The sequence below is a fragment of the Chenopodium quinoa genome, unplaced genomic scaffold (genome assembly GCF_001683475.1).
Source record: "Chenopodium quinoa cultivar QQ74 unplaced genomic scaffold, ASM168347v1, whole genome shotgun sequence".
Classification (NCBI taxonomy): Eukaryota; Viridiplantae; Streptophyta; class Magnoliopsida; order Caryophyllales; family Amaranthaceae; genus Chenopodium; species Chenopodium quinoa.
Window position 1 is genome coordinate 210,410 of NW_018745666.1, and position 141,948 is coordinate 352,357.

Here is a 141,948-nt window from a genome sequence, read left to right on the forward strand (position 1 = left end):
CTTGGTAATTCTATTTACTTGGTCAAATTGAATAAAGAGTTCGAATACCGATTGATTAAATGGCCGACTGATCATCTATCCTGGAAACAGACAACCAGTCGTCCAGGGGCATAGGCGGCATACTTACTATTTGTACCTGTCTTAACGTTCGGCCATACACAACAGTCTGTCTAGTGAGCAAATTTCAAATACTTAGACAAATTTGAACAAAAACAAAAAATTTGATTAAAATGAGCCGGCCATAAAAGACCAGCAGAATATTCAAAACCCCGGCCCCCTGGCCGGGTAATTACAAAGCAAACGGCACGCAGGCCGTGAAAAGAAAAAATATACTTAAAGCTTAAGAAGGGGGCAGTTCAGTATCAGCAGCAGCCGCCTGGTCAGCACTCTTCTTGCTGGACTCGGCCTTCGCTGCATCATCTTTTGATGCCTTTCCCCCAAGTGGCACAAGCGCCACAACCGGCTCTTCCTCCTCCAACGCAACGTCCATCGCCTCTTCTTCAGCAGCCGCCAGGATCTGTTGATTATATATTTCCGAACACTGGCGGTACGTTCTTTCCCATGAGGCAAAGTCGGCACTGGGGAACAGTCGTTCCCAGGTCATGCGTTGGATTTGGGCGGAGTCTTCCACCATCTCCCGGACGAGCTCTTGTTTCTCTTGCTCGGCCTTGTCCGAGAGCTCTTGGGTAAGACTCTTCTCCTGGTTCACCAGGCGTTCTTTTACGTTAGCCAAAGATTTCTCCATGGCTTCGTAAGAGTGCATTTTCTGACGAAGGGGCTTCAGCTCGGCTTTAGGTTTGGTGACGGTCCCCTCCAGCTCGTCAACCTTCTTTTGGGCCGCCTCTAGCTGAGCCCGAACAGCGGCGGTCGCCTGCGCCTGATAATAAAGAAGATCAATGGTCAGTACTTCATTTTGGGCAATTTGAAACATTGCTTTATCACAGCTGGAGGCGGCCATAGCCTTTGCGGCCTTTACCTCTTTGTTTTTCCGATCAATCGGCTTGCGAAGGCTGTTGACTCGGAGCAGGGCCTAAGTACAAAGAAAAACAGGCGTCAGTTTCCAATCATAAGGGTTAACAGGCGTCCTGGAACTTCAAAAGGGTATACCTCAGCTAGGATCCCCGAAATTCCATCGAGGTCAAGGGTGCCGGCACCCTTGACCGCTTCCCTGTCAGAGGGAGGAACTACTTTAACCATTGACTTGGCTACCTCAACCAAGTCAAGTCCCTGGGGGCCGGCTGCATTAAGCAAAAGGAAAAACAAGTTAGACCTAATCAAGAAGGAAGCAAGAGTGAGTTTTTACAAGCAAGTGTCCATACATCTAGGCGGCCCCGCCTGGGTTTTTGAAGAAGTGGCCGGCTGCTTCTCAGCCGCCACTGTTTTCCTGGAAGACCCAGGAGAGCTTGCAACAGTCGTTCTCCGGGCCTTGGGGTCCGGCTGTTGCGAGGAAGAAGCCCTTGGAGTGCCAGACTGAAAACAAAAAGAGTTAGTATATGCATAATACAACTTAAAGGGGAAGAGTTTCAAAGCTTACCAAGGGTGCCTCCTTGCTGGGGGAGTCGGCGTACGACTGCTTCATTAGCGAAACCCGCAGCATGGCCGCCGCAGTCTTAGATGCTGTTATTTTACTCATGGCGTCGGCTGAAAGAAATAAACAGCAAAGTTAGTAAAAATCCCAAGTAAACAAGGCGTGAAAAAACAGAGTATTCGTCAGGCCGGCTACCTCTAGAGCACCGACTGCCGAGGCCACAGGCGGCCAAGAAGTACTCATCATAGAGCCACTTGAAGCTCGGGACGCAGTGTAGGGGTACTTGCTCTCGTACCCCTGAAGTAGAGTTCACCCTAGTCTCTACTTTGAAGAGTCCTTTGTCTAGGATCTCTCTTTTAGCCTTTGGGGGAACAGGCGGCATGCTGCGGCCGCCTGCAAGAAGAGGCGGATCCCTGTTCCACTTGTTAAAACGTTTGTTCAGCTCCGTGTCTGAATTCTCGATAATAAGGAAGGTGTTCCGCCAATCCTTCCATTTGTTTGCCTTACCTCTCGTCATGAGGTAACCCCTGTGGCTTGTTAGTTGATACCAGCCGGTACCTCCCGACTTAGGGGTCCGGCTGAGATAGTTCATGTGGGCGAAAGCCTCAAAACTTGGCTCCACCCCGTTCAGTTCGCACCCGGCCACATAGCCGAGTACGTTTACCCAAGAGTTGGGGGCTAACTGCCATAACCCCAGATCATACCCATCTAAAATCCGCTGAACAGCCGGATGTAATGGGAAGCGCAGACCAGCTTTGATGGCCGCCACATAGCAGCCAAAACAGCCGTCACCATAGCTGGTACCAGCCGGCCAGACGACAGTATCTTCTGGATCCGGCACAAACAGTAAATACTCCGGGCCCATTTTGTGGTTAGCAATAAAGCTCGCCACGTTGTCTCGCATGGTTGCGATCCGGCCCCGGGGCACCCTGCAGTAGTAGGGGGTGTTTTCCTCTCTGTAAGAGGCGGACGGCTCTGCCCAATTATCCCCCTTCTCCACTGCATGGGAACTTCTCGCCTCTTGTAGGCGGTTATGTTTTTCTTCTGAGTCAGAAGAACTATGGTCAGAAGAACTATGGTCAGAAGAGCTGGAATCGGACTCGTCCCCTGACGAGTCCGAAGAGGACGACTCCTCCCCTCTCCTAGAGGGGCCCGCCTCCTCTCCCTTAGAAGGAGCAGAAGGTAAATTAGACATGTCCACGGTTAGATGAGAAGGGAACACCTTGGTCCCTCTCTCAGAACTGTCAGCTTGACAGTCGCCTCGTTCCACATCTGGCGCCTGGTCAGATGTTTCGCTAAGGAGTACCCTTTGGGAGGAGCCGTCTGAGTTTGATATTCTAGCAGTCTTTTTTGTTCTGGCCATCACGTTCTGCATAGACACAGATTCAGTCGGACTTTGTATAAAGGGCAAAGATGGGTCCAGAAAAGGGCAGGCGGCACTCCTAGTCCTAGATTCAGCCGTCCCCGGTGACCGGCTGATCACTAACTTAGGGCGTGTCGTGTGCTTCCATGGTGCCATTTCAAAAAATAAAAAGAAAATTAAGAGTAAGAGAACTGAGTTACCTGAACGGATGACAGTTGATGAAGTCCTGAAAGTTCGGGTCAGTCGGCTTGTCAGAACAGGCGGTAGGCAGAAAATGTCCGAAAATGTCAGAGCAAGTTCAGGGGTCCGAATGTTCTCGCAAAAATTCTCAAATGTGAAAATGACCGAAGTCAGCACTTCCTTTTATAGGCAAAATGAGAAGGCGAAGGGTCGCTTCCGAATTCAAATTTGGGCGGGAGAGTCTCCCGGCCGTCTGCAAGGTGACACCTGTAACGGGCCGTCGCCTGTCACCGTGCGACGCCTGTCACAGGCGACACGTGACCAGTCGCGTGCCACCTGTGAGGGGCAAATGATTAGGGGATTTTTATCCACCAAGCGCCGTTTGACAAGTGGACCAACCAGGTTCCGCCACGCGTCCTCCACGGACCACTTAAGACACGCCACGTGTCCACCCATGCCAAATGGGACAACCGGCCATCAAGGCCCATTTCAGTCTAGAAGCCCGTTCGGCCCTAGGTTTACCTTAAACCTAGAGAGTTGCACGCTTCCCAAGGCTATAAATACTCGATTAATCCTCATTAATCGGGGGACCGAATAATTGACAGAACACACTAATAACCGGCTGATCTCGCTAGCAAAGCAGATTACCTACATTAAATACTCTCACCTAGAGAGACCTTATTACTTTAATTTCTGTATTAATTACTCCTTAATCAGGTACTAACTTGACCGTTGGAGGCGGAGCTCTCAGGAGTCTCCGTTATTTTGCAGGTACAGGCGTCCGGTTCCAGTCTCGGAATTGTAACTCTCCCGCAGGACATCAGAAAACCCCGAAACAATTGTTATATCAGACGATTGATCGTACTCAAATCAAATTAAAATTCTAAGTTATTGACTATAATTATGTTTATGTGTTAACTGTATGTCAAGACGTTAGATAAATCCGATTACTAATTTATTATACTTTATTTAAAGCTTCCGGGTACTCTTGCCATCTTGGCACTAGCTTAAAATTATAAGTAGTCATCAACTCATCATTTTAATAGCTAAGGTTTTATTTGGTTGAACGATTTAATTTCTTTTGTCTGAAGTTATATTACTCTGTATTATAAAGTAAGAAAACATTACACTAGTGACTATCTTATACATACAAAACATATTATTATATGAATGCATGTGTCAAAAAATATAATTTATGTAGCAAAACTTATTAAATTTAAACTTATATTAATTTCTTTTGTCTAGAATTAGTCAATATATGAAAACAAATGAGCAAATTTCTCAGTTAAAGGTTACCTCAATATCCCATATTGTGAAAGATTGTCACTAAATCTCACACTAAATTTACTACACTTGAATGAAATACGTAGAAAGTAAATTAAATTTATGAAGGTAAGGTGAAAAGATGGATGTTGCCGTTTTTTGGTAGCTTGTACAAGCAGTGAGGTGCGCTGTAACAGCCTTTACATTGGGTTATAGTCAAAGAAAGAGAACCACAGCTTTTAATTTTCTCCCCACAGTACAAGTCACTTTCATAAAATTCATGTTTCTATTTTTATTTTATTTTTAAAAAAATTAATAACACATAATTGATCTACTAATTGAACAAATCGATGTGAATTTTTATGTTATTAGATTTCTCAATGTATATTTTTTAAACTAAAGATTGTCTTTTTTTTTTTTTTTTTTTTTTTTTTTTTTTTTTTTTACTGTAAATAATTTTCAATGGTCTAAGAAATTGGATGTATTTATGGCTAAAGATTGCATTAGGGTTTATATGATTCATGCAATTAGTGAATGACAAAAGCGTTTAATAGAATGAGGTATTCGTAATAGTTTTTTTTTTTTTTTTTTTGACAAAAAGGTACTCATAATAGTTATTTATTCCTTAGGCGTATCCAATTTTGCCTTCTATTTGATCAAATTCTCATGATATTTAGTCATTTGAATTTCAATTAGTTAACTCGGTTTTACTACAATAAGTTGACTTAGGGTTTTATTAGTATAATCACACACTTACATACTACCTTATTGTACAACAATGCTAGATACATTGACAACCATTTGTGGTTAAATTACAAATACCTCTATTGATCTATACTTTTTTTTTTTACTAGACTACAAAATTATACTCCCTTCATAATATTACGTATAATTTTATTTATATGTTAACTTTTGCACAATTTACATAGTTTTATCTTTACTTGATCGAATTTTCCAGTGGATACTTGTGAGTGTATAAAAATTAAATTAAGGTTAATATGTACTACGAAATATTAAATTTTTTGAGTTTTAATTTCTTAAAGTATATTTCCAAAATTTAAATTTATTAATAATGTTAACTTATACCAGGATACAGTAATATTAAGAAAATTAGAAACCATATTATTGTTTCGAAACTAATAATGCTAAGCAAGTTGATCATAATTTAATATTTATAATAATTGATCTAACAATCGAACTAAACCGACATTTATTTATTGTGAATTTTAATTGGGTCTTTATTGTTACTTTTAATTTCCTAACAGAAAAAAAAGGGTAAAAAAGATCACTAGAAAGTGATGGAAACAACTGGATATTGAGGAGAATGGGGGACATTAACATCTTTGAAATAGAGACTAGACCATGCCAAATCTAATTATTATGGAAATTTTTTAGACACTTTTGGTTGGTCGGTTGCTTTGGTAGGTTGATTAGAAGACCGCCCTAAATACCTTTTCAAAATTATACTTGTACATTATTTTTTGGTGTATGTAGGTTGAACATTATTTATCATCACATACTAGCCATCTATTGTGCTGCCTTCGCTCAGCTCGTTCGTAGAATTTTTGACACTTAAAAATCGTTAAAAGATCAATTCAGTCAAAAGATTAATTAAATTGATAGTTAAAACTCATTTTTAGGAATATTTAAGTGAAAAAACATTAACTATAGATTCTTACAGTAAATTGTTCCATTATACACATCTTATATATGGACCGATGTGAAATTGAATTGATATATTATACTTCCTCCGTTTTCTTTTACTTGCAACACACCTTTTAGGCACGCAGTTTTAGGAGATGATTAGTGAGGATAAACGAGCGATTTTATCAATATAATTTTTACACGAAGATTAAAATAGGGTTAAGTATCATTTGTAAAAATTATAATGAATAATTTATCCGTTTACATTACATAAACCCGACCTCAAAACACGTGCCACAAGGCTGTGTTGCAAGTAAAAAGAAACGAAGGAAGTACAAAAGATGTATTAATTAAGAAGATTATATTATGTGCATGCACCCCAAAAATAGTTGTAAAAGGAATTAAACAATTAGGTAAAACGATAAATTGGTATTTTACTTGTTATTGAGGCACATAACATACAAGTTGACATCATTAAACATTAACATAAGTAATCTTGAATGGAACGCCATTCATATTTAACAGTGAAAGTACCTTCAACTTGTCGCAACATGCATCATATATTCATGTACTGAGCAACGTTTTGATTTATTTAATTTATTAGGGTTTCACTTGGAGATGGAGCCACCTACTTTTTATTGGTACGTACTCTATCATTTTTGGACCCACGCAACGCACACATATTACCAATTTTGAGTCGTCGTATTTAATTATATGGCTATATTATTGATCTCCATCTTCTAACATTGAATTGAGTTATGCAAGCTAAGAGGTCTTTTACATACAATAGCTTGACTGTGCATGGAGACATACAACTAACCTCATTCTTCGAGTCGATTTATCATGGTCAAGTTCATTCCTTCGTTTATTTTTAGAAGCAACGTATATAATTACCCTAAATTTTTATGTTTAAATAAATTATGATCGAATATGCATAGTCGGATCGACATGATATGACATTGTTGACATGTTAAACCAGCTTGACACTATAATAATTCAGATCATGAAGACCACCATTATGCTCATATATAACTAATGTTGTTTTAATTTCATTATGAATGCATGCATAATGTTTCTTCAATTTACCTTCCCTTCACAAATTTTATTTTAGTAGTGTTTGTTTCTTTAATTTATCTTCACATGTTTTATGAACAAAATTTGTCACATGCAAAATGTAGAACATTTTCATTGATTGACATTATATGCATATGGGATATGGCTATTTAAAAAAGAAAAACACACACACACAAAGTTTGATAACAAATCTACAAAGTACAATTGAAGTTAAGTGATCCGATCCTCTTACATGATTGGATTTTGTAGCACACCAATTTGCCCAAATTTACAAACTAAAGTGACCTAATGGGATTAAGTATATTCTTATGTACTCTCAAAGATCCATACAACATAATATGTACAACTCTAACACGCATTTTCATCGGGCCAAAGTCACAATATTGTAATCCTAACATAAAACAAAACCATTTCAAAGGAATCAGTAGTACCACCTTACATATTTACCCCGATATAATTACGGAGTAATATACAATGTACTAATTATCATTGATGCATGAATAAATTATGATGATGGGTTGGGGGGTATATAGATTAGTAACACTTGACAGATTGCAAATCAGATAGTATAAGCAGAATACAGACGACGATCAATACAATTGTGTGTTGTATATAAATGGGGCCCAATTTATATATATGGGTCAATAATAATAATAATAATAATATCAGAGCAGCAGCAAAAGAGAAACTCCAGCTCATTCAAATGCTTTTATTTTATTTTATTTTTTTTATTTTTTTGAGCTCGTGAACTTTTATTAAAAATAAAAAATAAATAAAAAATCCAGCTGTAATAAGGTCATACCCCAATTTATGCAACTAAACGTATTTTTCACCTTCTATTTTACACACTTTGGTTGTCAGTAGTTATTTCATAGGATCATGGTGATCTTCTAGACAATTTTTTTGGACGGTTTGGCTATTTTCTTCAAGTGACTAGTTTTAATTTGGAGCGCTTTCCCTAAACAAGGTTAGGAATTCGCGTAATTCCCTAAATGCAGCCACTCTTTTATATATTCCCACTTTACCGTCCACGTCACCGGTTCAGTTGGAATTTTTTTTGACCAGTTTTTTTACAAAACCGCTACTTCAAGTAGCGATGTATTGAAGAAAACCGCTACTTGAAGTAGCGGTATACTCAATAAAAACCGCTACTTCAAGTGGCGGTTTATTAAGTGAAAACAATTCACAACAAAAACCGCTACTTGAAGTAGCGGTTTTGTTTTTAGAAACCGCTACTTGAAGTAGCGGTTTTCCCTGGACCGGAAAAAAAAAAACCCGGTTTTTTTTACCCAATGCTTACGTGGACGGTAGATTGGGAAAATGTAAAGAAGTGGCTGTAATTTGGGAATTGAGGTTTTTCTTGACATTATTTTGGGAAAGAGCTCTTTAATTTGTCCACCTTTTTTACAGATTGAAAAATATGTTCTTTGTTTTTCACATTTGTATGATATGTAGCCGACATCAATTAGTACATTACTCTGTATCAATTACTTCGTATATGAATGACGTATTATACGGGGATTATAGATTATAATGTTTGATTATGTATGTACGTACATATGGCCTGATATGATCGAGTTTGGATATTTAGTACATAATGTTTTGTAGCGTAATACAGAATGAAATTAGCATGCATGTGTGGTTATAGAATAATTTAAGTAGAAGAAAAAAAAATACTCCGTATATTGTTGTTTAAGGTTGTGCAATATTAGAATAAAGTTATTTTACGTGATGACTGTGTTGTAAAAAAAATGAATTGATGAGACCAAAACATTGCATGCATGCATGGATTGATGGTGCAGCTTATTAGAGTTACAAGCTTGTCTTGGACATGTTAAGCTAATTTATTCCTAGGTTGATGCTACTTAATGGAATTGTGGTGTACTGTTCTTTAATTAATTCATTTAATTCATGAAAAATGTCATTCAATCTAGCTACTTCAATAAGCTAATCGACATCTTCTACACGTCTAAATTAAACTTTATTTGTATTATAAAAAAAAAAAAGTTTTGTTTGAAAAAGCAATTGTATATATATATCTTACGTATAGTAACGAAAGATAAAATTATCTATCCACTCACTACAAGTCTTTATACATTGAGTAAAATGTTGAGTATTAAAACTCTTTAAGGAATGAAAGGGAAGAAAATACTAGCTCTGTATTGACAAGGGATGATATACTATGTATTACAAAAATAACTAATTCCTCTCATTTTTTTAATATTTGTAACACTTTCTTAAAAAAGAAAAATCACAATATTTACAGAATTACAGCACACTGTAATTGGAAAGTTATTTTAAGGAAAAGTTGTACTCTACCACTTCGTATGATTTCTCTTATTTAAAGTACATGACTATTAATAGCCGTTTAAAAAAGAAATACAGTATATACCTCTGTATAAATAAATGAATGCAAGGAGGGGTCATAAACCGTATTTTTTTTTTTTTTGAATAGTCATAAACCGTATTATTATAACGTTATTGCATGCTACTCCTACTACGGAGAGTGTGGACCGTCATAGATTCGGAAGTTACCTAGTCACATTGTCTAAAAATAAAAAATAAATGGAAATCTAGTAAATTGAAAGCAAGAACCATATTCTTTTTTCAATGGGGACCAATCCAAACACTACCTTATACGATTTTCCGCATGCCATAATTTTGAGGGTACTACACTACTTGACTACTACCACCCCACCTTTTTCTTGGTTATACTTGCTTCATCACGTGCTTTTTTCTCTACCTCTCTTTCTTCTATATTGGGCTGGGCCACTACACCCCTTTTATCATGACCCCGTGAACCCCGTTTTTTAACCGTTATACACACTCGATGACCCGGGTGCATAACATAAACTTCTTCCGTCCTCTTATGATTGAAACATAGTTCGTTCTTTTTGATAGGTTGATAATTAGTAGCAAAACTAGCGATATTACTTTAATTTATTTATCTAATGATAACCTCAAATTCCCTGAGTCTCTCACATTTAGTTAAAGTCAAGTATTCACTACAATGCATTTAGAATAGAATGAAGGATGTATGTTGATCTATTCTATATTTACCAATTCGTTCGACTCTCAAAGATAACACCACATTAACAATCTCTAATTGCTCCCCGAGCCTTCGATACGATGTTGGCTCCAAAGCCTTCCAACTAGCTAGTAAGGGCCTGTTCTGATTGACTGAATTGAATATTTTATGAGAGAAGAAAATTAAGAACTGAACTTAACCGAAAATAATCTGAAGAGAACATGCCCTAGTGAATAAAGTGTTGCATATAAAAGACGTAAATTTAAGGCATATAATAATTAATCAAACTTTATACTTGAAAATAATACAAGTTTCTAGTATCAACTATTTAGTATTTACTAATATTATACTTTATCCATTCTTGTAAATTACGATGTGTATATTTTTAAAAATTGCATTTTTACAAAGTCGCCTAATTTCTCTCTACTCCCTCCGTGTTTTTTTAAGTGATACATTTTCCATTTCTGGCCGTGTTTTTTTAAGTGATACATTTCCTTTTTTGGCAAAACAATACATTAAAATATTATATCTATCTCATCTCATGGTCCCCACCCAAACCCACTACTACTATTTTATTATATCTTTCATCGCACATTCATTACTTTTCAATAAACTATTAACCCCACTATTTTTTTTTAACAATTCTTTAATACTCCACTACCCCACTTACTTCTTATTTTATTTAAGTCAATTAAATTGCCTAAAACTATGTGTCGGTCAATATGTATCACTTAAAAAAATACGGAGGGAGTATATCTAATCTCAACATACATATTACATTCATTAAGCCATTAGGAAAAATGTTTATTGGGCATGGACTTGGTCATCACAATTGAGGTTAAGCCCAAATCATGAAGCCCAATAAAAAAGACCAAATAAAAAATGATCCCAAACGATGACACGTATACAAACTCAAAACCACCAAATTCACAAACCGCCACGTCATCAACCACGATAAACTAAGATAACCGAAGCAACTACTCCTCTCAGTTCATCATCTTCCATTTTTCATTTCAGGGAGGAGAGAGAAAATATGGCGGGAGGTTCGATGCTCCTACACTTCAAAAGCTCGGCGGCGCCATTAATGGCGGTTTTTGCGAGCTCAGTTAAGGAGAGAGAAATTTCCAAGCCGAAGATTGATATCGCAGTTTCCAGCGATAAAATTCGGAATTCTAGGGTTTTGGTTTTGGGCGGTACCGGAAGAGTTGGTGGTTCTACTGCCGTCGCTCTTTCGAAGCTTTCTCCTGAACTTCGTATTGTTGTCGGCGGTCGAAATCGGTAAAATTTCTCCAGATTTCTAGGGTTTGTGAATTGTGATAGATTTTTTTATTTTTTATTTAATTGTTTGATTTGGTTATGAAGGGAGAAAGGAGCAGCAATGGTGAAAAACCTTGGAGAGAAATCTGAGTTTTTTGAGGTTGATATAGGTAATGTGGACAAATTGGACGCTGCTTTACAAGGTATTATTTCTATATTTTCTGGAATTTGAACTAAATGTGGTGGAAGAAATGGAGTTGCTAGATTATTGAATTTTAAATTTTAAATTTTAAAATTTTCAATTTTAATTAGTACAATTGCAGTTTGAAATTAGCCAATTAATTCAGTTTACTTTAGTAAATTGCCGCATGTAACCGTAAATGCTGCAAAGTTGAAGTATTTGATTACTGATCATTTCTGCAGCTAATCCAATTTTCAAGGCCAATGGCGATTTGGCCTCTAATAATTTATATCTTTGATTTGATATCTACACACCGTTTGTTTAGTGGTAGTAAATGGTGGCGATGAGAATGAATTTGTACATGAAAGAAATCAAGGTCCATTCCCGTGGCAATGATTGTTCATGCTAAATTATTCTTTCACAAATCTCCATTGCCATTCAAATTATTTGGGGTGGTATTGGGAAGTAATGGAAATTTATGAAGAAAAACACAAATTTGGGATGAGATTGCATTGCTATGGACATTAGAATGTTGTTTGCTTGTTAATGTACACGTGAATTCATTCCCATTACCGCTATTTATAACCAGCTACCAACTACCTAACAAGTTGTTTAGGGGATCATGTTTTTTATAATCATGTTGTATTGTTGTGTGCGTCTATGTGTAGTATGTAGTTACGTACTGATATTATTTTATAATATATTTTAGTTTGGTCGACTATTAATACGTAGTGCATTATATATGTTATGAACATTTGCTGCTTTCTTTTCAGATGTAGATCTTGTAGTTCACACCGCAGGGCCTTTCCAGCAGACAGTAAAATGTCCTGTACTTGAAGCTGCTATTCGTACCAAGGTGAGATGAGGTAATTATCTAAGCTTTTTTTTAGATGGTTATGTTACGGATTATTGCTTGTTTTTATTCTCATTGTGTTTAAGAGTCAAAACTAGTTTGGCTTTTCGTAGTTTTTTTTTTTGTTTTCTTGACACATACTTACGCAATCTTCTTTCAGACAGCATATGTTGACGTTTGTGATGATACGAGTTATGCATTTCGTGCCAAATCATTTTGCAAAGATGCAATTGCTGCTAATATTCCAGCTATCACAACTGCCGGGATTTACCCTGGAGTGAGCAATGGTTCTTATATTTGAACATTTTTACTATTCATTTTTCTCCCTATCCATCCATATTCTTAACATTGCATGAAATTATTCACGGCATTTTAGAGTCTAATTTACCTTGTGTTACGGGGGATTTTCGTTACACATGATTAACTAAATCTTACGAGCTTAAGTGTTGCCAATGAGTATTCTTTCTACTGTTTATTTATTGTTTGGTTGACTCCTAAGTCCTAACTCATTATTTTCCTATATCACTGGAATTATGATGACAGTGATGGCTGCAGAACTTGTTCGTGCAGCAAAAGATGAAGGCAAGGGTGAACCTGAAAGGCTAAGGTGATCATTTCTGTTCTTGAGGTTTTGATATCGTGTTTTGTGATCAACCTTAAATACATTTGATATAAAGGTTCATGTAACTCTTGTCATATCTCTGGCATGGAATGTGTTCCATACTCTTTTTGCTTGATTATGTTAGTTTGCATGCCTTTATGCAAGACTTCTAATGTGAGTTCACTGGGTCTTTTTTGTTTCATGTTACCTTCAGATTCTCTTACTATACAGCGGGTACTGGAGGTGCTGGTCCAACAATATTGTCTACAAGCTTTTTACTATTAGGAGAAGAGGTTGTTGCCTACAACAAAGGTTTTCTTTCTTCCATTTTGTTACGTTATGTTGTTATACGTGTTCACTAGCAATCTTTTCATCTCATGATGTCTTGTTGGGAATACAGGTGAAAAGGTCAAACTAAAGCCTTATAGTGGGATGCTAAATGTTGATTTTGGAAGAGGGGTCAATAAGAAGGATGTATTTTTGCTGTAAGTTACTAATGTGAAATTTTTTTGTTTGACTAAGGCTTAGTTGTTGCTAGATCACTTCATTGATTATTGTGAATTTCATTCAACTGTTTTTGCCTTTTTGGCTACCTGGATATGAGATGTGTGCTGGGTTGTTTTGAACATTTGATCTCTGTGTTTGGCAATAAAAATATTTACATTTTCTAAATATCTATTGGCCTGGAAATGTTATAGCCCCTTCAAATGATCTGTCTCCAGGTCCAAAACTTAGTAGATGCAAGGTCATACAGCTACGGTTCTTGAGTGTATTTAATTGTGCTTCCTTATTAATTATCTGAATTGAACTCCGTGATTACCCTCATGAGTGCAATACACCGATTTGCATCCAGGTGCTGGCTTAGGGGTGAATCCTCTTCTCCTTTTTTGTGACTAAAACATCTATTTGAACCATGGAAAGGCTGTATCAAACTTTTGCTTGCTTTGTGCAGCCATTAATGATCCTAGTGTATAACTGGAGAATGTCCCTCAAATTTATAAGAAATAGTATATTTTCTCCAGGAATCTGCCAGAAGTAAGAAGTACTCATGAAGTTCTGGGAGTACCAACTGTCAGTGCTAGATTCGGAACTGCACCCTTCTTTTGGAACTGGGGAATGGCCATAATGACAAATCTTTTACCACCGGTATAATTTATTCTCTTCTGTTATTTTGCTAGTTTTGGCTGCTGTAGACAATGGCTCTATTGTTGGGCTAGTGGACAAACTATAAATTGCCTTACATAGAGATACCCATAGAAACTGACGTTATTTGCCAGAAAATTCAGTAGAAAGCATAAAGGGTTCATTGCTAGATGGATATTTTGATTTGATTTTATTTTATTTTATTTTTTGGGTATATATTATGAAGGCCATTGATAATCTTTTACAAGTCACACTGAACACTCAGCATGTTGGTATTGACCATTAAAAGGAATTAAAAAAAAAAAAACCTGTGCATGTAGGTTGCTGCAGTTGGTTAACCAGACACCATATTATACAACCATGAGCTCATGTGACTGGATTATGCAGGAATTTCTAAGGGACAGAACAAAGGTTCAACAGTTGGTTGAGTTGTTTGACCCTGTAGTTCGTGCAGTTGATGGTATTGCAGGGGAGCGTGTGTCAATGAGGGTAAGGTGCTGTAAACTGATTAGTGTTATACAAATTATTCCTAGTATCACTTCTAAAATTCTAAGTTCTAACGAGTCTCCCAGAGTAAGATAGTACAACTAAAGCAGTGCTTTGCTTAATTTGTTACAATCCCCTTGTAATTGTGGTCATCTATACTGCTTTCCCCCAGGTTAGGTAAGTGGCTATTTACGATTTTATATCTATTTGACAGGTTGATTTGGATTGTTCAAATGGGCGCAGTACAATTGGTGTATTCACTCATAAGAGCTTGTCAGTGTAAGTATCAGGTTTATAGTTTTAGCCCAGCTGTTACTCCTTACTCCGTATAAAATTGACATGCTGGTTGTGTGTTTATTGCTTGGGTTGAGCTTGCTGCACTTTATGAAATTTTAAAAGACATCACATTCCCAGAAGCAGCATTGCTTGAATCTTTTGGAATTTAAAAACAGACTTTTCAGAATATTTAATGGGACTTTTGCAGTGTCTATCTCTGGTATAATGCTTTCTAATAAAGGTGTAGGATACTTTGACATGCGTAAATATGCTGTTAAAGAAAATAGAACTATATACTAGGAGTGGAAATATATTCTGAGACTGCAATCTGTGTAAGAAGGCAGGACCCTACTTTTAGTATGATGGTCTAGTATTGATGTAATATTACCTGGTGATGAATTTAGTTGAGGACTTTTTCTGTGTCTCTACCAGGAATCTTCTAGCTATCATCTTTTGCTGTTGTTTTGGGATCCTTTTCACCTAATTCTTGCAATATTGTATAGCTGGCTTAAGAGTGCAAATGTTAAGAATATTTAAGGCACTTTTCCTAAAAAAAGTCCGCTTCACCATTAGTGTATTACTTGTTCACAGATCGGTTGGAGTATCTACTGCTGCATTTGTCCTTGCAGTCTTAGAGGGTAGTACGCAGCCTGGGGTATGGTTTCCGGAAGAGGTACATACTTTAAGATCCTCTATTGTCAAATACCTGAGAACTTCAATCGTACACTTTCATGACCTGGCCCCCATCCCCTCCCCCAAATTATTCCTGTTAACTTGATGTTGTTGAACAAAAGTGTGTTTATTTTTAAATATAGCCTGAAGGAATTGCAGTAGAGGCCAGGAATGTTTTATTGGAGCGTGCAGCCCAAGGAACGATCAACTTTGTGATGAACAAGTACATTTTTTTTTTATTTTATTTTTTTATTTTTCATTATTAAAAGACTAATCTAATTGTTCTGTTTTTGTTCTTGATCTTCGGCGTATTCATGGTCTTCATTTTGTGTTAACAGGCCTCCTTGGATGGTGGAGACAAACCCAAAAGAGCTTGGCTTAGGCATATATGTCTGAGATATGCTGCACTGAATTTGAGTGACAGGTTTCAGCTGATAGTTCTATACCACCATACAACAATGAAGTGACAGTTCTAACTTTGCTGTTTCTGTGTACGAGGTCGATGACAAAGCTTAGCAAACAACAGTTTGAATCATGATCCATGAGTTACCTTCAAATGTCTGCAAGATGGACATTCAAGCATCTATAATCTGATGCTTAATCAACTCAGCAAATGAATGGTAACGAAAGATGGTGCCTCTACTATACCATCTTACATCAACTTCCGTCTTATGGTTTGGAGAAAGTCTGGAGAAATATGTAAATGATTCAGGTGACAATATATAGTTTTGAAATTGGATTTGTAAATGATTGCTTAGAAGACCTGTCAAGGAATGATCTCAACTTAAATAAACCATGTTTATGAGATGTGGAGTTACTTTTACAGCTTTACCATTTGTAATCCATAAAATCATACCAAGTATATAGTACGAGTATACTTTCTTATGTTTATCTAAGACAACACTTTACCCTTGAAATTAAAAATTTCTTTTTTTTTTTTGACAATATTTCTTTGTCAAAGTGAAATTTCCCGTCTCCAAAAAAAAAAAAAAAAAAAAAAAAAAAAATAATTATATTTCATTTTATGTATTTTTAAATATTCGTAGTAACTTTTCGTATACACTACTGCTTCTCTCTTAATAAAAACGTGCCTAAAAGAAAGACTAGATATTTTTGATTGTCTGAAGCCTAGCATGATTTCAAATAGTTTCTAATGCCACCACAAGCACATGCCTACATTCAGTCGTTCATTATCATTCATGAAGTGCCTGTTGTCATAAATTATCAAACCTATTATTCCCGTATACTAAAGAACCATCAATCCCACCTAATCTTGAATGATTTTAAATGTGGTTTGCACTAGTATAATGAAGATGAACCTTAATAAAATTTCCCCATCTATTTTTATTAATATGAGAAAATACAAGTTTATCTTCATCAATAAACAATTAAACATTTACGGAGTATTTATTTAGTGACATTTCTCGCAAATGAAGATTACAGTGCATGGACCAATTCAACACAATAAAATTTGGTACGGGTTGAGCTTGAGCCATAAGATCCAACGTACAATTTTGGAAAGTTTAAATTATTGATGGATTAGGTATCTCCATCACATCTCACACATGCATCCAAATCATCCAATTACGTTAACTTTGCCCAGATGATTGGAACCCAATATTTAAACAAGTGTATTGTGTATACATTGACTACATAATACATGGTCTATTATTTTCTCATATTTGAGAGGAGAGAAAAATTATGGCGGGTTATTCTTTACTCCTTAACTTGAAAACCGCAATGCCACCGTTGACTGCGGTTGCGAGCTCGGTTAAGGATAGAGAATGTACTGCTGGTAGTTATAAGGTTTCGAATCCTAGGGTGTTGTTTTTGGGTGGTACTGATAGTGTTGGCGGTTCTACCGCCCTTGCTCTTTCTAAGCTTTCTCCTCAACTTCGTATTGTTGTTGGTGGTCAAAATCGGTATTTGTCTTTCTTTATTTGTTCGTTTTTGTGTTTCCACGTACTCCCTTTGTCTCAAAATAAATGAATTTATATTTTTGACATATATATACTCAATTACTCATCAATAAATTAAATAAGTTTACTAATATTTCTAAATATCTCTAAATGTAAATTTTATGAAAAATGACACGTTGAAAATATATATTTAAGATAGATTTTTACATCATATATTAAATTAGAAAAAATTAAGTTAAGGGGAGGTATGAAAAAAGTGCAAAAAGTCAAGTGATGCATCTGTTTTCGAATCGAGGAAGTAAGTTGCTAACATTCATGGATTATTTTTAAATGTTTGGTTTGATTATATTAGGAAATTTTTGAAAATAACACCTCATTTTTTCAAAAAAATGGACTATAACACCACCTTTTTTCGTTTTTTTATTATAACACCATCTAATAAAATTAAATTAAGAAATCACCACCAGAAAACGGATGCTGTGACGGAAATTGTGTGTGGGTCCCACAGGTTAGCTTACCCTCCAAATTTTTGAGTTCTTGAATTCGATTTTCTCTCTCCCTGTTTCATTACTCACTCTCCCTCATTCATTACTCAACTATTCCCTCATTAATTTCTCAGTGATAAAGATTCAACCACCAAAATTGCGAATCAGAATCAAACCCTAGGATAATTTGTGTAGTTGGGAGAGTGAATTGCAAGGAGAGGTGTCAGTGTTTGAGCGAAACAACTCAGCCATATTCGTCAGCCATTTTCGACCTACATAAAGCTTGTACTTTTCTGGGTTTCTAACAGCGACAGGAAGAAGAATCTGAAAGAGGTACCACATGAAACTTGTATTTTACTTTGAATTTACTTTTGGTGTCAATTTTGCAATATTGATGTTCAGATTAGGGCTAATTTGGGGAAAAATATCGCTGACTATAAAATAGTCAAACTTTTGTTTGAATTACTCTGAATTATGGGTAATTAGGGTTTAATTGGGTAATTTTGTTTATGTAGTGCTTCATTGAACTTAATTGTGTGATTTTTGTGTAATTGGAATCATTAGTTTGTTGCAAAGTTATCTGTACTTTACTTTAATTGAAAATTGATGTAAATCTGAATTGTTAATTATGTTGGAATTAGTGCTTGCTTTGTGGTTGTGCAACTGGGATATAATATGTTAACTTATGTTCCTTTTTGGTAGTTGTGTTGACTGTTTTTGCATTTCTTTATTGTCTAGATAATGACCACAACAGATGGTATGGTTGATATTGTTTTTAGAGTGGGGGGTGCTTTTGTTCCCAAGAGAGTGCACAAAAAAAAGAGTTTAATTGTCTACTGTGGTGGGTTATGTTATTGGAGGAGGGGTGTGAAAGTTAATAAGCTTGATGTGCCTTACATTAGGGAAGCTGCAATTCATGGTTTTGTCAACTTTAGTGTCAATGTGGCTACTCTTTACAGCTGTTGGTATAGGGAAAAAGGAAAAACCTTCAATACTGGGAAAAGGGAAATAGTCAATGAAGATGAAATTAGGGGACTTTTACAAACAGTTAATGGGCAAGGGTATGTTGAAGTGTTTGTGTCTTCAGATGATGAATCAGTGAGGCCCAATATTGTTGAGGCCCAACACACTCCAAAGAAGGCTGTAGTACCAAAGGGGAAGAGTGCATGTAAGAGTTTGCAGCTTAGGAGAAGCCCTAGATTACATAAGACTGATGTACATGAAAGTCAAAGGGAACAGAGCTCACCCAAACCTAGATCTATATTGCCTCCCACAAAGAACAAGGGAAAAGGGAAAGTAGATACTTGCAAAGGGCTGTCTGGAGCTTCTGGTAGTGGGAAGGATAAGGATAAGGGGAAAGGGAAGCTAGTTGGGAAAGAATTGTTGTTTGAGAGTGATAGTGATGATGACAGATCTGGGAGTGAGGAGTTTTAAAGTGATGATTGTAGTGATGTTGACATAAATTGGGAACCAACTGAAGAGGAGTATGATGATGGTGATAAGCAGTGGTTTATACAAGATGCAGGGGTGATTCTTGAGGAGGTTGACAAGAAACTAAGAAAGGGTTTACAGAAAGAAGGTGGGGGCCTTAGTGAGAACTTGGATGTTGCTGAGGTTCAGATTGAAGTAGAAGATGAAGGAGATTCTGATGAGTTAAGAAGTTTAGGTGGTTCATCTGATGAAGAGGACCATAGTCCTGTATTTAATGATAAGGTTGACTTCACCAAGGCTGTAAAACTGGTTTCAAACTTGAAGTTCAAGGATGCTACTGTGTTGAGGAAAGATTTAAGATTGCATGCCATTGAAAACAGGTATGAATTCTACTTCTTACATAATGACAGCACTAGGATCACTATTCAATGTAGGAATAGATGTGGCTGTCAGTTTAGTGCAAAGACAAGTAGGATGCCCCTTTGTACATGTATAGGTGTAGTTAGGTGCAATACTGGTTATCCTTGTGTTCATGCTTATGCATGTGTGATGGACCAGAGATCTGATATTGAGCAGTTTGTGCACCCATACTACAACATAAACACCTACAGGAAGGCTTATGAACCCCCTATTCAGCCAATGCCAGGTCCTAAGCATTGGGACAGGGTGAATGTCAGAGGACCACTTCCATACAACCAGGAAGACCTAAACTGAAAAAAAGGAAGTTGGAGCAGGATGAAGGATCATCAAAAGGGGCCCAGCAACAGAAGCCCAAGCATAGGAAGAACCAATGCACTGAATGTGGTGGGTTTAGGCATTATGCAAAGACTTGCAAAGCTGAAGCTGTTCCCGAGCCATCTGAACAAAAAGCAGAAGCAGCAGGCAGGCCTCCCTTAAACTCACCTTGGGTAGTGGATCAAAGGAAGAAGAAGGAGGAAAGAGCTGCAAGGAAGGTAATACATTTTAGCTAGCACATGTTGTCTAATTTATGTTTATGTGCACATGTCTGTTCGCCAGTTATGACCTCTTTTTTTTAAAAAAAAACCTATGACAGAATGCCATTGGAGCTGTGCCAAACAACATTGGCAACAGGACATTTCCACAAGAGAGGCCTGGATGGGAACCTTGGAGAAAAAGGAAGGCTCCAGTATCACAACAACAATCCCAGGATGCAGCCCAAACAAGGCCTTCTTCTAGTCAGCCAACTGCAAGCAAAACAGCCACCACCAGCTAAGTTGGAGTACAAACCAGGAGGGGAAAGCTTCAAAATGCTAACAAGCTTAATCTTACTCAGTGATTAATATGTAATCAACTTCATTTTGTATGACTGCAGACAATAATTTAGGTGCTTTATTGTTAGTTTGTTTAAGTCAGTAGGTTGTGGTGTTAGTTTTGAACAAATAACTTGATTTAAGTCTTTTGTATGCCTCTTTTGTTGCCAAACTTTGTGCATATTCTGGCTTAATGGTCAATATAACTACTTTTGTGCAAATTGTTGCTTTGGGTGATTTATTAAAGTTGTTTATGTTATTTGAAACATTGCTCATTCATTCCAAACATACATTGCAAACACTTTACCATTCATTAAAAGCAAATGTGGATTCAACCCACTTCATTTACAATACATAACAACCAGTGCTCCCATGTCCATTGCATATTACTGAATACATTAGTAACCTACTCATACTACACCTACTTAAACATAAAAGACACTACAGCTGCAACAACAATACAAATAATACCAACAAGCCATAGTTTAAACTGTTGATCCATGCATCCCCTGCCCTCACCATCTTTGCTCATTCTCTTTCTGACAGAGTTGAGGGCCTTACATTTTAGCTTCAAATTGTCAACCTCATTGAGTAAGCACCTCATTTGGCCACTTAGATCTTCCACTTCCCTTTTGTAGTCACTAACTTCACCCTTTAACAACTTCTTATCAAGCAACAAATTGTTGATAACCTCTGTTTGCCATGTTGTCCCATTAGGTTGATCAGCCCATTCAAAGGCTTTACACCCTCTACTCTCAGTCACTGGATCATAAAACTTACAAGTTCTGAATTTTCTTCCAGGATTCTCCCTTGTCCAGCTTGTCAGCTTTGATAAGGGAACACCACTGCACATTGACACTTCTTCTCTTTCAAAGGAGATGAGCTCATGAAAGACATCACCTGCAACAAATTACCTTCCATTAAAATCCAATTGATCTGAACTAAATATGGAATTACATATAATAGGACTCAGTCCCCGAAATAAAAAAACCACCAATTTAGATATAGGACGAACCCTAACTTTAAAATTGGGATGATATGGGTCCAATTCAAAAAAGTTTAACTCCAATTATAAATCCATTGCATGCTCAATCGAGTATATCAACGATTAAATTGCAAATAGCATTTCAGATTTCCATTAATCAAAATCAAAGTTCTACTCTTATTCAAAATCGGTGTACATACCTTATTTCAGCACTCCCAGCCAAGATATCTTCAAGGAATGTTAATTCGTAGTGCTAAGATCAGTTTTGGTTAATTAATTTCTGCAATTGAAAAGATTCAAGGGTTTAATTTTTTTCCCAATTGAAAAATATGAACGTTAATGAAGAAAATCGAAGATATGTATAAAGGTTTCCAAAAAGTATCCGTTATAGTGGGCCCCATTAACAGTTTCAATAACGGAGTACTGTTTCTGGTGGTGATTTCTTAATTTAATTTAATTAGATGGTGTTATAATAAAAAAAACGAAAAAAGGTGGTGTTATAGTCCATTTTTTTGAAAAGATAAGGTGTTATTTTCAAAAATTTCCATTATATTATGAAGGGAGAAAGGAGCAGCAATGGTGAGAAATCTTGGGGTGGAGTTTGTTGAGGTTGATATAGATAATGCAGAAATATTAGAGGATGCTTTACAAGGTGATTTTTTTTAGAATTAAGAGTATATATAACAACAATTCTTAACTTTTTGATCATAGGAAAGTTGAATATAAGGTACATGACACATACTTAATTTAAAATGAACATTATTAATTTTGTTACAGTTTTTGTTTTCAGAAGTAGATCTTGTAGTTCACACTGCAGGGCCTTTCCAGCAGACAGAAAAATGCTCAGTACTCGAAGCTGCTATTCGTGCAAAGGTGAGATGAGGTCATAATCTAAGCGCGTACTTAGATGATTTTGTTGATGGATGATTGCTTGTAATGTGATTCTAATTATGTATTAATGTGCATTATTGTGTTTAAGAGTCAATAGCTAGTACTAGTTTTCGTTTTTGGGACATTTTGTGTATGTGTTTTCTTGACTCATACTTTTGTGATCTTCTTATATACAGACAGCATATATTGATGTTTGTGATGATACAAATTATGCATCTCGTGCCAAATCGTTTTGTAAAGATGCTATTGCTGCAAATGTTCCTGCTATCACAACTGCCGGGATTTGCCCTGGTGTTAGCAATGGTATTTTTTTTCTCATTGTCCTTTCCATATTTTTTGTGTTGACATGATCTGTTCATGACATTCTAGAGTCGAATTCATGCTTGGGGTATGAAAATTTTAAGCATGTGCAAGCCTAAGTGTTGCCAAAGAGTCTGCTTCCAATTATATTTTGTTTGATTGATTGACATTCCTTATTTTATTTTCGTTCCACTGGAATTATGATGACAGTGATGGCTGCAGAACTTGTTCGTGCTGCAAGAGATGAAGGCAGGGGTGAACCTGAAAAGCTTAGGTGATCATTTCTGTTCTTAAAGTTTCGTTGTTATGTTTTGTTAACCCGTGATCAACCTTCACAGTTTGTGCTGCGTAGATCTTAATTTCAAGTTTTATGCAGCTCTTTTCTTGACTTGATTAAGACGGTCTTATGTGAGTAGTTCACTGGGAATATTGCTTGTTGAATGTTATTCTCAGATTCTCTTACTACACATCCGGTACTGGAGGTGCTGGTCCAACAGTATTGTCGACAAGCTTTTTACTTCTAGGAGAAGAGGTTATTGCCTACAACAAAGGTTAACTTCTTCCATTTTGTAACCCTTTTTTGTTTTACATGGTTATAAGCATTCATCAAAGGTTTCATCCTATGAAGTCTTGTTGTAAAATCAGGTGAAAAGGTCAAACTAAAGCCTTATAGTGGGATGCTTAATGTCGATTTTGGAAAAGGAATTAATAAAAGGGATGTATATTTGCTGTAAGTTACTAATATTGAAAAGTATTATTTTCTTCTGTTTTCTGTCAAGAACAATATATTCCATTCAACTGCTATCGACCATCTTAGTATGTTCCTTTTATGTTGTTGTAAGCTATGATCCTAATGTATAGCATCTGTTACTTTTCAGTAGAAGATGTTACTTAATTTGACAAGGAATACTGATTTTTCTGCAGACATCTGCCAGAAGTAAGAAGTGCTCATGAAGTTCTGGGAATACCAACTGTCTGTGCTAGATTAGGGACTGCACCCTTCTTTTGGAACTGGGGAATGTCCGTGATGACAGATCTTCTACCACTGGTATAATTTAGATTGCTGCAGTTGGTTAACCGGGATGTCATACTTCGTGTTATACAATACATCCATGAGCTTGTGTCACTGGATTATGCAGGATTATTTAAGGGACAGAACAAAGATTGAGAAATTGGTTGAGTTGTGTAATCCTACAGTTCGCGCAGTTGATGGTATTGTGGGGGAGCATATCTCAATGAGGGTATAATCTGTTAACAGTCCCTTCATATCATTAATTAGTTGATGGTTATTTACAAATGATTTATGTCATTCTTTCTATCTGATAGGTTGATTTGGAATGTTCGAATGGGTACAGTACAGTCGGATTATTTACTCATGAGAGATTGTGTGTGTAAGTATCATATCAGGCTTATAGATAGTCTTAATACTTGTACATTTTGTGTTATAAGCTTATATAGAGTACAAATGTGAAGCTCGATCATGTTTAAGGCTGTACGTACATAATTGTTCACAGATCGGTTGGAAAATCTGTTGCTGCATTTGTCTTAGCAGTCTTAGAAGGTAATACACAACCTGGGGTGTGGTTTCCAGAAGAGGTACATGCTTTAGACTCCTTTAATGTCAGGATTCGAGGACTGACATCGTACATTTTTCATGCCTTTTTTTGTGTTTATTTATCAAATTTTCCTGTTAAACTTGCTGCTGCTAAACAAAAATGTTTGTATATAGCCTGAAGGAATTGCAGTAGAGGCAAGAAATGTTTTATTGGAGCGCGCTGCTCAAGGAACGATCAATTTTATGATGAACAAGTACAATTTTTAATGAACTGACTTTAATTTAGTTGCTTAACTTTAATTTGGTCCTTGATCTTAGGCTGATTTCATGATGTTTATTTTGCATGATTCAACAGGCCTCCTTGGATGGTGGAGAGTCAAACCCAACATAGCCTGGCCTAGGCATATACGTCTGAGGACGGTTGAATTCAACTTGACTGACTAATTTGAGCAAGCAATTAATATAAGAATAAAGTGTCACTGTCATAAATACTTTCTCCGTCTTTTTTTTTTCTAAGAAATTGAGTACGGAAAAGGTGTTTAAATGGAATGAACAACTTAGCTTAGACTTTGAACTTAAACTTTCATTACCAAATATATAAAATCATCTACTAGTAATTGATTGCTTTAGCAAATGACAATTGACAATTAATTACATTAATATTTGACAAAGCAAGTATATTATCCAAATAGAAAGAGTGTTTGGCCGCTGAAACAAGGAGAAGGCAAGTGACAAAAGGTTAAGGCTAAACTAAAGGTCATGAAGGTCAATTCACATGGGCCCATTGCATATGGCACTATATAGATGATTGACTACTACATTTGCAAATAATCCTACTAATCAATCATATTGCTCCATAAACAGCAAATTGGAGAGCCTCTCAAAAGAAGCATATTTCCTTGTTTTTCTCTTTTTTATTTTTCATTGTTTGAATATCTATCTTCAAAAAAGCTTATAATTCACAACCTCTATACATATCTTAATTGCTTTTTTTTTTGGTGCAAATATCTTAATTGCTTATAAGTATATACAAATACTTACGTTAACTAAATATTCATTGATGAGATTGTAAAATTTACATGTATTTCAATACTTCATAATTCTATACTTACATAAACATGATAAATTGGTCGATCACAAATCATTAAATCTTATATGTAATGTGTATTACACTCTCGACCTCCTTATTTCCTTTTTCTCAACATATCAACTTCAGTTTTATATTCGGAGAAATATGAATTGATGTTGCGGATTTACTATTTCATTAGGAATAAAATTTTTAGAGGCTATTTCCGATCAATTAGGCAAATGAAATGTGATAAATATTCTAAATTAATATTGAAAAATGTACGTTTGTACATGATATATTTGCAAATGAGATAATTAGGCACCTTTCAATTTCATCACAGTTAATTGGCTAATAATTGGTGTTAGTTGTCCTAACACATTTACTTTTGTACAGTATTTGACACATACAACCATCTATGTCTTTTCATATTTCTTTCCAAAAATAAAGGAGTAAAATAAGGTAGTACTCACAAATCATAACTTTCATAAGTCATAAAAGAAGAAGAAAATCTTGCACTGTGAAAAAGTGTTGCTCTACTCCATATTAAAATGATCCTGATTTTTAAACATCTTTTCTAAACATTAATTGTATGTCCCCTTATGTGGCAAAATACATTAGTACTTGAACTATCCAAAAATGATCACTACATTGACTCAAGAATCAAGATTCCAGCTTTTAAAATGTAACTTGATCTTAGTTAATGATCTCCATAGGCATATAGCTGAAGCCTACCTGAAGAGGACAGGGTTAAAACTTTCAACACCGTGTTTAAAACAGGAATAGATAGTGATTTATAATCGGATTATTTCCATTATCATTAGGATTAAAGTTCCAATGAAATGAGTTTAATATACAATTATAATACTGACAATCGCTTTAACGAAATATCAAATGGTATTTGCATATATGCAGGGTAAAGATATATTAAGTGCGCTTAACACTTCAAACTTCAGAAAAACGAACTTTTTCGATGCATCTATTATATTTCATTTACAAGTTAATTAGTGTTTCTATTTGCGCCATCAGGTTTCTAAATATGCATGACTTTGATTCTTAATCTTGTTATTATAGAGTATTCAACCAGATGATTATTTCTGTAAACAACCGGAGATTATTTAAGAAATTAAGACAACTTTCACCGAACATTTTAAGATTGATGAAAAGATTATAATTGATGATCGGAATAGTTGAAAATCAAAAGAAAAGAGAAAATCGAGAACGGAAAAGAAAAGAAAAAAAAAGAAAGGGAAAGAAGTGATCACATGAAGTTTGCACTTTTGCTGACCCAGATCAAGAGACGTAGCTATCAATCTTCACACCCTAAAACAACATAAAATCAAATGTCGTGCCTCACCCTAATCTAAAAACAACAACCCTTTATTTTTCTGATTTTCTCCTTAATTATTTCCTTCATAACCAAGCATAAATAACGGTTGACATCTTTTTTGAGGCATTTCGTCGAACACATAGCATGCATCTTGATACAGGGGGATGAAGATTGGTATTCACAGGCTTGTTGATTTGATGAAGCCTTTCTTGACATGTCGTCGGTGTTGCTAGACTCCGGCGCATCAGTTTTCGATACTTCCAATTCTAAGAAAGGTCAGATTTTTAGTACTTTGCCTATTTCTTCGTTGGGGTTTTCTGGGTTCGTTTCAAACGATCAAATTGCTTCATCATTCAACATGAATCCATATGGGCAATCTGGGTTTGTGAACTCTAGTCAAATGAATGCGAAATTTGAGTTTAGTTCACCGTCAACTTCGAATTTGGGTTCTGAAAAGCCCCCATTTAGCTCAATTCCTAGTCTTTCAAGGCCAAGATTGGTGAAGTCTAGGAAATCTCAAAATCCCAGGTCAATGGGAAGCTCAGAAACCCGGAAAATCGATCCGGGTTTTAATCCGTTTCGCCCCGTTTCGGATAATCTAGCAGGGGTTTCATCTAGGTTGGAGGGTAAAGATGATGATGAAGTATATATGAATAGTAATAGTAGTAAGAATTTAAAAATTAAGGTTGCTAGTAAGGTTGAGAAAGTAGGGGATGCACTTATTGATGAAATTAGGAAATTGAGAATTGAGAATCAAAATATTGGTAGACAAAGTGGCAATAATGTGTATGAAAGTGGGAGTTTGAGCTCGATTGGTGTTCAGCAACCTAGCAATGTGGCACCTGAGCTTCTTGATAAGATACATAATTTGAACTTGGGAGGTTTAGGTACCGGGAGCTCGAGAGGTTCCGGTGTTGGTGAAGGTCATGGTGTGCATAATGTGAGTAGTTCAATTGGTACTTCATTGGCATCTGAACTTCCTAATGATTTGGAGAAGTTGAATCTCAAAGATACTGGTGAATTTCGTAGCGATAGTTTTGGTTTTGGTGCTTCTGATAGTAGTAAATTTGTGTTTGGGGGCAATAGGACAATGGAAGATTCTAATGACCCTAGCATTGCGAGCGCACTCTCTAGGATTAAGAACTTGAACATAGCTGATCCTGACGAAAATAGTGGTACTAAGAAACAAATGAATAGCAACATGAACAATCCGACATTTGGCTCTGTGGATGCTAATAGAACTGAATCTGGTGAAGAGGTGGACGTAGATACGATGATTTTGGATGAGATGGTGAAGTTGAAAATTCTTGGTGATACAAAGGAATCTAGTGATCATGCCAATGCAACTGACAGTTCATATCCAAGGACTGAACCACTTGGAAGCATGAGCAAGGAAGATAGTAGAATATTATATCCCACGGAGTTCCTAAACCCAATCAAGGAACAAAAAGAGCATTCAGTTGGTCCTCAAGTAGCTGATTACCAATCGAATAAAGGCTCTGTATTTCGTGAAGCATCCGCATCATCAACATCATCTCTTTCATCTGGCAGCCTACACTTTCAGCCGGTGAGGCACGAATTTGAAGTGCCTTGTACTGATGGTACTGTGAAGAAGGAAGGTTTCGCTTTTGGTTACAACCAAGAAGGTTCAAGGATTCCCTTTGTTGAATTTAGAACACCTGATTCGAAAGTGCAAACTGGATACAGCACCAAGGGACTAGTTAGAGATGCTAAATCCAAAGGGAGGAAGGCAAAAGTAAAAGAAACTAAATCAGTCTTGATGTCTATTGGGAATAATTTTACATCACAGGAGAATAACTTCCAACATGAACCTTCTGAGTCTTATTCACCTATGGATGTTTCTCCTTATCGTGAAACTGGGGATGCCGAGCAATCAAGTAAAGAGCCTTCATTGACAACTGAGAGCCGGGCATCACTTGAAGCACACGCACCCCTTTCTAATGATGCAACAGATGAGGATTTGATTAGAGCTACAGAAAACATGGACATTTTTGAAAACAATGATGTGAAGCATGGTGAAGCAGAAGAGCAAGTTTCAGAGTGCACTGGCAATACATGTGCAGCTATGGCAAGCTCTCCAGTGGATTTTGTGTCTGCAGCTGAAAGTGAAAGTTTTATGTCTGCATATGAGAATTTGGATGAAAATGGAGAAAATGAGGTTGAATCAAACAGTGTGGAACAAAATTGTGATCAAACTCGATATTTCTCCACTGCAAGTTCTGCAACCAGTGGAGAATCTTCTTTCACTTTTGCTGCTTCCTCTTCTGCCCAAGGTCAAACATCAACTGCTACTCGGTTACATAAGAAGAAAATTCGTATGAAAGTTGGCCCAGATATCTATATTCCCGCTAGGAGTACTATATTATCTGATTCACAGTTTTCTCCCATTTCTAGAGTTTCTGTCCTTCCTTCACAGGTGGTGCAAAGTGATACTGTACCAACTGCTCCCTTAAAAGGTATTAAAAAGGTTACCTCTTCAACAAACATGTCAGTAGGAGGTAGTATTGTGGGAGATGCAAAGAAAGCTATATCATCTCCAACAGCACCAGCTCGTGCAGCACAAGAAGCTTGTGAGAAGTGGCGTCTGAGGTGCTTTTCATATTTGACTATTCTGATTGTTTGCAATATTTTGTTTTCTTTACCATTCTATTTTTGCTGTTGAATATTGCTAAATGCTAACATGGTAGACACCTTTAGGGTGATTTATTCAGTTTCTAATTCGATTACCATTTAGTTTGAGTTATTTAAGATTGCTTAGTGCTAACTATGATGAAGACTTTCAGGGGAAACCAAGCTTATGCAAATGGAGATTTGGAGAAAGCAGAGGCTTATTATAGCCAGGGGCTGAGCTGCATTCCTCAACATGAGACATCTAGGGACTGCCTCCGAGCATTGGTCCTTTGCTACAGTAATCGAGCTGCTGCTCGTATGTCTCGTGGAAGAATTAGAGAAGCATTACGAGACTGTCTGGTTGCCGCTGACATAGATCCCAGCTTCTTCAGAGTTCAACTCAGAGCTGCAAAGTAATGCTCATAAAATACATGCCCTAATGTCTTTTCCCTGTAGTTTAAGCTTGTGTGTTGTGTTACTTTTAGCCTTTTGGGGTAGGAAGTGTGACTTGTGTAGGGATCTGTTACATTTTATTCTGGAACATAGTTTGTCCTTTATGCCTCTTTATCCCTCTTCATCTGTTTTCTTTTGTTGAACTAGCTGCTACCTTGCTCTTGGTGAAATTGGCGATGCATCACTGCATTTCAAGAGACTGTTGCAGTCGACTGATATCTGTGTGGAGCGGAAAATTATTCTAGAAGCTTCAGATGGCCTACAAAAGGCACAGGTACCTATTTAATTTGTCAGTGTTCTTTTAATTGGCCATTCCAAATCACTGCTATTTTCCACCTCCAAATAAAAAACATAAATTAAAAGTGCTCATGCCTCTGTTCCAAGCGAAATAATGACAAAGTTTCTTATGCAAAAGGAAAATTCTATTTATTACATATAGCTGAGCACAAAAACTGGGGGGGGGTGGGGTTTGAAATTTATGCTTTCAATGTCAGTATTTTAGCCTTCTAGGCAGGATTTTCAAGATCAATAATTGACACTTGGGCATTTTGATTAGGGGAATACTAGAGGGAGTTTTACTAATACTAAAGACAATGTATCAGATTTTTGAGGTTGCTCAATACTGTTGCTCTTCTTGAATTGTGATGTTTGCCTACTGCCTTACCCCTGTCTGCCTCTTTGACTTTAGTTACTGGGATAGAGTAGCTTTTAAGGGAATATTTTTCATATAAAGCCACATAATCTTTTCACTTTTTCAAGGATTGGGATCTTGGGGATCTGGAGGGTTAATATATATACTTGCTTATGTATGGTCCATATAAGTATTTGTTAGTGCTGTATTCCTGTTGAGTTTGTATTTAAGCTAATGATACCGTGTCTTTGTGATCACTTGCTAGGATATATGTGTTGGATTTGTTTTTTGCTTGGCCTTATTTTTCTAGCATATGGGGAAGTATGGGACACTAAATTTTGATGTAATTTCCTTCTTTGTCTATAAAAAGTTCTAGCGTTTATTTGTAGATGGTTCACGGTCTTGGATTGATCCATTATGTTGCTGTATAGACTCATTAAAGTTATGTTTTCAAGTTGATCGTCTAGACTTTTTCCCATATGCTGCTAGTCACAAGGGCGTTAGTTTTCCCAAAATCCATTTAAAAAGTAAAACATGTTGTGACATGTATTTGGAGGAGTGTTTACCGAGTCATGATTAAGTATGCACTGTAGCATAGGGGTGTAATAATTGCAAATTTTTTAAAACCTGTGATAAGATGGACTTAAATGTGTTGACTTGCAGAAAGCATCTGAATCCATGGGTCATGCTGCTCGACTTTTGTTACAAAGGACGCTGTCTGATGCAGAAACTGCTCTAGGAGTGATTTCTGAGGCCCTAATTATCAGTCCATACTCAGAGAAGTTGCTTGAAAGTAAAGCAGAAGCACTATTTATGGTTTGTAGCTTTGTCAATGCTCTTTTTTGTTTTCCCTTCTAGTCAATGGTTATCTTGACAGCTTTATATAAGACTTTTTCATTTGCAGTTGCGAAGATATGAAGAGGTGGCACAGCTATGCGGGCAGACTTTGGAAACTGCTGAAAAGAATTCACCTTTACTGGGTGCTGATGGACAGTCACCATGTTTGGAGGCTTCTGAGCTCTTGGAGAGTTATTCTTTCCGGATTTGGCGATATTGTTACATATTCAAATCAAACTTTTATTTAGGAAAGCTGGAAGAAGCTGTTGATTTTCTGGAGAAGAAAGAGTGTTGGAGGTCTATGGTGGCCAAGTAATGCATCCTCTATTGTAATTTATTTTAACCTTTTTGTGTTAAGCATGACTTTCTCAAATTATGACTCAATGCTAATAAAATATTCTAGGTTTGGAAATGAGACTATTGAATCATTTATACCACAACTTTCAACTGCACATGAGCTGATAAATCATAAGGTACGTCATTGCATTTTTTTTTTCCCTTTCCCTTTTCCTGTTTTGTCTGTAGTGGCTTATATTTACTGTTGCTCTTTATGTTCTATTTAAAATATCCTCAGGCTCTTTGTTGTCAACCACAGAACAGTTAATCAGTTATAAGTGTCCTACTTTGTCAAACACTCCTGTACCCTTGTCTCGCTGTTGTCAGACTTAAATAGGCTGTTCTACATTAGTGTCGAAGTCGAATAGCAAGGATCACTATTATATAGAGTTGCCATCCTACATGAGCAAATTCAGCTTAAAAAAATTCTGGAAGAATTCTCGGGTGTCCATGTTTCCTTGCTTTAGAAACGTTACTTCTCTGAATACTCTTTCCGTGCCACACTCCCACATTATAGTTCCTATTTGCCTATTTCTGAGACCCTAAATGTTGTTCTTATTTATATTTTTGAATCGTATGTAAAGACCATTATACCCTCATTTTTTTTTACTTTATTCATTGTACTTCCTAAATTACCCTTGATTTTTCCACTTGCCTTGTATTTTTTCCACATTCTCTCTAACTTTTGTCTATAATTGTACTTTTCACTTTTTTTAATCATACTTCATCCACTTTCTCCTCCCATTTTTTAAATACTGTGAAAAAACACAAACATCTATTCATTCTTAAGTACTATTTTTTTTGTCTTGAAAAAATATACAAAAGTTAGAAATAATTTTCTATTCATTCTGTAATGTCTACGGAAGAATTTTCTGTTCATTCTGTAATGTCTAGGGAGTATATAGGGATATGGATATTGTCCCCTGTTAAGGTAGCATATCATTCTGTTACAATTACAACTTAGCAAGCTTTGATGTTAGCATGTAGGATGGTTTTTGTCAGTTGGCTTCTTAAGTCTTCAAGTCAAACTTTTACTTCCTTTTTGGTTTCCACTTGCATTTGTTAGCAATTTATGTCTTTGATAGTTATGAGTAGAGCTGTCAAAAGTTGACCCGACTTGAAATACTGACTCAAAACCGATTATGAACCGAACCATCTGAACCCAAAAAAATGGTGACCCAAAACTGACCTGAAACCAATCCTAGACCCAAGTTGACCCGAGTATGTGAGACCCAAACCCGAACTGACATGGAGATGACCCGACCCGAATGTAATTCGTAAATTATTGACCTGAACCGAACCCGATTTGAACCGAAATTGACCCAAACCCGACCTGAAACCAATCCTAGACCCAAGTTGACCCGAGTATGTGAGACCCGAACCCGAACTGACATGGAGATGACCCGACCCGAATGTAATTCGTAAATTATTGACCTGAACCGAACCCGATTTGAACCAAAATTGACCCAAACCCCCAAAAAAATGGTGACCCAAACCCGACCTGAAACCAATCCTAGACCCAAGTTGACCCGAGTATGTGAGACCCGAACCCGAACTGACATGGAGATGACCCGACCCGAATGTAATTCGTAAATTATTGACCTGAACCGAACCCGATTTGAACCGAAATTGACCCAAACCCATTTTAACCTGTCAAAACCAGAATTTAACCCGACTTGTTACTGACCTGACCTGAAATCAACCCAACCCGTTCCTAACCCAACCTGTTACAAACCCGACCAGAAACCAACCCGACTTGTTATTAACCCGACCCAAATTCAACCCGACTTGTTATTGACCCGACCCTAATTTTACCAGACCTATTACTAATCCGACCAAAAAATTCAGCCCGATCTGTTACTAACCCGACTCGAAATCAACATGACTTGTTATTGACCCGACCTAAATTCAACCCAAATTGTTCTTGACCCTATTTCAAATCACCTTAAATGCAATTTAGACCACATTATTATTGTTGATCAAAGCATTTTGTCTAGGGAGACCAAGTCGGTCCAGGCAGCAAAAGAAAGGAGTATCATCCTCAAATTTAAGAATTAAATATAGTATATATTTGTTGTATGGTCATAGAAGATAATTATCTGCCTAAATTATAGACTATAGTTCCCTTGTATATTGCCATATATATTATAGTCAAAGGAAATAATTAACTTGATAAAAATGATAATTATCTATTTATAGTTAGTTGAACCCGAATATGAACTAACTTGAAAATAACCCGACCTGATTGTAACCTACAAATTATTGACTTGAACATAACCCGACTTGAATCCGAAAATAACCCGACTTGGAAATGACCCAAATTATAACCCGCAATATATTGACTAGAACTGAACCCGACTTAAACCCGAGAATGACCCGACTTGAAAATGACTCGACCTGATTATAACCATAACCCGATAAGAAGTATGACCCGACGTGACCCGACTCAAGCATGACCCAAACCAAACCCCGCATAGGTTATGGAATTAATCCGAATTGACTCGACCCGAGTTGACCTGACCCACTCTTACCGACCTAAACCCGACTCGTTTACTCGAAATGACAGTTTTACCCAAAACCTCCAAAATTTCTCAAAAAGTGTTGATATTAGCCTTCAATATTGGATTTTTTTGATTTTTTTTCTCCCGGAAATAAAAATTGCCGAAGTGTTTACCATGGTCCCTAATACTCTCCGGGACCAATTTGTCTTTAAACGACCAATTTATTAGTTTACAACTTGCACCAATTTCATTGACTCAAGCCTACCACAGACATTTATGACATCATATAATGATCATATATGGTTCCAAACGACATTATATGATCCCGAGATGTATCCCTTAAAATCTAAATGCTTTTCGACACCGGGCCCCCGAAACAATCGAAATTTCTCAAAAAGCGTGGATATTAAGCCTTCAATTTTGGATTTATTTTGACTTTTTTTCTCCCGAATATAAAAATTGCCGAAATGTCTAGCATGGTCCCTAATACCCTCCGAGAGCCAAATTGAGTGGGTGGAATCATCCATTTTGCCTTTAAACGACCAATTTACCGGTTTACAAATTGCACCGATTTCATTAATTCAAGCCTACCACGAACATTTATGACAACAAATGATGATCATATATGGTTCCAAACGACATTATATAACCCCGAGATGTATTCTCTAAAATTTCAATACTCTTCGACACCAGGCCCCCGAAATCTCCAAAAATTCTCAAAAAGCGTGAATATATCCTTCAATTTTTGAATTTGACTTTTTTTCGCCTGTATATAAAATTGTCGAAATATTTTCCATGATCTCTAATATCCTCCAATAGTCCAATTGGATTGGTGGAACCATCCAATTTGCCTTTAAACGGCCAATTTACTGGTTTACAACTTGTGCCAATTTCATTAACTCAAGCCTACCACGAACATTTATGACAACATATAATGATTATAAATGGTTCCAAACGCCATCATATGACCCTGAGATGTATCCCCTAGAATTTTTAGACTTTTCGACACCGGGTCCCGAAACCTTAAAATTTCGCAAAATGCGTGGATTTAATTTGGAATTTTTTTATTTCTTTTCGTCCGAAAATAAAAATTGCTAAAATGTTAACCATGGTCCCTAATTCCCTCCGGGAGTCCAATTGGATGGGTGGAACCATCCAATTTGCCTTTAATAAGCCAATTTACCGGTTTACAATTTGCACCGATTTCATTAACTCAAGCCTACCACGAACACTTATGACAACAAATAACGATCATATATGGTTCCAAATGACATTATATGACCCCGAGATGTATTCCTTATAATTTCAAGACTTTTCAACACCATGCCCCAAAACCTCCAAAATTTCTCAAAAAGCCTGAATATTAGCCTTAATTTTTTGAATTTTTTTTACTTTTTTTCGCTCAGAAACCAAAATTGCCGAAATGTTTACAATGGTCCCTAATACCTTCCAGGAATCCAATTGGGTGGCTGGAACCATCCAATTTGCCTTTAAACGACAATTTTATCGATTTACAACTCGCATCGATTTCATTAACTCAAGCCTACCACGAACATTTATGACAATATATAATGATCGTATTTGGTTCCAAACGGCATTATATGATCCCGAGATGTATTCTCTAAAATCTCAAGGCTTTTCGACACTGGGCCTTGCAACCTCCAAAATTTCTCAAAAATCGTGGATATAAGCCTTCAATTTTGGAATTTTTTGACTTTTTTCGCCCGAATTTAAAATTACCGAAATGTTTACCATGGGTCCATGGTCCCTAATACCCTCCAGGAGTTCAATTTGGTGGGTGGTACCATCCAATTTGCATATAAACGGTCAATTTATCGATTTACAAATTGCACCGATTTCATTAACTCAATACCTTGAACATTTATGACAACAAATAATGATTACATATTGTTCCAACGACATTATATGACTTCGAGATGTATTTCCTTGAATTTCAAGACTTTTCGACACTGGTCCCCGTAGACTCCAAAATTTCCCAAAAAGGTAAATATTTAGCCTTCAAATTTTTTAATTTTTTGACTTTTTTTCGCCCGAAATAAAAATTGCCGAAATGTTTATCATGATCCCTAATACCCTGCGGGAGTCCAATTGGGTGGGTGGAACCATCCAATTTGCCTTTAAAAGGCCAATTTACTGGTGTACAACTTGCACCGATTTGATTAACTCAAGCTTACCACAAACATTTATGACAACATATAATGATTATATATGATTCCAAACGGCATTATATGACCCTAAGATAAATCCCTTAAATTTTCAAGGCTTTTCGACACCGGGTGTCAAAATCTCCAAAATTTCTCAAAAAACATGGATCTTAGCCTTTAATTTTGGAATATTTTAACTTTTTTCGGAAATAAAAATTGTCAAAATGTTTACCATGGTCCCTAATACCCTCCGGGAGTCCTATTGGTCGGGTGGAACCATCCAATTGCCTTTAAACGCCCAATTTACCGGTTTACAACTTGTACTGATTTCATTAATTCAAACCTACCACGAACATTTATGACAATATATAATGATCATACATGGTTCCAAATGGTATTATATGACCCCGAGATGTATCTCCTAAAATTTCATTATTTTTCGACACATGAAACCTTCGAAATTCCTAAAAAATCGGGATATTAGCCTTCAATTTTGGAAAATTTTGACTTTTTTTCTCCCAGAAATAAAAATTGCCGAAATGTTTACCATGATCCCTAATACCCTTCCGGAGTTCGATTGGGTGTGTGGAACCATTCAATTTGCCTTTAAACGACTAATTTACCGATTTACAACTTGTACTGATTTCATTAATCAAGCCTACCACGAACATTTATGACAACATATAATGATTATATATGGTTCCGAACGACATTGTATGACCCCGAGATGTATCCCCTAGAATTTCAAGACATTTCGTCACTGGGCTTCGAAACCTCCAAAATTTCTCAAAAAGCGTGGATATACCTTCAATATTTGAATTTTTTGACTTTTTATTCGCGTGGATAATAAAATTGCTGAAATGTTTACCATGGTTCCTAATATCCTCTGGGAGTCCAATTTGGTGGGTGGAACCATCCAATTTGCCTTTAAAAGACCAATTTACTGGGTTACAACTTGCACCGATTCATTAAATCAAGCCTACCACGAACATTTATGACAACATATAATGAGCATATATGGTTTCAAACGACATTATATGACCTCGATATGTATCTCCTAAAGTTTCATGGCTTTTCGACACCGGGCCTCGAAACCTCCAAAATTTCTCAAAAAGCGTGGATCTTAGCCTTAAATTTTGGAATTTTTTGACTTTTATTCGCCCGGAAATAAAAATTGCTGAAATGTTTACCATGGTCCCTAATATTCTCCGGGAGTCCAATTAGGTGGGTGTAACCATTCAATTTGCCTTTAAACGTCCAATTTACCGGTTAATAATTGCACCAATTTCATTAGACAAGCTTACTATTCTGTCATCTTTGTTTAAGTATGCTTGTTGCCATAAACTATCCTGCATTTTTCATGTATCTGTGGTGTAAGGTGTTTGCTCCTGTTTGCAGTCCGCGGGAAATGGAGCCTTTCTAGCAGGAAAGCATAAAGAAGCTGTTGAACATTATACTGCTGCTTTGTCATTTAACGTTGAGTCCCGACCTTTCAGTGCAGTATGTTTTGCCAATCGTGCTGCAGCCTACCAAGCATTGGGGCAGATCACTGATGCAATTGCAGACTGCAGTTTGGCTATAGCATTGGATGAACATTACTTGAAGGTTTGGACCAATTATATCCGCATTTAGTAGTCATCAGAGCACTTAAACTGTTTTTATATAACATTTTATGTAATTTGTTATACTTGAACCTTGTTAAACTGCAACTTCCAACTTAGCTAGTTCCTAATGAAGAAACACACTAAAGTTTATAACTCTACCTAGCCTTTTGGAGGAACACATTTTGAGTTGGTAACATTGTTTATGGCCTTATGGGAATTTTCGGATTGACATAAAAAATCCTACGTAGTAAAAATTTCAGATCAGATCATGTTTTTTAATGCCTGGACAATGGGCTCCCAATAACACTTACTGGCTTCTTTAAAACAGGGTTTTATACTGTTTGAACTTTACGTAAATTAACATCATTTTGAAATAAATCATCAAAAAGTCAAAGGCAACAGCATGCTTCTTTAATAAGCTTATTGTTTATGCACTGCTTTTACTGAGCGATCTGCCCAAGCTTATTGTAAGTAATGGACATGTACCTATCCAAATAAGTGATAAGTATGAATTTAGTTCTGAACAAATAGGGTTTATTTATTTTTATATATTTTTTTTGAAAGACCACTAATAATTACTTCTCCATTCAATAAAATGCATCCGTGACCATGAACTAATATGAGTAAAATTTAAAAATTTTAACATTTTGAAACTGTTTACTGAGATGAAACTAACAAGCATGACAATTTATTTCTTATATATTAATGAAAATTTATGGTAAATTTTTTTGAAGTTTGACTTTCAAAAGAGAAATGGTGCAACTATTAGTGAATAAGGGAAGTAATATCTTTAGAAATGGTTTTCTACTTAATATGTAGAAAAGGTAGAGGTGTAGGTTGATGCTCTGGAATTCATTTAGAACATTTCCCTATTAGATGGCTCATCATGGCTTTTACTGTCATATTATGCATTTTGTTATCGGAAATCTATGATTGAGTGTTCGTGGAGGGAGTTAGCTACATCTTGACAATTATCCCTGTCTACTTAATTAAGCTAACCGTCGAAAGTGATCCAGATAGTTAGTACTTTTTACTCTGTCCATTCACTGTATCTAATTAGAGTGTTATCTTAATTATGTTGCAGGCAATATCCAGAAGAGCCACCTTGTTTGAGATGATTCGAGACTATGAACAGGCAGCGAAAGATCTTGAGAGACTTGTGTCTCTTCTTACCAAGCAGGCAGAGGAGAAGTCCACTTATTCAGGAGCATATGTGCCATTGGGCTCTGTAGCTGATCTAAGACAAGCTCGACAACGGCTTTTTCAGATGGAAGAACAGGCTAAGAGAGGGATACCTTTAAATTTTTACCTGATCTTGTAAGTGTTATACATTTATTAGTTTGATTATCTAATTCTGGAAAACTGAATTTGGTACTAACATCAGTCTTGGTCTTTATCCTGATGGCAGGGGAGTAGAGCCATCTGTTACGGCAATAGATCTAAAGAAAGCTTATCGTAAAGCTGCTCTGAGGCATCATCCTGATAAGGTCTGAGCCTTCACATTGCTGTTTTACTTGCCATTTTCTTAATGCTTGCAAAAATTCACACGAATATTGCTAATACAGGCTGGTCAATCATTGGCGAGAGCTGAAAGTGGAGATGATGGTCTCTGGAAGGAAATATCGGAGGGGGTCTACAAGGATGCTGATAAGCTATTCAAGATGATTGGCGAGGCATATGCAGTTCTTTCAGACCCTGATAAGGTGATGTGTAAAAAACCTATTTCTCTAATGCTCTCTTTATTCATTTCTTTATTTTACCATACCAAGTCTGTTATAAGATGTCATGAATACTACAACATTTGTTAAATGTCTAGGTGGTTGTCTTGGGAGCCTGAATTTTGACATATTAAATTTTCATGGTATTTAGGTGAGCAAGTCTCTGCAAAATTAATGAAACATTATACACTGGGTAAACATAACAGATAATATGAAGAAAACAGGAAATGGAGCAATTTGGAAACACAATGTTTTCTCAAAATTATGTAGGGAACTTGAAAACCAAATACGTAGTAGTAGATACTCTTCTGTTTCATACTGGTCTTCTTACTAAAAATCTTTTTGTGAGGCAAAATTGGTCAAAGTGGAAAGAAAGATATGAAATGGAGGAAGTATTAATTATGTTGCTTGGAATTGTAAATGTTTCTAAATTAATGATGTTTATTATTAACAGAAAAATGTAAATTCATTGGGTAATAAAGTTTTTTTGGTTGAGACAACGGAGTATATTCTAAATAAATCTAGTCCCGTCAAAAAAAAAATAAAAAAAAATCTAGTTTTCTTATGAAGCTGAACATAATTTTTCTTTGAATTGCAAGGCCAAGAGTTTTCCATTTCTGAAAACAGATGAGAAGTCACCTTGGTTTTTTTTTTTCTTTTTTTTTTCTTTAAATATTTTATTATTATTATAATTTCTGCATAAAGTTTATAGCTGAGTTACTGCTGGATAACTGTGTTAAATCTGAAGTAGTTAAGGGTTGTGTGACTTGCTCCTTCACTTTGCAACCTATCATAACATACATGATACAGTTAAGTCACTACACTAGGGAAGTAGGGAGTCAAGAGATGACATTTTTTTTTTTTTTGAAAGAAAGTCAAGAGATGACATTGAGCTTATTAGAATTGATCGAAAATCTTTCCAAACCAACACATTGTTTACTAAAACTATTGGTATTCATTTGCAGCGTTTCCAATATGATATTGACGAGGAGACAAGGAATGGCCAAAGGAAAAGTAGTAGCAATGCTTCAAGAATGTACACTGAAACTTCTTTTAACACTGCAGAAAGAGGTAATAGTGGAAGACAATGGCGAGAGATGTGGAGATCTTCTGCCAACCCTTATTCTCGGGGGTTTGAACCTACAAGACCTGGTGGATTTTATTAACAGAAAGACAGCCAGCTGAGTCACGGTTTGAACTATATTGAAGGAAACGACTAGATAAATCACACTATGAATCATGGTTATTACTATATCTAATGCTCTGAAGCTATGACAGAGACTTCCTCAACTAAACCCTGTGATTAACTTGAAGTTCAGAGGCACAATTGTGCAGCACTGTTGGGATTATCTAACGATACACAAGCAAAATGAGATTAAGATGGACTTTCCATCAGAAGTTCGGCAACTAACCCTAAGCCAAAGGTGTCTTGGTTCTCAAGTACATAGACGACGGAAAAAAAAAAATCTTTCTATATTATTTTTTTTACTTTTAGAAATTATATCAATATTCTTTTTCTTTTTCCATTTTCTTTTGGCTTGGAGGGTGTGAAGGGGGTATTTGTATGTGAGAAAGAAATTTGTTTTTCCAGTTGAAGCTATGTAAATACAGGCAACTTGTATAGCACAAAGAATTGCTTTGATTGAAATTAAATTATTATAGTGTTTGTGTTTGCTTATGTTTTCTGAAATCGGTCCTCTTGCTTATGAACTGTTGAAGACATTTGACATCTAGCATCACGCTTACAATTCAGGGAAAGCAGAAGGCTTGCGCAAGATTGATATCGATTACTGCAGGTCTCAGTACAAAACTGAAGATTTTGAAAAGCATAATGTCTGCAACTGTATATTTGAACCTTATTTCTGAAACTGTGAAATCTGAAAGCATATAAAGGCAAACACAACCCCTTTTACATAATTTAGAAGTACTCTGTGACTACTTGGAAACTCAGCAGAAACTCATTCTATATGCACTCAAATTTTTGAAAAAATATAAACAAAGAGAGAGCTAGCAGGTTCGGAAAATGTGTCAAACTGACTGTACCCTAGTTAAAAATGTATAATCCAACTGATACTAAAGAAGCAATGTAGCTGGATTCATCATTTCGTCTTTATCAAAAGAAAAACTACAATGCTAATCTTCAAACCACAAATATGAAAATGCTTCTTATGAGTAGAACTTGTAGGTTTTCGCGGCTATTATGATCTGTCTAAGCCCTCCAATAGGTGCTAACACCATCAGCATGACTCCAAGAACAATGCACGCCTGAAATATGAGCAGAAAACATTATGAGAATATATTCAATAACAAAGATTTACACCAATGTGCCAATAAAAACTCGACTTATATCAGCCAGAATTTTCGGGCTGATAATGTTTATCCTGAGGCCAGATCAGGCCAAAGACCAAAGTGGTCGAAAAAATTGTTATTCGGCTAGAATCAGACCATACTCGATAAGCTCTGCAGCATATAGAAAGGAAAACATACCCAATTACACCACCATGATAGGCCAAACTTCCTGGGTTTGTGAATAGCAAGCCACATGATGCAAGGAAGCTGCAAATAGAAGAAAGTTAGAACATTTGACAAGTGCAACATAAATTAAAATTCAAGATAAAATGTTGATTTAATTTAAGATTCTTTGTACGTAAAATGGACTTACAAAGTATGTAGTTGGAGCAAAGGCAAATCCTCCGAAGAATCCAAGAAGTCCTCCAAAGAAGGGGAATGTAATGGCTATAAACATTGTAAGTGCTGTGGAAGTAGAAAAAAAAAAAAAAATCAATGGTTAATCAAATTTCGATCAGTAGTCACGTTGATAGTATAATTGTAAAGAGAAAGTATATATAGAATAAGAACATTGACACTTACCCACATAACAGTTGCGACTAATAAATCTAAGGTACCAAGTAGGCTTGAAGTGCAGCTTCTTCACTAGCACAGTCTCAATCATGTCAAACACCGGCATGGCATATATCTAGAGAGGCAAAAAAAGTTCTTGATCAGTATCTTGGAAATTCATATGAAAACCATAATGTGAATCATAAAAGTTAGTATATTTCAAGGTCATTTCCTAGGGAATATTGTGCACGTCCAAGACTTTTTTTTAAGGACCCTACTGAACCGGCACCTCTCACAGGTTTAGCCAATCCAGCTCCGTAGGTCATCGCTTGAGAGTAGAGGGGGAGGTAAGGGAATCCCCCTACTCCCAACCATTTTGTAGTTGGTGGGGCTCGAGCTCGTGGCCTCAAAGTCACAAAGTGAGTTCCCAAATCCCCACCAACTCCCAAGACTTATTTGGGTACACAATTGGTATATACAGTAGATTTTCTGGTGTGTGTACAATTTCAAATTATGATACACACCTGATAGCTTCCAATAACATGGACGACCACAAACATGTTGGCCATAGCAATAAGCCAACCAGGTTTCTCTAGGGAAATAAGGATGTTATCTTCAACCTTGTTGCCAAAAACCCAATAGCCGATTAGGGCAACAGGGAAATAACATATGGCAACAACGATATAAGCAACGATAACACCCTTCCACATGGGTGCCTTGGAAGGCTTTTCTGGGGTGGAAGGGATGGTTGCTTGAATTTCGAGTACAACATTGTGTCCTGCATATGCAAAAGCCACATCTCCTAGCGCGTTGAAGAAGCCAAACATCTTCCCCACGTCACTATGGTGCTTAGCCCCGTAAGAAACGTCTGGTTGTACACCTTTCCCTAGTGATGCTGTCCATGCAATTGTAGAATAGCTGCAACATCATATCAAACCAAAAGAAATCCAACTAGTTAAAAATTAAGGCCTTGGAATACATATTTAAGGTAACTCTTAAAAGATCTTTAAAGATGTTTTGCTCGTTCAAGTGTTCACCTAAGGGACATAACAGCAGCAGCCAATGAAACAACGGCGATGGAGTTGAAGTTAGGAAGGTGAGACAGGACAAAGTGGACAGAGGAGAAGATCATGATAAAGTAGGTTGTTTTCATAGGTGCGCAATTAGTCTTGGTAGCACATATGATATCATGGACCTTTTGAAGGGATTTACCTCCGGTAACCATGTAAACAATGTTGACACCAACTTCAACAATAAGCTGTTGAGGCACCACAATCCATAGGCCTAGCTTCTCCCCAAAGGCGTATTGTCCTAGCTCGTGGTACCGGTCAAATCGCTTTCCCGGCACCATCTCATGCATCTCCACCATTTGCCACAGGGTGTACAATGTTATGATCCATGACAGTACTAGAATTACCACTCCTGGTCCCCTGTAAAACACACCAAAATTATATTAACTGTCGATATAAAAAATGCACCCTTTCATCGTCCATAGCTAGTATAGAAAAAGTAACATCATTATTGCAATATATACGTGACATTTAGGCAATTTAACATACTTTTCTTCGTGAAAACATATACAAAAACTATTACTTGGAAATGAACTCAAACATTTTAATTACGTAGAAAAATTAGGTGTTGTCTTGTTATTTTGTGCTGACTAAGCTAATTTTCTAGACCACATACGGAAATGTTGCAATTTTGTGAAAACTTACCATCCTAGATTAGCCATGGCATATGGAAGACTAAGGACTCCGGCACCAACCATAGCCGTGACATTGTGGAAGGCAGAGTACCACCATTTTGCATTCCTTGCCGATGTAATGGGAAGCCAATCATCAATTTCCTTTTGTTTTGCTAACTTTGTTTCAATATCCTGATTAAACATACACCAAAATTATAAATATAATGCAAATTCACTTAAAACATAACAAAATGATATCGTATATAAAAAATAATACAAGGAAAATATGCTAAATTTCCCTTATCATTAGAGTTCAATAGTTCACAAACATTAACTTTGAACCTATTTTCAAATATCAAACATACTTTCATAACGTTTTGAACTTATTGATATTATAGTACTCAAAGTGACAAATTAAGAAAAATGAGTCATTTTCATTGAAGATATCACAAATATGTTAGAATTGTCATGTGAAACAAATCAAGATGGTAAATTAAAGGTAACGTTGTCACAAGGTATACGTCAAAAAAGTACTATAATTAAGTATAGAATCATAAAAGAAAATACTATATAAGGAAATCGTAATCAAACTGAAGTCCAAAGAGATAAGATTATACAAGTATATTTATACAATTATACTCGTGAATTTGATCTTGATCATCATAAAAGTATTTTTATAACTTTATTTTATGTATAAACGGTGGGTTCACGGAGCTAATTAATAACAGTAGCATTTATAATTGGTAAAATTCATTGATATAAATAAACAAATAATAGGTTTGAATTCATTGTCCACCAAAATTTTCAAAGAAAATTATGAATTGACAGCAAAAATACAGCTTAGCATAAATTGAAGAGTCAAAGTCTTTAATTTATTTTAAGTCCATAACACATGGAGTGCAAAATTAGAAATTAGACAAAAATTATTGAAAATTAATTTATCAAATATTCAAATGACAACTTGTTCACATGAAAGGGCATGTCTACTACTAATTGTGTGATACATCACTTAAAATTAAGTAGCACCCCACTAACACAATTTGCAGTAGACATAACATGATAAAGAATTCCCATTTTACCCTCGCTCTTTCAAAAATCATTATTGCAAAACTTTGACTAGATAAAATGTGAACTTTTACCAAAATCTATTGACATTGAAGAAATATCTAGCAAGTTTCTTAAAAATTTCAGGTAAATAAAATCCGTAAAGACTAATCACCTCAAATTTTCTAAGTCATTTACGATTAACTGATAGGTGTTTTGAATTGAGATTAAATTTAAGAGACATTTTTCTTGTGTATAGTAGCTCCATTAGTAATTTTGACTTTTGAAGTCTTTACATTAAAGGTTGACCATAAAAAATAAAAAAAGTCGTTAACAAACTAAAAGCTTGGTTATCCCTCAAAAATAATAACTAGGGGAATCAAAGTTGTCATCGATGGGATAAAAATGATAGAGTAAAAGACATTTTTACCGAGAAAAGGAAAGATAAGTAATGGTAATTAAAAATACAAGTTATCCTAATCTAATTTCTAACTTATGCCAAACAAAGAAAAATAATATTTCTATTCTTATTCAATACCCACTAATTCTCCATCCGTATCCCATATTTTTACAGTAAATGATTATCATCAATGTGAAATGAAAACATATGATAACCCAAAACAAACAACCCAAATGATGCACACAATCTACTATTCTAAAGATAGAAAAAAGAGATATTTACATTGATACGCCCATAAGAAGTGCTGGGGACAGAAGGAGCCATATTTGTACAATTTGTCAATTGTAGAATCAACTCACTTTATAAAATTGACCAAAAAGTTTGGAGATTTCCTATTTTTTGTGGAGTTAACAATTCACACCAAACCACAAAAAACACCCCCCAAAAAAAAAGTAGAAAACTGCCAAATTATGAACTTTTAATTTGGAAGACTTCCTAAAGGGTTAAGCTACTATCATTACACCACTTTTTATAGGATAAAAAGTCAAGTCCACGCCCTTAAACTTCACATTACATTCCTACCATGAACTACACTCCTACATACAAATATACAATTAATAATTTGATTTTTCTCACTCAATTTTTTATTTATTTATTTATTTTTTTAACAATATAATTGTTCAATTTGGCTATTAATTTATTATGTCATTTTTCTTAATTCAAATGATTGGAAAGCCGAGTTTTAAGTTTCAACTAAAAAAGTCCAAATATATCACTCATCATTATATATTTTTTTTTTGGTGCAAATCATTATATTTATTAAATATTCTAAACAAGCAAGATTTGCTTGAAGAACTAGCTAGTAGCTATGGTTGAATATAAATGGTCATCACGCCATGTCGCCATATATACCCTTTTCTTGTGTATATAAAGAATTTTAATTTACACTTAAAATTTTCATATATAAACAGTATATATATATATATTTTTTAGTGTTCAGAGAGTCACAAAGGGCGGGAGTGAGAATCAATCCTAGGATCTCCTGGAATCGGGAGGGAAGCTCTAACCACTTGAGTTATACCTCACTCTCTATATAAACAATATATAATAGATAGAGAACGATTATATTCTCAAATGTATGTTGGACCACTAAACCAATTTTTTTTTTTTAACCAATTCAAAAAGGTATGTGAGGAGCAGGAATAATCACAGGCCAACATCATATAGATTTATTTTAAACGTGAAAATTTGGGTCAACAAGTAGGATTCGAGATTAATTTCAAATAGAGAGTTCAAATAATCTTAATACAAATATCATAAGTGATGAGTCAAATCAGGCTTCACGTTGTTTGGGCTCAATTCAGCTTAAGTAGGGTTAGAGGTTTCTCTCAATGTATTTTGGGTAGGGTTCTCCGGTAGGGTTATGGTTTTTCAACATTAACTTCGTTTTGTGTGTGAACTTAAGTATCAGAAATAAATATATATACTATTTAGATGTATTTGAACAATGAGTTTGACCAGGTTCATAGCTTAAAATATTTTCTTAAAGTATTATATGTAAATTAAAATCTTCAAAACTTCCCTAAAAAGCACAATTAATTAAATCAATATTCAATACCATCATCCTATCTTGTAAACTATGCTTTAATTGGATAAATTATATTCAAATTTCATTAGAAGACAAATAATGTATGTCACATGGTGAGAAGTTATGATCCGGAATTCTTGATCATATAATTTAAAGGTTAAAATACCACCTAAGATGCTCTTGAAGATCAAATTACAAGGGGGTTGGATTGAAAAATATAATTAAAAATAAATCAAGGTTTATCAAAGATAGTGTAAAATACAATTATAATTCAACTATTTTGTCGATACCTATATCACTTTTTTAATCATAAAAAAAATATTCAAATAAACATAACAAGGTATCATTAAACAAATAAGAATCAGGTTAATTCATTACTCCATTCGTTTCCGAATATTGTTAGTTCACATTTAAAATTTTGTCACACACTTTTTAACTTATAATGAAATCAAGAAAAGAACAATTAGCATATCGAAAAAATTCTTAAGGCCAGATATAATGATCATATATATGAATACATCCAAATAACAACAATAATAAACTAACTATATTATATGAACCATATAAATTGCAATAAAAGAAATCATATAAACAATTAAAGAGAAAAGAAATCATACTGTGAATTTTGAAGGAGGTCGAGTATCCATTTAATTGGCTAGGAAATTAACAGAAGGAGATTAAAAATTTGGGAATTGAATCTCCTTCTGAAATTGTGCGCAAAATAAAAGTAATGCGTTACACACTTTATATAAAAATTAGTTGTAAAATTGTAATCACCAAATCTCCTCTTTTGGTAAAGTTTTAATCTCTCTCCTACTGTCAATGAGTTGTGGAAATTTACTGCTTTATATAGCAATAAAACGAGTGAATTGAATCTGGAATCATGAATTTTTATTTATTTTATTTATTTTTATTTTATGATGCATGTATATGGATTTTATTAAGGATTTAAGGATAAGAGAGTGTAACAAGTATTTCTGTATTTGACTTTTTGACGTATCATAAGTATATTGTACATAATTTTCTGTTTTATAATTTTTAACTTAGACTTTTAATAGGAGTGTCTCTTACAATGTCAGGTTTTTTTTATAGAAGATAAAAATACCTTAATATGAAAAAAGCAAAAAACAGGATTATGTTTAAATTATATCGAGGTAACTAATGACAATGTTAAGTATATGTTTGCCCCGTGCCGTTTGTCCTCAAAAATAAATATTAAGTACATGTACAATATTTATTTAATATGGCCAATATACCAGCCTTACATATAGAACTATGCACTTTTGAACTAACTATTCATAAGTGTTACTACCTAGTACCTACGGACTACAGATTACTACTTATCGTGATGGTTGCACCTACATAAATGACATTACGGAAATACAGCTAAAATAATTTAGTCCAATTTTAATATAATTTACATATTTTATATTGGCAAATTTCTCAAATGTATTACTTCGTATCACTTAGCAATTTTGCATTATAATTACACAGAAAAAGGTTGTTTTTATTGCTTAATCTTTGTTAATGACATGATCTTTGCGTAAAATATTGCTTGATATTTGTTAATAACATTTATCTTTATTTCTTTTTCTTTTTTCTTTTTTTATTTTTTTTACCACTATTCAACACTTAAGAGTTGACAGATCGAGTTTATCTAGCCTCTTATTTTGGTGGGCGAAAAACTTGTGGCACCTGTTTCCTTTTGTCATTTTATTACTCCGTATTATTATTATTTTATTTTTTGAAAGGTTCCTTTAATTATTAAAATTACATAAACCACCAGATTATTTAAATATTTACTGCACTCTAATTTCAGTTTTAACTATAAAGACAAGTGTAAGGGTTTAATAATCTCATACATTTGACATGAAAACTTCAAACTTATTATTTCTACCTTCTAAATTATTTACACTTATTCTCCTTACTCCCGAAAATGCTCAACTTCCTATCGCGTGATTTTGTGTGGGTAAATGTTGACGGAATAACGTGATTAGTTTATATGTTAAGAGGTGATATTCAAAACATAGGATTAATAAATACTATTATAAACGGCCTAGTAAGTCATCCCCACAAAGAAAAAGGATATATATGTTGTATACACAAAGACAAGTGAGGCGATTCTTTTATAAGGGTGATTGGAATTTTATTTAATTAGCATACGTCATAGTATAAAAATCACTTATGTTAGTTATGTACCACAATATTATGCAATTCAAGTGATCAACACAAAATTTTCAAACAATCAAATTTGTATTCTGTTAACTTGTGGGTACATCCGTCCAAACAAGTCCTAAAAATATATGTAAAGACATGATCACATTAATTATTTAATACTAAAAAAAAGGCTGTCCAATGTTGAATTTAGCAAGAATATATCACATGGTGAGAAGTTGTTATCCTCATATTTTAAGGGTCAACTATCAACTAACGGCTTAACTTAAGGATTTAAAAGAATACTAAAATATTAACTTGAAAGATTAACTTACATGAATTATATATAGTAAGTAACTGATATACAGTACAAGAATTAATTCCAATTAATTGTTTATAGATTACTACTATAATGTTTCAGAGGAATATTGTAAGTTACTTATTATAATGTTAATTTACATTGCACCAAAAAAAAAAGGTTAATTTACATTGTTTTGACGTGTATTCATTCTTTAATACCATTGTTGAATAGATGAACTGTGAGACTAAAAACTCAATTCCACTCTCATAGTTTGTATTGAATTCTTAATTTTCAAAATTGAAAATGAGGTAGCTATCATGTACTTCGTTCATATATAAATTTTCTACATTACATCAACAAAAATCGAACAAGATAGTCTCATAAAATATATTTACAATGAACTGACTAGGAAGAATTCTCAACCTATTTTAAACAATCAAAGTCATAAACACAAAATTTAAATCATATTACTCACTTCTTTTTTTCGTGTTTGTGTAATTTCTAGTATTTTTCGTTTTACTTTCTTAAATTACATAATGTCACATTCTTGGTGACGTACCTAATTGATTCCAATTTAATAGCTTAACTAATACAAGCAACCAATCTTTGGCTAAAAATTATACCATTGCAATTGAATGTCCATCCTAAACAATGGCACAATTAAATTCATACATCATATTACAAATTACAATCATATACTAGATGTACAAATACTAATACCAAATAAAACAGAGTACAAAAGATTTAATCCAATAATAAAAACATGATCAAACAAAAAAACAGAGAAAACTTACTGCGCTATTCTGAGGAGAAGCTTGAGTTACTTGAGTAACCATATTAACACCTTGATTAAAATACAAATCGCCCAAAACCCGAGTTTCGTTTAACTTGTAATCAAAGATTAACAAACTCAATCTCAAGATAATTGATCTTCTTTTGATACCTTATATACTAATTAGCAATATACAATATATATGAAGTATATACTACTATATAGTTTTAAATAATGTATAAATGTGAAGATGGGTTGAGAATGTGATAAAATGGTAGCTTATATGGGCAAAGAATGGTGTGTATGAAAGATTAATGCAAGTTGAAGTAAACGGAGAGAGAAAACAAGACTGACGTATAACCCCTTTGACTATTAGACTTCTACCTACGAAAATTCTACGAACTTCCCATCTTTTTTTTTTTTTTTTTTGTCTATTTCGTTATTATAATTTTATTTTATGAATTCCACACTCTTGTTAAGATGTCAATTATCGAAATATGTGTCTATTATACACCCGCGTTTAATGTTATACACTATGTTTTTATATTTGTGATGTTTTGTTCTTCGAAGATTTGTTTTACACTATCTAAAAGTTTAATATGATGGTTAATGTTCTGAGATTTGTATTTGTATCCATCATGGCTCTTCACATAGGAGTCCTGACCTTTGAGCTTATGTCCAAGGCTAAATATTTCACTATTGTTAGATCTTAGAATATATCATATTATCAGGTTATTAAGTCATACCAAGAAATATTTAAAGATCATAAAAGTTGTGCAACAGTGTTTTGGAATTTAGGTCCTACATAGGCTAAATGTAAGTCGTGTTTGGATTATGACATATTCTACGGAGGTTTTCTTTTGAAGTCACTTTAGATTAAGCAAGATTCAAAAGCTGTTGCTTGTTGGCTTATTATGAAAATTCAATTAGTTGATACGAGTCATTTTATTTAGACACGTTTGTCAATTCATAGCTTTAAATGTAAATATCTTTAGTTGTGTATTTAGCAAAAATTATGAAATTTTGATATTTAGAAAATAGACATTGAGATGAATCTAACATGATCCCACATAACTAGTATTTATTTATCACTAAATCACAAAACAAAGTCAAACTAGGTTACATAAATAATACATAAAATCAAAATGTGTCAATTAAAAAAAACAAAAATGGTATTACCTTATTATTAACACAATGAGACATGAAACTAATTTCGAACTAGCCTGTAGTCCTATACTACTAGTTCGGTTTAGGCTCAAACCTGATATGCCCAAATGCCCAATTGTGTTGAGATCAACCCTGATTGAGTTTGGCCCAATAGTTGAACCGACCCAAGCCTCGCTTTTTGCGTACATTTTTCTACCATATCTAATTTTTTTAGATTCACATTTTCTTCTATTGGGTCAATAATGGAGGAATTCCGGCAGCTTATTAGATTACTCCCATGAATCAATGCCAACAAGGCAACAACCATTACAAACTGTTTTTCTATCCCATGTACAGAACATGATGCGCATTATGACTCCGAAAAATTATGTTGCTCCTTATCTCTATTATGTTAAGTTGCATAGTAATTAACTTTCAAAATTGAAATTTAAAATTTGATTCACTTTACATTTGTCTCTCTACTCTCTAAGAGTTCCATGTTTTCAAGATTCATAACAATTTGTATACATATTACGTACCTTTTTAAAATTATACACGATATTTAGGGATTTCTCCAAAAATAGGATTACGATAAGTTGTAGTCATATACAAGTATATTTCAAATATCATCATTAATCATATTGTTATATTAATCGCGTCGTTCTCATCTTCTTTTTACTTAGCCTAGATAGGATTATTTGGAAAATTCAATACTCTTAAGTCTTAACATATAATGTTATCTCTTAGCACTCTCCTCCTTTGGGAATAAGTTACTTTCAAGTTTTTTTAGTCAAATATAATTAGGATAAGCATACTTAGAAGACCATGAAAAACGCTAACACTAAAAAAAGAAAAGTTGGTCAACCTTTAATTTTTGTGGTACCTTCTTTCTGTCATTTTGGCTGCTAAAAGGCTAAAATAGTTGAATTATGCCAATAGAAAAAGAATCCCACGTCAAAATTCAAAAAACTTTAATTTTAATAATGTTGTTCATCACATAATTATACCAATATTATATACTTCGTATTAAATTAGCATAATTGATTCATGAGGTACGATACATATTGGTTTGGTTTTACAATTATATACAAGTTTGATCAACATTGTAATACATGCTAAAGTTCTTCTAATATATTCTTTAAATTTGTTTTCCTATATACTTGAACTATTGTTAAAATTATACTCGATATCTATTCAAAAAAAAAAAAAAAAAAAAAAAAAAAAAAAAACCCTCCATATGAAAAGTGTGAAATGATAAATAAAGCAAAAATGCAGTATTAAATAGAGTTGTCAAAAGTTAACCCGACCTGAAATACCAACTCAAAATCGATTATTAACCGAACCATCTTAACTCAAAAAATGGTGGCCCAAACCCGACCTGAAACCAACCCTAGACCCGAGTGTGTGAGACCCGAACCCGAACATGAATAGACCTGGAGATGACCCGACCCGAATGTAACCCGTAAATTATTGACCTGAATCGACTCCAACTTGAACTGAAATTGACCCAAACCCGTTTTAACCCGTCAAAACCCGAATTTAACCCGACTTGTTACTAACCTGACCTGAATTCAACTCGACCCATTCCTGAACCAACCCGAATTTAACCCAACCTGTTACAAACCCGACCCGAAATCAACCCGAATTGTTATTAACCTGCCCAAATTCAACCCGACTTGTTATTGACCCGACCCGAGTTTTACCAGACCTATTACTAACCCAACCAAAAAATTCAACCCAATCTATTACTAACCCGACTCGAAATCAACACGACTTGTTATTGACCCGACCTAAATTAAACCCAAATTGTTCCTGATCCGATTTCAAATCACCTCAAAAACAATTTAGACCACCTTATTATTGTTGATCAAAACATTTTGTCTAGGGAGACCAAGTCGGTCCAGGCCAGCAAAAGAAAGGAGCATCATCCTCAAATTAAGAATTAAATATAGTATATATTTGTTGTATGGTCAAAGGAGATGATTATCTTCCTAATTATAGACTATAGTTCCCTTGTATATTTCCATACATATTATAGTCAAAAGGAAATAATTAGCTTGATAAAAATGATAATCGAATATGACGTGACTTGGAATGACCCGACCTGATTGTAACCTGCAAATTATTGACTTGAACATAACCCGACTTGAATTCGAGAATAACCCGACTTGGAAATGACCCAAACTGATTATAACCCGCAAATTATTGACTTGAACCGAACTCGAATTGAACCCGAGAATGACCCGGCTTAAAAATGACTCGACATGATGATAACCCAAAACCAATAAGAATTATTACACGACTCAAGCATTACCCAATCCAAACCCGACCCGCATAGGTTATGGATTAAATTCGAATTTACCCGGCCACTCTTACCGACCTAAACCCAACCAGTTTACCCGAATTGAAAGCTCTGACCGAAACCTCCAAAAATTCTCAAAAAGCGTGGATATTAGCCTTAAATTTTGGAATTTTTTTTTCACCCGGAAATAAAAATTGCTCAAATGTTTACAATGGTCCCTAATATCTTCCAGAAGTCCAATTGGCTGGGTGGAACCATCCAATTTGCCTATAAACGACCAATTTACCAGTTTACAACTTGCACTGATTTCATTAACTCAAGCCTACCACGAACATTTATGACAACATATAATGATCATATATGGTTCCAAATGACATTATATGACCACGAGATCTATCCCCTAAAATCTCAGTGCTTTTCGACACCGGGCCACGAAACAATCAAAATTTCTCAAAAAGCGTGGATATTAGCCTTCAAATTTGGAATTTTTTGACTCTTTTTTTGCCCCAATATAAAAATTTCCGAAATACTAACCATGGTCCCTAATACCCTCCGGGAGTCCAATTGGGTGGGTGGAACCATCTAATTTGCCTTAAAACGACTAATTTACCGGTTTACAACTTCCACCGATTTCATTAATTCAAGCCTACCACGAACTTTTATGACAACAAATAATGATTGATGCGGTTCCAAGGCATCAATATTGTTATTATAATTATTTTTATTTTTATTTTTAGTTTATTATTAGATGACCGAATTTATTAGGATATTTTTGTTAGTTTAATTTGGTTAGTATAAGATAAGCTTAACTTTAAAGATCATATTTGCAAAATATTATCTTTACAAGTTTGAGTTAGTTTCCTAGTTAGATTAGAATTTGTTTTACCGATTTTTAGGCTAATTATTTAGCTTATAAATACGTGATGGTGTTTAACGAAAAGTAATGATTGATTGATTTGAAATTTATAAAGTTTTACGTAAGTTTGTGCTTGTGTATTCTTGGCCTAGTTTAGGTTTTAAGCTCGTGTTGCTTAGCGTTTCTTGACCGAGACTCAAGATTCCAAACTTTTCAACTGTGATTGAAGGTTATATCCATAAAAATTCATATTAATGATCATATATGGTTCCAAATGACATTATATGACTCCAAGATGTATTCCCTAAAATTTCAAGACTTTTCAACACCGGGAACGAAGACTCCAAAAATTCTCAAAAAGCGTGGATATTAGCCTTCAATTTTGGAAAATTTTGATTTTTTTCAACCCGGAAATAAAAATTGCTGAAATGTTTACCATGGTCCCTAATATCCTTCGGAAGTCCAATTGGGTGGGCGAAACCATCCAATTTGCCTTTAAACGACCAATTTACCAGTTTACAACTTGCATCGATTTCAATAATTCAAGCCTACAAGGCTACAACGAAGATATATGACAACATATAATGATCATATATGGTTCCAAACGACATTGTATGACCCTGAGATGTATCCCCTAAAATCTTAAGGATTTTCGACAACAGGCTCCGAAACCTCTAAAATTTCTCAAAAAGCGTGGATATTAGCCTTCAATTTTAGAATATTTTGACTTTTTTTTTGCCCGAATATAAAAATTGCCGAAACGCTCACCATGGTCTCTAATACCCTTCGGGAGTCAAATTGGGTGGGGGGAACCATCTAATTTGCTTTAAAACAACCAATTTTCCGGTTTACAACTTGCACCGATTTCATTAATTCAAGCCTACAATGAACATTTATGACAACAAATAATGATCATATATGGTTCCAAATGACATTATATGACTCCAAGATGTATTCTCTAAAATTTCAAGACTTTTCAACACCGGGAACGAAGACTCCGAAAATTCTCAAAAAGCGTGGATATTATAGCCTTCAATTTTGGAAAATTTTGACTTTTTTCGCCTGTAAAAAAAATTGCCGAAATATTTACCATGGTCTCTAATATCTTCCGGGAGTCCAATTGGGTGGGCGGAACCATCCAATTTGCCTTGAAACGACAAATTTACCGGTTTACAACTTGCACCGATTTCATTAACACAAGCCTACCACGAATATTTATGGCAACAAATAATAATAATGTAAGGTTAAAAACGAAATTATATGACCCCGAGATATACCCCCTATAATTTCAAGCCTTTTCGACACCGGGCGTCGAAACCTCCAAAATTTCTCAAAAAACGTGGATATTCATCTTCAATTTTTGAATTTTTTAACATATTTTTCGCCAGTAAATAAAAATTGTAGAAATATTGACCATGGTATCTAATACCCTCCGGGAGTGCAATTGGATGGGTGAAACCATCCAATTTGCCTTTAAACAGCCAATTTATCGATTTACAATTTGCACCGATTTCATTAACTTACCCTACCACGAACATTTTTGACAACATATAATGATCTTATATGGTTCCAAACGACATTATATGACTCCGAGATGTATTTCCTAGAATTTCAAGACTTTTTGACATCGAGCCTCGGAACGTTCAAAATTTCGCAAAATACGTGAATATTCGTCTTCAATTTTGGAATTTTTGACTTTTTTTCACTCGGAAATAAATATTGTCAAAATGTTTACCATGATCCCTAATACCCTCCGTGAGTTCAATTGGCTGGGTGGAACCATCCAATTTGTCATTAAACGGCCAATTTACTTGTTTACAACTTCCACCGATTTCATTAACTCAAGCCCACCACGAACATTTTTTACAACAAATAATTATCATATATGGTTTCAAACGACGTTATATGACCTTGAGATTTATTCCCTAAAATCTCAAGGCTTTTCAACACCAGGTCCCGTAACCTTCAAAATTTTCTTAAAAAAGTGAATATTAGCCTTTAATTATGGAATTTTTTGACTTTTTTTTCGCCCAAAAATAAAAATTTCCGAAATGTATACCATGGTCCTTAATACCCTCCAGGAGTCCAATTGGGTAGGTGGAACCATCCAATTTCTGTTTTAAACGACCAATTTACCATTTTACAACTTGCACTGATTTCATTAACTTAAGCATACCATGAACATTTATGACAACAAATAATGATCATGTATGGTTCCAAACGGCATTATATGACCCCGAGATATATTCCTAAGAATTTCAAGCCTTTTTGACACCGGGCCTCGAAACCTCCAAAATTTCTCAAAAAGTGTGGATATTATTAGCCTTTAATTTTGGAATTTTTTTGACTTTTTTTGCCCAGAAATAAAAATTGCCGCAATGTTTACCATGGTCCCAATACCCTCCGGGAGTCCAATTGGGTGTGTGGAACCATCCAATTTGTCTTTAAACGACCAATTTACCGGTTTACAACTTGCACCGATTTAATTAACTCAAGCCTACCGTGAACATTTACGACAAAAATAATGATCACATATGTTTCCAAAAAACAATATATGACCCTAAGATGATGTATTCCCTAAAATTTTGAGACTTTTAGACACCGGGTTCGAAGACTCCAAAATTTCTCAAAAAGGTGGATATTAGCGTTCAATTTTTGAACCTTTTGACTTTTTTTTCGCCCGGAAATAAAAATTGACAAAATGTTTATCATGGTCTCTAATACCCTTCGGTAGTCCAATTGAGTGGGTGGAATGAACCATCTAATTTGCCTTTAAAAGGCCAATTTACCGGTTTACAACTTGTACCGATTTCATTAACTCAAGTTTACCACGACAATTTATGACAAAACATACTTATTATATATGATTCCAAGCAGCATTATATAAACCCCGAGATGTATCTCCTAAAATCTCAAGGTTTTTCGACACCGGGCCCCGAAACCTCCATAATTTCTCAAAGAGCGTGGATAATGATCTTTAATTTTGGAATTTTTAGACTTATTTTTGCCCGAAATAAAAAATTTCGATTTTTTTACCATGGTCTCTAATACCTTCCCGGAGTCCAATTGGGTGGGTTGAACTATCAATTTGCCTTTAAACGACAATTTACCATTTTACAACTTGCACTGATTTCATTAACTCAATCCTATCAAGAATATTTATGACAACATATAATGATTATAAATGATTTCAAACGGCATTATATGACCCCGAAATGCGTCTCCTAAAATTTTTAGATTTTTCGACACCGGGTCCTGAAACCTAAAAAATTTCGCAAAATGCGTGAATTTAATTTTGGAATTATTTGAATTTTTTCATCCGGAAATAAAAATTGCTAAAATGTTAACCATGGTCCCTTTTCCCCTCCAGGAGTCCAATTGGATGGGTGGAACCATCCAATTTTCCTTTAAACGGCCAATTTACCGGTTTACAAATTGCAACGATTACATTAACTCAAGCCTACCACGAACACTTATGACAACAAATAGTGATTATATATGGTTCTAAATGACATTATATGACCTTGAAATATATTCCCTAAAATTTCAAGATTTTTCAACATCAACCCCTGAATCCTCCAAAATTTCTCAAAAAGCGTGGATATTAGCCTTTAAGTTTTGAATTTTTTTGACTTTTTTCACCCGAAAATAAAAATTGCCTAAATGTTTACCATGATCCCTAATACCCCTCAGAGATTCCAATTGGGTTGGTTGAACCATCCAATTTGCCTTTAAACGACCAATTTACCAGTTTACAACTTGAAACGATTTCATTAAATCAAGCCTACCACGAACATTTATGATCACATATAATGATCATATATGGTTCCAAACGGCATTATATGACCCTGAGATGTATCCCCTAAATCTGAAGGCTTTTCGACAACGGGCATCGAAACCTCCAAAATCTCAAAAAGCGTGGATATTAGCCTTCAATTTTGGGATTTTTTGACTTTTTTTTCACACGAAAATAAAAATTGCCGAAATATTTACCATGGTCTCTAATACCCTAAGGGAGTTCCATTGGGTGGGTGAAACCATCCAATTTGTCTTTAAACGGAAAAAAAAAAATTACTACTTGCACCAATTTCATTAATTCAAGCCTACCATGAACATTTATGACAACATATAATGATCATATATGGGTCCAATTGGCATTATATGACCTCGAGATGTATCTCTTAAAATTTTTAGGTTTTCCAACAACAGGTCTCGAAACCTCCGAAATTTCGCAAAATGCGTGGATATTAGCCTTCAATTTTGAAATTTTTTGACTTTTATTCGCTCGGGAATAAAATTGCCGAAATGTTTACCATGGTCCCTAATACCCTCAGGGAGTCCACCTAGCTAGGTGCAACAATCCAATTTGCCTTTAAGCTACCAATTTACTGGTTAATACTTGCACCGATTTCATTAAATCAAGCCTACCACAAACATTTATGACAACATATAATGATCATATATGGTTCCGAACGGAATTATATAACCCCGATATGCATCCCCTAAAAATCTAAAGTCTTTTTGACACCGGGCCTTGAAATCTACAAAATTTCTCAAAAAGCTTGGATATTAACATTCAATTTTGGAATATTTTGACTTTTTTTCGCCCAGAAAAAAAATTTCCGAAATGATTAACATGGTCCCTAGTACTCTCCGAGAATCCAATTGGGTGGGTGAAACCATCCAATTTGCCTTTAAACGACTAGTTTACCGGTTTACAACTAACTTGCACTGATCGATTTCATTAACTCAAGCCTACCACGAACATCTATGACAACATATAATGATCATGTATGGTTCCAAATGGCATTTATGAACCCTTGATGTATTCCCTAAAATCTCAAGACTTTGCGAAACCAGGCCACCGAAACTTTCAAAATTTCTCAAAAAGCGTGGACATTAGCCTTCAATTTTGGAAAATTTTAACTTTTTTTTTCGTCCAGAATAAAAATTGCCGAAATGTTTATCATGGTCTCTAATACCCTCAAGGAGGTCCAATTAGGTGGGTGGAACCATCCAATTCGCCTTTAAAATGCCAATTTACTGATTTACAACTTGCACCGATTTACCAGTTTAAAACGACCAATTTAATCAACTTGCACCGAATTTGACTTGAATCGAAATTGATCCAAACCCTTTTTTAACACGCCAAAAACCAAATTTAACCCGACTTGTTACACTAACCTGACCTGAATTCAACCCGACCTGTTCCTAACCCGACCCAAAATTAACCCAACTTGTTACAAACCCGATCCGAAATCAACCCGACTTGTTATTGACCTGACCCAAATTTAACCCGACTTGTTATTGACCCGATCCAAATTTTACCAGACCTATTACTTACCCGACCCAAAAAGTCAACCTGATTTGTTATTAACTCAACTCGATATTAACACTACTTGTTATTGACCCGACCTAAATTCAACCCAAATTATTCCTGACCCGATTTCAAATCATCTTAAATGCAATTTAGACCACCTTATTATTGTTGATCAAAGAATTGTGTCTAGGGAGACCAAGTCGGTCCAGGCTAGCAAAAGAAAGGAGCATCATCCTCAAATTTAAGAGTTAAATATATACAGTATATATTTGTTGTATGGTCAAAGGAGACAATTATCTTTCTAAATTATAGACTATAATTCCCTAGTATATTGCCATATATATATATTATAATTAAAGGAAATAATTAGCTTGATAAAAATGATAATTATCTATTATGGTTAGTTGAACTCGAATATGACCTGATTTGGAAATGACCCGACCTGATAACCTGCAAATTATTGACTTGAACATAACCCGACTTAAATCTGAGAATGACCTGACTTGGAAATGATCCAACCTGATTATAACCCGCAAATTATTGACTTGAACTAAACCCGACTTGAACCCGAGAATGACCCGACTTAAAAATGACCCAACCTGATTATAACCCGCAAATTATTGATTTGAACTGAACCTGACTCGAACCCGAGAATTACCCTAATCCGTTTTAACCCGACCTATTGTTCACCGGACCTGAATGTAACCCGACCTGCTATTAACCCGATTTAAACCCGACCCAAACCCGATAAAAAGTATGACCCGATATGACCCGACTCAAGCATGACCTAACCCGCATAGGTTATGGAATTAATTCGAGTTGACCCGACCCACTCTTATCCGACCCAAACCCAACCCGTTTACTCGAATTGACAGCTGTAGTATTAATGATAATCAGGACACTTTAATTACGGCTATTAGATGTTACGTAATGCTGACGTGATTAAGCTAGCCTGGCAGGGTGGGAGTTTTCTCATTAGGCAACTCAGAATTGAAAGTCTTCGACGCAACATCTTGGGTCAAATATTTACAAGTTGCAAAATCCAAAATATCTACACTCGTATTTATTTAATGCAACTTAATCTTTTCTCCACGTTGGGATATCACTTAACTTATACGATGAGATTGCGGATCATATAAATTACAATACGTACTTTTAGATGAAAATTCGTTTATATTTTCTCCTATTTTTACAAGACTTGACTGTTAATTTGGACCGGGGATAGACATACAAGATATAAATTTTTTTTTTTTTTTTTTTTCCATATAATTTTTAGAGGAAAAGATAGAGCGGATTAAAATGTTTACTACCTCCATGACATTATATTTCATACAATTTTGGGGTATTATTTGTGATACATTGCAACTAATATGTATCAGAGTTAGTACTTAAATATTAAATGTACTCCCTAAACCCTACTTTAATTTATTTGAAATTTGTTTTACTCCATATAAACTAACTTAATTCCTTCACCTAAAAAAAATATTGTACTAGTTTAATTCAAACCCTATATTGAATTTTCATACCTAATAGCCGTAATAGGCGATATTTATGGTCAACACTACAACACACTATCAAATGATCATTTGTAACAAAATTAAGAATTACTTTTATTTCAAGTACAATACGGAGAGTGGGAGAGTACTATTTATACTAATATTAATGAGCTAAAATGTTTGACTAATAACTCAGCTATTCGTTATTATTTGACTTTTTTTTTTTTTTTTTTTTTTTTGTTTTGAAATTTGACATTTTATTTATTTTACTTGATTGGCCTTAAAATATTTGTCTATTGGAAATTTGGAAGAAGCTATGCTTAATTGCTTATATGAACATTTAAATTATACTAGTAATAAAGTGAGATGTATGTCCAACTTTTTAACAACCATTATAAAATCTAAAAAAAAAAAAAAAAAATACCAAACTTACGTATTTTATTTACTACGTAGTATTTCCTTAATTTCCTTTCCTAGACAATTAACACCCCGCCATACATAGTAACATAGATGACTACGTAATAGATTCTAATATTGCTTATACCACAAGAAATCTTGTTTCATGGAAATTAATAACAGCTATTTGTTTCAATATTGCAATAATTCACAACCTGTTGGAACAAGTGTGTAGTGTGTGAATTTTGTGAAAAACTCAAAGTCCCACATTGGTGGGAAATGAGAGTTTTACTCTCTTTATAATATAGAGAGTGGGCTAAAGGGGTGTGGCCCTTGGGCTACCCACATTTTGTGGAGAGGGAGGACCTATATGGTAAACCATCTATCACACACACGCGCGCCGAGCCGGGTCGGGTCGGGTCGGGTCGGGTTTATTAAATAAACTTATTTTTTGGACAAGGCTAATTGCGTGATTAGTTCCTTGATTTTTGCTAAACGTTTTTGACTGATTGCATTTGACCGTTTTTATTCAAAACTGATTAATGGAGCGTTAATCATGCAAACGTTTTCACTGATTTTTTGCTAAACGTTTTGCCACGCATTAATCTTCTTTAACCGTTTTGAACGTTCAACTTATGACCGTTTTAATTGCGTGATTAGTGCCTAATTAAACAGCAGCAGTTACGTTGCAATTTTTCCTATAAAAGGCGTGTTGATTTCCTGTTTTTGATACACAAAAAAAATACGAACAGCAATCTTCTTCTCCTCTCTATTTTTCCTCACAAAAACAAAACCCTCGAGCAGTTTCTTTTCTTTTTGGGTGTTTAGTTGCCCGGTGGTTTTGTGCAGTTCCACCGGTATAATTTCAATAGAGAAATGCTGTTTTATCCTGGGGAACATCCGGTTTAGTACGAACTGCTTGCACCATTTCAGGGCAGTGCCGTGAATGTTCTAAAGAAAGCGACATAGTCCGCGACTCAGTCTATTTTTCGGTAACTTTGTTCTTACTGTTTTTGTTCCCGCAGTTCCGTTTATAACACAACCCTTGTTAAGTTACTTGTAATCGAATGGGGAATTGGGAAGTGCATTATTATGGAGTAGTGTCTTAAAAAAAAGTATATTATTATAGAGCTAAATGACATTATTAGGAACTTCAAGTTTGTCCATCATATATGAGTTTATGACCCATGTTGCAATTATGAAGGTGGAATTTCTTATTATATCAGTATGTACCTTATTGCATATATATGATCTGGTTGTGTAGATTTATACCACCTCTATACTTCTTATTAGTTCTTTCAAAGCGTCTATATGATTTCTCTCGGAGTAAAAAAAAAAAAAAAAACCTTGATTTTTATTACATATTTTGTAACACGTGTCCATACATGCATGTGACTATATATGAATTTTATATGGATGGAGGGAGTCATTTGAAATGTGAACAAATTAAAGAACTTTCTCCTTTGTGAGCAAATTCTACACTAATTTTTTAAGCATGTTCGTCTTCTTTTGCTTGAATGCGTTAATCCTATAAAGAGGGTTACGTTTAATTAATACTTGTACAAGTTGAAGTAAACAAAGAGAGAAAGAAAACTGAAGTATCAACCCTTTGACTTTCAATTCCCCTATATACCAAAATTCACCAACTACCCTGCTCTATATATTTTCTGTCTATTTCCTTATAACTATATTATACTTGGTAACTATACTAAACAATTCATAATCTTCTGGACCTAATCAAGCTACATTACCTTGTTACAGCTGCTTGATTCATCTTTCACTAGACATGTATTAGCTAAGGAAGATGCCCCATCAATCAAGTTATTATTCAATATTCATTGCTTCTTCTACTGCCCCTGCATGTATATCATCAGATGCAGAGCTGACACTGTTAGAGCTGCTTGATTCAGCTTTCAGTTGATGTTCAGCTTGGATAGATGCTTGAAAATTCAAATCATAATTCGCTTCTTCTTCTGCATAAAATTCACCTTTATCATCTGCACCAACTTCAGCTTTGCTCCCTACAAAAAGGCGTTGTATTAAGGGACGGAGAGAGTATATACAAACCTTGTGATGGTTATACTTATCAAGTTATCAATTGCTACACGGGCTAATTCGGCGCGAGATTCCACATTAACAACTGCCTCTATACCCCGTAGACCCCGTAGTATCAATTTATACATTGTATATCATCAGATCAATCAATTAAATAAATAAATAAATAAATACAGGAATTACAAGAAATTTAAATTTAAACATACCTCAAGAGGTGACAATCAGCGAAGAAGATGATGAGATTATCGTAAACGTAGTGGTGTTTTGCTTGAAAAATCAATTCAAGGGCATCAACTTGAATAAAGCAGGCGTCAGAAACATCAATTACATCTTTCAACTTGTTCATAATTTCATTGTAATTCATCGCATGAAATTAAATTCACGATTCTTGGTAGAAAGATTAATTTTCTGGAACAAATTCTTCAAGATCTTCAACTCCCTCTCAAAAACAATCGATTTCGCATTCGACAATTCATCATTAACACACGCGTATTTCCGCAAAAATTCATCGAATCCGTCTTCTTTACCTTCATCTATTTCAATTTCTTCAATATCTGCATCGTATATTCTACGCTCAACCTCCATTGATTCAGAATTTCCACACTTTCACCAAACCCTAATTGTTTTTCTCGAACAAATTTTTATCGAGGCTAAAGCTAACCGTCTAAACCCAATTTTACAATTAGTATTACATACTCCTGGATCATGTACTCCATACCCAACATTGACCCAAACCCGTTTTGCTTGACCTCTTTTTTATTCATGATTTAAAAATAGATTTATATATTATATGATAATTTCTTTATCTTTTGATAGTTTCTTATGTTTTCTAATAGTATCTTTTTTATATGATAATATCTTTTTTTATGATAATATCATTTAAGAAAGATAAAATCTTTCGAAGCAGGATAATATCTTTTTGTTTGGAATACTATCTTTAGGTCCTTGAACAACCCTTATCTTACACCTCACTGAGTCCCTCGACCACCCTAGGTCCATCGTACGTAGAGCTTTTGACACTTCAGAATGTCAGGGATCCTTACTAACATTTTGTAAATAAGGGACGTAGTAGTGGTAAGTAGAGTTGTCAAAAGCTGACCCGATCCGAATATTTTACCCCAACCCGATACGTCCCGACTTGAAACCAACCTGAGACCCTTCAGAATGTCAGGATCGTTACTGAAGCATTTTATAACTCAAAAACATACGGTTATAAGGAAGATGGAAAAGGTAAATAAAGAATGAAAAAGTGACAAATTTTTTGTGGGGATCATGGAAAAGTAGAGAATATTGTACATAAAAGACAAAAAAATAAGTAATGACTTTTGTTAGCATGTGTATGTTTCGCAAGAAAAAACAGTAAAAAGTTATAATTATATGTTATTTTAAGGAAATATCAGGAACATTTTAAGACAGTCAAAAAGGAATATTTACCTATAATAATAGGAGGGAGTATTATTTAGTCCTTAGGAGCAACCAAAATTGGATATTATTCTCTGCGTATGCCGATTTCAATTAAAACTTCGTACTCCTTAGTTTTAATATAGATGCGTCTCTTTCAAAATAAGAAAGTTACAAATTAGATGGTCGTTTTTTTGTCAATTAAAAAATTCTTCAAAAGGATGAAGTACTTGAACTCAGAGAGCAAGGAGATGGACGTTTCAAACACCAATACAATGCCTTTCCAAATTGCTTTCCTCACACAGTAAGCCATAAAAACTAAAAGGCGGTAAAACTACTCCCTCGGTTTACAAATATAAGACCTCCTTTCCATATTCGTCCGTTTACAAATATAAGACCTCTTTCCTTATTTAGTAACTTTATTTAATATTTTATCATTTCTCTTTCTTACTTTAAACCCCACTTACATTAATTTATCATTTTCTCTCTCATGGGTCCTACTACTCTCTCTCACATACTTTCATTTCAATGGTCCCCACATTAATTCTACCATAATAAATAATTTTTCCACTCACATTATTATATTATACTCCTAAAACTCCGCGCATAGGTAAAGAGGTCTTATATTTGTAAATGGAGGGAGTATATCACAGTTCATTCCAAAGAAAACCAACCGGACATAAACCCTAACTCATTCAAATAAACAACCAAAAACTCATCATGCAATCAACAAAATTTGTACTCTGTACTCGACAAAATCTAAAATGAACCATCTATAAGTAACAATTAATTAACAGCAAAATTTCAGATGTCAATAAAATACAAAAAAAAACTTAAATTGAAGTATGTAGCTGACAACATTACTCTCATCAAATTTCTGCAAAAATACTAGATTAAGAAGGGAGATAAGACAAGTCTTAGAAAGGAGAACTACAAGCCCGCAACAACTGACTGTAATTTTACTTAAGCCTTAAGACGACCATAAAACTTCTGCTTTTCGCTGGTAGTCTGGAAGCGACCATGATCAAACTTGGAGGATGTATTGATAAATTTGAGTTTGATCTCCTCAAGTGCAACACGGGATGTCTGCTTTTGGAGAGATTGCCTTAGAGTCACCACTCTCTTCTTGGGACCAACACAGCAACCCTTGATCAGGATATAATCATCCTTAACGATACCATAATGAGGGAAGCCACCCGTTGGTGTAATTTCCTTCTCAGTCCTAATTTATGATTTAAAAGCAGTGTTAACACAAGTCATTCACCAAACATGATCATAATATTCACTACTCGTAAAAATAATTGTTATGTTACCAATAATACAATTTGAACAATAACTTATTATTAGGATATCCGGATATTTAGGAATTCTTGCCTTTATATTAAAGCATATGGTGTAGCCTCAGTTATTAACTCCACCAATAACATTTTCATCCAAATAATATGATTTAATAATAGGCGCAATTAATAGACAAAAAAAACTTTGAAGTTTATTTTAAGATTTTATTAAATTTAATATAATTATATTCATCTTGGAGGAGTTCGTGGACGGGGCTCCTCAAATACTGGAGAGTTGGTGGCTACCCCAACCCGTACGTCCCGACTTGAAACCAACCTGAGACCCAAGTTAACTTTATGATTCGAGACCCGTACCTGAACATGGCTCGATTTGAGATGACACGACCTGAACATAACAGGCTAATTATTGACTTGAACCGAATCCGACTCAAACCCAACATTGACCCAAACCCATTTTGCTTGACATCTTTTTTATTCATGATTTAATAATAGATTTATATATTATATGATAATTTCTTTATCTTTTGATAGTTTCTTATATTTTCTGATAGTATCTTTTATATATGATAATATCTTTTTTTTATGATAGTATCATTTTAGAAAGATAATATTTTTCGATGCAGGATAGTATCTTTTTGTTTGAAATACTATCTTTAGGTCCTTGAACAACCCTTTATCTTATACCTCACTTAGTCCCTCGACCACCCTAGTTCCATGGTACGTAGAGCTTTTGACACTTTAGAATGTCAGGGATCGCTACTAACATTAAGGGAAGTAGTAGTGGTAAGTAGAGTTGTCAAAAGCTGACCCGATCCGAATATTTTACCCCAACCCGATCATGACCCGACTTGGTTGAACCCGAGAAATTGGTGACCCGAACCTGATATGTCCCGACTTGAAACCAACCCGAGACCCGAGTTAACTTTATGATTCGAGACCCGAATCCGAACATGACTCGATTTGAGATGACCCGACCTGAATATAACCCGCTAAATATTGACCTGAACCAAACCCGACCCAAACCCAAGATTGACCCTAACCCGTTTTGCTTGACATCTTTTTTATTCATATCGTTTCCATGATGATAATATTTGATATTTGAAGATCCTTTATTAATTTGCTTGACAGCACCATGATTTAATAATAGATATCCGGATAATCAACTACTATAAGGTATAGCTAATTATCCGGTTATCCGGATAATCAACTGTAAGTTATATAAATATAATTTGTATCAGATAACTTCTTATGTTAAAAAAGGAACAAATTTATATATAAAGTATTCCACAATATTTATTAAATAATTTTTTTGGTTTGCACTACTCATAATGGTTATATCAATGTTGTACAACTCATAATGGTTATATGTCTATAATGGTTTCCAAAAATAGCATCCTTTGTTAAAGACAATCTCGTTTTCAAAGATACCGACAATCCCTTCTTGACAGATATTATGCTACTTTTAAAGATACTATCTGATTTAGTTGAACTCACACAACACATCTTCAGCAAACAATGTCTCGCGTGCTTCTTGAATGTTACCCTATTACCAAATATTAGTTGGTTAGAATACCCTTTATTTAGTTAGAATAATAACCGACATATGTTAATGAGACAAGTATCTTACCACAATGATAGAACCCACAAACTGAAATGCATTTAGCTTGATGGCAGCTAACCCTGCAATAAACACACAAGAATAAAATGATTAGTTCTAAAAAAATAAATATCAAGAAATAAAGACGGGTGTCATAGAAATATTACCCATCTTTTTGTTTGGGCATCTCAAGACCCCATTTGCTCCAGTCAGACGTATCCACGTTGCAATTTTTGTCAATTTATTTGCAAATACGGTTCATGGTAGAGCACTGATGATATACCCCAAAAAACAAAAATATTAGCTAACATAATTAGAGGACCTGAAGTTTTATATCAAAAACCAAAACAATTATAGAAACACGTACGAGCTTTCTCAACGAATCAACATAATCTAAATGAGCATCTTTCCCACTCATTGAGTCAATCACTAGTATCTCCTTCCTATTGTTGGAAAAGGCGGCTGCCCCCTTTCCATGACTGGAAGTATTAATGTCGTTGACACTAGTGACATTAATTAGGTGAATATATTTTTCCAGCTCAGGATCTTTTTCTTCCAGAACCGACATCTAAGCAAAACCACAAATACTATAAGTTCAATTTTTAAAAATACCACAAATTAATAAATTCAACTTGAGGTTTATATGTTGGTTTGAAGAGTATCAACTTGAGGTTTATATCAAATACATGAAATAATTTGTTAATTTATAAATGATTTTAATGTAATTTACTTCATGTAATGTAAAATACACACTAATTTGCAACAATATTTGTGGAATATTAACTTTTTCATATAAAATTTTATTTTTTCATATAATTTTATTATTATCCCTCTTTTCTTTTTTACCAATCCCATGTAAATTTACCTTTATAATATACTTTTACTTTTTTTTTTTTAATTTAATTTTCTTAATAACTGCGAAATCAACCAAAAATAAGTTTTGAGAACGGAGGGAGTACTAGCTAGTCAATTTTCTAATAGGTCAATTTAATTATGTGTGTGGAATAATCATGGTTAATTTTCATTTAATTTTGTGATTTATTTTTAATTAATTAAAATGTTGGTGTATTCAATGACTAATGAAGGTGCTATTTTAATTGATTATAATTTCACTTTTGATTGGAAATTTTTTGGCTATATTTAGCTTGAATTGTTGTAGCTAAAAAAGATATATAACATGCCAAACTATTAAATAAATTAGCCAACTATTGTAGTTGCTCTTAAGTATATTTTGTAATTTTAAATATTTTTATTTTAATCAAAATTATGATATAGTATCTGTTCAACATTGTCCAATTCATAGTTCAATGTAGGAGGTAATTTATTAGTGTGCTATTTAAAATTGTTACAAATTGATATATTTTAGTTGTAATGCAGAAAATATTTAAATTTCAAAAATGATAAATATGATAGCTTTCCCAAAAAAAAAGACATCATCATTGCATTTAGGCGAAAAAGCGACACGTGGACAATGGTGATGTCAGCAACTTTTGTTTTTAGTAATAGTTAATAGAGTAATTTATTAGTACGATATTTAAACTTGTTTCAATTTCCTACGATAAATTGATAGGAGTATATTTTAGTTGTAATGTAAAAGCTTCTAATATTTAAATTTCAAAAATATTAAATATGATAGGTTGCCAAAAAAAAAATGACATGATCATTGCATTTAAGTTGGAATTTTTTTTTTTTGAAATTTTTTATTGAGAAAGTGATACGTGAGCAATGATGATGTCAGCAACTATTTTAGTACTGGTAATAGTTAATAAGTTTTTTTTTTTATTTTTTGAATATGATTAGGGTTTCTTGAAAGTGTGGAAATTCTGGATCAATGGAGGTTTTGCGTAGAATGTACAATAATAACATTCAAGAATTTGATAAACAAGACGGATTTGATGATTTCTTGAAGAAATATATGGATGATAACAATGAATACTTGGAAACGAGTACAATTTTTTATGAGAAGGAGTTGAAGATCTTGAAGAATTTGTTCCAGAAATTGAATCTTTCTACAAAGAATCTTGAATGGCATGCCATGAAATTATGAACAAGTTCAAAGATGTTGTAATTCATGTTTCTGACGCCTGCTTTATTCAGATTGATGGCCTTGAATTGATTTAACAATCGAAACATCACTGGACTTACTCTGATATGATCGATTTCTTTGTTGGTTGTCATTAGCATCATAGGGTTTAATTGGGAAGAATATATAATACACTACCTCGCTCTCATATCAAATCAATTGGCCGAAGCAATTAATTTATTAATTGATTTTATTTCCACCTTCTTATGCCTAATCATGTAATAACAAGGGTTTATGTTATGATTCTGTAAGTTGATGTACATGCAGGGTCAGCTAGAAGAATGATTGATTCTAGTTCCACCTCTTAGTATCACTATACCAAATTAAATCATGTAATCACAATTAAGCAAGGGGTTGGGTCATTGGCTTATGTTGTTTCTATCTGCTAATGTGCATGTTGTAATTTGATGGCCACCATTGTAACTCTCTAACTTTAGTTTGCTGCATAATGAGCACTCGCGTTAACCTCATGTACATGCCTGAATAATCAAACATTTCATAGATTAATCTATATGAAGTCTCATTTGATGCTCAAATGCTCAATCATAGATTAATCAAACATTTCAAATATTATGGAATATTAGTTTAATAACAGGTGAAATTATTCGACTTAAATTAAAATTTTCTTGATTATTAATTATTATCCTCCAAGAACATTAACATTTAACGGTTTAAAAGATACTATCTAATAGGATCCAAATGTTGTTATGTCAAAAGTCAAATTGGTTTAACAAGTACTCGTAGTATATGTTATGTATCACAGTAAAGTTTAACTATGTTTAACTATGTTAGCGTATGTATGTGTATTTGATAGGAGTAAATATCTTTTCTAATCCCATTTAAATTCGAATTCGTTAGTTTTTTTATTAGGGAAAAGGTTTTTTTTTTTAAATGAGGGAAAAGGGTTGAGAATTTGAGATCTAGTATTCCACCTGAGTTTATTACTCCGTATCCTAATGTAATCCGGGTAGATTTTTTTAAAACCGACCTATTGTCATCTACTATAAAAATAGGAATTTAGACGGTTTCAAAAACATACGATGCTGATCTTCAAGAATTTGAAAGATATCAAGAGGGATTTGATGATTTCTTGATGAAATACGGGGATAATAATGATGAATACTCTGATACGAGAAAGATATATGATGACAATGAATTGAAGATCTTGAAGAATTTGTTCCAGAATTTGAAGGTTTGTATCAAGAATCGTGAATTGCATGCCATGAATTACATTGAAATTGTGAACAAGTTCAAAGATATTTTAATTGATGTTTTTGAGGCCGGCTCTATTGAAGTTGATGGCCTTGAATTGATTTCACAATCGAAACATCACTCGACTTACTCTGCGATCATCAATTTCTTAGTTGATTGTCATTTTAAACACGAACTTGAGGTAATTTGCTATTAATTTATTTTGTTGCAATTCCTGTTATACACTACATAAAATTATTGATGATATACAATAAAGTATTTATTTAATTGTTGAACTTTCAGTATTTCGATGATCTAGAGTACGATGATGTTGATGATGAAGATGGCTGTATAGGGCCACTTGATGATGTGAAACTTGAAGCTGAATTAGCCCTTAAAGTAATTCATCACTATAACAAGCACAAGGTTTGGTTAATCTTTTTGAATCATGTCGTATCATGTTATATCATATCGACTTATTGGACCCTTTTATATTATTATTGACTCGATCATTTATTAATTTGCAGAGAGCAAAACTGAAATTAGTACGGATGATAAGGGCCAATGTTATTTTTAGCTATCTTGATCATTACTACATTACATTTTCTGCCGTTGATGAAGATACTGGTTGTATTGGTACATACCAAGCTGCACTGGCAGAGCGAGGGTCAATCCGCATTATCGGGTTGTTTAGAGATGTTGATGCTGATAAAACCCTGTCTATTCTTTCAATCAAAGGTATAAAATGCTTCTGATTATTAATAACTGTTGGTGTTGGTATTGGTAATGGAATCGACGATTAATCGATTCTAGTTCCACCTCGGCTTATATATGTTTTTACTGTGATGGCTAATGTGCATGTTGTAATTTGATGACTACCAATCACCAATGTAATTATGTAAGCTTAGTTTGTTGCGTGCTTGCAACGTAACGTGTAACGAGCACTGACATAAGCTGATGTAAATGCAGGGGCAGAAGAAGAAGTGAATTATAAGTTGAATTCTCGGGCATCTATCCAAGCTGAACATCAACTGAAAGCTGAATCAAGCAGCTCTAACAGTGTCAGCTCTGATGTACATGCAGGGGCAGAAGAAGAAATGAATCGTAACTTGATTAATGGGGCACCTTCCTTAGATAATACATGTCTAGTGAAACATGAATTAAAAAGCAATGAATCTGTTAGTTGAAACTAGAACGAAGACTACTCGAAACTGATGAGAATAATGCTGTATAGTTAAACAAGGGATTCTGTTACTCTTGCCTTGTGATACTAATTTGTTGCAGCACACACTTTATGATACCAAGTAAATAGGTATTTTTTATGTCTTTGAAAATTTTCAGGACTATATGATCATTTTTTCTCTGGTATAATTGAATGAGATAGCATGTTGTACCCTGATTATTGGTATAAATGATAGGAAAAGAAGTGTAGCATTCATATTTAGACAACGATAAACGAAAAGTAAGGGCAGTAAACTCCCAAGTTGAAGAACACTTTGCGGAGGCAAAACCAATAACTTTTGGGTAGAAAATTGTCTTTTGATTTTGAGTGTTTCAAGCATATTTATAGAGAAGCCAATGTGACGGTTCATACTTTAGCTCATTTGCGTCAAATAAATTATGCGCTAGGAGGTTCCACCAACCCAATTGGACTCCCGGAGGATATTAGGTACCATGGTAAACATTTCGGCAATTTTTATTTTCGGGCGAAAAAATTCCAAAATTGAAAACTAATATCCACGATTTTTGAGAAATTTTGGAGGTTTCGAGGCCTGGTTTCGAAAAGTCTTGAAATTATAGGGGATGTATCTCAGGGTCATATAATGCCGTTTGGAACCATATATGATCATTATATGTTGTCAAAAATGTTCGTGGTATGCTTGAGTTAATGAAATAGGTGCAAGTTGTAAACCGGTAAATTGGTCGTTTAAAGGCAAATTGGATGGTTCTACCCACCCAATGGGACTCCCAGACGGTATTAGGGACCATGGTAAACATTTCGACAATTTTTATTTCTGGGCGAAAAAAATGGTCAGAAATTACAAAATTGAAAGCTAATATCCACACCTTTTGAGAAATTTTGGAGGATTCGGGGCCCGGTGTCGAAAAAGTTTTGAAATTCTAGGAAATACATTTCGGGGTCATATAATATGCCGTTTGGAGCCAATTATGATCATTATATATTGTCATAAATGTTCTTGGTTGACTTGATTTAATGAAATCGGTGCAAGTTTGAAACCGGTAAATTGGTCGTTTAAAGGCAAATTGGATAGTTCAACCCACCCAATTAGACTCCCGGAGGGTATTAGGGACCATGGTAAAAATTTCGGCAATTTTTATTTCCGGGCGAAAAAATGACAAAAAAATTCCAAAATTAAAGGCTATTTATCCACACTTTTTGAGAAATTTTGGTGATTTCGGGGCACGGTGTCGAAAAGCCTTGAGATTTTAGGCAATACATCTCGGGGTCATATATTGACGTTTGGAACCATATATGATCATTATATGTTGTCATAAATGTTCGTAGTAGGCTTGATTTAATGAAATCGGTGCAAGTTATAAATCGGTAAATAGGCCATTTAAAGACAAATTGGATGGTTCTACCCACCCAAATGAACTCCCGAAGGGTATTAGGGACCATGATAAACATTTCGACAATTATTATTTCCGGGCGAAAAAAGTCTAAAAATTCCAAAAAATAAAGGCTAATAAAGGGTAATAGTAATACAAGGCGATAGCTTTAGTGGGCAATTAACATTTTTTTGTTTTCATTTTTTCAATGTTTAGTTTGTTTACCCCTAATAAATTATGTTGCTCCCTATTTTATTATCTCTATTATATTAAGTGGCGTAGTAATTAACTTCAAATTTTAAAATTTAAAATCTGATTCACTTTACATTTGTCTCTCTACTCTCTAAGAGTTTTATGTTTTCAAGATTCTTAATAATTTGTTTACATGTTACGTACCTTTTTAAAATTGTACCCAATGTTTAAGGATTTCTCCAAAGTTAGGATTACGATAAATTGTAGTCATATACCCGTATATTTCAAATAACATCATCATTAATTCTATTGTTATATTAATCGTGTCATTCTCGTCTTCTTTTTACTTAACCTAAATAGGATTATTTGGAAATTAAAAATCAATACTCATAACATATAATATTATCTCTTAGCACTCTCCTCCTTTTAAATTACTTTCAAGTTTTTGGTTAAATCTAATTAAATTAGGAAAAGCATGCTTACAAGATCATGAAAAAGCTAACGCTAAAATAAGAAAAGTTTGTCAACCTTTAATTTTTGTGGTGCCTTCTTTCTGTCATTTTGGCTGTTAAGAGGCTAGAATAATAGTTGATTTATACCAATTGAGAAAGAATCCCACATCAAAATTCCAAAATCAAGCAGCTGTAACAGTGTAAGCTCTGATGTACATGCAGGGGCAGAAGAAGAAATGACTCATAACTTGATTAATGGGGCACCTTCCTTGGATAATACATGTCTAGTGAAAGACGAATCAAAAAGCAATGAATCTGTAAGTTGAAACTAGAATGAAGACTCGAAACTGATGAGAATAATGCGAGTACAAGACATAGCTTACTGCAATGATAGGAAAACAAGTCTAGCATTCATATTTAGACAACGATAAACGAAATGTAAGGGAAGTTAACTCCCAACTGAAGAACAATTTCGTGGAAATTACTTACAATTTACAATTATTATAACGGTTCATGTATTATTGATGGATATTTTGTTGAGTACTTAACTTGGTAGTTGACCTCGTAATTGTATTTTTGTGCTCTTTCACTGCTATTGCCTCTATATAAAGACACATATTGAGTATTATCAAAGTAATTAATACTTTTAAGTTAAACTTCATTTCTAGAAGAATTGATTCAAGCAAATATATATATATTTCATTATTACTTTCTTTTCGCTATTTTCTGATGAGTATCCCAAATAATCCTCCCGTTGTTGTTGCTACTACTCTGTTCATTGTGGCATTTTTATCTCTTTGCCTTCATTTTACAGGTATCTCTTGCTCTATCTCAACTTCTTTGCTTCAATTCGAATTCATATTAATTATTGTTTAAAGTCACATAAACACATATTTTACTAATATAGAATACGTGTGTTACTATGTACGTACTAATTTCTAATGACAATTTAATGTAGAGGCACAAATTGGAGTATGTAATGGAATGATCGGAGACAACTTACCTACCAAGAAAGACGTGGTGAACCTGTATAAATCTAATGGCATAGGGGCTATGAGGCTCTATAGTCCCGATTTAGCATCTCTCCAAGTCCTACAAGGCTCGGGCATTAAACTCATGCTAGACGTCCCTAACGAAGACGTTCAGTCCCTTGCATCTGATCAATCAGCGGCAATGCAATGGATCAACACTAACGTTGTGCCCTTTGCATCGACGGTCAAATACGTTGTTGTAGGGAATGAGATTCATCCCTCCGATATGACAGCCTCATCAGTCTTACCCGCTATGCAAAATGTTCTCATTGCATTAAAATCCAAACAATTAGAAAACAAAATTATGGTTTCTACATCAATTGATACTAGCCTAATCATAAACTCATATCCGCCATCAAATGGTCAATTTAATAACACGGCATACATTACCCCAATAATCAAATTTTTAACAAGTAATGGATCACCTTTGTTGGTTAACATCTACACTTACTTTGCCTACATTAGTAATGAGCAAAGTATTAGTCTTAACTATGCATTATTCACATCCAGTGGGACTGTTGTGACCGATCCAAATAATGGGAAAAAATACCAAAACATGTTTGATGCAATGGTGGACTCAGTGTATGCGGCTCTAGCAAAGGTGGGTGCACCTAACACGGCGATTGTGGTGTCTGAAACCGGATGGCCATCAGCCGGGGGAGATGCTGCCACGGTGAGCAACGCAGGAACATATTATAGGAATTTGATCAATCATGTGAAGCAAGGGACTCCCTTAAAACCAGGGCAGACAATTGAGACTTATTTGTTTGCAATGTTTGATGAGGATAAGAAGCCTGGGCCAAATACTGAGCGCAATTTTGGCCTGTTTACCCCTACTAAGGTTCCTAAATATGGCCAACTTAATTTCAGTTGATAATTTAAGTTTTTGTTTCCTCATCATTTCAACTTCATGTTTTTCAATTATTTGTACTACAATAGATTTTTCAGTTACTTGGAATAAAACGGTTAAGTTTTCTATTTATGTAAGAGTTTTCTATTTATGTTGTCATTCCTAACATATATGTGTTGAACCAATTCAATTTTCGACAACATTTAGACCCTATTAGATAGCATCTTTAATCTCTTAAACCATTAAAATGTTAATGTTCTCGAAGGTTAATAATAAATAATCGAAATTCCAAGAAAATTTTATTTTAATTAGAATAATTTCACGTAGCTATTACTTATTAACCCAATATTCCATAATATTTGAAATGTTTGATTAATCTATGGTTGATTGATTGAGCATCAAACGGGACTTTCTTATAAATTTCCCCAATAATTATGTGTTTACAATAAATGGCCAATACTTGCATATCGATCCTAGCTACAATATAATCCAGGATAAGATTTTAGTTGGTTTATTACTTTATTTCTCTTTATCGATCCTAGTATAGAGTCATTCTATGATTCTAGCATATTTAAACTGTGTAACATCATTAAAAGTCAAATTATAATACTCCCTTTGCTTCATTGTTAGTTAAACAGTCAAATTTGACACACATATCATATATAAAGTTGCAATTCGATTTCTACTATAATGTATGATAATCGCGTTTACTTTCTCTGTTTTTTTTTTCTCTCTCTTTTGCTTTTACTAATTCAAAAAAATCAAAAAATAGAGGGTTTATTATAAATTCAATTTCCAAAGCAGTCGTTAGAGTCCGATCCAAGATCACTGTTATACTTTACATTAATTATCTAAAAACATTTTTACATAATATTTATTGTTTTTTAAATTTCATACATTACTACTTACAAAGCCAAAGTTATTACTCCCTCCATCCCAAAAAGAACGACCCATTTGGGTTGATTACGCGGGTATTAAGGAAGTTAAGTAAAAACAAGTAAAAGTATATTGGAAAGATAAATTTACATGGGGTTTGTAAAAAAATAGAGAGAGAAAGTAATAAAATAACGTGGAAAATGAAATTTTTATATGGAGAAGCTAATTTTGCACAAATATTGTTGCAAATTGGTGGTGTTTTAATGCAAATGGGTCATTCTTTTTGGGACAAAGTTTTGGCCAAATGGGTCGTTCTTTCTGGGACGGAGGGAGTAGTACATCAATTCATAGTAAAAAAAAAAATAATCAAAATGTCAATTATTATTTTTGAAAAAGTATCCATATTCAACAATGCAACTTTAAAAAGTATCACAACATATAATCATGTAATTCTAACTAAGTTAAGCAATTATTAATTATATAGATGTAAATTACTATAAATGAAGTAATGGTGGGCATAGCATTTTGGGTAAGGGAGAAACATCCGAGTCCCATTATAATGTATGTCAATATTAGAAACGTCAATTGCATACATAGTACATCAACATATGCCAAGTTGCTTCTTGCTGGCCAATAAGCTAAGTCAGTCAACTCCTCAAAAGTCAAGACATAAGGCCAAGGCAAGCTCTTTGTCGAGTTTGTACTGTCCTGCGGTCATCCTGATCAGTACGTTGATTAGGGTAGGCTAGGCTCCACATCAGTACAATTATTGTCTCGTCAACATGCAAGTTGGAATTATTAAAACCAATTTATTTTTTTAAAATCGGAGATCGGACCTATATAAAGCTAGCTAGTTTTCCAAACCCTAATTATCTAGCTAGTTGGAGTAAATTAGATTGATGAACATATAACCTTTTAGATTATTGAAATATACTTACTAAACATTGATCATTGTGAGTATTCACCAATACACATTACATCATAAGAAATATAAGTATTTTTTTTGAAACCAGAAGAAATATAAGTATAATGTGCACATAATGTACTTTATATTGTTGTAGAGTATTGTTAGTATAGATTCGTAATTATGTTTACTTTTCTTTATTTTATAATGTTAGACCCTCTGTATACCTTTTCTCAAAGTTTCTTTTGTTAACATACTAAAATATCTAACAATTTTCTATTATATTCCTACATTTTTATTGGTTAACTAGGGAAACAAACAAATTAAAAATGTATCTAGCAATCAACTCATCACAAATCACAATACAAATGACCACTAAAGAATTTTCAACTATGTTTACTTTTCTTTATTTTATAATGTTAGACCTCTGTATTCCTTTGCTCAAAGTTTCTTTTGTTAATATACTAAAATATCTAACAAGTTTCTATCACATTCGTACAATTTCTTTCTATAAAATTAAAAATATGTCTATCAATTAACTCATCACAAAACAAAATACAATACATATGACCACTATAGAATTTTCAATACCATTGGCGACATTCTTATTGATAGGGACATCATGTCCCTACTTTTAATCCTGTTAATGAACAGCCTAAGTATGACAACCTCAGCCTATAATTTGGTTACTAAATTAATGTAAAAGGCAATTGTATATGTAGTGTTGTTATGAAATAGTCAATAATTTGATTTTAAATTCGAAGATTTGGATTGTACTATGAATGCAAAACCTTTGCCTCCATCTAGTCCATAAATTTTCGAGAATCATAACTACACATTATCGTCTTTAATTAGTTTCTAATTATTTGGATTAACTGCAATAGCGCTACCTTTTCTGTATCATCCATATTTATTGTTCTTGTCTTTCATCAATCCCAATTAGGCAATCACACGACTAATTTTGTTACGGAATAATTATCTCAGTTATCCTTAAACATTGTACATATAGCTTAATGTTTCAATTACTCAGACGGATCGGATAGAATGTTATAATTTGTACTCCACACTCCATATATTAATACAATAATGAAAAATTTGTTGATTTATTTACGAAAATACCCTCATGAAAAACAAATTTCGTTTCTCACCATGAGAAACAGGGAATTTCCCTTAGTCAAAATAATTGAATAGGTCGAGTTGTAGTCTCGTAGACCATCATATCATACATTTTCATCAATTATCTAGCCTCTTGCTTGATAATTTTGTCACAACTTCATTTTCATGCATTATTGTAAGTTTCTTTGGGACCTATAGCTTTAGGCCTTTGGCATATATATAACATTGACAAAATTTAACAGTAATTAAAAGTAAAAGTTAAGTATAATAATTAATAAATCAAAGAAACTCCAACCTACTGCTTTTGCTCTATATAAGAAAGCAGAAAATTTGTCAATTACTATCGCAGGTTAATACTACTTTGTAAATTACTACTGTTTCGGGGTTTTCTGATGTCCTGCGGGAGAGTTACAATTCCGAGACTGGAACCGGACGCCTGTACCTGCAAAATAACGGAGACTCCTGAGAGCTCCGCCTCCAACGGTCAAGTTAGTACCTGATTAAGGAGTAATCAATACAGAAATTAAAGTAATCAGATCTCTCTAGGTGAGAGTGCTTAGTGTTGGTAATCTGCGTTGTTAGCGAGATTAGCCGGTTGTTAATAAGTCTGTTCTTCTCTGCTTGATCTCTTAATTATTCGGTTCTGTGATTAATGAGGATTAATCGAGTATTTATAGCCTTGGGAAGCGTGCAACTCTCTAGGTTTAAGGTAAACCTAGGGCTGATCGGGCCTCTAGACTGAAATGGGCCTTGATGGCCGGTTGTCCCATTTGGCATGGGTGGACACGTGGCGTGTCTTAAGTGGTCCGTGGAGGACGTATCTGTGATTGACACGTGGCAAGCTCCTGTTGGCCTTCGTGAAGGACACGTGGCGGAACCTGGTTGGTCCACTTGTCAGACGGTGATTGGTGGATAAAAATCCCCTAATCATTTGCCCCTCACAGGTGGCACGCGACTGGTCACGTGTCGCCTGTGACAGGTGTCGCACGGTGACAAGCGACGGCCCGTTACAGGTGTCACCTTGCAGACGGCCGAGAGATTTTCCCGCCCAATTTTTGAATTTGGAAGCGACCATTCGCCTTCTCATTTTGCCTATAAAAGGAAGTGCTGACTTCGGTCATTTTCACATTTGAGAACTTTTGCGAGAACATTCGGACCCCTGAACTTGCTCTGACATTTTCGGACTTTTTCTGCCTACCGCCTGTTCTGACAAGCCGACTGACCCGAACTTCCAGGACTTCATCAACCGTCACCCGTTCAGGTGACTCAGTTCTCTTACTCTTAATTTTCTTTTTATTTTTTGAAATGGCACCATGGAAGCACACGACACGCCCTAAGTTAGTGATCAGCCGGTCACCGGGGACGGCTGAATCTAGGACTAGGAGTGCCGCCTGCCCTTTTCTGGACCCATCTTTGCCCTTTATACAAAGTCCGACTGAATCTGTGTCTATGCAGAACGTGATGGCCAGAACAAAAAAGACTGCTATGATATCAAACTCAGACGGCTCCTCCCAAAGGGTGCTCCTTAGTGAAACATCTGACCAGGCGCCAGATGTAGAACGAGGCGACTGTCAAGCTGACAGTTCTGAGAGAGGGACCAAGGTGTTCCCTTCCCATCTAACCGTGGACATGTCTAATTTTCCTTCTGCTCCTTCTAAGGGAGAGGAGGCGGGCCCCTCTAGGAGAGGGGAGGAGTCGTCCTCTTCGGACTCGTCAGGGGACGAGTCCGAATCCAGCTCTTCTGACCATAGTTCTTCTGGCTCAGAAGAAAAACATAGCCGCCTACAAGAGGCGAGAAGTTCTCATGCAGTGGAGAAGGGGGATAATTGGGCAGAGCCGTCCGCCTCTTACAGAGAGGAAAACGCCCCCTACTACTGCAGGGTGCCCCGGGGCCGGATTGCAACCATGCGAGACAATGTGGCGAGCTTTATTGCTAACCACAAAATGGGCCCGGAGTATTTACTGTTTGTGCCGGATCCAGAAGATACTGTCGTCTGGCCGGCTGGTACCAGCTATGGTGACGGCTGCTTTGGCTGCTATGTGGCGGCCATCAAAGCTGGACTGCGCTTCCCATTACATCCGGCTGTTCAGCGGATTTTAGATGGGTATGATCTGGGGTTATGGCAGTTAGCCCCCAACTCTTGGGTAAACGTACTCGGCTATGTGGCCGGGTGCGAACTGAACGGGGTGGAGCCAAGTTTTGAGGCTTTCGCCCACATGAACTATCTCAGCCGGACCCCTAAGTCAGGAGGTACCGGCTGGTATCAATTAACAAGCCATAGGGGTTACCTCATGACGAGAGGTAAGGCAAACAAATGGAAGGATTGGCGGAACACCTTCCTTATTATCGAGATTTCAGACACGGAGCTGAACAAACGTTTTAACAAGTGGAACAGGGATCCGCCTCTTCTCGCAGGCGGCCGCAGCATGCCGCCTGTTCCCCCAAAGGCTAAAAAAGAGATCCTAGACAAAGGACTCTTCAAAGTAGAGACTAGGGTGAACTCTACTTCAGGGGTACGAGAGCAAGTACCCCTAAATTGCGTCCCGAGCTTCAAGTGGCTCTATGACGAGTACTTCTTGGCCGCCTGTGGCCTCGGCAGTCGGTGCTCTAGAGGTAGCCGGCCTGACGAATACTCTGTTTTTTCACGCCTTGTTTACTTGGGATTTTTACTAACTTTGCTGTTTATTTCTTTCAGCCGACGCCATGAGTAAAATAACAGCATCTAAGACTGCGGCGGCCATGCTGCGGGTCTCGCTAATGAAGCAGTCGTATGCCGACTCCCCCAGCAAGGAGGCACCCTTGGTAAGCTTTGAAAACTCTTCTCCTTTTAGTTGTATTATGCATATACTAACTCTTTTTGTTTTCAGTCTGGCACTCCAAGGGCTTCTTCCTCGCAACAGCCGGACCCCAAGGCCTGGAGGACGACTGTTGCAAGCTCTCCTGGGTCTTCCAGGAAAACAGTGGCGGCTGAGAAGCAGCCGGCCACTTCTTCAAAAACCCAGGCGGGGCCGCCTAGATGTATGGACACTTGCTTGTTTAAAAAACTCACCCTTGATTCCTTCTTGATTAGATCTAACTTGTTTTTTTTCTTTCGCTTAATGCAGCCGGCCCCCAGGGACTTGACTTGGTTGAGGTAGCCAAGTCAATGGTTAAAGTAGTTCCTCCATCTGACAGGGAGGCGGTCAAGGGTGCCGGCACCCTTGACCTCGATGGAATTTCGGGGATCCTAGCTGAGGTATACTTAGCACCTTTTTGAGCTTTTGAGTTCCAGGACGCCTGTTAACTCTTTTGATTGAAAACTGACGCCTGTTTTTCTTTGTACTTAGGCCCTGCTCCGAGTCAACAGCCTTCGCAAGCCGATTGATCGGAAAAACAAAGAGGTAAAGGCCGCAAAGGCTATGGCCGCCTCCAGCTGTGATAAGGCAATGTTTCAAATTGCCCAAAATGAAGTACTGACCCTTGATCTTCTTTATTATCAGGCGCAGGCGACCGCCGCTGTTCGGGCTCAGCTAGAGACGGCCCAAAAGAAGGTTGACGAGCTGGAGGGGACCGTCACCAATCTTAAAGCCGAGCTAAAACCCCTTCGCCAAAAAATGCACTCTTACGAAGCCATGGAGAAATCTTTGGCTAACGTAAAAGAACGCCTGGTGAGCCAGGAGAAGAGTCTTACCCAAGAGCTCTCGGACAAGGCCGAGCAAGAGAAACAAGAGCTCGTCCGAGAGATGGTGGAAGACTCCGCCCAAATCCAACGCATGACCTGGGAACGACTGTTCCCAAGTGCCGACTTTGCCTCATGGGAAAGAACGTACCGCCAGTGTTCGGAAATATATAATCAACAGATCCTGGCGGCTGCTGAAGAAGAGGCGTTGGACGTTGCGTTGGAGGAGGAAGAGCCGGTTGTGGCGCTTGTGCCACTTGGGGGTAAGGCATCAAAAGATGGTGCAGCTAAGGCCGAGTCCAGCAAGAAGAGTGCTGACCAGGCGGCTGCTGCTGATACTGAACTGCCCCCTTCTTAAGCTTTAAGTATTTTTTTTTTTTTTTTTTTCTTTTCACGGCCTGCGTGCCGTTTGCTTTGTAATTACCCGGCCAGGGGGCCGGGGTTTTGAATATTCTGCCGGTCTTTTGTGGCCGGCTTATTTTTAATCAAATTTTCTGTCTTTGTTTAAATTTGTCTAAGTATTTGAAATTTGCTCACTAGACCGACTGTTGTGTATGGCCGAACGTTAAGACAGGTACAAATAGTAAGTATGCCGCCTATGCCCCTGGACGACTGGTTGTCTGTTTCCAGGATAGATGATCAGTCGGCCATTTAATCAATCGGTATTCGAACTCTTTATTCAATTTGACCAAGTAAATAGAATTACCTAGTAGCCAAGGAATTAAGTAGGAAAACAAGCGGCGGGTACCGGTTGTTTCCCTTTATTGCCAATGTTGGCTTTTAACTCGTTATTTGTTAACCTAGCAAGAGTATTGGTTGAGAGCCTTTGTTTAAAAACAAGTGGACGACTCATACCTTTTAGGCTCCATACCAAGTTTGAGTGACTATTAAGTTAACATAGGAGTTATTTAGTCTTTGTCACAATCTTTATTGAGTAGTAAAGGTATCAGGCGGCGTAGGCCGGCTTGACCCCTTGATTCACCAATGTTTGTTGGCTATTAACTCAATAGGTTATCCAGTAGGAATAGGGGTTCGAGTGCCCTTGTTTGTTTAAAACAGGCGGACGACTCAAACCTTTTAGGTTCCATACCAAATTTGAAGGAGTGACTATGAGTTAACTTTGGAGTTACTCAGTTGCCGTCACTTTTGTTTGAGAAGTAGAGGTACCAGGCGGCGTAGGCCGGCTAGACCCCTTGATTCGCCAATGTTTGTTGGCTATTAACTCAATAGGTACCCCCTGCATTTATCCCAAGTAATACAGGCGGTCATCTGACTCAGATGTCAACTGCTTCCACTGGTTTGGTTAGTGATAGAGTTATCCTTGTCTCAAAAACGGCTACGTGGTTGCCCTTGGGGTCAGTCGTATAGGTGCCGTGTAATTAGTTTATAGAACAATGTTCCACCCAAAAGGGAGCTGCTCTCTGCGACGAATTTCATCCTAATGGATGCCGCCGGACGCCTGCTATAATGTTGGGACAGGTCGGATTAGTTTTTAAAAGTTGGATCAGTTGACTAGGCGCCTGGTCTGATCATTCGGCCAGTGGCCTTGGTAAGTTCTTGGTGAACGTAGGTGCTAAGTAAAAGAAGGGTAGCCGCCTGTTAGTTACAGGTTCGGCCAGGCCCTAATCTTTTTAGCTAAGTATTGTGAGTAAAATACTCGATGGAGAGTAGCCGACTGTAAAGGAACAGACGGCATGCCCCTCTAAAGATAGAGTGAAACTCAATGGAGAGTAGCCGACTGTAAAGGAACAGACGGCATGCCTCTCGTGATACAAAAATGAATAGTAAATGCAAACTTTATTAAGTAGCTCTTTACTTTACATCATTCAGAAAAAATATTTTTTAAGGTTATCTACATTCCAGGTTCGAGGCAACGGTTGTCCGTCTGGTGTTTCCAGACGGTAGGTACCGTCCCTGACTTCCTCATAGATTCGGTAGGGTCCTTCCCAGTTGGGAGTTAGTTTGCCAGACTCATTAGCCCTACCAACTGCTTCCATTTTTCTAAGTACAAAGTCCCCTACTTTGAGTGGACGCCTGTGTACTTTTTTGTTGTATGATCTAGTCATTCTCAGGCGATAGATCTCATGACGCAAAACAGCATTGCCCCTCTTTTCAGGAAGTGAGTCTAATGCCAGGCGCATAGCTTCCCAGTTTGCCTCTTCGTCATATAGCATTACTCGAAGAGTCGGCTCGTAGTGTTCTATTGGAAGAACAGCTTCTGCACCATAAGTTAGGAGGAAGGGAGTTTCTCCAGTCGCCCCTTTTTCAGTCGTCCTAATGGCCCAAAGAACATGTGGTAGTTCATCTGCCCATAGGCCGCCTGCTCGTTCGATCTTTTTCTTAAGACCGTCTGAGATGATTTTATTAAAGGCTTCTACCTGGCCGTTTGCTTGTGGACGACCGACAGATGCAAAGTAGTGTGCAATTCCTTGGTCTCCCAACCAGCTTTTGAGAACAGGCGTCTCAAATTGGGGACCATTATCAAAAACCATAGACATGGGAACCCCGAACCGAGTGATGACGTTTTTCCAAATGAATGAAATTACATCTTTCGTCTTGATTCCCTTTACAGCCTCTGCCTCTACCCATTTAGTGAAGTAGTCAACGGCAACAAGTATATACCTTCTGCCGCCTGTAGCAGGCGTATATGGACCCAGAATGTCCATGCCCCACTTAGCAAACGGTAGGGGGCTGTGAATGGTAGTGAGGTCAGTAGCCGGACGGTGAATTAATTTGCCAAACCTTTGGCACTTGTCACATTTTTTCACCATCTCCATTGCATCTGCTTCCAGAGTAGGCCAAAAGTAGCCCTGCCGTCTTGCCCTTTGAGCAAGCATCCTACCACCTATATGGGAAGCGCAGAAACCAGAGTGAAGATCATCTAGTATCTCTCGTCCCTTTTCAGGAGTAACACACTTTAAGAAGGGTTGAAGGTGCCCCCTCTTGTGAAGTTCTCCCTGTATCATTTCAAAACAGGAGGCTCGTTTTTTCAGTGCTGCCGCCTGTTGAGGATCATCCGGCAGTGTACCGTTTGTCAGATATGCCCTGATTGAATCCATCCAGGTTGAGCTTCTGTCTAGAATTCCAATAGGATTTTCCTCGATGCTTCTCTTCTCCATTACTTCCCAAAACACAGTTCGAGGAGTATCGGAGGAGGCGGATGATGCTAATTTCGAAAGTGCATCTGCCTGGTTGTTTTCTGATCTCGGCACTTGGATCAGATGGAAATCCTCAAGGGAGCCGACTGCTTGTCGGACCGCCTGTAAGTACTTGATCATGGCCGGATGTGTTGCTTCGTATTCGCCATTGTACTGACTCACTATCAGTTGTGAATCAGAACAGGCGTCTATTTTCCTTGCCCCTGCCGCCTTACACATGCGGATCCCGGCTAGTAAAGCTTCATATTCTGCCTCATTGTTTGAAGCCTGGAAACTGAAGCGTAGAGCATACTCGAACCTGTCGCCCTCTGGAGATTGGCATACGACGCCTGCTCCACAACCGTTTGAAGTAGAGCTTCCGTCCACATATATCTTCCAGACTTGGTCTGGAACTTGAGAGTCAGGAGGACGAGTCATCTCTACAATAAAGTCAGCAAAGGCTTGCCCCTTCACTGCTTTTCTAGGCTCGAAAGTAACTTCGAGACTCTGCATTTCTATGGCCCATTTGATCATTCGTCCGGAGGACTCCATGGTGGTAAGGGGCCGCTTGATCGGTTGGTCGGTATACACGACGACTGCATGTGCCAGAAAGTAGGGCTTCAATTTTTTAACAGCCATGAAGAGTGCAAGACCAAATTTCTCCACTAGGGGATACCTCAACTCGGCATTTTTCAGTACGTGACTGACAAAGTAGACTGGGAGTTGACAGCCGTCCCTTTCAGCAAGGAGCACCGCGCTTAACGCATGATCAGAGACGGCCAGGTACATGTAGAGATTTTCTTTGGGCAAAGGGCTAACCAGCCTCGGCAAGGAATGCAAGTGAACCTTTAATTTCTGGAAGGCGGCCTCAGCATCCGGCCCCCATTCAAACCTTGCCTTCTTCTTAATTGCCTGGAAAAAGTATAAGCATTTGTCGCCTGATCGGCTTAGGAATCTTCCCAAGGCCGCCAGACAACCTGTTAACTTCTGAACCTCTCGGACAGTACGAGGCGACTGCATGTCAATGACCGCCTGTACCTTCTCAGGGTTCGCCTCTATTCCTCTCTGGTTGATAAGGAATCCGAGAAATTTCCCAGACTCAACTCCAAATCCGTGTAACAGTATAATCCCTGATCAGTGACGAAGGCCGTCTTCTCCTGATCTTTCTTCCACAAAGGAATTTGATGAAAACCAGAATAGGCGTCCATAAAGCTCATCAAGGCATGGCCGGCTGTTGAGTCGACCAGGTTATCAATTTTAGGCAGTGGGTAACTGTCTTTGGGGCACGCCTTGTTCAAGTCTGTGTAGTCTACACACATTCGCCAGGTGCCATTCGGCTTTTTCACAAGCACCACATTTGCAACCCAATCTGGGAAGTAACATTGCCGAATGAACCCTGCATCAAGTAATTTTTTGACTTCGGCGGCTGCCGCCTGACTTCTTTCTTCGCCATGGTTCCGCTTCTTTTGCCGTACCGGCTTCTTTTTCGGATCCACAGCGAGTTTGTGTACTGCCAGATCAGGACTAATGCCTGGCATTTCATGGACTTCAAATGCAAAGATGTCCTTGTATTCTTTCAACAGGTTGTGAAAGTCGTCACCAAGGTTTCTCAGAGCAGTCGTCCCTACTTTGACTGTTCGGTCAGGATGGGAGTCGTCTAATATCAGGTCCGCATGCTCACCAGCCGGCTGAGGGCGGAACTCATCCGGCCGGTCCTCTGCCAATGATTGCTATTTTCTTGCTTTTTTTGCGGACTCAGTCTGGGGTGCCTTTCTCTTTTTGTCGCCTGTTTCTTGAACAGGCGCACTTTCCTTGACATTGTCAAGGTCTGTTTTTTCTCCACTTGACCCAGTGGCCATAACAGTGGGCTTGACATCCGAGAGATAGCACTCTCGGGCCATCCTCTGATCTCCCCTTAGGGAGCCGACTGTTCCATTGTCCCTTTCAAACTTAAGCAGCATAAGTGACGGGATTATAACAGCCTTGGAATTATTCAGGGTTGGTCGACCCAGAATCATGTTGTAGGCAGAGAGTTCCTCTACCACTAGGAACCGGACTACCATGTGTCGTCCTTCCCCTTTTTCGCCCAGGCGGATGGGTAGATCTACTCGTCCCAGTGGGTGGACGACTCCTCCTCCAAACCCTATTAAAGGGTGGGAGGCCGGATGTATGCAGTCCGTCTGATATTTCAGTTTTGACAGACATTTGCTGCTGATGAGATCTGAAGAGCTCCCGGTATCTATGAGGATTCGACCAACTCTCTGGTTGGCCACTTTACATTCAATAACGAGAGGGTCGTCATGCGGCCCCCTTATTCCTCCTAGATCCTCTTCAGTGATGACAATCTCAGGAAATGTATATTTGGACGGTCGTTCTTGGTGAACGGAATTTACATCTAACCGCCTTATATTATCTTTGTTGCCCCTAATAGTGGGGCCGCCTCCTGAGAAGCCGCCTGCAATGGTGTAGACGACTGCATCATCTGTATCGGAACTGTCGGCCTGTTGATTCTTTTTGGCCGACTGCTTTTTTGAGGCAGTATTCCCCGTAGATTTCTTGACATAAGTGTCAAGATCACCTTGATCAGCCAAGCGGTCTAGGTACCGCATGAGACTGATGCAGTCATTGGTGTGATGACCAATGTCATCATGATAAGCGCAGATTTTGTCTTGGTTCCGGTTGCTCGCAGAACCCTTCATGGGGAGCGGCTTCTCAATTGAGAGTCGTCCCTTTATTTCTTTTAGGATAAACTGGTTATCCTTGTTAAACACATACTTTGGGGAGTATGGTTTGAATTCTTTTTTCTTTTTCTGGGCCGGCTGTTTAGAGGAATCAGCCGCCCAGACCCCTTTTCTTTTTTCATCTTTGTTGGACGACTGTTTCTGTCGTCCTTCTCTATTGTCGAACCTCTTCCCGTCCGACTGTTTCATCGTACACAGATCAGTCGCCTGTATATAGGCTTCTGCTTCAATCAAGGCCTCTTGAAGAGTCGCCACCCTTTTTCGAACTAAATCAAATTTGAAGGTAGACCCGTCTTTGAGACCTCTAAAAAAGTCAGTATAAGCTACCTCATCCGGTAACCCTTGAATCTGTATTCTCATCAGGTTGAACCGCCTGATGTAGGAACGAAGCCCCTCCTTTTCACCCTGCTGAATTGTTCCCAAATCAAGGGTCGTTTTCTTCGCAGGGATGTTCATTGCGAAGTTGGAGGCAAATAAGTAAGCAAGCGTCCTGAAGCTGTTTACACAACCCGTCGGCAGGTTGCCGAACCATTGCTGTGCAATTCCCTTGAGAGTCGCTGGGAAACACTTGCACCAAGTGGGATCATCCAACCCTTGAAGGTACATCAGGTTGGTGAATGCCATCAGATGGTCTTCCGGGTTAGTAGTGCCATCATAGGCGCCTACTAAAACATTTTTTACTTTGGCCGGCTGAGCGGCTTCAGTAATTTCCTTGGAGAAGGCCGACGGCTGTTCACCAAGTCTAAGCAGCCGTAGCTGCCAGTCCATAGGTTGGACGTTTTTTTGCTACAGGTCCACCAAATGGAGGTGGCTGCATAAAATATTGTTGTTGCGGCACAAATGGCAAATTTGGTACCGCCTGCGCACTATGAAAGCCGGACTGACGGGAGGTGCCGCCTGACTGACTCTCATGGTACGACTGAGTTGGCCTCATCGAGGCATTTCGCAAACTGTCCTGAAAATTTGAAGTAGAAGCCGACTCTGATAATCGGTCACTCTTCTTCTGCTCTAGCAGGTGCCGAGCATCTGTGAACGTTTTCTTTGACCCGTCCGCCTGAATATGACGAACCGGTTTTCTATTTCCCGTAGGATAACGGAGTTTTGTGAAATCAAGAGCAGACGGCTCCCGCTTCTTAGATTTAGGATGGGGAGTCGCCTCTCGCCCTTGAACTGGCTTCCTCTTCAGTGAAGTGGAAGGTTTTTTGGCCGACTGCTCTTTGACTGAAGCAGGCGGTTTTTTGTTGATCAACTCTTGGATCTCTCCCTTGAAGCCCCTCATGAAGGTCATGAGTTCGTTCCTTGTGATGGGAGCAGACCCATCAGTCGGCTGTTGCCGAGCAAGCGGTGCGCCTGCTGGCTCGCTTCCTGTTTGAAGATACTCCCGTTCCCTTATTTCAGTATGACGGGTACGGCGGGCCCTTAGGGTCCCGTCTGGAGCTGTATGAGTTTCAACTTCAAATTCACTTTCGGTATCATGGTCCGACTGAACTTGAGGGTCGTCTAGGGGACGCCTCTCCTCTGGAATCGGTACAGACTTGGATGCCATCTCTGAAGTACTCTCCCCACAGACGGCGCCAAATGTTTCGGGGTTTTCTGATGTCCTGCGGGAGAGTTACAATTCCGAGACTGGAACCGGACGCCTGTACCTGCAAAATAACGGAGACTCCTGAGAGCTCCGCCTCCAACGGTCAAGTTAGTACCTGATTAAGGAGTAATCAATACAGAAATTAAAGTAATCAGATCTCTCTAGGTGAGAGTGCTTAGTGTTGGTAATCTGCGTTGTTAGCGAGATTAGCCGGTTGTTAATAAGTCTGTTCTTCTCTGCTTGATCTCTTAATTATTCGGTTCTGTGATTAATGAGGATTAATCGAGTATTTATAGCCTTGGGAAGCGTGCAACTCTCTAGGTTTAAGGTAAACCTAGGGCTGATCGGGCCTCTAGACTGAAATGGGCCTTGATGGCCGGTTGTCCCATTTGGCATGGGTGGACACGTGGCGTGTCTTAAGTGGTCCGTGGAGGACGTATCTGTGATTGACACGTGGCAAGCTCCTGTTGGCCTTCGTGAAGGACACGTGGCGGAACCTGGTTGGTCCACTTGTCAGACGGTGATTGGTGGATAAAAATCCCCTAATCAACTACCGTAAATTAAAAAAGTTGTGAATTACTACCGCAAAAAATTTTAAGATGTTGCGATTACTACCAAACTCCCATTAAACCCAACTATGACGTCATTATATCACTTTAACCATTATGACCAGAATTATGACCAAAATTTAAATAACTAGTTGTAGCTTAATGACAAGCAATGGAAACAAAAATGCATTAGGACAATGCAAGGACTAGATTAGTAAGGCTTAATCAACCACTATGTTCGTCATTTTCTACCCACATGTGATTGTACATAGTGTAACCACAGTTTTTGAGTGGAGGAATCCTCTAAATAATAAAAGAAAAGTAATAAGACAAGTATTTTTGTTTAAGTAGTAAAATATTACCTCCGTTTTTTTAGTTGTCACGTATTCTTTTTAGGAAGTTTTTTTTAATTAACACGTTTTCTTTTGGGGTAAGTTTTTACCTTGCATTTACAAGCTACCCCACTTGCTTTATTATTCTCTCTCACTCTCCCTCATCTCCTTAATATATGTGCCTAAATCAAACGCGTCAACTAAATAAAAACAGAGGAATAAGTATTATTTATGTATTCTTGTTTCACAAGGGCGGGCCAAGCGGCTTTCAAGTTGCTCTCTATTTTGATTTGGAGCATCATATCGTACATTTTCGTCAATTAGCTAGCCTCTTGGTTGATAATTTTGTCGCAACTTCATTTTCATGCATTATTGTAAGTTTCTTTGGGACCTTATCTTTGGCATATCTATAACATTGACAAAATTCGACAGTAAAAGCAGAAGTTTTTTGGAATAGTGGATAAATAATAATTCAGATCTCATATAATAATTAATAAATCAAAGAATAAGAACTCCATCCTACTGCTTTTGCTCTATATAAGAAAGCATACATAAGTAAGGACTTACAAATATCTAATCAAGAATTAGTTATTAGTACTAATTATTTTCCTTCTTACAAAAAGACTACATTTTTTTTTCTTTTTTTTTTTTTTTGATAATCTTAAGGCCATCGATAGTTCATGGTCATGGCTGTTGCTACCTCAATGTTCATTATTATTGTTCCATTTTTATTGCTTGGCCTACACTCCACAGGTATCAATCTCTATATCCATTGTTTTTCCTTCGATAATCCATTATCTTAGCTTATTAATTAGACTTCTTTTCGAAGAATAAAGAATTGAAATTTATTGGTTTGGGTCAATATTATTTTTAAATGTATGTTTGGGTTAAGTTGAGCATACTACAACAAGTTGACTTTATCAATACGAGAGACATACATAATAATTTGTAACACTATATGTTACAAGTTTTTACTAACACTAATGATGGTTTAATATATGTAGAGGCACAAATTGGAGTATGTTATGGAACGAAAGGAGACAACCTACCAAGCGCAGAAGATGTAGTAAGCCTCTATGAAAACAACGGCATAAGCGCAATGAGACTATATGAGCCTAATGAGCCGATACTCAAAGCCCTACAAGGTACGGACATCAAACTCATGTTGGGTGTCCCTAATGAAGACATTCAATGTATAGCGACCGATCAACCAACAGCTGACGATTGGGTCCAAACCTACGTCGTCCCCTACGCTACTACAATCAAATACATTGCAGTCGGTAATGAAATCCATCCATCTGATCCGGAAGCCTCATGTGTAGAACCAGCTATGCAAAATATACTAAGCGCGTTAAATTCAAACGACTTGGGAGGCCAAATTAAAGTTTCCACGGCAATTGATATGAGCTTAATCAAAAACTCGTTTCCACCATCTGAAGCCAAATTTAAAAACTTAACATATATTACACCGATATTAGACTGTCTAACAAATAATGAAACGCCTTTGTTGGTAAATATTCAAACCTACATTGCCTATATAAACAATCCGAATAATATTACACTTGACTACGCGTTATTTAAGTCACAAGGGGCTATGGTTTTTAATGATAAAGGGAAGCAATACAATAATTTATACGACGCAATGTATGATGCAGTGTACGTAGCTATAGGGAAAGTCGTTACACCACGTCAAAAGGGCAACAATTCAATATTTGATGGCATTAAGGTAAATAAGAAGAAACCGTTGCCACCGGCGGATTCAGAAAGTGGGTGGTCATCTTCTGACGGTAACGTTGGCTTTGCTGCCATGTTGCAAACTAAAGGTGGGGGAAAGAACGGACAACCCGGTAAGATGCAGCCGAGGGGGCCTAAGCAAGGGTTGCCGCCGCCACCCTCGAAGGGAGGAAATGTAGCCACACCGGAAAATGCAAAGACTTTCTACACGAATTTGATCAAACATATTAAGGAGGGCAAAGGAACACCTTTGAATCCAGGGCTAAAAATTGAGACATACTTATTTGCAATGTTTGATGAAGATCAGAAACCCGGGAATGAAACCGAGCGTCATTATGGTCTTTTTAATCCTGATGATGAACAACCTAAGTATGGCCAACTCGACTTTTAATTTGTTTAAATTTACAAACTTATGTATTATATTGTTATTCACTTTATCAAATATTATGATATATAATAATAAGTTGTGTATTGACAAGCGTAAATTTCTAAGTTTTATGATAACTCTATAAAATAATCCATAGCCTAGCTGTTGCTCGATCTTGAACAATTATTTGTGCAATTATTAAGGATGCTCGTCCATGAACAAATTATTGTACTTAATCGTACCAAGTGGCCAATTCAATCTCCATAGCCCACAGTTTTACATTTTATAAAAAGAGGGTGTTAACTGTTAAATATAAATAATAAAATAAATAAATAGTGAATATGTTCAATAATGTGATCTGAATATAATGGTACATATATAAATTCCCTCAATAATAAGGTAACTCAAATCAACCAAGTGGGCGGCTAAACGAACTAGTAGTACAACTTGGACTTGTTCAAGGTGTACGTGTCATGTTTTCTTAACATGATAACGTATCATTTCCGTTTCAGTCACTTAATGATTTAGTGTTAAATTAGTTACTAAAATATACATACTCTTAAATCTCGATCACAAAGATAATTTCTCGATCACAAAGATAATTTTTTTAAAATAAGTTGTGAGAAAACACCTTAAATTATTAAGACCGATTACAGAGTATAGTGCAATCAAAGATATAATTCTTAAACAGGATAAGGCATGGCACATATACAATAAAATAAGTGACATTATTTCTATAATAAGAAAAATGAAGTTTACTAAAAGAAATTATAATTGATAGTAAAAAAAATAATAATAAATAAATACATACTACCTTCATTATTTTATTGCAACTTTGATGCAATATCTTAAGTTATATTTTAGTAAGAATTATACAAAGTTGTTAAATTTTATTTTATTGCAACTTTGATGCAATATCTAGGACGTTTTACCAAATTGAGCTTTAAACGGAAACTATTTACGAAAATGGTTGCGTGGCAAAACTATTTACCAAACTAAGCTTCCAGCATAAAACGCTGTCTCGGACAGCGTTTTACCCCTGGTTTTTTTTTTAAAAAAAATTCAACTACAACTATTTTATATGTTCAACATAAAGCTCTGTCTGAGACAGCGCTTTATGCTTGAACATAAAGCGCTGTCTCAGACAGCGCTTTATGCTTGAACATAAAACGCTGTCTCAGACAGCGCTTTATGCTTGAACATAAAGCGCTGTCTCAGACAGCGCTTTTCTGCTGGAAACAGCAACCAGCATCTAGGCAGAAAACAAGCTTCAGCAAACAGCTTGCATGCTGCAGTCCTCCAACAGCCACCACAACAGCCAGCTCCACAGCCCTACCCCACCACCGTCGACCACCAACTCCGCCACTCCCCACCACGTACCACCACCATATTCTGGGAGTTCCGTCAACTTTAAGCACTGCAGAAAACTCGAAACAGCCCAACAACAGTCCAACCACCAAATTAACTTCAAAGCACACACGGAGTCATTCAAAAAAGATTTATTATATTAATTTCATAAGTGTTATGTACATCATTACACAAAATAACAGGGAATACAACAGATAATACTAGCCCGACTCATTTATTCGGGGTAAAGGTCCTGCCTCCTGAGTGTCGGCCCTCCGTCTGACACGTCGCCGCCTGTAATGAGTGACGGTGGTGAATGGGTCTCGGGGCGGTGGGGGAGTCAGCTGACTGGACGAGGGGTCCTCCTGGGTACCAGAGGGCGCAGTACTGTGGATGTTGTAATCCTCTGCGTGTCTGGGTGACGTAGGATCACATCCACCGCTGCTCTGGCCGAGATCGAACTGTGAGTTGCCATCATGACCGTCCCGCCGGTGGGCGAGATGAGCGTGACCATATCTCCGTAAGGTAGCGACGCCCATATCTCGCACCTGCTCGACCTGGGCTCTAGTGGGTCCGCACTCAAGGGAGACTGATAGCGCATCAACCATCGCCACCATATCCGCCGCCTGCAGTAATCATCGATCAGTCAGATCTATGGCATACAAATATGGAAATTGTTGAAAAGGAGTAGAAAAATAATAACTCACATATCCGCTAATGATGTCATATGCTGGATGGTAATGTGTGGATGGTGGTGCGTAGCTGGGGTTGATGAAGCGTCGTGTGATACGCCTGTACCACACCATGTACGGATCGTCGGGATCCATAGCCCCCTGCATTAGATCACCTCCTACGATGAACTCCAACCGTTGCTCCCATAGCTGAAGGAAACGCCAATGCTCCAGCGCCCAGCTGGTCTCCCCCTTTCCCCGACGATCAATGCCGTGAAGCTGTACACTAGTGTCACACCCCTGTGGGATAGTCTGGCGTAGTCCAAACTGCCTCATGACTCGGTCGGGCAGGTGACTCTCCACAACCTCGAAACAGATCAGGGGGACCCTAGCACGCCACTCCGCCTGATGGTCTAGCAGATGTGGAGGCATGGCATCTACCAAGTCAGGTACATACGGGTCCCATGTCACCTGTAAATACACATCAACAGTAATATTATGAATATGTTAGTTCGCAACAAGTACAATGTTAAAACAAAAAAGCTAAAACTGTATTTTAAATTGTTACCTGGTCCTCGGTGAGTCGGTCTAGGGCGTCTCGGTAATACGGAAGACCCCTCGCCGCATGAGCATGTGTCAGCCTGGGTACCACCCACCTAATATCGAACAATGTTTCAGTTAACAACCCCGCGCATTAAATAAAGCCTAACTCAATGAAAGTTGTATCGAACCTGCAACCATATGCCTCATCCGGTGTAGGGAGCGGGGGAGCATCGTACGCCTGGTACTGGTCGTCCTGGTCCTGCTCCCCCCGACGGTGTATCGCAGGTCTGCCTGGTCTGCCTACATGGATATGCTCCCAAGCCCAGAACTGGCACACAGAGACACAAAACTAGCTTCAGTATGAAATATGTAAGTGCGTGGTGAAATAGTTTTTTTGGTACAGAAATAAGTGAGGTACCTGGAGGACAATCAGGGGACCTCCAATCTCGTTAGCACCTACGTGGGATGCTCTGCACAGCTGGCGATACAACGTCGCCAGACAGGCGCTACCCCAGCTGTAGCCTCGGATATGATCCCAGTCGTGGTCCAACAGCTGCATGTAAATGAGCTGGAGATGGCTCCCGCTCTTATTCCCGAACAACACGCCCGAGATGAGGAAGAACAAGTACGCCCGGGCGTATCTCTGAACCTGGGCGTCATCAGCCCCTGGTGGTAGCTCACGGAAAGTCTCACGGACCCAGCCGGTCCTCAACCCGGATCCCCTAATATCGGCGGGACCTGGCTGGACACCAAGTACCCGACCAACCAAACCGACGGGATCGACTAACGCATTTTAGGATTATCGAAATCTAGAGCGAGGTAAATTATCAACACTGAAATAAGACTCTTCTCACCTATAACAACTTCACTTTCAACAACTTCATCAATTTCAACAATTTCATGAACAATTTGAATTATTTCAACAATTTCAACCTAAACTATTTCAATAATTTCAACAATTTCATCTCTTCTCACCAATTTCAACCATTAACAACTTCAACATTTTCACCATCATCAACTTCACCAATGTCATGAACAATTTCAATAACAATGTACCACATCACCATCAATAATTATCAACAATGTACCACATTTTCATTAATAATTAGCAACAATTACAGGCAATTGACATGAATTAACAACAAGTAAGAGCAATTACATACAATTCACAATAATTAACCACAATAACTATGCAATTACACTAAATTCAATTTAGGGCTAACCACGAAATTGAGTGAGTGAGTGTGAGAGGGAGGAGGGCAGCAGCAAGGTGGCGGCAGCAGCGGTGGCGCAAGGGTGGGCGGCGGCGGCAATGCGGGTGTTTGAGTACGGTCGTGGTTTAGTGTGAGAGGGAGGAGGGAAAGCGTTGAGGTTGAGTTCTTGCGCATTCTGCTGAAGTGAACATATATGGCCATGAAACGCTGTCCCGGACAGCGTTTCATTTAAAAAAAAACAGGGAATAAAACGCTGTCTCGGACAGCGTTTTACCCATTGAATTTTTTTTAAAAAAAACCCAAGGATAAAACGCTGTCCGAGACAGCGTTTTATGCCCTACTGAATTTAAAAAAAAACAGAAGGTAAAACGCTGTCCGAGACAGCGATTTACCCTGGAAGCTTAGTTTGGTAAATAGTTTTGCCACGCTACCATTTTTGTCAATAGTTTCCGTTTAAAGCTCAATTTGGTAAAACGTCCCAATATCTAGCCTCTTGCTTGATAATTTTGTCACAACTTCATTTTCATGCATTATTGTAAGTTTCTTTTTTTTTCTTTTTTTTTTTTTTTTTTTTTTTTTTTGACTTACAAAGTCTTTGTGGTCTTGTTTGTCTATATAAGGAGCATATAATGGAAGGACTTAAATGTATGTACCAAAATAGTAAACTACAAATCTTATCAGTTTTGCTTGTTTGCAAGTGTGATATCCTTCACTTAACTTTTTTTTTTCTTCAATGGCTAACCTTGGCAACCCTTCCATAGCTATTTCAACCGCCACCACTTGTTTGTTCATGGTAGCAACCCTATTGTTTAGCCAACACCTTACAGGTATATTTAATTGCGGCATTTTAACTTCAATACGTACTATTCATGTTTTATACTCTTTAACCATCTTTTATGTGAGATATTTTAGGTATATCTATCTTTAAAATCTCAACTTCTTTTACATTGACTTAATTAATTAATTGTAAGAATGCTGAATGGGTCTTATTTCTTAGGGTCCACGTTATTAACTTACATCATTATAGTTTAAGCTTACATAATTGATGTCATGCCTATGTTTTATTAATATATACTTCGTACTTTATAAAATAAATTGTCACAATAATGTTCATTTAGCCTTTATTTATTTTGTGATTGATATTATTAAGAAGAAAAACTTATAAAAAAAAAAAAAAATTAATGTCGACATTGGCTTATACAGAGGCACAAATTGGAGTAGCCTATGGAAGGGACGGAGACAACTTACCATCACCACAAGATGTAGTAAACCTCTTCAAATCCAACGGCATCGGCGCGATGAGGCTATACTATCCCGACCATGCCACGCTTAACGCGTTACAAGGATCAGGCATCCGACTCACCCTAGGCGTCCCTAACGACAACATTCAGTTGGTAGGTTCTAATCTCTCAGCCGCAAAACAATGGGTGCAAGCCAACGTTGTTCCCTTTGCATCATCGATTAAATACATTTTGGTAGGAAACGAAATTTCCCCAAATGATCAGAAAGCCTCATCAGTCTTACCAGCTATGCAGAATGTTTTAAATGCCCTAAATGCGAACAATTTAGGTGGCCAAATTAAGGTTTCCACGTCCATTGGTACAGATCTAGTCGTAAACGCCTACCCACCATCTAGTGGTCAATTTGGTAACACCAACTACATTATACCTATAGTGGACTTCATAAAAAGCAATGGTTCACCTTTGATGGTTAACATTTACCCTTATTTTGCTTACGTAAATAATCGACAACAAATTTCACTTGACTATGCATTATTTACCGCACCCGGTACAGTTGTTACGGACTCTAAAAATGGGAAAAATTACCAAAATTTATTTGATGCCTTAGCGGATGCTACGTATGCGGCTCTTGATAGGGTTGGTGCACCTGAAGTTTCATTGGTCACATCCGAAAGCGGGTGGTCGTCAAAAGGTGGGTTCGCAGCATCAGCCGCGAATGCGAGGACGTACTACACCAATTTGATGATGCATGTAAAGAAAGGGACTCCGTTGAAACCAGGGAGGCCCATTGAGACTTTCTTATTTTCCATGTTTGATGAAGATAAGAAACCAGGGGATGAAACTGAACGTAATTTTGGGCTTTTTAGTCCTAATCAGCAGCCCAAGTATGGCCCATTGAACTTTAATTGATAATACTCTCTATAACTTATGGGCTGGACAGCCCTTGTTGTGTATGTTAGATTTGGCCCAAGTGTGGTTGTGGGCCTGCTATTGACTAAGTCAATGGTAAGCCTAATTTCTTGTTTATCACTTCACTTTGTAAGTTTGTAATGCTATTTCTTTTTCGTGTTGCTATTAAAATTTCACAAGTACTTTTTTTTTTTTAATGTTTGTCAATGTAAACCTCTGAATATCAATATTATCATACGAGTATTGTGTTTTTGTAAAAATTAAAAATAAGTTTATTGTTTGTAGGTACAAATTAAAGCAAATCTAATAAGATTTACATAGTTATATTTTTTCCTAACGTATTAATCACTGAATCGATGGTGAAAGAGAAATTTACAATGCTTTCTCCATTATTATTATTTACTTGTATTTTGTAATGTAAGATATTAAAGTGTGCCTACTGCCTTGTCGTGCAACCAATGTTAATAATTTAGAGAGCTAAACATTGAGTAACTCTTAAATATTTGTAAATAAATGACTTTGAACAATGCAATATGGACCTATTCTGATAGAACTGATTGGAGCTGAATTGAATATTTTATGAGAGAAAGAAATTAAAAACTGAACAAATTGGACTGAACTGAAAATAAGCTAGAGAGAACAGGCCCTACTAATTTGTTTTACAAAGATAACTAGGTTGCACATTTTTTAAGTTCTTTTATTAAGATAAAGAGTTATAAAATTAATTTATACTAAGACTAAGAGGACGGATACATAGTATTATATACATTTGGAAGGATTGCATTATTATAATTTTGTCTCACTAAAAAGATAAGAACAAATCAAAATGCTCAAAGACCTAACTACTAGAAAATCGGGACTCGATTAATTAGTCATACGTAGACCATAACATGTGTATAATCAACAAGTCAAGAGGAAAACAAAACTTGTGGAAATTCTGATATGGACTAGTTAGTTACGTAATAAATAGGTTAGACTTTTCAATTTTGGAGTGTTCAAGGTTTACAAAGCTACGCTAAGCCACGTACAAGGCACTAGGCATGCACGCCACATATTCATACTCAGCTGGCACATAATATCTCAGCTATACTCGTTTTAAATTAATTGTACGTTAGCTTTTAATTAATTTCATTTCGCGTGATGAACTCAACAAAAAGATCTACGTAGTATAAGAAATTAATATGTTAGAAGATAGATGATTTCTTAAGGAGGCTAAACATTCGGATCATTATATACCTAAAATGGAGTGATGGTCGTCATACTTAGGGTACAATTCAATTATGAATCAAGTAATCTGATTCGATCATTCGAGTTATGTGAAGTCTTGAATAGATCAATTGTGAGTTACATAGACAATTTCCTCAAGCTTGCTTCCCTCCCTCAAACTAATTAATTAGTATCAATTTTTCTTATTTTGTCTTTGTCATGACCCCTATCTCAAATTCTCAATATTCAAGATCCCCTACATACTTTTGTGTACAGTCTGTATACACCAAATGCATTAGTTTAAAGGTTTCAATCAATAAGCTCATATACTAACTCCGTTTCATATTAGAGATGATTCGTTCATATTAGTGCAACAAGTAGCTCATTTTTGTAAATATAAAAAATTCAATTGATGCACATAATGTGAAACGGAACGAATAGTATTAACAAATTTCTAACCACATCACAAGTTAATCCATAAAGGGGCTGCTATATACGCAAGAAAACGTTCAGCCTGGCCTAATCATATTTTTTTTAATGCGATTTGAAATGTTGTAGATAAAGGACATAATTTGCGTTTGAAATAATATACCAAGCAGCCATATTGTTAGACTCATTCATATTTATTATTTATTTTTTAATTATAGTGTGGACTTTTCAGCTACTCCAATTTCCTTATAAATATTGACCTTTGCATGATAATGTAATCAACAATTAAAACTATTAAACTTTGTTCTTAAGTAAATTCAATCTCAAATGGGGTTAATAAGCAAACCTTCTGCGGTTGCTACTTTGCTGCTTCTTGCAACATTTCTACCTAGTCTTCAAGTAACAGGTATGCAAAATGCTTAAATATTTGTTATTCTTTAGTTATAGTAGTATAACTTGAACTTAATTAAAGTGGTAGAGAAAAAACAATCTTATAGATCTAATATAATTTGTTTCATGTAATGCAGAGGCGCAAATTGGTGTATGTTATGGAAGAAATGGGGACAATCTACCATCCCAACAAGAAGTGGTTACGATGTACAAAAATAATGGAATAACACGTATGAGACTATATGATCCCGACCAAGGATCCCTCCAAGCCCTTAGAAATTCAAACATAGGGCTAATCCTTGATGTCCCTACCGACAAAGTCATCTCACTCGCGAATGCTGCAAATGCAAGGACATGGGTCCAAAACAATGTAGTCCCTTACGCGTCTAATGTGAATTTTCGTTACATTTCAGTAGGTAACGAAATCATGCCTGGTGAGGCCGCGGCAGGATCGGTCTTACCTGCCATGCAAAATGTCCAAAATGCCCTTAATGCAGCTAACTTAGGTGGTAAAATCAAAGTCTCCACAGCAATCAAGAGTCAGATTGTTTCGGGTTTCCCACCTTCTGCCGGTGTTTTTACATCTTCACAATACATGAATCCAATTGTTAACTTTCTAAAGAGTAACAATGCTCCTTTATTAGCCAATATCTATCCATACTTCTCTTACCTTGGTACTGATTCTATAAAACTAGATTACGCGCTCTTTACTTCACCCAACGTCCAAGTTACTGATCCAAATAACGGTTTGAAGTACCAAAACCTATTTGATGCACTAGTGGACACGGTGTATGCTGCATTGGCAAAGGCTGGAGGCCCTAACGTACCAATTGTCGTGTCCGAAAGCGGGTGGCCTTCGGCTGGTGGTGATAGACGTGGTGCTGCTACCTTTGGTAACGCAGGACAGTATTACAAGGGTTTAATAGGCCATTACAAGCAAGGGACTCCCTTGAAGAAAGGAGCAATTGAGACGTATTTATTTGCTATGTTTGATGAGAACAGAAAGAGTGGTGGTACTGAGAATAATTTTGGACTGTTTAGGCCCAATAAGCAGCCCAAATACCAACTCAGTTTCAATTGAAATTTAATTACTCGTATATAGTTTTCTGATATACTTCGTTCGTATAATCGTATGATGTTATAATCATCATAATGAATAAGTGAAATAATGTTACACAGGCTTTGCCTAAATATGTTATAAGTGTTATATACTTTTACTTGTAATAATGTTATTGATATTATGCCCGTCCAAAAAAAGTACTCCGTATTATTGAAATATTATGCACTACTACTGAGCTCATTTAACTATGATAGTATGATACTTCGTATTAATTTTATGACGAGATATTCGTTCAATATTATTGGAATTTCGGTTGCTTAGGCATTGTGGGCCAAATTGCCCACGTACTTTTTGGGCCGCATGCCTTTGGGCCTATAATTATAGAAATGTATGTGTGAAATGTGTATAGAATCGTTCGATATCATTAATATGAATATTTATTTTTGGTGTATAGAGAGTAAAAAAGGCTGATGAGAATTGATTCTAATATCTCTTAAAAGTACTAATTGGATGTTGGTATAGTGGTGATTGGAACTATACTTGCTAGGTTGGAGTAGGACATGTGTTCGATCCCCCACAACAACAATTGGGAGGGGACTGGAAACTAATTTAAAACAAATTAATACACTCTTGTCACTTTCTTTTATTAGTTTTTTTAGTATCAAAAGCTCTTTGTTATATAACTACTAGTATATACAAAAACAAAGATAAAATATCACACGTTTCATTTCTTCATTAAAAACTAAAAATTTCACTTTTTTTTTTTTCCTATTTTTTTATTTGCCAAAATTCTCTTGAAAAGTATTGTAAAAAAAATTATAAGCTACTCCAAATTATATTTTCTTTTCCAATTGGTTATCATCTTTGGTCCATTCAGCTAAGTTTTTTTTTTTTTTTAAAGGAATTTTTAACAAATATCCATCAAATTCCTCTATTCTTTTTTATGATTTCAATCTTCAAGTCCACTTTACTTTAGCGTACACCCCATGCATTTGTTTAAGGTTTCGACCAATAATGATGATGATATACACATTACGTATAATCAAATTCTAATTACCCTCGTCACAAGTTAATTAATAAAATGGCTAGTTACTATACGCAAAAAAAACGTAAGTTCAACCTCGCCTAACCAATTAACCATGATTTGTTTTTTAATGCATTTTGAAATATTGTAGATGATAAAGGACATTTTTGTTTGAAACAATGTACCAAGCAATTATGCAGCTAGTAATATTACTAGACTTTTATTCATACTGATTAATTCTTTTTGAATCATAGTGTGGACTTTGTGCTACTCCAATTTCCTTTAAATATTGCCCTTTTCATAATAATTTAACTACAATTAAAACATAATCTTATCTTAAGCTTAAATATATTTTTTCAATGGAGCTATTAAGCAAACCTTATGCAATTGCTACTTTGCTACTTATTGCAATATTTCTACCTAGCCTTCAAGTAACAGGTATGCCAAATGCTTAATCATTTGTCTTTCTTTAGTAGTATATATAGTAGTAAAGATTTTTTATGATAAATGGAAGCGAGTAATAAATTTTATTCATGTAATTTGTTTCATGTAATGAAGAGGCGCAAATTGGTGTATGTTATGGAAGACTCGGGAACAACCTACCATCCCAACAAGAAGTAGTAGCGTTGTATAGAAATAACGGAATAACACGAATGAGATTGTATGGTCCCGATCCAGGGTCTCTCCAAGCCCTAAGAAATTCAAACATAGGGCTAATCCTCGACGTGCCTAACTCCGATGTCACATCACTGGGCTCTAATGCTGCAGCCGCAAACACCTGGGTCCAAAACAATGTAGTCCCTTACGCGTCAAATGTAAATTTTCGTTACATTTCAGTAGGTAACGAAATCACGCCTAATGATGCTGTTGATAAGTATTAGGTGACTCGTACTTCGTAGCTTTGTCCGCCCGATCGGGCGGACATTGCCCGGTCTGACCGGGCGGTGGGGGTTGGATACGTTGAAGCATTCGTATGGAGTCTTCTTCTCGCGCCCGATCGGGCAGACCTTGCCCGGTCTGACCGGGCGGAGAAGGAAAAATACGGAACGCGGATTTTGCGGTTTTAGGTTATCTTATTTTATTATCTTTTTGCCCAAGTATCTTTTAATTAGGGATTAATATAAAACCTCCCTAATATCAGTATTAGGGTGAAGAGAGAGAGAGTGAGAGCCGTTCTTGAGAAATACAAGAATCATCTTTGTAATCTTTGCAGTTTATAGTGAAATCATTCGATCTCGGTGCCCGTGGACGTAGCTATCACATCGATAGTGAACCACGTAAATTCTTGGTGTTGTTCTTATTGTTTGTGTTTCGGATGAAAACAATCGAATCTCGGAAGATCCTTTTATCTTGAGGGAACTTGGTCTCGGTCCGAACGACGCAGGAGCCGAGGGTTTCCTGCACAACAAATACACGTAAACTAGCCTCGGGGGGACGCCGAGGAAGGCCCCTCCGATGCTTAAGTCAGTATATTAGAGAGAGAAAGCTGTGCAAGAGTTTAGTTGCTTGAGGCTTTATTGTCTTACCAAGAATTGACCAAATTGTTGGCTTTTATACCTTGGCTAATGAAGGAGGCGGATTGGGCCCGGAAGTCAGTTGGGCTGGGCCAAGCTGATTGGGCCGTTGACTGACCTTGACATGGCTTTGAGGATGTTGATTTTTGACTTTAGCACATTTGGAGAGTTGAACCTTAACCTTGGGCTTTTAATTGGATCATTCAGTGACCAGGCCCAATTGGACTAAATTGGACCCAAACAACTTGCCCCCCAGACCCGATTTGGAAGGATGACGGGTCGGGTTTGATTTAATCAGAAAAGGAGGGAAGTGAATGATTTGTTAATCCAAAAATGTGAATTTAAACCATAATTAACCCATGATTAATGAGATAACAACAGTTAATGTGGATAATTGCGGAAGTTGGACGGGTAGTGGGCGATTTAACTGCAAGGTCGTGTGTTTAACGGTTACTTAGTGGGGTGCTTGAGAGAAATTGAAACGCAGACTCCTTGAATTCCCATTTCTGGAGATATAAATAGAGGCGCGTCCTCTCTCCCCACTCATTCATCAACACAAACCCAGAATTCTCAAGAACGCTCAAGAGCCCGCATCAAAACTTCGCAAATTCCCCGAGCATTAAGCTTAGAAGCTGAGACTTGTCACTACCAATTCGTAAATCGGCGGCTTTTGCTTCAGATCAAGGTAAATTCCTTTGATTTTATTTCATTTTTCTTCGACTTTGCACTCTTTCCCCTTTTTCGACTTTTTCCTTCGAAATAGTCCATGGCAAGAGGAGTTAGAGGTAGAGCCCGTGCTCCAAGAAGAGCAAGGCCGATTCCCGATCCTAGGAATAGGATTGGGACCTGGAATGGTCGAAGGCCGGAGTCTGACCCTGCTGATGGGATTAGGGCGACTCCCCTTTCCTCGGCTCCTCCTCAAAGAACGGATGAGCCGAGTGCTTCTGGACGGGACGATGAAATTCCCGCTGTCCTTTGGGATATCCTCCCTGGGTTTTCAGAGTGGGAGAATGCCGAAGTCGCTTCGGCCATGATAAAGAACCGCCCCTACTCATGGTGGGTAGAGAACGCCGATCAATATCGATTTGCCGAGCAAATTGAGTTGCACTACGGCATTTTTGAAGCTGATGGATATTGGTGCCGAATGCCCTCAGCATCCGATAGAATCCATCGTCCACCCCCGGGGTATGTGGGGGTGTACACGAGACAGCTTCAGTATGGGCTGAGGTTCCCTTTGGACGTTTTCGTCCGAGACTTGCTGATCCATTACAACATTTCCCTGTGCCAGCTGACCCCCACCAGCATCCGAAGGGTGATGACATACCTATGGGTCTGCAAGTTCTTCAGATACGTGCCGAACCTGCACTGCTTCCGAAAGCTCCATCGGCTAGTGCCAAATATTCAGAGTGGGCACGGAAGCCATGGTTCTGGGTGGTATCGGATTGAGTCCCGGCCCCAATATTTGACCATGTGGCCAAATGACTCTTCAGACAAGGACTGGAGAGGTCAATGGATTTGGGTTAGGGCACCCATAGATCCGGGCCACCCTTGTGTCTTCAGCGCTCCCCGGTATCTTGCCGAGCCGGATCCTGATATGGGAAGTTTAGGTCCTCCCGAAGATAGCGGGCCAGACCCGAACCTTAATCAGCAGAACATCTTCGGCAAGCTGCCGAACCGGGGAGGCAGCGGCCGAATGCAGCATATCCCGGAGACTTGGCTCCCCGATACGCACTATGTTTTCCAAGAGAATATGCTGGCAGCTGTCGGCCTCAGCCGAAAGTTTAGGGATGGTAATCTTCTTCGGCTGGGGCCGAGGCCTTTTAATTATCTCTTTTTCTTCTCTCGCTTTGCTTTTTTATGCTGTGCCAACATATCTGAGCTAAACTTTTTCCCTTTCCTTTTTTCAGAGCGGGACGAGACCAACGTTGGTATTAACTACGCTCGTCTTGGTGTTAACCGAGAGCGAGTTGTAACTGAACGGGCCCCGTCTATCACTGAGCCGAGGCATAGGGAAGTTCATCTGGACTCTTCCCACTTCCAAATTGAGGCTGTCGCTCTGTATCAGAGGCAGAAGCCTTGGTGGAAGAAGAGAGACCCTTGGTTTCAGCTGCTGAACGAAGAAGCTGAAGCTGCCCGCACAGCCGAAGAGGTTGCACGGGTACTTGAGGCTTGTGAAGGAGGAGAAGGGTCCTCCAGAGCTGCTGAAGCCGAAGCTGCAGCTAGAGCAGCTGAAGAAGACGAGGCTTTGCTGAAGACCTCGGTGAGCTTTCAGACAACTTTTTTTCTTTTCTTCTTCTTCTTTTTTTTTACTCACACTCTTCTTCCCCCCTGTCTGTTACAGTCTGAAGAGAGTAACAGACACAGAGAAGGCAAAGCTCCTGTTCGTCCCGAAGATCAAATACAAGAGTCTTCAGACTCAGATATGGACGAGCAGCCTCTTCTGAAAAGGCGCCGAAGGATGGCCATCATCGGCCCTCATGACTTTCAGCAGAGGCCGATGACCATCGGCGTCGCAATAAGGGAACCTGAGGAAGGCAATGGATCGCCGAGGGTTCCCCAGCCAACACCCCAATCTCCTCAAAAGACCCCTCCGCCACCTCCTGAGATGGAGGTGGATCAGAGGACTCCCGAACCTAAGGGAGGGGTCCAAGAAGAAATCAAGGAGAGTGCTGCTGAGCACGGAAATAAAGATGCCGTGATGTCAAGTGCTGAAGGCTTCACGGCAGATATCGCAAGAGAGGTTGAGGCTTTCGTCCTCACCCCTGAAGAAGAGGAGGTCATAGTACTTGACTCCTCTGAGAAGGACGATGCTGAGACAACCAAAGCTAATCAAGCTCCATCGTCGTCCTTCCCTTCTTTCCAGACTCTGCATTCTGGAGAAATGGGTTTCTCGGCCCCCCGAATTCCAATCCCAGATCACATCTGGGACCTCATATGGGGTCAAAACCGAGAAGGAGCTGCAGCCTACTTCGGCAATTTTGCTGGCATGTCCGAAGTAGACAGGGCAAGGATCTGGTCGCTGAAGGCCACTGCTGGGATGGGCGAATCCAGTAGATCAGTTCCTGACCCAGCCAGGTCTAACCAACTGCTGATGATGCAGGTAATTTTCCTTCATTTCCTCCGAAATTCAGCTCTATTTTTTTCTTATTACTTTTTTTTTTTTTGTCTTCCTGTTTTCAGTTCGTGCACAATCAGACTCTCACTGTAGAGCTGATTGATACCCTACAAGATAGGGTAGACGCTGCTGTGCACGAAAGGAAGGTGGCTGAAGAGGAAGTTAAGCTTGCTAAGCTGAAGCAAGCAGCAGCTGAAGAGAAGCAGCAGGAGGTTGAGGAGTACGGTAAAAAAGCTGCCGAAGCTCTGAAAACCTTCTGCGATGCTATGGAGATGGAGGTTTTTCCCCCACTGATGGAAGGGGAAAAATTCCTCCAGGAGCATATGGGAGTGGACGTCTCCAAATTCAAGGCTGCTATTGAGAGCCGAATTCAAGAAGGAACTGCTGCACAAGCTGAAGTGCAGCAGCGTCTAGAGGCTCTTGAAGCCAGCCGAATGGCTGCTGAAGAGTTGCTCTTGGCCAAAGACGTCCAACTCTCAGAGGCTGCTGCTGCTGCTGAAGCTCAAAGAGCTAAATTCCAAGAGGCTGAGGATCAACTGCTGATCCAGAAAGTTGAAGTGGCCCAAGCTCAGACAAAGGCTCTCCAAATTCAGCAAGAGCTGAATGAGCTGAAGGGGTCCTCCTCCAAAGTCGCTGAACAGCTGAAGAAATCCAAGGAAGACTTGGAGGAGACCCAGAAGAAGCTGGCTGATGCTGAGGCTTTACTCAAAGTCCGTGTTTACACCCAAGAGGAATATGAGATGGGTTTCAGAAACGGATTCCGAGTATGCCGAAGACTCTGCCTTCATGCTGAGCCGAAGCTGGACTGGTCTAAATGTGCTGAGTGGGTCCAGAATCCCGAAGACCCTCACATGAAGTATGCAACTCCAGCTGAAGCTGAAATTCTTAAGGCTGAGGAAGCCGAAGAGGAAGCTGAAAGACTGGAGTTGGAAGCTGAGCAGAGGGAAAGGGAGGCTCGGCAAAGTGCAAAGCCCGCCTCTTCTGCTGCTGGGGCTGAGGCCACCATGGGACTCAACGCTGATCAGTCTGATCCTCCGGCTGAAGCATAGGAACTCGGGCAGTCGTCTTCAGAATCTTGCGGTTCATCATGTGCTTAACTTTAGACTTGCCGCTTTCTGAATTTTTGCCTTTTGTTTTTTTTTTGCTTCAGCTTGCCTTATCGTACAACAGCTTATTATATTTTTATTTTGCCTGTACGTATTTCGGCAGCTGTTACTTTCCGCTTGTGGGCGGCTGCCGACTATTTTTGTAATTCAACATTTTTATTTCAAAGAAGTTCACTTTCTCAGCTTTCTTGTGTATTTTTTTTTTCTTCGCTTTACCAGTCTTCGCACTTTACTGCTTTCTTTGAATGATCTTTCAAATATTTGCTAAGTGCAGAACTTCGGCTAGCGAGAATCATTTCTGCTGAGACTTCTTTTTGCCGTTTGTACTCGGATGTTTTCAACTTGTGAAAAAACTGACATAAGTATCAAACTTCGGCTGAGCTGAAGGGTATTAGATCAGTTGTGCCATTTCTCTATTTCCCTCTGCCCCCCCAGAAATCTGAAGATGAGGTCTTCTGAATTCTGGAATGGCTGATAATTTTTCTCGGCTAAGCCGAGGATCTTTGAACACTTTGCTTTATTTTCTACATCTGTTTTTAAAGTACTGATTTCCCACCTGAGAGTTTTCACTCTAGAGATGGTACTCTTGTGACACTTTCTTCAATTCATCCAAGGGAACAACTATCCGAAACACCATGCCGGGGCAGCAGTTTATCTGAAGTACGAGGCATCATCATGCAATACTTCAGAGTTGCAACTACCACCCGGAACTGATTCATCCGAAGTACAAGGCATCACTATGCAATACTTCGGGGCTTTATCAGTTCCTATTTTTTAGGCTATGTTTCGGATAAGTCTATGGCCTTTTTGCCCAAAGGAACAGATTCTCCGAAGTACAAGGCATCACTATGCAATACTTCGGGCTTGTATCTTTTTTTGGCAGGTTTTACGGCTTGCCGAGGTACAAGGCATCATTATGCAATACCCCGGACAGCGCCGAATGAAACCTTGAATTTTTGAAAAACCGTAGAAAGCATAAAGACTTAAAGAATACACGCAATCTGAATGAATACTGGCCCGATGGCCTTTTTATAAACAAAATCAGTGTACTTACATAGATTGTACTATCCGAAGGATTTACACATAGTATTTTTTGAGCACATCGGCATTCCAATGGTTTTTCAGCTCGGTGCCATCCATTTGTTTGAGTCTGAAGGTACCGGGCTGAAGCTCTTGATAAATTTCATAAGGTCTCTCCCAAGATGCTGAGAGTTTGCCATGAATGCGACTTTTTTGAACAGCTGCAGCATTCCTCAAAACTAAATCCCCAACTCTGAGAGGTCGTTGATAGACTCTTCGGTTGTAGGACTTGCTCATTCTGAGCTTGTGTGCAGCCATCCTTTCTCGGGCTAGATCTCTAATCTCGTCAAGGAAGTCGAGGGACTCTTTCATGAGCTGCTCATTTTCCTCGGCTGAGAAGAGATTCACTCGTAGGCTTTCTGAGCCCACTTCCACTGGAAGCACTGCTTCGGATCCATACACCAGCTGAAAAGGTGAATGCCCCGTTGCCTCCTTCTCGGTTGTCCGGAGTGACCAGAGGGTTCCCGGAAGTTCCTCTACCCACTTGGACTTTTGATCCTCTACTCTTTTTCTGAGAGCGTTAAGGATCTGTTTATTTGCGGCTTCGACTTGGCCATTACTCTGAGGGTGGCAAACCGCGGAGTAAGCCAATTTTATCCCGAATTGATCAGTGTATCGGCGCAAGGGCAGGTTGTCAAACTGTCTGCCGTGGTCGAACACAAAAACTTTTGGGATGCCGAACCGAGTTATTATGTTCTGCCAGATGAACTGTCTGACAGTTTGCTCAGATATGCCTGAAGCAGCTTCCGCTTCAATCCATTTGCTGAAATAGTCGATTCCGACTATCAGCCACTTTCTTTTGTATGGGGCCTCGGGAAAGGGTCCCAGAATATCCAACCCCCATTGTGCAAATGGAAGAGGATTAAGAATTGGCTGGAGATCTAGGCATGGCCGATGGATTACCGGTGCAAATTTTTGGCATTTCTCGCATTTTCTGACCATGTTCTTTGCATCCGAGATCATTGTAGGCCAAAAATACCCTGCCCTGAGAGCTTTGTGGGCTAAGGTTCTCCCTCCTATGTGGTTTCCGCAGATGCCGAGGTGAATCTCTCGGAGAATATAGTCGGCATCCGTTGGACCCACGCATTTCAATAATGGAGCGGAGAAGGATTTTCTGAGGAGTTGGCCGCCGAAGACGAGGAATCGTGAACTGATCCGCTTTATCTTGGAGGCCGAATTCCTATCCTCGGGGAGCTCGTCCCTGAGTTTATAAGCCAGGATGTCATCCATCCAGCTCGGCTCGAGTGCAGCGCAGCAGATTGATATTGCTTCGGCTACACTCTTTTCTCGGCGCACCTCCACATAGACAGAACGGCTTAACTCAGTCAGAGTTGAGCTTGCAAGTTTGGAGAGTGCGTCCGCTTGAGCATTTTGACCCCTTGGGATCAGCTCTACTTCGAAAGATCTCAGCTTCGCAATTGTCGATTTGATCCTTGTGAGGTAAGCTGCCATTGAAGGCTCTTTAGCCTCATACTCCCCCCGGATCTGATTGGCGACCAGCTGAGAATCTGTCTTGAGGTAGACATGCTCGGCTTCCAACGATATGCACAGGTCTAAGCCAGCAATGGCTGCTTCATATTCGGCCTCGTTGTTAGAGGCTTTGAATGAAAATTTTAGTGCATACTCGAAGGTTTTGCCTTCGGGAGAGGTAATGACGACCCCTGCCCCCGAACCGTTCACGGTGGAGGACCCATCCGTGAAGACGGTCCAGATTTTCCTCCTTGCATCCAGAGTCTCCTGATAGGAGCACTCGGCCAAGAAGTCTGCCAAGGCTTGCGCCTTGATGGCTGTTCTCGGCTGATAACCGATACTGAACTCGGTGAGCTCGAAAGCCCACTTTGCTAGTCTACCGGATTTTTCAACCTTGCCGAGGACTTTCTCTAACGGCTGATCAGTTAGAACCGCTATTTGATGAGAATCAAAATAGGGTCGCAACTTCCGAGCAGCCACCACCACTGCATAAGCCACTTTTTCTAACAATGGGTAGCGCGTCTCGGCATCCGTCAGGGTGTGGCTGACGAAATAGATCGGCTGTTGAACTTTTTCTTCTTCCCTTAGCAGCACCGCGCTTACCGTGGCTGGACTGACCGCCACGTATAAGTATAGGATGTCTCCTACGACTGGCCTTGCCAGTGTTGGGAGTTGAGCCAGGTGTTCACGGAGCTGCTGAAAGGCTGACTTTTGTTCGTCTCCCCATTCAATGCCTTTTGAATTTTGGAGCTTCAGCGCCTTGAAGAAAGGGAGCCCTTTGTCTGAGGCTCGTGAGATGAACCTGGACAAGGCAGCCATTCTCCCGGCTAGACGCTGAATATCCCTTTTTGTCTTCGGCTCGGGGAGGTCTAAAGCAGCTTGTACTTTGGCGGGGTTTGCATCAATCCCCCTCTTGCTGACCATGAAGCCGAGGAACTTGCCTGACTTCACGCCGAAGACACATTTCTTCGGATTCAGCTTCATTTTGTATTTTCTGAGGGTGGCGAAGGTTTCGGCTAGGTCCGTGACATGATCTTTTTCTTTTATGCTTTTGACGATTGAGTCGTCAACATAAACCTCCATGTTTCGGCCTTTTTGCTCGGCGAAAACCTGATCAACCAACCTCTGATATGTTGCCCCCGCATTTTTCAATCCGAAGGGCATCATTCTGTAATTGTACAACCCGGAACTTGTTATGAACGCTGTTTTAGCTCGGTCCTCGGGGTGCATGAAGATCTGATGGTATCCCGAGAATGCGTCCATGAAACTGAGCAGAGCATGCCCGCTTGTCGAGTCGACCAGTTGGTCGATCCTCGGCAGCGGATAGGAGTCCTTGGGACATGCCCTATTCAGGTCCGTGAAGTCAACGCACATCCTCCAGTTACCATTTGCCTTCTGAACCATTACAACATTGGCCAGCCACTCCGGATACTGACAGGGTTCAATGAACCCAGCATCTAGGAGCTTATCGACCTCAGCTGCGATGTTCTGGTTCTTTTCGGCGGAGTAGTTCCGCTTTTTCTGCTTAATGGGTCGACTGGAGGGGTCGACATTAAGCCTATGGGAGACGAAGTCCGGATCAATCCCGGGCATTTCTGCGGCTGAGAAGGCGAACACGTCTCCACTGGCCCGTAGGAGTTGGACGAGTGCCGCACGGGTGTTTGGCTCCAGTGACGACCCGATGCTAACACATCTGTTCGGATCTCCTACGGTCAGTTCTATTGACTCGGTCAGGTCATCCGTCTCCATGCTCTTAGAGTTGGATTCCTCGAATTCCGGCCTGCTATCAATATTAGCAGACTTTCCTGACCGCGGCTGGCCATCAGAGTCGTTCGGCTCTGAGGCGGAGTCAGCCTTTTGGCCCCCATCAGATTTCTCGTTGTCTGGGGCTTCATTAGCCGAAACGTCTGAGCCTCTCGGCTTTTTGGCGTTTCGGTCCCGGTGCTTTTCCTCCCCATCGCCACGGTCGCCTCGGCGAGACGTGGATGGCTTGAGGTGATTGCATCGGCGGGCTTCTTTTTGACTGCCCTTTATTTTCTCGGAGCGTCCCTCGTCTGAAACGTATATCATGATTTGATGATACGTGGAGACGACTCCTTGAATGCCGTGAATGAGGGGTCTCCCCATGATCACGTTGTATGCAGATGGAGCATCTACGACCAAAAATTCGGCCATGATATTCCTAGCTGCTCGGCCTTCGCCGATGGTGACAGGAAGTGTAATCTTCCCGTCAGGATACGATGAAGAGCCGTTGAATCCAGACACCGGGTAGGGTGCGGGGGCCAGGTGCTCGGCTCCCATCCTCAGCTGGTCGAACGCTCCTCGGAAGAGGATGTTCGCCCCGCTACCGCCGTCGACGAGGGTCCGCCAGACGTTGCGGTTGGCGATGCCCAGAATGATTACTAGTGGGTCATCGTGGGGGTATACCACCCCCTCACAGTCTTCGGCTGTGAACAGGATGTTCGGCGCCGGTGACTGGGACTGCCGAAGCTCAGCCTGATGAATCTGATGGGTTAGACCCCTCAGTTGGCGTTTGGCTGTGCCTCGCGAGATTCCCCCGGAAATAACTAGGATGTCGAGGGACTCCTTGCCCTGAGGTCCCTTATCCTTCTTCCGAGCGAAGTTGAGGTCCTGCCGAGAATCTTTTTCAGCTTTTTTCTCCTCGCGCCTGTCCGCGAGGTATTGGCTCAGGTACCCCTTGCGGACCAGATCCTCAATCTGGTCCTTCAGCTGGACGCAGTCCTCGGTGCGATGTCCGGGTGAGTCATGGAACTCGCACCACTGGTCCTTTCCCCTCGTCTGATGCCAGGGAGGCAACGGACGAGGTTTTTTTGAATCTCCCCTCGTCCTTCGTCGTGCTGAAAATCTTAGCACGGGGAAGGGAGAGTGGAGTGTATGAATCGTACCTTCCCGTGTAGGGAAAGTGTCTTTCCTTCTTCGGCTCGGCAGCAGAGGACGGTTCTGAGGCCTTAGCCTTCCCTTTCCTCTGCGCCGAGACTTCGGGCTGCTGCCCTTTCGGCTTCTCAATTCTCGGACGAGACTGAGACCTGGATCTGTTCCACTCCTCGGCTCGGATGAACCTATCCGATGCTTCCAAGGCTTCCTCCAGGGTCTGCGGGGGATGCATGACCATGAAGTCCAGGAACTTTCCAGCTTGGAGGCCGTTCCGTAGCGCGAACACGGCCAGGCCTTGATCCAGGCTTGTGATTCCGGATGACTCGTTGCTGAAGCGAGTCAGATAGTCGCGGAGGCTCTCGTCCTCCGCCTGCTGCAGACTCATTAGCTCTGCAGTGGTCTTCTCTCGGCGGTTGGCCGTAGAGAATTTGCTCTTGAACTTGTTGGAGAGGTCGTTCCAACCGGTTATGGAGCCTTCCTTGAGCCCTTTGGTGATCCAGGATTGGGCAACACCTTTGAGGGTCGTAGGAAAGTATTTACACCAGGTAGCCTCAGACCTCGGGTTCAGATACATGTGCCCCTCGTAAGAGGCAATGTGATCCTTAGGATCTGAGGTACCATCGTAAGTAATATGTGCCGGGATTTTGACCGTTGGCACATGCTCTTCCAGAATCCACTTCTGGAAGGGCGAGTTCGATGGAACCATGACCGCCTTCCCCTTGTACCCGGCCTCAGGGACCTCGCTCCCTCCTCTCTCAGAGGTGGAAGTGGTTTTCGTCCCCGGCTGAGACAAGGTTGGGTGGGGTCCGGTATCCTCTGGGAAGGTGAGGCGGCTATGCACACTCACCTCCCTCGAACCCAAGCGTTCGTGAACGCTTTGGCGGGCGAATTCCGGGTCCTTGGAGGGCCCCATGGAATTCTGAGCTTCAGAGTGGTCAGAGGGTTGAGGGTTCCTCCTCCTCTCCTTACTGGAGTTTCGGGTGTCCCCTCGCCACCTCTGGCCGAGCTGTCTATGTGGTGGAACTTGTCCACCATCATCCTGACCGATCCTCCTTTTCAGGTTTCTCGGCTGGTGATCATCAGGCATCTGGATTGGAGCCCCTTGAGCTTTAAGGAACTCCATGCAGATGGCCACTGCTCTGGCCACTTCCTCGGTGGAGGGTCCGGAGGGAGGAGTCTCCCGCGGATGTGACCTGGATTGCACGCTATGGCGCGGCGGGGAGTTCCTCGCACCTGAGCCACTCGGTCTCGGGGATGGCCCCGGCTGCCGAGTGTGGTGCGAGGTGTTCTCCTCCTGGAGGCTAGGACCTCTTGAGGCTTCCCTTTCCGGAGAAATGGGGGCCTCCGATTCGGAAGAGGCTTGCTCCGGGGAGGGATAAACCGGCTGGCGTTCCCTCACCGTAATCCGGCCTCCTCCCTTCTTAGCCTTCTTGGAACTCTTTCCACTCTTAGTCATGGCGACTGCCGGAGTGTTTGATGACTGACGCGAAATTTAGTAGCGTTCCCCACAGACGGCGCCAAATTGTTTCGGATGAAAACAATCGAATCTCGGAAGATCCTTTTATCTTGAGGGAACTTGGTCTCGGTCCGAACGACGCAGGAGCCGAGGGTTTCCTGCACAACAAATACACGTAAACTAGCCTCGGGGGGGACGCCGAGGAAGGCCCCTCCGATGCTTAAGTCAGTATATTAGAGAGAGAAAGCTGTGCAAGAGTTTAGTTGCTTGAGGCTTTATTGTCTTACCAAGAATTGACCAAATTGTTGGCTTTTATACCTTGGCTAATGAAGGAGGCGGATTGGGCCCGGAAGTCAGTTGGGCTGGGCCAAGCTGATTGGGCCGTTGACTGACCTTGACATGGCTTTGAGGATGTTGATTTTTGACTTTAGCACATTTGGAGAGTTGAACCTTAACCTTGGGCTTTTAATTGGATCATTCAGTGACCAGGCCCAATTGGACTAAATTGGACCCAAACAGTTTGCATTGAATTTCTTTATTGTTTTCTTGTTTGTTTTCGACCTTTGCTTCCGCTGTCGCACAACAATTGGTATCAAGAGCTCAGGTTCAATCCTTGGAGAGTTTCTTGAAGATAACAATGGCAGGAGATTCAACAATAAGAATTGAGAAGTTTACCGGGAAAAATAGTTTCGGGCTATGGCAAATTAAGATGAAGGCTCTGTTAAAACAACAGCAGATATGGCGTCCGTTGGCTCCAAAGAGTACTACTTCGGAGTCAGGAGACGGACCGACTGACTCGCAGTTAGAAGTTATGGAAGAGAAGGCACACTCTACCATATTACTTAGTCTTGATGATCAAATCATCACGGAGGTTGCTGATCAGGAAACGGCGGCTGGATTGTGGCTGAAGCTGGAGTCATTGTATATGACTAAGTCGTTGACCAACAAATTATTACTGAAACAGCGGTTGTTTAGCCTCCGGATGCAGTCAGGTACTTCCTTACGGGAACATCTAGAAAAACTTAACTCTATTTTGCTTGATTTACGTAATTTAGATGTTAAAATTGATGATGAGGATGCTGCGTTGATTTTACTTGTATCTCTACCGTCTAGCTTTGAGAATTTTGTAGAGTCTTTTGTTGTTGGTAAGGATTCTATAACCTTAGAAGAAGTGAAGGCAGCACTTCATACTAGGGAACTCAGAATGAAAGCTACGAGTGATAATGGGGATAATGGTAGTGGGTTATTTGTTAAGTCCGGAAAGTCTAAAAAGAATAAGGGGTTTAACAAGGGGAACAATGCTGGGTCGGGTGCTGGAAACGGCAAGGATGGATCTAGTAAAACTACTACTAAAACATGTTATTACTGTAAAGAACCGGGTCACTTTAGGAATAATTGTCCGGTGAGGAAAAACAAGTCCCAGGCTGCTGTAGTTGAAGAGAAACCGAATGAGAGCTATAATTCAGAGGAAGATTTAGCATTAGTCAGTTCTGCTAGGTCTGATGATTTATCTGATAACTGGGTTCTAGATTCGGGGTGTTCGTTCCATATGTGTCCACGTCGAGATTGGTTTGATACATATGAACCTCGCAATGGGGGTATGGTTATAGTCGGTAACAATGCTCCATGTAAGGTCACAGGTATTGGTTCCATGAGGTTGAGGACTGTTGATGGGCGGAGGTTAACTTTGACTAATGTACGGCATGTTCCTGCTTTAGGAAAGAATCTGATTTCATTGGGTACCCTGGATGAATTGGGGTACAATGGTGTGTTTTCAGATGGGGAGTTGTGTATTTTCAGAGGTTCTGAGTTGGTACTTAAGGGTATCAAAAGGAACACCCTCTATGTTTTTGAGGGTGTTACACTGCCTAGTTCTGCGGTTTGCGCATCTGTATCTCACCAGGAGATGACTAAGATTTGGCACATGAGGCTTGGTCATATGGGGGAGAAGGGGATGCAGCTATTGTCCAAGAGGGGTCTTCTATCCGGGGTCAAGGTTGCCAACCTTGAATTTTGTGAGCATTGTGTGTTTGGTAAGAAACACAGGTCAAAGTTCAGCAAGGGTGCTCACATTACTGATGCAGTGCTCGATTACATCCATTCAGATTGCTGGGGTCCATCTAGAGTTGAAGGTATGGGAGGTTACCACTATTTTGTGTCATTTGTTGATGACAAGTCCCGATACACATGGCTTAGGTTGCTTAAGTCAAAGGATGAGGCCTTCAAAGTTTTCAAGCAATGGAAAGCTTTGGTGGAAAATCGACAAGGAAGGAAGATCAAGAAGCTACGAACGGACAATGGGCTAGAGTTTTGCAAAGACGAGTTTAATCAGTTCTGTGCAGATGAGGGTATAGGTCGGCATCATACTGTCAGGAAGACACCACAGCAGAACGGTGTAGCAGAACGGGTTAATCAGACACTGCTAGAGAGAGTCCGATGCATGCTCTCCAATGCAGGGCTTGGGAGGAGGTACTGGAGTGAAGCTGTGTTAACAGCTTGTTATGTCATTAATAGGGGTCCTCATTCTGGAATTGATTCCAAGATTCCGTTTGAGATCTGGAGTGGTAAGTTGCCTAATTTTTCGAATTTGAAGATTTTTGGTTGTGTTGCTTATTATCATGTTATTGAGGGTAAGCTGGATCCACGAGCCAAGAAGGGGTGTTTTGTTGGGTACGGGGATGGTGTGAAGGGGTTTAGAATTTTTTCACCTTCGGAGGGTCGGGTCATTCTTAGTAGGGATGTTACTTTCGATGAAAACACCATGTATTCAATTAAAAATGCAGAGATTTCAGATTTGAGAAGGGAAGGAGACAATTTATTACAGACAGATGGGGTACTTGAGGTACATCAGTCTACCATTGCTGATTTACCTCGGGTACAATATATTGATGATGATGCTGATGTTCCAGTGCCGGGTACTCCTGAACCTGAGATTACTCCTACTCATTCTAACTCTGGGGATGAGGTGGAGCAATCTAATCAGGGGTCATCTAGTCAACCTGACACCATTCTTGAGATGCCTAAACGAGTTATCAAGAAGCCTGTTAGATTGATTGAAGAGATGGAGGGAAGAAATTGCTGTGTTGATGCGATGACAGGTTATGCATTGAGTGTAGCTGATGATGTAGAGTCATTTGAACCTGCCACATATAAACAAGCAATTAGTTGTAGTGAGTCTGCGCAATGGCTTGCCGCAATGGGTGAAGAGATGCAGTCCCTTTACAAGAACAGAGTGTGGGAACTGGTAAAGGTACCGGAAGGGAGGAAGCTTGTGGGTTGTAAATGGATTTACAAGAAGAAAGAAGGGTTGTCGGAAACTGAGCAAATACGTTTTAAGGCTAGGCTAGTTGCTAAGGGGTTCAGTCAGGTAGAAGGGGTTGACTTTGTTGAGATATTCTCACCTGTGGTTCGACATACTTCTATCCGTGTGTTATTGTCAATTGTAGCACATTTTGATCTTGAGCTGGAGCAGTTGGATGTTAAAACGGCCTTCCTTCATGGCGATTTGGAGGAGGAGATTCTGATGAAGCAGCCCGAAGGATTCGAAGCTCCTGGAAAGGAACACTATGCCTGCAGATTGCTAAAGTCATTGTATGGACTTAAGCAATCCCCCCGACAGTGGTACAAAAGGTTTGATTCTTTTATGGTTTCACAAGGTTTTGACAGGAATTCATATGATTGCTGTGTGTATCATAGTAAGCTGGATAATGGTTCCATGATTTATCTTTTGTTATATGTTGATGACATGTTGGTTGCCACAAAGAATAAATCTGATATTGCTAGATTAAAGGAGATGCTTAACTCGGAGTTTGACATGAAAGACTTGGGTGCAGCTAGGAAGATTTTGGGTATGGAGATCTACAGGGATCGGGCTAGAGGTAAGCTTTTCTTGACTCAGAAAAGCTACATTGAAAAGATTTTGTCTCGTTTTGGGATGGAAAAATCGAAGCCTATAAGTACGCCAACTACTGTTAGTTGTAAGTTGTCTTTGTCTATGTCACCTCAATCAGAGGAGGAGTTGTCTTATATGTCTAGAGTTCCATATGCAAACGCGGTTGGTTGTTTGATGTATGCTATGGTCTGTACTAGGCCGGATATTGCGCATGCTGTTAGTGTTGTAAGCAGGTTTATGGCTCGACCTGGGAGGGAACACTGGCAAGGGGTGAAAAGGATTTTTCGCTACCTGAGAGGGACAGCTGATATTGGTCTTGTGTACGGGAATGGTAAGGAATGCTTGGTCACTGGGTACAGTGATTCTGATTATGCAGCTGATGTGGATACCAGGAGGTCTGTGACTGGTTATGTGTTCACTTTGGGTGGTTCTGTGGTTAGTTGGAAGTCTACATTGCAGTCATCAGTTACGTTGTCAACTACTGAAGCTGAGTATATGGCTCTAACTTCTGCAGCTAAGGAGTCTATTCGGCTCAAAGGCCTAGTAGGTGAACTGGGTATTGCACAGGATTTTGCTACAGTGTATTGTGATAGTCTAAGTGCGATTTGCTTAGCTAAAGATCAAGTACACCATGATCGGACGAAGCACATTGATGTCAGGTATCATTTCTTACGTACTGACAAGAGGATTAAGGTGAAGAAGATTGGGACTGCTGACAACCCGGCTGATTTCTTCACTAAGCCTGTTCCGTTTAGCAAGTTTAAACATTGCTTAGACTTGCTAAATATTGATTACTACGTGATGTAGTAGGCCCTGAGGGGCGAAGTTGGGGAGCTCCTGGTGTAGGTGTGTTGGCCTTAAGGTGGAGCTTGCCCGGGGCTTGTGATGCAGGTGGAGCATTATGAGTTGTTATACTTGGAGACGAGTATGTGATGGGTCTTGGTTGAAGACTTATCGGGATGTATGGCTTATGCATGAGTCTTGCATCGGGTTTGGCTTGAGATGTTTTTCCACTATGTCTTGATGGGGTCGTTTGCTGACTACGAGTTCTCGTCAAGGTGGAGATTGTTGATAAGTATTAGGTGACTCGTACTTCGTAGCTTTGTCCGCCCGATCGGGCGGACATTGCCCGGTCTGACCGGGCGGTGGGGGTTGGATACGTTGAAGCATTCGTATGGAGTCTTCTTCTCGCGCCCGATCGGGCAGACCTTGCCCGGTCTGACCGGGCGGAGAAGGAAAAATACGGAACGCGGATTTTGCGGTTTTAGGTTATCTTATTTTATTATCTTTTTGCCCAAGTATCTTTTAATTAGGGATTAATATAAAACCTCCCTAATATCAGTATTAGGGTGAAGAGAGAGAGAGTGAGAGCCGTTCTTGAGAAATACAAGAATCATCTTTGTAATCTTTGCAGTTTATAGTGAAATCATTCGATCTCGGTGCCCGTGGACGTAGCTATCACATCGATAGTGAACCACGTAAATTCTTGGTGTTGTTCTTATTGTTTGCATTGAATTTCTTTATTGTTTTCTTGTTTGTTTTCGACCTTTGCTTCCGCTGTCGCACAACAGATGCCACGGCAAGATCACTCCTACCCGCCATGCAAAATGTCCAAAATGCCCTTAGGTCAGCTAACTTAGCTGGTAGAATAAAAGTCTCTACAACAATCATAAGTTCAATCGTGTCCGGTTTTCCACCCTCTGAAGGTGTATTTACATCAGCATCATTCATGAATCCAATTGTTAACTTCCTTAAAAAATAATAACGCTCCTTTATTAGCCAATATTTATCCATACTTTTCTTACCTTTACACTCCATCTATAAACCTAGATTATGCACTATTTACTTCGCCCAACGCACAAGTTACCGATAAAAATAACGGTTTACAATACCAAAACCTATTTGATGCACTAGTCGACACGGTGTATGCTGCATTGGCAAAGGCTGGAGGCCCTAACGTACCAATTGTAGTGTCCGAAAGCGGTTGGCCTTCGGCTGGTGGTGATAACCGTGGTGCTGCTACGTTTAATAATGCTCAGACGTATTATAGGGGTTTAATAGGCCATTATAGGCAAGGTACACCTTTGAAGAGACAGGCAATTGAGACGTATTTATTTGCAATGTTTGATGAGAATAAAAAAGGTGGTGCTAGTACTGAGAACAATTTTGGATTGTTTAGGCCTAATAAACAACCAAAATACCAACTTAATTTCAATTGAAAACTATTTAATTAGTTTTCGGATATGTAATTTTATACTATACATAATGAATAAATGAAATATAATACAAGGGCATAGCCTAAAGGTGTAATAAAATATGTGTATGTTTTTTTTTATTTGATGAAAAGATGTAAGTCATGTAACAAAAAAATATAATAGTTGAACAAAATGTTATGTTATTATTAATATTATGTATTACTACGTGATATTAATTCTTACTACTGTATAATACAAATCTTGTGAAATTTATGTTGGTTCACCATATAGTCCACATTAATATTTTGTAAATTCTTTTTGTCAAAAAAAATAATAATAAAATAAAATAAAATAAAAATTGTTCAAATTTTTGACGAGAAGTTTTTCAACATCATTGCTATTTCGATGGCTAAATATAATGGGCCGAATTGCCCGTATACTCTCTGGGCCGCATGCCTTTTGAGTATTTATCCACACTTTTTTTTTGTAAGAAACACACTTGTATTATTATTATGACTTTATTTTTATTCTTTTTTTTATTATTATGACTCTTTAATTAATATAACTTTAATAATTGTCTATATAAAGTGGCATGTGAAAAATGAAATGATCGACTTCAAATAAACCTCCTCCAATGGCTGCCGCTACCTCGCTGCTCATCACATCATTCATATTACTTGGTCTACATCTTACAGGTATCTTTGATTTTGCCTATTATTGTGTCAGTGAGTAGTAACATTTTTATGAATCGGAGGTAGTAATTGATTAATATTGATTTATGTAGGATGACCAAGTTATCTATCCGTGTATTTCATGTTAAATTCGAGTCATCTTATTTTTTTCGTGTAGATATTATCAGCTCTAGATTCAATTTATAGGCTCTATGGTAAAATATATATCTAATATGCTTTAAAGTTGTACATATATGTGTCAAATAATAAGTTTTTATTGCAAAAATGTAACATAAATATTACATAAATCTCATTATCTCATCTAAATTAGCTAAGCAAGCTTATGGAAACTTGTACTAATGATGATCAAAATGTATTGTAGAAGCGCAAATTGGAGTATGTTATGGAAGGAAAGGAAACAACTTACCAAGCGGAGAAAATACAACACAACTCTACGACTACTACGGCATAGAAGCAATGAGACTCTACGAGCCCGATGAAACGACACTCAAAGCCCTACAAGGAGCAGGCATCAAGCTCATGTTGGGTGTCCCTAATGAAGAAATTGAATGTATGGCGTGTGATCAACCCATCGCCGATGAATGGGTTCAGGACAACGTCGTCCCCTATGTAGAATTTATCAAATACATTGTTGTCGGAAATGAAATCCATCCGTCTGACCAACCAGCCTCATCAGTCGAATCAGCTATGCAAAACATATTAAATGCACTAAATTCTAACAATATAACTAGTGATATAAAGGTTTCAACGGCCATTGACACGAGTTTAATCATAAACTCGTATCCACCATCTAATGCCAAATTTAAAAACTTATCATATGTTGGCCCAATAATAAACTTCTTAACAATTAATGAATCGCCTTTGTTGGTAAATATTCAACCCTACACTACTTATATGAATGATCCGAAAAATATTAGACTAGACTTTGCGTTATTTACTGCTTGTGGGATTGTATTTACGGATGAAAATAGTGGTAAAAATTATCAGAATTTATTCGACGCAATATATGATGCAATGTATGTAGCAATAGAAAAAGTTGTTACAAATGCACCTAATGATGAGTACACCTATTCAGTCGATAATGGTCGTAGGCACAACAAGAGGCACAAGCCACCTAGGGTGGTGATCTCGGAAAGTGGGTGGCCGTCGAAAGGTGGATTTGGTGAAAAAATAAAGATGAAGGCTAGTAGAAAAAGGCACCACCAAACGAACGGGGGCTTAGAGTGTGGAGGGGAGTTACATAACGGAGTGGAAGAGGCCGCCACACCGGAAAATGCAAAGACTTACTACACCAATTTGATCAAACATGTTAAGAAGGGGACTCCTTTGACACTAGGTCAAGAGATTGAAACATACTTGTTTGCAATGTTTGACGAGGATCAGAAACCCGGGGATGAATCGGAGCGTTCTTACGGCCTTTTTACACCCGATCAACAACCTAAGTATGGCGTACTCGACATTTGTTGATCGATATTTATTACCTATATGTATGTATAATTGCAAAATAAGTATCTTGATAATGTTGTGTGCATTAGGAGTTTCCTAACAAGAAAAGCTTTCTAAATGTCGTGGCCTTTTTTTTTTTATGAATTTTAATAGAGATAAGTACTTGAATTGGTATAATTTTGTGTACTAAGCTAACATGATTTCCTAGTAATATAAGTTGTAACCATATCATAAATCAAGCATATTAACTACGTACTCATAAAAATATCCCAAAATAATTAATCGATGATAATTCTTAAAAAAATTCTTATGTTAACATTTTGTATTGTCACACGATCATCAATAAGAACTTTGTGTCGAAAAATTACCTCGAAAAATTAAGTAATAGTGAAGATTAATAATATAATTTGTTAAGGTGGTGATTTGAACCAATAATAACAAGTTATACATAAAATAAGACGTAATATATAATGGAACTAAGATTTTGAACTCGATTTAGACAGTAATACAATTGTTAATATATTATGCCAAGTTGATCTTAAACAAACCACTAGTTATAGTAAATAGACAGGTATAAGGCTTATTTAATTTAATTGGAAACATTATATCGTTAGAGATATGATATTTAAACTATAATGTACACTTATGTATATATTGCTCTTATATTTTATGGAGTACTCTTTATGATATCCCAAATAAAAAAAAACTTTTTAATACTTGTACTTTGTAGTTAATTATAATGGCTACTAAATTTTAAACTGAATTAAGATCATCTTTTTTTTTTTTTTAGGGATTAAGATCCATCTTTAGCTTGCATGCAATGTTATGTTTTGGCTGTAATTTAATTTCAATATGACTTCTAAAACATTTTTCTTGATGTTCAACGTATTTACACTCAATATTGACAACATTTTTAGACCTTTTTATTATTATTTTTATTTTTTTAGAGAGCCACAAGGACGGGTGATAGAAATCGATCCTAAGATCTCTTGGGATCGAGAGAAAAACTCTAACCAGACCACTTGAGGGTATTAATTGTTTACTAGCAATTATACGTAGATAAGATATTTTAGCATGCAAATTTTGTGGACATTAGACTTAATGACTTATTGAGCACTCCCACTTAAGAAGGCTAGTGTACACATTTACAAGTAGGCCATCCACCTACATTTCCACTATATACTCTGAACTTGTTCAAGAATGTCTACTTACATGCTAAGACGACAAGAAGTAATAAGATCTAAGCTAGCTACCACCACTATACAACTTGACTTGCTAAACTATATACTGAGGGATAGCTCAAATGGTTAGAGCTTTCCTCCCGATTTCAAGAGATCTTGGGATCGATTCTCACCCCCGTCTTTGTGGCTCTATATATATATATATATATATATATATATATTGTTTAAAGAGAAACGATATCATTGATTATTATGCTGCCAGCTCAACTTTTATGCCAAACTAGCAAGGGTTTATACATTCCAATTGGCCGCCCCTTGATTCAACTCGAATACTAATTCATCATCGGGTGGCTAAATGGATAATAATTTAATACATTTAGGACATTTTTCTGTCAAGACTAAATTTAATTATCTGCGGCTCACGATTAGTTTTCTAGTACTCCCTTTGTCCCTAAACATTTGACACAATCAACTTTATACATATGTCAATGCACTAGTTTGATTTTATCTTTATATACTACCTCCGTTACATATTATTTGCAACGATTTGACATAAAGTAGAGAGGAAAAATGTTTATTCGTTGCAAATAATATGTAACGGATGTCGTATAATTAAATATTAATGAAAATTATTTTTAAAATTATATTATTAAACTTTATATTAATACCTATCTAACAATATATTTTTTTGATAAAATATACTACCTCCGTTTCTTTTGAAATGACACGTATTCCTTTTTAGGAAGTTTTTTGTAGTTGACACGTTTCCTTTTGGGGTAACTTTTTTACTTTGCATTTACAAGTCACCTCACCTGCTTTTTCATTCTCTCTCACTCTCTCTCCTCTCCTTAATATATGTGCCTAAATCAAACACGTCAACTATTCTCATAAATGAATTGGAATGGAACATGACATATTCGCGCATCATGGCAATGAAGGATAATTTATTTTTACTCTTGGTGTAAAGAGAGTCGCAAAGATAAGTGATGTGGAGGACCACCCCCTCAAAGTTGATCATCCACGGCAATGAGGGACGATCCAAGTGGCTAAAACAAAATTTTTGAATGACTTACTATGTCAAGACTGCAAAATGTATATGGACTGCACATCCAAATGCACCCAAATAAGCTTCCGTTATTTCCTCAATTGGCTAATTAAGATGATTTGAGGTATTACGTACACCCTTTCCAAAAAGCACATCATCATATTTAGAGGTAAGAACATAATAGACTAACAATAGTAAAACTAATTAGGGCTCAATTATTTAACGCACTGAGTTTTGTTATAAGAAATATAGATTTATATGCATGTGATACGTGATTTAGGCTTCTAAATTTACATACACCGATCCTTTTAAAAGATCGAGGAAGAACAAATTAAGGGTATTTTAGGTAATTTAAGGGGACACCATAGCCATCCCCTTGGCCTGATAGATATATATTTAAACAATTAATTATTTAATTTTAATATATATATATATATATATATATATATATATATATCACTACAAAAAAAATAAGAATAGGAAACACTTAAGATTGCAACAATTACAGAAATGTTACTCTTAATAATCTAACGCAACAATATTGATTTGTTACCTTGAACTAAAGTAACAGAAAAAAAAAGTGTTGCTCTAAACTATATAAGGCAACAGTCGCTTAAAGTGTTACCTTTTTCTTGTCTAAGACAACACATATAATAATTGTTGCATGAAAAGATAACAATAACAAAACTATTGTTTGAAAATGTAACATTAATATCTATGTTGCCATCTATGGCTAAATTTATATTAAAAAGACAAATATATATATATATACATATATATTCGGTGGAGTTGGTGGGGACCTCACCTTGTGACTTTGAGGTCACAAGTTCGAGCCCTACCAACTACTAAATGCTTAAGAGTCACAACATTTAGAAACATTTTTGAATTATCTCCTTAGATGGCAACATTTTTCATTTGTTGTCTTAGTAAAAGTGTTGCCTTATGTATCATTTTACCTTGTCTTTTAAAATTGTTGCCTTTGAATAAAAATATGTTGCCTTATGAATAGACAACGGGGGCATAAATTACGCCTCATATGTGTTGTCTTAGCTACAAGGCAACATTTTTTTTATATTAGGCAATGGTTTTGCACTGTTATCTTTGCTTTATTTTGTTGTAGTGTGTGTGTGTGTCTATATATATATATATATATATATTAGCTTGTTTGAGGGATTTGAATTTGGTAGCATGCGAGATGAATGGTTAATGAAATCGGTGCAAGTTGTAAATCAGTAAATTGGCCTTTTAAAGGCAAATTGGATGGTTCCACCCACCCAATTGTACTCCCGGAGGGTATTAGAGACCATGATAAACATTTCGCCAATTTTTATTTCCGGGCGAAAAAAAGTCAAAAAATTCAAAAATTGAACGCTAATATCCACCTTTTTGAGAAATTTTGGAGTCTAGTTTAAAAGTCTCGAAATTCTAGGGTATACATCTCATGGTCATATAATGTCGTTTGGAACCATATGTGATCATTATTTTTGTCATAAATGTTCGTGGTAGATTTGAGTTAATGAAATCGGTGCAAGTTGTAAACCGATAAATTTGTCGTTGAAAGGCAAAGTGGATGGTTCCACCCACCCAATTGGACTCCTAGAGGGTATTAGAGACTATGGTAAACATTTCGGTAATTTTTATTTTTGGGCAAAAAAAAGTCAAAAAATTCCAAAATTGAAGGCTAATATCCACGTTTTTTGAAAAATTTCGAAGGTTTCGGGGCCCGGTGACGAAAAGAAATGAGATATTAGGGGATACATCTTGAAGTCATATAATGCTATTTGAAACCATAAATGACCATTATATGTTGTCATAAATGTTCATGGTAGGCTTGTGTTAATGAAATCAGTGCAAGTTGTAAACCGGTAAATTGGTCGTTTGAAGAAAAATTGGATGGTTACACCCAACCAATTTGATTCCCGAAGGGTATTAAGGACCATGGTATAAATTTCGGCAATTTTTATTTCTAAGCGAAAAAAAATTCAAACAATTCCAAAATTGAAGGCTAATATCCAAGTTTTATAAGAAATTTTGAAGGTGTTGGGACCCGGTGTTGTAAAGCCTTGAGATTTTAGGGAATACATCTTCGGGTCATATAAAGTCATTTGGAACCATATATGATAATTATTTGCTGTCATAAAAGTTTGTGTTAGGCTTGAGTTAATGAAATCGTTGCAAGTTAAAACCAGTAAATTGGCCGTTTAAAGGCAAATTAGATGGTTCCACCCAGCCAATTGAACTCCCGGAGGGTTGTAGGGACCACGGTAAACATTTCGGCAATTTTTATTTACGAGCTAAAAAAAAGTCAAAAAATTCCAAAATTGAAGGTTTCGAGAAATTCCACGCTTTTTGAGAAATTTTGGAGGTTTCGAGGCCCGGTGTCAAAAAGGCTTGAAATTCTTAGGGTATATCTTGGGGTCATATAATGTCGTTTGGAACCATACATGATCATTATTTGTTGTCATAAATGTTCGTGGTAGTCTTTAGTTAATAAAATCGGTGCAAGTTAGTTGTAAACCGGTAAATTGGTCGTTTAATTAAAGGAAAATTGGATGGTATCACCCACCCAATTGGACTCTCGGAGGGTACTAGAGACCACGGTAAACATTTCAGAATTTTTTTTTCTAGAGTGAAAAAGTCAAAAAAAAATTCCAAAATTAAAATCCACGCTTTTTGAGAAATTTGAGATGTTTCAAGGCCCAGTGTCAAAAAGTTTTGAGATTTTAGAGGATACATCTTGGGGTCATATAATTCCGTTTGGAACCATATATGATTGTTATATGTTGTCATAAATATTCGTAGTAGGCTTGAGTTAATTAAATTGGTGCAAATTGTAAACCGGTAAATTGGCAGTCTAAAGGCAAATAGGATGGTTCCACCCACCCAATTGGACTCCAAGAGGGTATTAGGGACCATGGTAAACATTTCAGCAATTTTAAATTTTCGGGCGAAAAAAAGTAAAAAAATTTCCGAAATTGAAGGCTAATGTCCACGCTTCTTGAGAAATTTTTGAGGTTTTGAAGCCCGGTGTCGAAAATCCTTTAGATTTTAGGGGATATATCTCGGGTTCATATAATGTCGTTTGGAACCATATATGATCATTATGTTGTCATAAATATTTATGGTAGGCTTGAGTTGATGAAATTGGCGCAAGTTGTAAACCGATAAACTGGCCATTTAAATTCAAATTGGATGGTTCCACGACCCACCCAATTGGACTCCCGGAGGATATTAGAGACCATGTTAAATATTTTGGAAATTTTTATTTACAGGCGAAAAAAAGTCAAAAAATTCAAAAATTGTAGGCTATATATATATCCACGCTTTTTGAGAATTTTTGGAATATTCGGGGTCCGGTGTCGAAAAGTCTTGCAATTTTTGGGAATACATCTCGGGGTCATACAATGTAGTTTGGAATCATATATGATCATTATTTGTTGTCATAAATGTTCGTGGTAAGCTTGAATCAATGAAATCGGTGCAATTTGTAAACCAGTAAATTGGTCGTTTAAAGACAAATTGGATGGTTCCACCTACTCAATTGGACTCCCAGAGCGTATTAGGGACCATGGTAAATATTTCGGCAAATTTTATATTCCGGCAAAAAAAGTCAAAAAATTCAAAAATTGAAGATTAATATCCACGCTTTTTGAGAAATTTCGATTGTTTCGGGGCCCGGTGTCGAAAAGCTTTGAGATTTTAAGGGATACATCTCGGGGTCATAAAATGCCATTTGGAATCATATATGATCATTATATGTTTTTATAAATGTTCGTGGTAGGCTTGAGTTAATGAAATCGGTGCAAGTTGTACTCTGGTAAATTGGTCGTTTAAAGGCAAATTTGATGGTTCCACCCAGCCAATTGGACTCCCTGAGGGTATTAGGAACCATGGTAAACATTTCAGCAATTTTTATTTTCGGGTGAAAAAAAATTAAAAAATTCCAAAATTGAAGGCTAATATCCACGCTTTTTGAGAAATTTTGGAGGTTTCGGGTAGAGCTGTCAATTCAGGTAAATGGGTCGGGTTCAGATCGGTAAGAATGGGTCAGGTCAATTCAACTGGGGTCGGGTCAATTCGGATTAATTCCGGCCATAACCTATGCGGGTCGGGTTTGTATTGGGTCATGCTTGTGTCGGGTTACGTCGGGTCATACTTCTTATCGGGTTTGGGTTATAATCAGGTCGAGTCATTTTCAAATCGGATCAATCTCGGGTTCAAGTCGGGTTCGATGCAAGTCAATAATTTAGGGGTTATAATCAGGTTGGGTCATTTCCAAGTCGGGTCATTCTCGGATTCAAGTCGGGTTATGTTCAAGTCAATAATTTGCTGGTTACAATCAGGTCGGGTCATTTCCAAGTCAGGTCATATACAGGTTCAACTAACTATAAATAGATAAATATCATTTTTATCAAGCTAATTATTTCCTTTGACTATAATATATATGGCAATATACAAGGGAACTATAGTCTATAATTTAGGAAGATGTTCCTTTCTTTTGCTGTCCTTGACCGACTTGGTCTCCCTAGACAAAATGCTTTGATCAACAATAATAAGGTGGTCTAAATTGCATTTAAGGTGATTTGAAATTGGGTCAGGAACAATTTGGGTTGAATTTAGGTCGGGTCAATAACAAGTTGTGTTGATTTCGAGTCGGGTTAGTAACAGATCAAGTTGAATTTTTTGGTCGAGTTAGTAATAGGTCTGGTAAAATTTGAGTCGAGTCAATACCAAATTGGGTTGAATTTGGGTTAGGTTAATAACAATTCGGGTTGATTTCGGGTCGGGTTTGTAAATGGTTGGGTTAAATTCGTGTCGGGTTAGGAACGGGTCGGGTTTGAATTCAGGTCAAGTTAGTAACAAGTCGGGTTAAATTCGGGTTTTGACGGGTTAAAACAGGTTTGGGTCAATTTTGGTTTAAGTCAGGTTCGTTTCAAGTCAATAATTTACAGGTTACATTCGGGTCCGGTCATCTTCAGGTCAGTTCATGTTCGGGTTCGGGTTCGGGTTCGGATCTCACATACTCGAGTCAAATCGGGTCTAGGGTTGGTTTCAGGTCGGGTAAGGTCGGGTTTGGGTCACCATTTTTTCGGGTTCAGATGGTTCGATTAATAATCGATTTTGAGTCGGTATTTCGAATGGGGTAACTTTTGACAGCTCTAATATAAACCTTGAAAGGCTTAGTTTGTTTGAGGGATTTCTATTTGGTAGCACGCGAGATGAATGGTTAGTCCACTGGAGTAGCAAGCATCATTTAAAAAATAATAATAAATAAATAAAACCATCTTTCTTCCTTATAATGTTAGCTTGATCTTAAGTATGCAAGATATTTAATTAAATTAAGATATTATATTGTAACACAAAACATATGATATATCAATTGGATTATTTAAAACTAATTATATATGACTTTTCTTGCATACTATAAGAGCTTAAGCCAGTTAACAATCCTCAAATTGGACATAATATAGGCCACTGAAGGCTAATTGCGCACAAGCACTTAAGAAGACCAATATTCAAATTTTCAAGTGGGCATTCCACTACTACTCTTGACTCTTGACTTGTACTAGTATGTCCATCTACTTCATTGCTAAGTGCTTGCTAACACCATTATACACACACTTAATTGCCTTATACTAGCTGCTTCAGTTCTTCCACCAGAAAATTTGTTACAATCAAGCCAGATTCGAGACCTTTATGTATGTATATTCGAATAATTTAGCTTAAACCAGATGTACATAACATTGTATGAGTGATGTGCGTGCTTGGGTCAATGGATGCCATACATCATTTGGGTATATGTCCGAGTTTATAATAGTGGTTCTTTCAAAAAAAAAAAAAAATGTTTATCCTAATAAATCAACATGCTTTATCATTTTAATTAGATAATGTCATCTTTAAGACTCTTAAGTAGTCAAGGAAGCAATATAACAGCACTTAGCTAATAAGTTTGCTAGGTTGAGCAAAATTAATTAACTTTATTCCTTATTTATTGAAACAATTTTTTTTCTCAATCTTTAAAATGTTTCTTACACAAAATTTCAGTTACTACATTCTCTTTAATATACTTTTGTCTTTCAAAAATCCTATTTATAGTCGTCATTCTTACTTTTTCTTATACATGTCTCACTTTTTATACTGTATTTCTCAATCTTTAAAATGTTTCTTACACATAATTTCAGTTACTACATTCTCTTTAATATATTTTTGTCTTTCAAAAATCCTATTTATAGTCGTCATTCTTACTTTTTCCTACACATGTCTCACTTTTTATATTGTATCCTATCCTCGATGGTGTAACTATCCATTTAGGAGGGAGCATATTTGCATTATTCCTCCACTAGCTAGTTGATGTGTATGTGTATCCAAACTATCGAGTTGGGTTGCGTGCTTGCTATATGACTATATATAGTGGCAAATCAAACAACCTTATAGTAAAAACTATCAAAGAAATTAATTAACACTACACAACATTAGTAATTATGAATGCCATGGCTACCCTTAACGTTCCTCGAATGGCGGCCACTACCTTGCTGTTCATCGCATCATTCTTATTGCTCAGCCTACGTCCAACAGGTAACTATTTCTTATTATCTTTAATTTATATATTGCCATCATCAAATCTGCAACTAAACATGCATGGTTGTTTTTTTACTAGGAAGGCGGCTAGGTTATGAGCTAGAGAAAAGACACAATGAATTAAAGCTTGTTGCACAACGCTTGATAATGTAAAAGTAAATTGTTGCGATTATCAAATAATAACATAATATTGTGAGATAAAAGTTAATTGTGCAATGTATAAACTATATTAAGATAAGTAAAATTAAGAAAAACTAATAATAAAATAGTAAAACCTAAATAAAATGTAAAGCATATAATGCTCCTAAATTTTCTATCACTACTTATTTAGGATGAGTTTTTCCTATATAAACTATAATTGATATCATTTTCAATATAAGAGAATATAATAAAAGAAAACATATTCTTCGGTATTATTTCATTTTCAAGAATAAATATAAGTAGGTGCGGCAGCTCTACTCGTTTCTCATATAGTTTATAAATATTACTTATTAATCTTATCCAATCACCCATTATACTTCCGCTGTCTCCAACAAATATAAGATGGATATACTTTTATAACTTATGAATTGTAGTCACTTTGACTAGACTATATTAGGTTTTAGGAAAAGATAGCGAACCAAATTTTATTGAAGGTAGTTGTTAGCCGTCAACAAGATGTTAGTTGTGAAAATAAATAATTTAAGTATGAATGTCTGATAAAATAACAGTTGACTACCTGTTACATATAAAAATCAATATTTTACATTTAAACCTATAGATTAAATTTTCAATAGCTACCTTAAAAGTTACCTTTAATTTAATTTCAAAAGCTAATACTACTAATTTTTATATAAAAGCTATCTCCGTCACTAAAAGCTATCCCAACCACTATATTATCAAAACATTCATATATTTTCGTTAAGTAGTGGTTTGACTAAAACCTAGTATAAACTGTTAAAACGTATGTATACTAATGATGTTTAATTTTGTGATATTATCAATGGCAGAGGCACAAGTTGGAGTAAGTTATGGAAAGATTGCTAACAACTTACCATCACCACGAGATGTGGTGAACCTCTACAGATCTAACAACATAAAAGCAATGAGGCTTTACTTTCCGGATCAACAAACTCTTCAAGCTTTACAAGGAACAGACATCAAACTCATGATAGGAGTCGCAAATGAAAATATTCGGTCCATAGCATCGTGTCGTTGTGCTGCATACCGTTGGGTCCGAGCCAACGTCCTCCCCTATCGATCCTCGATTAGTTACATAGTCGTGGGAAATGAAGTTGACCCGTCTAGTCAACCAGGATCATCAGTCGCACCAGCTATGCAAAACATTCAGTATGCACTAGACGTACTAAATATAAACAACCAAAACGATGAAATTAAAGTTTCAACGGCGATTAATGCAAACCTAATAACAAACTCGTACCCACCATCTAATGGCCAATTTAAGGACCCGTCGTATATAGCCCCAATAATTGACTTCATGAATAATCATGATTCGCCTTTGTTGGTTAATGTTTACCCTTACTTTGCATATGCTAATGACCCAAAAGATATTTCACTAGACTATGCCTTGTTTACTTCACCTGGTTATGTTTTTACGGACCCTAATAACGGGTTACGTTACCAAAATTTATATGATGCGATGGTAGATTCAGTGTATGCAGCTCTACGGAGGGCGGGTGGACATCATCATCGACGTGTCATTGCATCCGAGAGCGGATGGCCATCCAACGGAGGATTTGGTGCCACGTTGGAAAACGCCAAGACCTACACTAGAAACTTGATCAACCATGCGAAGCAAGGGACTCCTTTAACACCAGGGCAACCTATTGAGACTTACGTGTTTGCAATGTTTGATGAAAATGAAAAACAAGGGCCTGAAACTGAGCGTAACTTTGGGCTTTTTCATCCAAATCAACAACCTAAGTATGGCTACCTTGGTTTCTAATGAAATCAAGGGGTGTTTATATGTAATGTATGTGTGTACAAATGTACGTGGTTTTATGAACTACGTCGAATAAGACAATCTTCTTTGTCCTTTGTTACACACTTAGCAAATCTGACCAGTGAAACTGGACTAAGCTAATTTGTTAGGAGTGTCGGTTCAGTAAGGTATTTCTATCTACCTTTGCCAGAAGTAATAATAAGAAAAACTTATTTTATGTACTTCCTCCGTTTTTATTTTATTGCACCATTAGGACTTTTACACTATTTACTTAATCTTCTTTGACCATCATTTGTGATTTATACATTAGGAAAAATACAGACATGTGGGATCTAGTTAGATTCGTATCGAACTCTACTTTTCAAATATCAAATTTTTATAATTTTTACAAAAGTATAATTGAAGATATTGATAGCTAAAGTAATGCATTGGCAAGCGTGAAATCCCTTATGGTACAATAAAAAAAAGAACGGAGGAAGTACATGGTAACTTTTTTGTGTATGTAGAAACTTATTTATGCAACTAATTGTTAGAAAAGAAGTTATGCTCTCATCAAAAGATTAATTAATGAGAAAAACAGCTAGAACCTAGAAGTATAAGTAGGAGTATGTTAAAAAAAAAAAAAAAAAAAAAAAAAAAAAAAAAAAAAAAAAAGTATAAGTAGGAGCTGAAAAAGGCTTGGTTTCCTATACTGGGCCATCATTTAGCCGTACAAAAAATCTTGCTAGCCCAATATCAAAAAAATAACATACAGTTTTCTAAAAAGCCCATAGTCTGCGCATACACTTATCAGTTATCACTGCATGTCAACACTAGTGTATGTTTTATTGTTTTTGTGAATGTCAACTAGCTTAGTTATAAACTTTAGAAATGGTACTTAAGAATTACAAAGTAGGATAAAATCTTTTCGATAACAATATCTTTACAATTTCATTTCATTATTTTTTTTTCTTTGAATGATACAACTATACAAGAGATGGTTGGCCTATGACTCCTCAGTCCTCACACCACACATGCATCGAACCTTGTTATAATCAAACCAAAATAAATAAATTGGGATCGTATCTTCTTATTGCCATTTATTGTTAATTACGGACTATATATTAAAAGACAAATTAAAAAAAATCCAACTTAATTAGTAATTTTGTATCTTGTACATCAAGATAATAATAAATTTGAACCTTAGAATATTCATATCATTATATTACACCATATAACCTAAGTCCAAAATATGATTTATAGATATAATTTTCAAAATGAATACAGACTTTTATTACTAAATTAAACTAGGCCTTTAGAACATCAACTCAATGACAAAATAATTTCAACTACCTCTCTAATTGTGTCGAGCTTTAGGAGTATAGTTTGCTCCACTTATAAAGATACTCTAAAAGTCTAAATATATAATTCACTCCAACAAATCAATGCAATTAAGTAATTAACTATTTAACTAGCTAGCACAATAATCAGTTAATCATATATAAAGTCACATAATTTTTGCACCTATATTAAGGTCACATAATTTTGCACTCAAATTAAGGTCACATAATCTTATTCTACTCAATTCATACTACACTTATTAATATGCATAGTTTAGTACATACGAGTAAATATGTTAGCATTGATAGACCTAACTACAAATACTACAATTCTAATCTCAAACACAAATAATCAAGTATCAATCATCTCTAAATTGATCCTTGATTAACTAGCATTTAGCTACTTAATTCCAATATAGAAACCTAATTAACTTTATTACTCAACATGTCTTAGTAAATCACATCTTATCAAATTCTTGCCTCAGCTGGTTGTAATTTTGAGTGAGACTCTTGAAGCTCTCCCTTTTCTTGACATCTTCTTCCTTCTCGTTCTTCTCTAATTCACGCTTCGCGTCATTGATTTGGCTCTTCAAGTCTTCAATCCTTTTAGTTTTTTCATCATGCTCTTTTTGCACTCTTTCCAATTCTACAAATTACATACGAACAATGTGATCACGTATCTTAATTAATTCGTGTTACGTATAATTTCATTATTCAAGTACAAAAACAAAAATTATCTAACCTCTTGGTTGTTGGGAAAAACTTTCAAAATCCATTTCTCTTATTTCCTCAACACCTACAAAAGATTGTAAGGGAAAAAAATCACAAAATCATAGTTTAAATTTAGTAATAACAATATAATAGTAGCAAGCTACAAGACATTTATAATTTAATGTAACAAAATTAGCTTGGAATTTTATTGAATGTTGCATTGCCTTGTTTTGTTTAAATGGTTTCTCCTAATAAATTAAGCATGCATTGAAAACTTTATCATACACTAACTTTAACCTAGTTACAACCATTAGACAGTAAAACAATCAAAAATACAAAATTCGATTCAATGTGAGAGTGAGCTATATGGACTATGGAGTCATATTATTATACAAACTCGGGTTCAGTCTTGAGAAAAGACAGAAATACAATTTACGTAGTTACATCAAATTATTTAAAAAAAATATTGAAAAGAGAGGAAGAAACATGCAAAATAGTTAAATAGTATTACCTTGATTGACGGTTGATACACTAATTAGTTTGTCGATAATATACCCCCGATTTCCTTAACATATAAAGAGAGAAAATCAAGAAATTTGACACTTGTGATGTTAATGTCGCAGTTTATTATGTGGGGTTTGGATGATTTTCTTCCTTGTGTTATGTTATATGGTTGAAGGTTTGATCAACCAAATTCATTTTGGTACCTAATGATGTATGTACTCCCTTTAGGCCTTCACCCTTCGCCCCTTATATATCGTCCCATGTTCTTATTTGGTTGAGATACGAGATATAATCAATATCAAAAAAATATATTTGTTTCATTTATTTTTCATATTGAAATTAGGAAAATAATATTTTTAGGATTTTTATTTTATATTTTGGTAAGATTTTAGGACTATTAAGTTGATACTCCGTATAATTTAGTTGATCATATCCTAACATAAATAATCCTACTGATACATTTTCCTGATAACGTGGAATACTAAAATATACTCCGTACTTTGTATATTATTTGATACTCTGTATTAATTACTACGTATATCTTATAGGAGTACTCCGTATCTCTTACTTGATTACGGAGTACTTCACAATAATTATTTTATACATGCACCTGGATGCAATCAGAACTAGGTGCATTCAAAGGTGATTTTTTAACTCATTTTATTTATTTATTTTGTTCATTTTATATTTCACCTTAATAAAAGAGTTGTCCTTGTTTTTTTTTTTTTTTTGGTGCAATCATATATTGCCATATCATATTCGTATTGTTAAATGGATAGTTAGTTTTTTAATTTTTATTACGGCGTAGTTAATAATTAAAATATTTCCGATAAAAATGAGACAATCTTATAGAGATGGATAAGAGAATTAGTAATAACAGTACTATGATAGTACAGTTCTACAACAGTAATTTGTAACCTCTCTGACAAGTTCAAATGGTTTTGGTCATCAATAAATTTATTGCTCTGCAAATTATCATCATGTTTTTACCAGATTTTTTTTCAAGTCAACATCTAGATCTACTGAATTTTATGTGCTCCATACATTTCTGATTTTACTTCAATTTCAGAGACGATGCATAAAATTCTGAGGAATCCATTAAAATCTCAAGCTTACTGATTAATCTAATTGCTTGATTTAGTTCTTTCTTTGGTTGGTAAGTTGATTACTTAAGCATACACACCTTGCAAAACAATTACCCATACACAATTCTTGCACAATGTTATACCCATATTGTAACTTTTAAGCTATTTATTAACATGATTTTATGGTATTAATTTACATGATTTAATCGACTATAATTATTTTTAAAACTTGAAAACCTTGGGATACGCTAGCAAGTAGAACAAAAAGAAACCTAATTAAGCTCATATATATCGATTTATTGACCTCATATGCATAAATTATTATACTGATATATAATTAAGTGAAACAATTTACAAATCAACAAATAGCTTAGATAAATTAGGCAAACTAACCTCGTTAGAGAAATTTACTTGATTGTTGTGTATAATAGTTTCTTTTTTCTCTCTTAACCAACTTTACTCACACTAGACTTAGCAATAAGGATGGATCAATGATTTTGATTTAAGCTCGTATCACAACAACAATCAAAGCCTTGATTTGAGTTTATAAGCTATAGAAAGTGAGTAGTGGTACTAGTTGCTTGACTTAAAACGAGCACTAAAACAAAAACCTAAGAAAAGAAGCATCTTTCTATTGATGGAAAATCATAGCACTATATAGATTTTATTACATATTTGCATTATACTATATGATGGAGGGAGGACCTTTGGCCTATTGTACATTGATATGTAAGTTGTTGCTTGTTAATTGTTACTCCGTATTTGGTACTATGAAGATCAGAATTATAATGCGCCTTGACACATACATGTTGCACCTTAGAAGGTGATACCTCCCATAGTCAACTTACTCCCCACCCTTACATATTGCGGTATATATTGCCCTTTTATATTGTCGTTTTCTAGGTTTTCTTTGTCGTAAGACTCTTAACAACATGTGTGTTTAGGGGATAAAAGAAGAGGGATGGGGATTTTGGGAAAGGACCGAGATTAAAGAGGGGGATGAGACAAGGATTAAACCTTTCTTATCCCTCAACTTCTATACCTAGGGGGGTTGGTATAACCGTATAAGGGGAGGAAATGGGGATTATAATGGAAAAGACATGTGTACCTTTAATGAAAAGAGAACTAAAAGAAAAAAAAAATCAGAAGAATAAAGTTATTAGTAAGGGTACATTTGTAACTTATCCTAATTTTATTCTTAAATTGGAGATAATAGTAACAAGTCTAGTTGTTTGATCCATTAAAGTAGTGTTTAACACCCTTCTTCTTCCCCTATTTAACGAGTCGGCTTCCACTTTCGAACCTAGAAGCCATGGTATATTGTTACGGCGATATAGGATATGAGAATATTGATTAATTTTACCGTTTCTACTACTAATATCATTAAATAACTTTGATTTTTAAAATAGTATCCATTTAAAGTTTCAAACTACATCGAAAACTCACCTCCATGATTTACATTAGTTTTGGAGAATTAAATTTTCCAACAATCAAGACTGATGTATGTTGAATTCTTTTGTTAGTCAAGGTGCCCTACTTTCTAAAATAAGAATAAAGTCAATTTTTAGCATCAAATTAGATGATTATTGTATCCCTAGAATAACCATTTACAGCTTACAAATTCCACAATGCATGGTTAACTTTGAGTCCATCTAGGCGCATAGGGACTATTTACAAAGATTGTAAATAGGAGGGAATATCAGTAAATTCGCCTAGCTGACTCAATAAAAGCAATATGTTTTCTTTTATTTAAAGTGTTGACTTTATTATTGACTCCGTTATTTTTTGAATTATAACGGGATAGTTGAAAAATTGTAATTCACCTTTTGTTTCATTCTCTCTCTCTGTCATTTAATTATTTCTCTCTCTTCTTACTTAGTTGCTTCTCTCTCTTAAGTTCTCTGGTTTCTTCTCCTCTTTCTTCCTCTGTCGTTTGCGGGCTTCTTCAGAGCATACCGTCGGCTGTTGTTAGTTCAAGTGAAGTGGTGAATTCCTATCTTCCCAGGTAAGTCGTTGAATTGTGCATTTTGCGGGCTTTGTATAATTTGTGTTGGTGTTTAACGTGGTCGATGGTAGGGTTTGAATTAGTATGAATTTGCGTCTGTGAGTGTTTTTCATGTAATTTTTGGTGAAATTGAGCCGAATTTAATGTTTGTTGCGATTTTTACCTTTTAATTTTGGGAATTGCATGTCATTTAGGGTTTGTGGTTAGTTTTCGCTAATGTCAATTGTAATTGTGGTGAAATTGTTTAGTATAAAATGGTTTTTTAGTCTTATTACCTTCGAACTCTGGGAAAAGCTAATCATCTAGGGTTTGTGATTAGGGTTTAACTCAAAAAAATTGAAGTGTGTTGTGGATCTTAGTTGGATGCGTTTTACACTCTGTTATTTAGTTATTCATGCATGAGGAGGTTGAGTTTGTATATCGAATGAATGTTGAGTATGTTAAAATATGGGCTTATTAGTAGGGTAATGATGTCCTCCCTTTATTCTAGACCTCAGCTGCTTGGAATTTCTTTTTTAGAGGTATTGGTTAATTTAGGACGAATTCAGTGTGTAAATGAAGGTTATTGATTCCATTGGTTGTGTAAAAATGGATGAGTAATTAAGTGCTTGAGGCAGGATTGGATAATGACTAAGAGGAAATCTGAAGCCAGTGGAAGTGGTATTGTTCGTAGAAAGGATGTGGTAAGTTGATGTGTTTGTGTTGATTGTATTTTTTTGTTTGTTTACGGTTTATGTGTACTTAGTTGCTGTAAATTTCTGTAATTTTTTGGGTTGTAGGGGAAATCAGTGAAGGTGAATGATGGGGTTAAACCCAAAGGTGCTAATAAAGGCAAGAAGAAGGTTAATGTTGATTCTGATGCAGATCCTGATTTTGGGAAAGAGGAATTGGGGGATACCAGTATTGGGGAGGGCTCTGAAGATCAACAATCTGATGAAGAGGATGATTCAGATGCATCAGATGAGGGAGACGGTGGTGAGGGTGGGGAAGAAGAGGATGATACT

At 37.3% G+C, this 141,948-nt stretch overlaps 16 protein-coding genes and 1 long non-coding RNA gene across 20 annotated transcripts; 13 read left to right on the forward strand and 4 right to left on the reverse strand.

Annotated features, from left to right (window-relative positions):
• Positions 1-10,880: 10,880 nt before the first annotated feature.
• Positions 10,881-16,440, forward strand: LOC110717166. The gene is made up of 13 exons (XM_021895806.1): positions 10,881-11,358; positions 11,443-11,540; positions 12,292-12,374; positions 12,532-12,658; positions 12,915-12,978; positions 13,187-13,284; positions 13,373-13,457; positions 13,995-14,118; positions 14,503-14,604; positions 14,816-14,880; positions 15,469-15,550; positions 15,693-15,772; positions 15,888-16,440. The coding sequence occupies exons 1-13, from the start codon at positions 11,114-11,116 to the stop codon at positions 15,943-15,945; spliced, it is 1,311 nt and encodes a 436-aa protein (XP_021751498.1). The 5' UTR covers positions 10,881-11,113; the 3' UTR covers positions 15,946-16,440.
• Positions 16,441-17,248: 808 nt separating this feature from the next.
• LOC110717197 lies at positions 17,249-25,426 on the forward strand. Its single transcript, XM_021895841.1, has 13 exons — positions 17,249-17,471; positions 22,201-22,292; positions 22,431-22,513; positions 22,708-22,834; positions 23,042-23,105; positions 23,285-23,382; positions 23,477-23,561; positions 23,756-23,879; positions 23,971-24,072; positions 24,158-24,222; positions 24,346-24,427; positions 24,561-24,640; positions 24,742-25,426. The coding sequence occupies exons 1-13, from the start codon at positions 17,251-17,253 to the stop codon at positions 24,785-24,787; spliced, it is 1,269 nt and encodes a 422-aa protein (XP_021751533.1). The 5' UTR covers positions 17,249-17,250; the 3' UTR covers positions 24,788-25,426.
• On the forward strand, positions 17,894-21,501 carry LOC110717198. Its single transcript, XM_021895843.1, has 3 exons — positions 17,894-18,286; positions 18,692-20,337; positions 20,439-21,501. The coding sequence occupies exon 2, from the start codon at positions 18,695-18,697 to the stop codon at positions 19,385-19,387; it is 693 nt and encodes a 230-aa protein (XP_021751535.1). The 5' UTR covers positions 17,894-18,286; positions 18,692-18,694; the 3' UTR covers positions 19,388-20,337; positions 20,439-21,501.
• A 1,057-nt stretch (positions 25,427-26,483) lies between the features above and the next one.
• LOC110717168 lies at positions 26,484-41,348 on the forward strand. The gene is made up of 11 exons (XM_021895808.1): positions 26,484-29,392; positions 29,587-29,826; positions 30,014-30,140; positions 31,161-31,313; positions 31,402-31,646; positions 31,738-31,807; positions 37,735-37,941; positions 39,025-39,257; positions 39,349-39,427; positions 39,506-39,643; positions 40,624-41,348. Exons 1-11 carry the CDS (start codon positions 26,997-26,999, stop codon positions 40,822-40,824), a joined length of 4,089 nt encoding a protein of 1,362 aa, XP_021751500.1. The 5' UTR covers positions 26,484-26,996; the 3' UTR covers positions 40,825-41,348.
• A 246-nt stretch (positions 41,349-41,594) lies between these two features.
• LOC110717169 (lysine histidine transporter 2-like) lies at positions 41,595-51,073 on the reverse strand. Of its 4 annotated transcripts, none has more exons than XM_021895810.1 (8): positions 50,465-51,073; positions 44,215-44,375; positions 43,537-43,929; positions 43,024-43,417; positions 42,530-42,635; positions 42,321-42,412; positions 42,146-42,214; positions 41,595-41,923 (listed from the first exon to the last, which is right to left on the reverse strand). In XM_021895810.1, the coding sequence occupies exons 1-8, from the start codon at positions 50,504-50,506 to the stop codon at positions 41,825-41,827; spliced, it is 1,356 nt and encodes a 451-aa protein (XP_021751502.1). In that variant the 5' UTR covers positions 50,507-51,073; the 3' UTR covers positions 41,595-41,824. The 4 variants fall into 4 exon arrangements, with proteins under 4 accessions (XP_021751502.1, XP_021751504.1, XP_021751503.1 ...); XM_021895812.1 differs by lacking the exon at positions 50,465-51,073 and adding an exon at positions 47,833-49,725; XM_021895811.1 differs by lacking the exon at positions 50,465-51,073 and adding an exon at positions 45,910-46,259.
• Positions 51,074-66,377: 15,304 nt separating this feature from the next.
• On the reverse strand, positions 66,378-68,480 carry LOC110717155 (60S ribosomal protein L3-like). The gene is made up of 4 exons (XM_021895793.1): positions 68,477-68,480; positions 68,340-68,392; positions 68,209-68,255; positions 66,378-66,636 (listed from the first exon to the last, which is right to left on the reverse strand). The coding sequence occupies exons 1-4, from the start codon at positions 68,478-68,480 to the stop codon at positions 66,378-66,380; spliced, it is 363 nt and encodes a 120-aa protein (XP_021751485.1).
• A 3,402-nt stretch (positions 68,481-71,882) lies between these two features.
• LOC110717196 lies at positions 71,883-72,921 on the forward strand. The gene is made up of 3 exons (XM_021895840.1): positions 71,883-72,009; positions 72,111-72,321; positions 72,553-72,921. The coding sequence occupies exons 2-3, from the start codon at positions 72,135-72,137 to the stop codon at positions 72,768-72,770; spliced, it is 405 nt and encodes a 134-aa protein (XP_021751532.1). The 5' UTR covers positions 71,883-72,009; positions 72,111-72,134; the 3' UTR covers positions 72,771-72,921.
• A 2,497-nt stretch (positions 72,922-75,418) lies between these two features.
• On the forward strand, positions 75,419-76,816 carry LOC110717185 (glucan endo-1,3-beta-glucosidase-like). The gene is made up of 2 exons (XM_021895830.1): positions 75,419-75,612; positions 75,757-76,816. The coding sequence occupies exons 1-2, from the start codon at positions 75,528-75,530 to the stop codon at positions 76,701-76,703; spliced, it is 1,032 nt and encodes a 343-aa protein (XP_021751522.1). The 5' UTR covers positions 75,419-75,527; the 3' UTR covers positions 76,704-76,816.
• A 15,268-nt stretch (positions 76,817-92,084) lies between these two features.
• On the forward strand, positions 92,085-93,809 carry LOC110717179 (glucan endo-1,3-beta-glucosidase-like). Its single transcript, XM_021895824.1, has 2 exons — positions 92,085-92,330; positions 92,582-93,809. Exons 1-2 carry the CDS (start codon positions 92,258-92,260, stop codon positions 93,700-93,702), a joined length of 1,194 nt encoding a protein of 397 aa, XP_021751516.1. The 5' UTR covers positions 92,085-92,257; the 3' UTR covers positions 93,703-93,809.
• A 1,129-nt stretch (positions 93,810-94,938) lies between these two features.
• Positions 94,939-95,869, reverse strand: LOC110717181. The gene is made up of 2 exons (XM_021895826.1): positions 95,733-95,869; positions 94,939-95,651 (listed from the first exon to the last, which is right to left on the reverse strand). The coding sequence occupies exons 1-2, from the start codon at positions 95,862-95,864 to the stop codon at positions 95,247-95,249; spliced, it is 537 nt and encodes a 178-aa protein (XP_021751518.1). The 5' UTR covers positions 95,865-95,869; the 3' UTR covers positions 94,939-95,246.
• A 2,214-nt stretch (positions 95,870-98,083) lies between these two features.
• On the forward strand, positions 98,084-99,863 carry LOC110717180 (glucan endo-1,3-beta-glucosidase-like). Its single transcript, XM_021895825.1, has 2 exons — positions 98,084-98,280; positions 98,657-99,863. Exons 1-2 carry the CDS (start codon positions 98,187-98,189, stop codon positions 99,601-99,603), a joined length of 1,041 nt encoding a protein of 346 aa, XP_021751517.1. The 5' UTR covers positions 98,084-98,186; the 3' UTR covers positions 99,604-99,863.
• A 1,633-nt stretch (positions 99,864-101,496) lies between these two features.
• LOC110717159 (glucan endo-1,3-beta-glucosidase-like) lies at positions 101,497-102,916 on the forward strand. Its single transcript, XM_021895799.1, has 2 exons — positions 101,497-101,644; positions 101,766-102,916. The coding sequence occupies exons 1-2, from the start codon at positions 101,566-101,568 to the stop codon at positions 102,707-102,709; spliced, it is 1,023 nt and encodes a 340-aa protein (XP_021751491.1). The 5' UTR covers positions 101,497-101,565; the 3' UTR covers positions 102,710-102,916.
• Positions 102,917-104,071: 1,155 nt separating this feature from the next.
• Positions 104,072-104,593, forward strand: LOC110717156 (glucan endo-1,3-beta-glucosidase-like). The gene is made up of 2 exons (XM_021895794.1): positions 104,072-104,150; positions 104,271-104,593. Exons 1-2 carry the CDS (start codon positions 104,072-104,074, stop codon positions 104,591-104,593), a joined length of 402 nt encoding a protein of 133 aa, XP_021751486.1.
• A 17,226-nt stretch (positions 104,594-121,819) lies between these two features.
• On the forward strand, positions 121,820-122,635 carry LOC110717160 (glucan endo-1,3-beta-glucosidase, acidic-like). The gene is given in 2 exon segments (XM_021895800.1): positions 121,820-121,999; positions 122,001-122,635. Coding segments are annotated over 2 exon segments (618 nt in total). The 5' UTR covers positions 121,820-121,840; the 3' UTR covers positions 122,460-122,635.
• Positions 122,636-123,053: 418 nt separating this feature from the next.
• LOC110717195 (glucan endo-1,3-beta-glucosidase-like) lies at positions 123,054-124,806 on the forward strand. The gene is made up of 2 exons (XM_021895839.1): positions 123,054-123,130; positions 123,489-124,806. Exons 1-2 carry the CDS (start codon positions 123,070-123,072, stop codon positions 124,592-124,594), a joined length of 1,167 nt encoding a protein of 388 aa, XP_021751531.1. The 5' UTR covers positions 123,054-123,069; the 3' UTR covers positions 124,595-124,806.
• An 8,411-nt stretch (positions 124,807-133,217) lies between these two features.
• LOC110717177 (glucan endo-1,3-beta-glucosidase-like) lies at positions 133,218-135,541 on the forward strand. The gene is made up of 2 exons (XM_021895822.1): positions 133,218-133,375; positions 134,368-135,541. The coding sequence occupies exons 1-2, from the start codon at positions 133,282-133,284 to the stop codon at positions 135,321-135,323; spliced, it is 1,050 nt and encodes a 349-aa protein (XP_021751514.1). The 5' UTR covers positions 133,218-133,281; the 3' UTR covers positions 135,324-135,541.
• A 1,301-nt stretch (positions 135,542-136,842) lies between these two features.
• Positions 136,843-139,623, reverse strand: LOC110717172. Its single transcript, XR_002510686.1, has 3 exons — positions 139,333-139,623; positions 137,382-137,435; positions 136,843-137,285 (listed from the first exon to the last, which is right to left on the reverse strand). It is a non-coding gene; the product is annotated as an uncharacterized LOC110717172 (long non-coding RNA).
• Between the last annotated feature and the right edge of the window lie 2,325 nt (positions 139,624-141,948).

Excerpts from the sequence above, each read along its gene's own strand:
- LOC110717180 (XM_021895825.1), top strand. The coding sequence starts at position 98,187 with ATGGCTAACCTTGGCAACCCTTCCATAGCTATTTCAACCGCCACCACT. Across the intron at positions 98,281-98,656 it reads GTTTAGCCAACACCTTACAG|AGGCACAAATTGGAGTAGCC; the intron begins GTATATTTAATT and ends TGGCTTATACAG.
- LOC110717195 (XM_021895839.1), top strand. The coding sequence starts at position 123,070 with ATGGCTGCCGCTACCTCGCTGCTCATCACATCATTCATATTACTTGGT. Across the intron at positions 123,131-123,488 it reads ACTTGGTCTACATCTTACAG|AAGCGCAAATTGGAGTATGT; the intron begins GTATCTTTGATT and ends AATGTATTGTAG.
- LOC110717181 (XM_021895826.1), bottom strand. The coding sequence starts at position 95,864 with ATGCAGGGGGCTATGGATCCCGACGATCCGTACATGGTGTGGTACAGG. Across the intron at positions 95,652-95,732 it reads ATGACATCATTAGCGGATAT|GCGGCGGATATGGTGGCGAT; the intron begins GTGAGTTATTAT and ends TGATTACTGCAG.
- LOC110717169 (XM_021895810.1), bottom strand. The coding sequence starts at position 50,506 with ATGGTTACTCAAGTAACTCAAGCTTCTCCTCAGAATAGCGCA. Across the intron at positions 42,413-42,529 it reads TAGTCGCAACTGTTATGTGG|CACTTACAATGTTTATAGCC; the intron begins GTAAGTGTCAAT and ends CTACTTCCACAG. Across the intron at positions 41,924-42,145 it reads TATCATGGTGGTGTAATTGG|GCGTGCATTGTTCTTGGAGT; the intron begins GTATGTTTTCCT and ends CTCATATTTCAG.
- LOC110717156 (XM_021895794.1), top strand. The coding sequence starts at position 104,072 with ATGGAGCTATTAAGCAAACCTTATGCAATTGCTACTTTGCTACTTATT. Across the intron at positions 104,151-104,270 it reads ACCTAGCCTTCAAGTAACAG|AGGCGCAAATTGGTGTATGT; the intron begins GTATGCCAAATG and ends CATGTAATGAAG.
- LOC110717196 (XM_021895840.1), top strand. The coding sequence starts at position 72,135 with ATGATAAGGGCCAATGTTATTTTTAGCTATCTTGATCATTACTACATT. Across the intron at positions 72,322-72,552 it reads GTCTATTCTTTCAATCAAAG|GGGCAGAAGAAGAAGTGAAT; the intron begins GTATAAAATGCT and ends ATGTAAATGCAG.
- LOC110717166 (XM_021895806.1), top strand. The coding sequence starts at position 11,114 with ATGGCGGGAGGTTCGATGCTCCTACACTTCAAAAGCTCGGCGGCGCCA. Across the intron at positions 12,979-13,186 it reads GGTGAACCTGAAAGGCTAAG|ATTCTCTTACTATACAGCGG; the intron begins GTGATCATTTCT and ends TGTTACCTTCAG. Across the intron at positions 14,605-14,815 it reads GGGAGCGTGTGTCAATGAGG|GTTGATTTGGATTGTTCAAA; the intron begins GTAAGGTGCTGT and ends TCTATTTGACAG.
- LOC110717155 (XM_021895793.1), bottom strand. Across the intron at positions 68,256-68,339 it reads TTGTGGGTTCTATCATTGTG|GGTAACATTCAAGAAGCACG; the intron begins GTAAGATACTTG and ends ATTTGGTAATAG. Across the intron at positions 66,637-68,208 it reads TTGTTTGCTGAAGATGTGTT|GACTGAGAAGGAAATTACAC; the intron begins GTGTGAGTTCAA and ends ATCATAAATTAG.
- LOC110717159 (XM_021895799.1), top strand. The coding sequence starts at position 101,566 with ATGGGGTTAATAAGCAAACCTTCTGCGGTTGCTACTTTGCTGCTTCTT. Across the intron at positions 101,645-101,765 it reads ACCTAGTCTTCAAGTAACAG|AGGCGCAAATTGGTGTATGT; the intron begins GTATGCAAAATG and ends CATGTAATGCAG.
- LOC110717179 (XM_021895824.1), top strand. The coding sequence starts at position 92,258 with ATGGTCATGGCTGTTGCTACCTCAATGTTCATTATTATTGTTCCATTT. Across the intron at positions 92,331-92,581 it reads GCTTGGCCTACACTCCACAG|AGGCACAAATTGGAGTATGT; the intron begins GTATCAATCTCT and ends TAATATATGTAG.
- LOC110717185 (XM_021895830.1), top strand. The coding sequence starts at position 75,528 with ATGAGTATCCCAAATAATCCTCCCGTTGTTGTTGCTACTACTCTGTTC. Across the intron at positions 75,613-75,756 it reads TCTTTGCCTTCATTTTACAG|AGGCACAAATTGGAGTATGT; the intron begins GTATCTCTTGCT and ends AATTTAATGTAG.
- LOC110717197 (XM_021895841.1), top strand. The coding sequence starts at position 17,251 with ATGGCGGGTTATTCTTTACTCCTTAACTTGAAAACCGCAATGCCACCG. Across the intron at positions 17,472-22,200 it reads GTTGTTGGTGGTCAAAATCG|GGAGAAAGGAGCAGCAATGG; the intron begins GTATTTGTCTTT and ends TATATTATGAAG. Across the intron at positions 23,562-23,755 it reads AAAAGGGATGTATATTTGCT|ACATCTGCCAGAAGTAAGAA; the intron begins GTAAGTTACTAA and ends ATTTTTCTGCAG.
- LOC110717177 (XM_021895822.1), top strand. The coding sequence starts at position 133,282 with ATGAATGCCATGGCTACCCTTAACGTTCCTCGAATGGCGGCCACTACC. Across the intron at positions 133,376-134,367 it reads GCTCAGCCTACGTCCAACAG|AGGCACAAGTTGGAGTAAGT; the intron begins GTAACTATTTCT and ends TATCAATGGCAG.
- LOC110717198 (XM_021895843.1), top strand. The coding sequence starts at position 18,695 with ATGACCACAACAGATGGTATGGTTGATATTGTTTTTAGAGTGGGGGGT.
- LOC110717168 (XM_021895808.1), top strand. The coding sequence starts at position 26,997 with ATGTCGTCGGTGTTGCTAGACTCCGGCGCATCAGTTTTCGATACTTCC. Across the intron at positions 29,827-30,013 it reads GTTCAACTCAGAGCTGCAAA|CTGCTACCTTGCTCTTGGTG; the intron begins GTAATGCTCATA and ends TTGTTGAACTAG. Across the intron at positions 30,141-31,160 it reads ATGGCCTACAAAAGGCACAG|AAAGCATCTGAATCCATGGG; the intron begins GTACCTATTTAA and ends GTTGACTTGCAG.